The 104009-nt window shown below is 40.6% G+C and overlaps 3 protein-coding genes and 2 non-coding genes across 10 annotated transcripts; 3 read left to right on the top strand and 2 right to left on the bottom strand.

Annotated features, from left to right (window-relative positions):
• The first annotated feature begins 782 nt into the window (after positions 1-782).
• Positions 783-27564, top strand: relt (RELT TNF receptor). Of its 3 annotated transcripts, none has more exons than XM_030744524.1 (11): positions 783-944; positions 14966-15040; positions 15156-15248; positions 15735-15919; positions 16446-16498; positions 16618-16872; positions 21623-21703; positions 22172-22250; positions 23848-24231; positions 25251-25379; positions 25667-27564. In XM_030744524.1, the coding sequence occupies exons 2-11, from the start codon at positions 14999-15001 to the stop codon at positions 25668-25670; spliced, it is 1305 nt and encodes a 434-aa protein (XP_030600384.1). In that variant the 5' UTR covers positions 783-944; positions 14966-14998; the 3' UTR covers positions 25671-27564. The 3 variants fall into 3 exon arrangements, with proteins under 3 accessions (XP_030600384.1, XP_030600386.1, XP_030600385.1); XM_030744526.1 differs by lacking the exon at positions 783-944 and adding an exon at positions 1186-1200; XM_030744525.1 differs by lacking the exon at positions 783-944 and adding an exon at positions 13331-13506.
• A 1575-nt stretch (positions 27565-29139) lies between these two features.
• Positions 29140-33869, bottom strand: p2ry2.1 (purinergic receptor P2Y2, tandem duplicate 1). 4 transcript variants are annotated; one of them, XM_030745050.1, is made up of 5 exons: positions 33843-33869; positions 31032-31385; positions 30235-30403; positions 29646-29991; positions 29140-29562 (listed from the first exon to the last, which is right to left on the bottom strand). In XM_030745050.1, the coding sequence occupies exons 2-5, from the start codon at positions 31366-31368 to the stop codon at positions 29368-29370; spliced, it is 1047 nt and encodes a 348-aa protein (XP_030600910.1). In that variant the 5' UTR covers positions 31369-31385; positions 33843-33869; the 3' UTR covers positions 29140-29367. The 4 variants fall into 4 exon arrangements, with proteins under 4 accessions (XP_030600910.1, XP_030600909.1, XP_030600908.1 ...); XM_030745049.1 differs by lacking the exon at positions 33843-33869 and adding an exon at positions 32453-32560; XM_030745048.1 differs by lacking the exon at positions 33843-33869 and adding an exon at positions 32245-32382.
• Positions 33870-37018: 3149 nt separating this feature from the next.
• fchsd2 (FCH and double SH3 domains 2) lies at positions 37019-102194 on the top strand. Its single transcript, XM_030745135.1, has 22 exons — positions 37019-37396; positions 41921-42018; positions 42163-42164; positions 57471-57514; positions 68144-68223; positions 68678-68822; positions 68960-69093; positions 71283-71337; positions 71476-71604; positions 76139-76261; positions 77974-78069; positions 85010-85126; positions 85271-85375; positions 90712-90801; positions 91053-91115; positions 96856-96990; positions 97293-97376; positions 97492-97669; positions 99825-100045; positions 100722-100914; positions 101019-101113; positions 102061-102194. The coding sequence occupies exons 1-22, from the start codon at positions 37376-37378 to the stop codon at positions 102151-102153; spliced, it is 2301 nt and encodes a 766-aa protein (XP_030600995.1). The 5' UTR covers positions 37019-37375; the 3' UTR covers positions 102154-102194.
• Positions 53923-53995, bottom strand: trnam-cau (transfer RNA methionine (anticodon CAU)). The gene has a single exon. It is a non-coding gene; the product is annotated as a tRNA-Met (tRNA).
• trnat-agu (transfer RNA threonine (anticodon AGU)) lies at positions 56597-56670 on the top strand. Its single transcript has one exon. It is a non-coding gene; the product is annotated as a tRNA-Thr (tRNA).
• Positions 102195-104009: the final 1815 nt, after the last annotated feature.

The raw sequence follows: 104009 nt of genomic DNA, 5'->3' as shown, positions 1-104009 counted from the left end.
TAGTAACCGGGGCTTCTTTCTTGGACGGCACCCTCTCAATCCATGGCAATGGCAAACTCACTTGACTGTGGAAAACATGCAGGAAGTAAAAAAAGAAAAAAAGCTTGGTCACTGCTGGGCTTCAGTTTGATCTATTTCATGCACCATATAAAATTAAGGTTTCAAGCATATGTGCTCTCCATAATACAATATCAAGACAATATAAGACAATATTACACTTAGTGGCACTGTTAGTCACTATTTTGAATGTGAATCCTTCAAAACTACTCTGGCAGAATCCAAGAAAATCTAAAAATTTACCCTTTGAATATTACTTACTGAATTTATTTAGAGAGGATGAGCAATAATAATTTGGCATTAAAATATTTTCCTGGGCTTGTACTGTTGTTTAGGAAATGAACCCTTGCTGGCCTTAAAGTTTTGTGGTGTGATATGGACTAGATTTAAAGCATCTAAAAATAGACTTGGTCAAAAATGTCATAAGATAAACTTATGTAATGAGTTAAATTGAAAACTTCCGCTTCTTCTTTTGAATGTGTAATATTTGTTTTAATATGCATTGTTTTTATTTTAGGTTGTTAAGCTTTAAACACTTTGGGTCTCAATCCGCCAGGCTGTGAGCCACAGGTGGCTGTTGCCTATACGACCAACAGCAGAAGGGGTTTACACACACACACACACACACACACACACACACACACACTGACGGGGGTTTCAGCTTGCAGCGGTGACGCACTGTGAGCTCACACAGAGCCAGCTCAGTGTTTATGTGCCTATTCACACACACAGAGGAGCCTGAGAGTGAGAGGGGGGGAACATTACCACCGGCTTTGTGGTTTCCATCCATTCTCAAGCTTTTTAATTACACCTGCTAATTTACTCCTCTGAAGCCGATGATGCTCGATTCTGAACACTGATTTGAACGCCATTTATTCACCAAACCGGTAAGTCAAACAACTTTTAAAACAAACAAACAAACAAACAAGGGGGAAGAACCTGAATGGTTGCTGAAGCCGGTAGTTAAGTTGTGCCAGACTCGTGTGGAGCTTCTCTCGCCACTAAGCCGGTGTTGCCGTACTGACCACTTTTACGCACGGCGGTATTGTGTTCATGACTTTACCGGTACATGGCGCATACCGGTAGGTTAGACACGCGCGTTTGGGCGAAGAAGTTCCTGCTGTTGGTCTTGAACGGTTGAAGGTTTGAGAAGAACATGTTGTGAATGAAATAATGGAGTTAGATACGTGTGTCTGCACATACTGTGTTTGTGTTCATTTTATTTACCATAAACATTCAACTTTTATAGTGAAATAACCTTTGTAGCGGGCTGGTGTTACTTGGGTGTTCGTATACTGAAATTTACGATAATTTACGATAGCCTCCTTATTGAATATTCATCTTCAGGAAAATGAATACTCACTGAATATTTAATTGACGTGAATAGGCACGGTAGTTGTGAAGCCACATGTGTAGCACACAGCAGAATTCTAGGAGAATGAGCGCATGCTTGACGTACTGTCATGGGTGCGTGATGACCTCACTGCCTGTAGGATTCTCCTGCTCGCTTTTCAATGAGGTCCTGACTATACCTACATATCTTTTTCCTATTAGGTAATGAGAGGCAGGCAATTAAGACAATTAAATTGCGTACAGATTTCTAGCAAGTTGCACAAATAGCTTAACAGAAAAAGGAAACCGCAAACATACCAAATTATTTATTACCGCGTCTTTCAGACAGTTTCACTTTTGGAGTGTTTGCTCCAGTAACTGCTTATTTTAAGCCGTCTCTTATCACTATCACATACTACACCGCACTTCAGTGGTTTTGGCATGATGTTCTGCTGCGTAAGGAGCCTACCACAATGAGCAAGGAGGGCCATCTCCCTGCTTACACACGCACACCCCGAGATGAGCCTGTCATCTTTGGCAGAGCGGTTGCATTGTCCGAATCCAAATTCCTGCAGGCTTGTATCACTAAGAGGCTTTCGACTTTATTCACACACATGTGCACACATTGCCACCAGAAGAGGGCCATACACGGCTTCACCAGTCTCAATGTTATTACAGTTATTGCAGTCATTTTAAAGAGAGATTTTCACTGGCTGTGCAAAGTTTATTCATCGGTGCCTTCTTGTCACTGCTCAATGTGATGTTACGGGAAGACAGACTTCCTGTTTCCTGTCATCTGCTTTCACAGCTCATTATGAAAGACCATGCTGCAGAGTGGGGAGATGCTGAAATCCATCCAGTGGCTTATTGCTTTGGGGTTAAGGAGTCTTGTGGCTCAGCCAACTATATAATATATATGCCATTAAAATGGAGTTGATTGGAAGTAGAAAGGCGAGGGCTTAAAAAAACTGAAGTATATCAAGCTGCTTGAACCCCTCTGAACTGTGTAGCCATGTGTTGGACCAGGTTTCAGTCAGCAAATGTGTCTTTTAAAAAGACTGTAAAACAGCACCATGGTATCATTATTCTCCAAAGCAGATTTGTAGGGTGGGGGGAGAGTTTAGAAAGTTATAAAATTGCTAGATCTGTTAAAGATTTGAAGATTTACATTATAAAAATTTTTTTTAATTTGGTTTCTCAACAGGATTCACAGGCTTAAACTTGTGTGTTTTTGCCTGGTTTAAACAAACCTATATATCGCTCACATTTAATCCTTCTTTGACATGATGTTTGTAAGATTTGACGCAAGTTTTTTTTTTTTTTAACAGTCATGTTGTGCAGTCAGCTTGTGTTCCAGTTAGTTGCAGCAAAACACCTATAATTACACACATGCTCTCCTTAATTAGGAGTTGGTGGAGTTATTCTGAACCAAGTGTAACCCATTTTTCTCCCTACCCCACCCAACACTTACTGTGCACTGTACGGATGAGAATGAGAAAGAGAACCGAGAAGAGAAGAAGGGATTGGAAGGTGAGACTGATGGTACGCAGACAGCTAAGAGAGCAGATAAGAAACTGGAGATTTGCATGTAACACAGTGGTGCACTGCTTCACCTCTGAGCTCTGCGTGAGTGCATGTGGGAGTCAAAGACTCGCCTAAGCTTTAATTAACCCATCAATCTCATCATCTGTCTGTCCATCCGTCCAACCAAAGTGGTTGGGAGTGCTGCCCGATGCTCTTCTGCCCTCGTGCCTCATGCCTTCCCAATGTCAGCCAGGAAACTCACTGCCAGTGAAATTCCCACTGCACGGACCACAGATCCCAGTCCAGGCTGGCTCAACACACACACACACACACACACACACACACGCACACACACACACACACACACACACACACACACACACACACACACACACACACACACACACACACAGGCTGGTGGAGGATTGCATAATTACAGGGGGACACAGAAACCTGGAAAGAGGCATGATAACAACTGCTTGCCTCCTCACACATATACGCCCTTCATTTTTTTAGATTAAGTGAGCAAACTGCAAGTCACGGTGCACAGAGTTTCCGTCTGTCAGGCTCACTGATTTGAAAGTCTGGTTGTGAAAGAGTATCACTTCCCGGATGTGTTGGTTCTTTATTATCTGAAGTTTACAAAGCCCTGCAGTGGTGTCTCTTTCTTTTTCTGGCAGACAGCTGCAGTCTCGCCCTTCTTACCCTCATGACCTTCCCCCCCCTCTGTCTTCTACATTGCCTGTCGCGGCCTACTGTATGCTGTTTAATGACACAGTTTTAAAAATAAGCTCTAAGAAAACAGGAAGAAATGAATTGCAGACTTTTTGCTGCTCCACAAGCCAGCACTACAAGAGGAAAGATAAATCTAAAAGCAACCACAATCTGCTAGCTGAACTCGCCAGTAACCAGTCGCTGGCTTTGCGCTGCCAGAGCAAATCACACATCAGCATGTCCGGGTCAGTCTCTTTGTGACGAGGCACGAGTTGGTGGCTGTGTGAGTGTTGTTCGCGTGTGCGTCTTATGTGAGAAGTGCTACAGACATGCCCAATTTAAAAACAACCGCTGAGTAATGACAACGTAGTATTCAAAGCAGGAATTTTAATGTCTGCTGCAGCACTTTTACAGAGGTATTAATACAACTCAGAATGCAGCATATTGGGGTAAAAAAAAGGACTGTGAAATGATGCTGTCTTTCAGATCTGCTGGTATTATTGAAGTCTGATTTCTTTTTCATCTTCCATTCATAGACGTTTATAAGACACGGCTTCTAAATATGTGCTCAAAACTGCACAAGTTATTCATATCATTGCAAAAGAGCTGGTGAAAATTCGCAGTCTTCATTCTTTCTTGGCCGCTGCTCTGCCTTTGGACTTCCTGAACTGTAGCAGACATGCATCATTACAGACATCTACATTACATGTTAGAGCCAGAACAATACCGTCAATACTGCTTTTTGTGAAGTGAAAAATTCTGGTATTGCTACATTGCTCAGTATATTATTTATTAGTATACACTAATAATGCAAAGAAACATGATGAGGCCATTGTTCATTAGCTTGTTAGTCATTTACATGAATATATCACTTGACTCTGCATCGCCATCTGCTCAGTTGTAATGCTACTCTGCAGCACATTACATAGACAGGGCTGAAAGTACTATAATCAATAGTTGGAAACTACAGTACACTCACCACAGACTTCATTATTTACACCTTGTTAGTACCAGGGGTGGACCCCTTTTGCCTTCAGAACTGCATTAATTCTTTGTGCTGTAGATCCAACAAGTTGCTGGAAATATTCCTGTTTGATTCCAGTGAACTCACTGTCATGTTTAAGAAATCAGTCTGAAATGATTTGAGCTTTGTGATATGGTGTGCTATCCTGCTGGAAGCAGCTGTCAGAAGATGGATCACCCTACACCACCACCATTACACCAGCAACAACTTGAATTGCTGATACAAGGCAGGATGGATCCATGCTTTCATGTTGTTTGTGCCAAATTCTGACCCTACCATCTGAATGTTGCAGCAGAAATTGAGACTCATCACACCAGTCAATGGTTTTCCAGTTTTTGTCCAGTTTCGATGAGCCTGTGCAACTTGGAACTTCAGTTTCATGTTCTCAGCTGACAGGAGTGAGGCCCAGTATGGTCTTCTGCTGCTGTAGCCCATGTGCTCCAAGGTTCAACATGTTGTGCATTCAGAGATGCTCCTCTGCATACCATGGTTGTAACAAGTGGTTATTTGAGTTACCGTTACAGCTCAAAGCAGTCTGGCCATTCTCCTCTGACCTCTGATATAAACAAGTCATTTTCACCCAGAGAACTGCTGCTTACTGGATATTTTCTCTTTTTTTGGACAATTCTCTGTAAACCCTAGAGATAGTTGTGTGGGAAAATCCCAGTAGATCAGCAGTTTCTGAAATATTCAAGCACAAGTGGCACCAACAACCACATTCAGAATCACGTAAATCAACTTGCTTCCCCATTCTGATGCTCACATTGAAGTTCAGCGGGTCGTCTTGGATCATGTCTGCTTGCCTAAAGGCACTGAGTTGCTGCCACATGATTGGCTGATTAAATAGATTTGTATTGATGACTAATAAATTCACTGGTATGCTGTAGCACTATTTTGAAATTGCTCTCTTTGTTTCCTGCATTATCCATCCATCTATCCATCCATCCATCCATCCCAGATAGGCGGTTTATGTAATGTGAAAAAACAATTTCAGACAACCTGATTCTCCTGACATTGCCTGAAATTCATGTGTGAAAATGGCTTGTGTGTGTGTGTGTGTGTGTGTGTGTGTGTGTGTGTGTGTGTGTGTGTGTGTGTGTGTGTTTGTGTGTGTGTGTGTTTGTGTGTTTATATCTGTCTGTTTCCAGTCCTTAAACATGATGAGAAGAGATTTTATTTACATTGAACAGAGTCAGACTATCTGTTGTCCTCCTAGCCTTCTTACACACACACACACACACACACACACACACACACACACACACACACACACACACACACACACACACACACACACACACACACACACACACTAAACTGGCCAGTGACTGACTAACTGGCTAATGTTTACGGCTGTGCAGATATGACACTTGTTTGCTTCTCTCTCAATAGCTGAAAAAAGCAACACTTTATTATAACCTCCCTTATCTTTTCATGACCTTAGAGCAGTACATCTATGAATAATACAGGTAGCTGGATAAAAATCCTGTTTTCATCACCTGAGCTCAACATCTGAGGCAATTTTTTCCCAGTGACTAACTGTAATTAACTGAATCCTTTGTATTTGTTGGACAAATTGAGATAACATGTTAGAAGTGTTTTGACACTGCTTTCACATGTTTGTGTGCTTGAAACTGTGTTTTATGATAGTGTGCGTGTGTGCATAAGCAGTGAATCATTATTTAAAATACTGGAACACGAGGAGCTGATTTACATCCACTGTTAATGACGGTGGTGATGTAAGGGAAAATTGCAAGCGCTGAAAAACAAGTACTCAGTAGACATTTTCGCAACTCAAGCCGGTCCCGTGAAAAAGCCTGGAAACAGCAGAGCGTGGATCCTCTTAGGGCTGTTTTGCAGCCAGAATTGCTTTGTGGTTGGCTTGGTGGCTTAAACAACAGCAAAGTGTTGTCTCCTCTGTGAAAAACACTTTTTTTCCCTAAGCAATTTAGGCGTGCTTGTAACGAGACACGCTTTAAAATCTAAATTAATGGAAAACAAAACGGTCTTAAACACTTCCAAAACATCGCTATCTCTCAGACATTCAGACTCAGACTAACACATATTCAAATTTCCTTTCATGCGGCCATTTATGCAAAATCCAAAGCATTTCTCAATTTTACGACTTCCCATGCAATGCTGCATCTGTTTGCAATCACCAAGAGGTAAAATATTTGTGTGCATGGTTCAGCCATGGTAGCTTCACAGAAAATGACGTTGTAGTGTTGCCCTGCTCTCTGGTTCCCTCTCTGGTGCCCTCTTTTTTTTCTACTCTGGTCAGTTCACCTTCTCTCGTTCCAACTTGGTGATGTCTACGTGACACAAGAGAAGCCTGGTAAGTTTCAGCTGGTGTTCAGTTCCACTGGAAAACATGAGCAAAGGACACAGAGGAGGAATGACAGACGCAAAGGGAGAGTGGCAGAAAAGCATCCGTCTGCAGACGTATGCAAAGGGGCGACACCTGCGTATGCAAAGGGGTGACACTCCTCATAATGAGATATTGCCTGAGCACCAACGTAGAAAGTGTTGGCGTAAATCAGCCTTTCATTTGCCAATAATGGGCACCTCCATGAAGTCAAACAGAGGGTATGGTTGTTCCGATCACGTCGTTGACATGCACGTGCACATTATCTCTCAGTACACGAAATGTCTGATGAAGAATGGAGTATAATTACCTGAAACCTTTTTTGCCACCTCAGTTCTTTTTAATTGTATTTGACTCCTTGGACCGTAAGATAATAGCTACTTACATGCATCCCAGCGAGGTGTCCCCCATCCTGACTACAATAGGTAGCCATTATCAGCATAGGAATTGGTGGTTGACTTTCTGCATTGTGACAGAGAGGGAAATCCAAGTCTTCTTTTTTTTGGTATGCACTGACATGAGCATTAGTTTTCATCTGATGCAGGAGTTTTCAACTTACAGAGCAGCACATACCTACCTGTCCATCTCTGTAGGTGCATGACTTTACCTGCAAAGCAGATATCTTGAAATATTTTAAACCACTAGTTGATTAATAAAAAAAAAAATATGAATCTTTAACTGCCATCCTTTTTTCATCCAGGTTAAATGTTTGTTTTTTAAGACACAGGAAGTCAATGGTGATGTTTTCTTAAAAAACAAGGTGGGGAAAAACTAAACTTGACCCAATGGTAATGCCTGAACTGTTAAAAAACAAACAAAAAAACTGGAGGTTATTATTTAATTCCAACAGTATTAATAACTTGAAAATCCATTATCTAAAATTAATAGATTTGGTAATTGTTAACATATGGAAATTTACTGCTGTTGCAGTAAAGAGTAAAGAGTAAGTACCTGAGTCTATTGAGTCCCACAGTACAAAGTAGGGAATACTATATGAGTCTAACCCTTCAATAAACCTCAATGATCCATGCGTTCAGTTACTTTTTGCCCAATATTCTGGGCATTGGTGAGAAGGGCCTAGTCTAGACTACACCACCATTAATTATGCAAAAATTGCTTTTGTTTAACAGGATTGTGTAATCTGATAGTCTCAGAAGGAAAAGTCAACTATCACTAATGTGTGATGTGATTTATGTATTGTTGGTCTCAGGGTTCACGTTTCTGTGGGAAAGTGCAAAAATATACACTATAGCACACCACAAATTTTATTTGTGCGTACAGTACATGTCTAAAGTTTGGATGGAGTGTGTTGAAACTTTTGACTGGTACCGGATGTCATCTTATTAAGAAGCTGGGGACAGAGTGCAGGGTCAGTTTTGTTACAGTGCCTTTGGAACAGAGCGGGTTAATGGCACCTAACACATATTCAAATTTATTTGTTCATAAAGCAAAGTAAGATTGGAGTTTTAATGTGACCTGTAGCGGTCCACAGATCTGGAATGGGCATAAAAGCACTGAACAAAGAACAGCTGCTACTCAAATATTTTTAATCAAAAGCCCTGCATGGCTGGGATTCTCAAAATCTACAACAGCTTTATATTTGAAGGTTGCACTCCAATTATTTTACACTATTTTCATGTGCCACTGTCTAGACATATTGGATTAGTGTTAACATCATCTATATAATCCTTTGAGAAATTTTAGGATATTTTTAGAGGTTTAGGTTAGCATGACGATGTATGTTTGAAATTATATTTGTATTTGATGTATATTATTGAAGGTATAGGCCTTAATGCATAAGAGTAGCTTTTGGGGAATCCAATCACAAATGACTATTTTATATGCAATTATGTCTGAAATTGTATTTAATTGATTTGTGAATAAACATTTTAAAATAAAGTTTAATAAATAAAAATATATATAAAAATAAAAGTAAATAAATCAGTTTGGACTGCTGCAAGTGGAGGTCTTAATTACAAGATTTATAGCTAGAATCCCATTTCACGTCACAACCAATCAATAAAGCTCTCGATTGCACGATTGCTCATCATTGCTAGGGAACGCCTCGGTGAAATAACTTAAATGTGGCAGATCTGTCAGCATGACTAGGATGTTCTTGTGTGTCTAGACCTGACAGTGAAAAATGATATAGAGTCCCATGGCTGACCAAAATCCTTGCTCATTGTTTGGAACATGGTGGCTTCGCCCTGGTTTACCTGTGATCTCCAGCGCTGCTCAGTCACCTCGGGCTGAAAGGCGAGGAGTTCCACTCATTCTTGTGTTTCCTCTTTTGTGGTTTCTTCCTTCCTTCACAGCTTCATCCTGTAGGATTTCTCAGCTGAGCTGCAGCATGACATCAAGGAGCCAGAAAAAGCTCTCAAACACATTTAACTGGTCCTCGCCTCCAAAGCCACCACAGAAGAGAATAACATCCATGTTTTTGTCATGCCTTTGCCATTACTTCTTTATTATTGCTATTTTCAGCTCGGCAGAACAAAACAGAGCATGTGACTAGTCATCTGACATTGTCGTAACTTGTTATTTGTATGTGTGAAACAACAGCATGGAGGCCTTTGGATAATTACTGTTTTACAAAGTTTAGAAAAAGTCATTGCTTTCCTCTCCCTTTCCTTTGAGGTGTTTTTTTTTTAAATTGTTATCCTGTTTTGTTGTTTTCATCCATTCTCATAAAATGACGAAAGCACCCCGGGTGTTGGCGTCTCGTTGGCTTCTTTGTTGTGTTTGCTGGGATATTCTTAGAGGTGTTAATGTCCTGTTATATCCTCCCTCTCTTCCTACACTCTCTTCTCCCACTTTTTTTTTTTTTTTTTTGTCTGTACACATATCCATCTGACTATACCCTCTAAAAACTCCAGCTATGGCTTTCCTGGCTGGGCGTGGAAGCCCAGCTATGAAAAGGGAAATATACAAAAAAGGAAATTAATTTATACTGCAGGACTGATTGCAGAGACAGTTTTCCAAACTCAGCTCTTGACCTCTCTGGGTCATTCCATTAACACAGGTCTCCAGGTGACTTTTTGACACAGCCACATAATTAACGCAATAGCTTAATATGTCTTTGATGAGCCAGATGAGGATAAATGTTTGAGTCAGATACCTGGAGAATTGTTTTGTGGTTTTTCTGTGAAATAAATAACGAATGTTTGGAGAAAGTAAAGCAGATGTGACTAAGGAGTGTGGGTCTGATTGTGAAACTGCTTGCTCATTGGCTAATGACTTCTCAACTGTAAGTCATTAGCCAGTCAGCATACTCCAGACAGTCCTCTGTTTTTAAACATGGTATGATCAAGATTTACAAAACAGATTTAATTTTTCATTCAGAATGACCCGAAATGAGTGACTGAGCCCATAAACACAAGAAAGTGTTTACAGAGGTCAAGTCAGAAAGCCATTTTTCCATAGACGTCTATAGGACAGGAAGTCTTTTTTGCACCTACAGCTTCAGATAGAATGCAGGTTTCAGGCACTTTTGCATTGGCTTCATTTTTCCAACCCAGAAGCCAAAAAAAAAAAAAAAAGGTATTTCCTGGCACATTTGTGTTGATCAAAGGTAAGAATCTGTATGCACAAGAGAAATGCTCCATTGATCTTGCTCTGGGATTGTTGCAAGGGTTGCCTGTTGCTCCTCTTTGTGATATTGGTGGTTAGGATCTTAAAACATACTGTAGTCAGGGTGAGGAGGGTGTTTTGGAGACCTCAAAATAGCATCTCTGCTTTTTGCAGATGATGCGGTGCCGTTGGCTTCATTGGAGCATGACCTTCACTTCGGCGTGCACTGGAATGGTTTGCGGCCGAGTGTGAAATGTCTGAGACCACGGTTAGAAAATGGTGCTCCCTCTGGACTCGGGGAGGGAGGCTGCCCAAAGTGGGCTTGTTCAAGTATCTTAGGATCTTATTCACGAGTGATGGGAAGGTGCAGTGTGAGTTCTGACAGGTTGGACTATCAGAGAGAGGAGAGAACTGAGTTGGAAGGTGTTCTTGTTCCAACCCACCTATGGTCATGACGGCCAAAATGAGTTATCACCATAGGCTGGCTGGGCTCAGCCTTAGAGAAGGGTTGAGGAACTTGGACATATGGAGGGCTCTTAGAGTATAGCTGATGCCGGTGAAGTTTCCTTTGAAGGTTTTCTATTCATATTAAACTGGGAGGAGGCCCTGGGGGTGGACCCAGAGCTTTCAGGGAAGATTACAGTATTTATCTGAACTGGCATGGGAACGCCTATGGAAGGTCTTCTAGAAAATCCTGCTTAGCCACTGCAGCCTGGCAAAGTGGAAGCTAATGGATGGATGGATGGATGGATGGATGGCCTTGTTCTGCTGCTGTTGTATCATAGCGACAGTTCATGTGACATGAACTGTAAATCAATGAAACGTAAACTTCTTTTCTTGTTGAGCTCACAGATTTAATAAATGACACTTGGAGCACCCTGGCTCTAAACTAAAGTAGACATGCATAAATGTTGAACCTTTAAAATACAGTGAAAAATTCTAAATGCCATGAGTCTGAGAAGCACTAGAAGAGAAAAGAAAAAAAAAAGGTTATTTGAAGGCACTCGTGCCTGCAGGTCCAGTGGAAGTCCCACGTGTGGCGGTCCCTACTGTAGTGGGTTCGAGGAGAAAACCACAGTCAAAATGGATTTAAATGCAAATGCATCACATGCAGACATTGCAAGCTTGGATTGTTTGGCTGTGAATGGTTGACTTCTAAGGGTGGTGGTTAGACTCATTTTGAACATCCTTTTTGGACATCATTTTGTATTTTAATTACAGTTTCAATGCACATTGTGCTGCTGCACACACTTGCTGGTGGACAGTCAGCACGTGCAATGACAGACACACTGTAGCTTAAATATTTTTTTCTAGTGAGGAAAAAAAAAGTTACATAACAGAAAAGTAACTTTTAGGAAATACTTTGGGGGCAGTAAGCTTTTTCAGATATAACTGTGATCTCTTATCAAACCTCTTAAAAAAGTTGTATTCACATTTGGAACCCTGTGGAGCCTTAACGTAAAAGTATGTGCATCTCATCACTCTAATAGATCAGTTTCACCTTTCCCTGCTGGCTTGAAGCATATTTGCTTCATTTCTAGAGGTCAAGCGAGGTTCTTTGTGGAAATCCTCACATTCCTCTGCCCCTCTATCCCGGTCCAGTTTGTTACTTTCCAAAAAAAGGAGGTACTTAATTGCAGGTCCCATTTTTGTTTTGCTTTCTCTATCATTGTCGTTTTATTGATCATTTTTTCCCTTTTTCAGCCATGTGTGCGCGCAAGTGCATGTTTCCACGTGTGTCTGTGTGTACAGTATGTGCACATGTGTGACTTGTAATTAGCCTCTTGCTCTGGTCTGTATGGCATTTTAACAAACGCTTCTATATATATCATGCTATCAGACTGAGGTTTGTGCAGTGTCACTCCCTGCCACTTTCTCCTCTTTCCATCCCTCTCTCGTTCTCCCTTCTCTTCCTGTCCGACCGGATCGGCCCTTGCCCTTCAGCCCCGTCGTGTTTTTTTATAAGCTAGTGGTTTCTCTGTCCTCGCTTTATCTCTCTCTTCCCCCTTAAAATTATGCCTCAGAAGCCTTTCATTGGCATGAGGGCCTCGCCGGACCAAAATCATAAACTCATTACATGTTTTATTTTCTTGTTTGTATAAGGCACAGCCCGGTGTCGGCTGGATGCTATGGCTTTCAATATGTTTATGTGTGTGTTTGTGTGTCATCTGCATAAAGAAGTATGAAGACACGGACATACATGGTTTTAACATAGTCACATACATGGTCGTTTTGTGCACACATCATGTGTACAAAACCATGTAAATGGATACCTTGAGCATACACTTACTGGCACGTGTGTGCTGTGTGTACATTCACCGGTCAACACTCACAAATGTACACACAGCACATGGTGCTGTGAGTGTTGACCAGTGAATGGGTTTGAGTGGTTGATTTATTGGCTAACCAATGTTCAAAATGTTTTCATGTGTAGTGGAAGGTGAAGTGCTGCCTCAGAGCAGACTCACCCACGCGCATACACACAGAAACACAGACAGACACACACACACACACACACACACGCACACATGGAAGAGGGGCATGTCCTAAGGCTGTCAGGGGTGTGTCTGTGGTCAGAGTGGCACTATAAGACACTGGCAGGTAGAGTGGACTTTTCATTCAGCTTCACAGAGCTGTGTTTGTGTGTGCAGTTGGGTTTTCAGTTACTTGTCTAACTTATTTAACTATCTAAGTGTTAACTTTACAGATTTACAGCTTCTCTCAGCTTTCTAGTTTTGCATTTTTAAGTGATTTGTTCCACCGAGGTCAGGGTGTTTAATCGAACGTCTGCAGGGACTTTTGCACAGTTAAAAGTAAATTAGAAAGTTTGGCTTTGGTCCTGACTCAGCATTTGTAGCAGCACACACAGCATCCTTTCTGAGTTGCCACGGCAACTGTGTCAGTCAGCTGCAAGTCTGGGGTAAGTATGCAGCTCGGTCTTTCTCCTCTCTCTCCCATTTCTCTTTTTATCTGATGGCTTTCCCCATCTTTCCCCAATATCTCTTTCTTTGTTCCTGTTATCAGTTTCTTAGTTTCCTTTTGTTTTTCTGTTTGGTATTTTCTAAACGCTTCTTATGTTTTTGCCAGTCTATCTGCCAGTTACACCTTTTCATTCCTGAGAAAACAAAATCCTCGACTAAATAAAAAAAAAAAAAAAAATTCCTGACATTGTGCTATCATGTGCTTTGGCATGCAAGAAATAGTGTTATATACCAAGAATGACTTTTATGTTGTATAAATCTTTCTAAAATTATTGAATGATCTACTTCAGTTGTGGCAACAAATGAGAGCTCAGCATACCAGATTTTTTTTTTTTTAATATATACTCATGCTTTATTTTGTTACTTGCATAATAGCAACTCATCACATATTTCTTCAGCATGTTTTTTTTTTTTGCACAGTTGGTCTTAAAATTGTATTTATTTCTTTGATATGTATTTAGTGAAATGTATTCATCACACTCAAGCAAGTCTTGAGCGTGATGAATGCATACAAATTTACCACAGTAAGTCAAGCAAATCAGAAAGTCTAGAGAGAAAGAGCTCGAGCCTTAATGTTGGCTGCTCAGCAGTCTTTTCAAGGTAACAATACAGCAGACTTTGGCCAGCGTGTCAGAATACTATAAATGCAGCTGACAAACCAATAGCTTCAAAAGTTGATAAATGACAGATAATGTAGAGAGGACCGCACTGGTTTGCTGTAACGCAGTAGTCACCTGTAGCACAAAGACCCACTCATTTATTACTAATCTTTTAAAAAAGTATCTGCTAAAAAAGCAGCCTGCTCATCCTCACCTTCCCCCATGTGTTTGTCTCCACTGTCATGATGTGTCACTTAGTTTTTTTTGATTGCTTGGTTGCAACAAAAGACTTCTTCTAACTCATCTAAATGCCAGTAAAATACTCATCCCGGAGGCAGTTAATGTTAAGTTTTGAGAAAGTCAGCGCGCGCTGTCTAATGAATGTGCTGCGGTGTGAATCAGTGCATGTGGCTCAGAAATAGCAAGAGAAAATCCCTGTTGCTATTTCTGTGCATTAAAAAAAAAGGTCCTGATTCATGATAAATGATATTTACAGCATTCACACATGCTCCTTACCTCCGTATTGGAGGAGTCACACCGTGCTCCCGATAAGTCGCAAAAGTGACTCAAGTGTTTTGTTTTTTTTGTTTGTTTGATTTTTTTTTGCCATGTGAACTTGTGTGGTTTTGTGTGAGTGTGCATTGCCAGTGTGGAGTTTGTCTGACATAATGGAAAGTGCTGTAAAGCCGTCAGTTATGATATGTCATATTTTTCCATGTCAGGTTGGAAGGTCTGCTGGCATGTATCCTTGTATCCTCGTCATGGTTTGTGATTAACCCCTCATCCGTCTCTTCTTTAGATCATATGTACATAGAAGAATACATTGAAGAAGATGAGGAACCACCTTTGCTGCTCAGCTCTTGTCCTTTTCATGGTAACTCTTGTTGCTTTTTTTTTTTTTAATGCAAAAAGAAGAATGTATCCACAAGTATGTGTACCTCCACTAACTCATGAGTGTGTGCGTGTTTGTATGTGTGTGTATCCTCTAGCTGTTTGGCTGTGGAGGGACTGCAGCAGTGCAGTGCTGGTGGAGGGAAGGGTGTGTGTGTCTGCAATGCAACGCAGGCCAGGAGCCTTCCAAGGTGAGACAACAAATTCTAATAAAATTTTTACAACTTTTGTGTTGTTATTTATTTTACAAGCTGTCTCCTCCCTACCTGTTATAAATACACTTGTTTCAAGGGGTAGCATTCCTCCTTACTTTCTATAGTGTAGAGCTTGAAAACATATCAGACCCAATAAATTCTAATAATCCCTCTGACCAGAGACCCACAGTTTATTTTCAAATTACATATTCAGCTCCTCCCTTACCTTATCTGTATTGGTCACCACAGTCAACACAAATGAACTTATTCTTCTCATTAGTCCATAAATATTGCCAAAGGTTTGTAAGTGTTCCATTATCTTTGTTTTAGTTCCACTTAACACAGAAGCAAGATTTAAAATTAAAGCAGTCAGCTCTTTGCTGCCTCCCAACTCTAAATATACAACAGCACCAGAAGGATGCTACATTTTCTTTTTAAGCCTCTTCTGCCAGACGTTTGACTTTTTTTTTTCTTTCTTGTAAGGCTTGTGAGCAGATCCAGAGTCCAGCTGAGGAAGTGCATTGCCAGTTGTGCCCAGCTGGAACCTTTTCAGATGCACTGGATGCCGAGCTTTGCCGACCACACACCTCCTGCGAGCTCCTTGGCCGAAAGGCTGCAGCCTCTGGCAACGCGACCTCAGATGCCGTCTGTGGTGACTGTCTGACTGGGTGAGAACTGCCGGCCTGTGTCTGTGGTGGTCTACCTGTGTGCTTGCTAATCCAGAAAGAGGTCTATCCAACTGCAGGGTGGACATTAATGGGGCTTTCCTTCAATATTGTAACTTGTAAACTTTTATTTGTTCTAAATTAAATCCCGCTAATTTCTCTGTCTCAAAAAAAGAAAAAAAGAAAAAAAACAAGAAAGCAGCCACACACAGTGACTCACTCACTCTCTCTCTCTCTCTCTCTCTCTCTCTCACACACACACACACACACACACACACACACACACACACACACACACACACACACACACACACACACACACACACACACACACACAAGTGCAGGGACAAACACAGCGTGTCATTCACCACAATGGGCGGGCAACATCAAGAACAGGCACCACTGGACATAACATGCCACAGGCTAAGACCGCTGATTCATTCTTTCACTGTTAAACAGCCCCTCATGTTTTTCTCTTCATCCGTCTCTCTAATTATGCTCTTTTTGGTTCTTTCTCACCCATTTACAGGTTTCACTCCTCTGCCGCAGGGCAAGTTTCCACTCAAAGTCCCTGTGTGAAAAGTAAGCATGCTTCTGCAGCTTACCGCGTCTTAATTTGCTTTTAGCGAACTGACTTCTGCCATTACCTCCTATCGCTCTCTCTGAGCTTTTTCTTGTGCTCTTTCTCTCTTTTCTCTCAGGTGACTTGCATAACAGAGTGGCCCGTAATGTGGGTAAAGGTCAGTCCGGTGGAGCAGGAGGGCCAGCCAACAGCACAGTGGTGCGCAGCGCTGAGGAAAAGACAGCAGAGTATGCTGTGTTTGCCCTGGTGCCTGTCTTCTGCGTGATGGGCCTGTTGGGCATCCTCATCTGCAACATCCTAAAGAAAAAGGGATACCGCTGCACCGGTGAGAAGGAGGGAGGAGATGAAGAGGCTGCCACAGCACAGAAAGAAGGTGAGAAGATGGAAAAACTACAAGAAAATGAGAAAAATGGGAGCAAAATAGAAAAGTTAGAAAATAGAGTGGCCAGGCGAGGGATTACTGAAACTAGCATTTAAGTTCAGGTTGTTGTCACGTTTGCCCATAAAAATGCCAAATTAGCGCACGGGCGTGCACACGATGTGGTCAAGTGTTGTCAGGAGTCACGGCAGAGCCAAGCCAAGCCTAAAGGGCAGTGCCTCTGCATGTGGCCTCAGTCCCCATATTTTTGTGATGTGACTGCACGCAAGTCTGCATGGGAGGCTTTTTTTTTTTATTAAAAAGTCTCAGCAGCTTTAAACTTTGACATTGCAGGGGTCATTGCATGCTGTGGTTTGCTAAGCAGGTATCGTTTTATTGTAATGTTCCTATTTCGGGGGGGTTCACATCAACTCATTCGCCCGCTGACGTCAGAGAAGCTGCCGTGCGTCAACACAGAAAGAAGTATAAAAAGAGATGGGGAGGGCAGAAGAAGAAAGGGATACAGAGGGGGGGTGGCATTAATTGAAAGAGAGGTAGACATCAATCCAAGAGGGCTTAGAGAAAGAAAGACATTCTCTGTTGTTGGGATTGTCTTGTTTCTTACAGTGTTCAGTTGTATCTTGAAGTACTTACTCTTTTTTTCACCCTATGACCCAACCAAGTCCTTTAAGGGAGCACTCACTTAGGAGATGTCTTTCTTCCTCTTTTTCTGTGCATGCAATAGAGAAATTTCTTTCTTTCATGCTTGTATTGTACTGGATGTACTGTGCCTGTTAGGTTTCACATAGGAAGCACACACCTCAAAGCAGCTTTTATTTTATTCACTTGTGTCATATAATGGGGGTGGAGTGGGCGGGTGGGGGGTGGGGGGGGGGGGGGGGGGGGGGGGGGGGGGGGAGTGCAATGAGGAGCATGGAGTAATAATCAGTTGTACTTTTACAGATTGTAGATAGCCAAATTGCCAACCTGCATTTATGACACAAACCGCACACACTGATGGAGTGAACTTGCCGCACTCTACCGTAACCTACTTTGTGTTTTCACCAGGCATTAGACTGCACGTTTGCACAGGGGGTCTGCTTACCGTAGCAGTCAGACAGCATGCATGACTGGCAGTTTGTTAGTCATTCGGTGCACAAGCATTAACAGACTTAAAGGCTAAGCTGGCTTTTCCTTCGCTCACCTGATGGTGCAAGGCTCTTAGGAAAGCTGCACAGAATCAGGAGCGTCAGCGCACAGCTGCACCCTCGACAGATCAGACTGTGACAGCACGTGTCACGTCAAGAAAGTGTTTGCTGAATAATTCCTTCTACTAGATGCTCTTTCTTTTTTTGCATTTTTTAGGTCCCGCTGTGCATGGAAGAGCAATTTATTGCCTCTAAGCTGTAACAGTATATATAGCTATGACTGTGTAGTGGAGTTAGTGGAGGCTAGGGTGATCTGTGGAGGGGCAAAAACAACAGTCTGTGCTCTCTGCCTCTTTGTTTTAGTGTTGCCTTGGTTCCTTTCTCTCTGTGCGCCTTGTTGTGAAATTTAAAGCTTTCTGCACCTGAAGGGAAACTCCCTGAACACCATCCCTCTGCTGCTATTTTATCATTCCTTCTACTCTCCATCGATCCAGTTTCTTGGCTCTCTAACACGTCCCTCTCTTCTCATCCGAACATGATACATGAATCCATCTCTCCTTTCTCAGTCAGATCAATAATTCAATTGGGTCCTCGGCTCATTGTTTATGTCTTTTTCATTTTTTCTGTCTCCTCTTCTCCTCGGTCCTTTCTCCTTGATTCTTTCTGGATTGTTTTGTTTCCTCTTTTCTTCTCCTATCCCATTAACAAAAAAATGGTAGTTCATTTTTATTTAGATTGCAAAGTTGACCTGAAAAGTTGCATCTTGGCACGCAGGGCAAGTTTGATAGAAGCAAAGTGGATAGTGATTTGCTTTTAATTTAAACTGAGTTGATGTCCACATTTTGCATTGCAGAACAGAAAGAATATGCCAGTGAAAAATATTATCAGAACATAATCAACTTTAATAAGCCGAATTCCAACTTTTTCCAACTGTAACGTAAGAACGAGTGATCCAGTTTCAAGTCACATTCAAGTCTGACTTTCAGCATGCTTTGAGGGCAGATGATGCCATGGGGCAAAGTGAGTGCATGCTTGTTGGTGAGAAAGATGAAGGGCAAAAGAGGAAACATATAGACAGGGAGTTAGAAAGAAGCTCGGTAAAGTAAGAGGCTTCATCTGGGGACGTAGCAATAAAGCACTGAGGGCTCTCTTGTTGTTATGTAACAGTTGTTGTCGCAGTGAACTTGCCTGTCTGTCTGCTGTAGTCCCGACTGGCCTAAGGTTAGAGGAACCTTCTACTCCAGCACTTTTCTCATCATCCCAGGTGAGAGGAAACACCCATGGGGACGAATTTTAGCAAGACTAAGCTTAGCTCGGCAGGGCTAAAACCAGATTCTGCGACGGTAACTCTGACTGTGCAGGACTGAGAGCAGTTTGTTTCACTGGAGAGCACAGTGACCTTTAATTTTGACTTCAGTTTCAACTATGTAGTTGCTCAAGCATGAGAGCACAGGGAAAGGTAGAGGTGAGCTGCTGCAGTGTCAACCAAAAGACTGCTGCATGTACAGTAAACTTGGATGCAAACAAAAACTTTTTTTTAAAAAAATCAGAAGCTTATACTTAACAAATAGAAATATGTGTCACACCTTAATGTAGTGAAACCGTGAAGGATTGTCATTCATTTTTTAGTCTTTCCCATGTCTGCATTTGCTTCTGCTTGTTTTCAGTGCCACTTCCTCTTTTGCTTTGGTAGTTTGTTATACTTCCTGTCTTTGTCTCTTTCCCACCTGTGTAATTCAGTTTTTTGTGTCACCTGCCGAGAGGCAGTGAGACACCAAAGGATCAATTTTCCATTGTCCATCTGTCTGTCCATCACGCTTTCAGTATTTCAGTATCCGTTCAACCTATTGACTTCAAACTTGATGGATAGATACATATTGAAGAGTACAACTGCAAAGCACAAGAATCATAATCCTGCATCCTCTTATACTGGAGTTATTGCCCTTTGTTTTCTTTTTTAACAAAATTTTTTTTATGAATACATAATCTGAGAGTAAAACAGTTTAGATACCAGAGGCCCAAGGTTATTGGGCCTCATTAGGATCCAAATGTTTTGCCAAGGTCAACAGTGGTCAACAGAATTAGCCCGCTAATGTGCAAAGAAGGTCAAGTGTTTAGTAGTTGGGGACATATCTCATTTATAATGTCTTTTTTAATCACTGTCATCAATCTTTCCATCAGTCCTTCCTCTCTCAGCTGTCTGATTTTCCTGTATTCCCTATGTCAGATATCTTTGTCAATATTGAATTAAATAAACTTCATATATAAAATATAGACAGTTCTACGCAGTACCCATTGAAGAGCAATTATTTACTGTAAAAATTTATTTGTAAGTTCAACACATGAATATCCTTTCTGACAAGCCTTCGAGCAGGCGACACGTGTTCTATTCACCTGTTCCCACGCTGATGTGTTTATTTCAGAGTCGGCTCTCCCTCTGGCCAGTGGTTAGACTGTAATGCTATTTATTGTTCTACAAAGAGAACCTGAATGCAGATACAGGAAACAAATTGTTAAACTGATAACTAAAAAAAAAAATACAAGAAAAATACAATAAAAGCTGCAAAAACTAAGTTGGATACCAACCAGGACTGCATGAGGGACTGAGATGTGGAACACAGTGAAAGAAGCAGGGCACAGGTGGAAGACACTCAGGGAAAAGTAGAGATGTGAAGACAAAGACAAGGAGTAAAACAACCAGAAATGCATAACGAGAGGTAGGAGGTATTTTCACAGTTAAATGTGAAACTTGACGCCATGTCAAGATATGACTTTGTTGAAGGTTTGAATGAAAGAGAGCAAGTGTGACCCTGTCAAACTGATGCTGTTATCCTCACATAGCAACAGGCACTGTGGAGACACGGCTATTGTTACGGTCCAACAACAGCCTAATGCTTCTTATGCAAGAAAGACAGAAATACACACGCGCAGTCGCATTTGGTATCTGTATTGTCACATTTTGCACTGTAACACACACATAGTCACCTGGCACTGCAGGTCTGATACATCACACCACAATACACACACACACACACACACACACACACACACACACACACACACACACAGAGTTCAGTGTGCTTCAGCAATGATGAACGATGCATAACTGCTGAGTGAGCTATTCCTCCTCTCCCCCCTTTGCCATCATTACGCTCCTCTCAGCTGCCTCACTATGCTGTGCTATTTGGGGACTGGGGGGAGGTGGGGAGGTTGCCATGGAGGCATATCTATTCTCTGATATTCTGTCATCCACATCCATCCTTATCAGTCTCATAATGTCCCAAGAGCACTGTTAAAACTTATGCAATGTCTCCCTTTAAAATGAAAGTTATAAGCAGAAAAAGTGTTTTCTGACTTGGTCGCCAGTATAATACTCCATCCTGCAGGGGGCTGTACTGTGACCGGGCTGGATCTGGTATAACTGAGGCCATATAGTGTTACTTTGAAATCAAATTTAAAATTTAAGAATATATGTTTAACATATATTTGTGCTATGCATATGAAATTCCATAAAGAAAAAAATAAGTTATTATACTAAATCTAGAAACCAAGAAGGCAGTATCTATACATACAATACTGGAAAAATGTCTTTTAACACTAATTCTGTCTTACTTTAGGTAACAGTTGTCCCTACATATCCGATGACCTGAATGAAGACACCATCAGTGTTCTGGTTCGTCTCATTACTGAGAAGAAAGGTAAATACCAGCAGTGATGTCACAGTTAGTGGTTAGAGCCATTTCATCACTCATGGCTACACAAGACAGCGGTGCTGTTACAGTATTTACACACAAAACATGTGTCTGTTGTGGCCTGCTCAGCAACTGTTCTTCTGTCCATCCCAGACTGTTGGTTCATACCAAAACTTGGGGTGTGGGCAGGGGGGAGGGGGGGGGGGGGTCTTTATAGTATATTAGAAATGAGAAATGTCTTCATACTGAATCTATGAACACAGGAGACATGGGTGTAATTTTATTTCATGCTAACTCATTAAACCATAATAACCAATGACTTTTTAAATAGATTTTTAATCATTTGCCAATGGACAAACTCTAACAAACAGCAAACGTGATTGTCAGCTTTGCCCACAGCCCCCCCCCCCCCCCCCCCCCAACTAATTTGACTAGTTGGCATTATAGCTAAATGTTTATGTGTGTTTGCTTCAGAAAATGCTGCTGCGCTGGAGGAACTGCTGCTGGAGTACGAGACCAAAGAGATGGCCACGAGCAAGGGCTCGTCAATCAAGTGAGCACGCGCGCACTTACACAACCACAAATCATCAGATACAGTTGCTCAGTCATGCTGCCCAAGGTCACACTTAACGAGATGGCAAAGGGGAAGTTTGAGAGAGAAAGACAGGCTCTCACCAAGAGAAAAGAGTGTGTGTATGTGTGTCTGTGTGCTGCGGGTTCTATAGATGGAAACAGGACAGAGCAAATACAGTTTCATACGTTGCGCTGAGCATGGAGACCCAAACTTGACAATGAAATGCAACCATTGTTTATAGGGTTATAATTCCATATTCTACTCTCATGTTAATATTGTAATTGTTCAATCTGGTCATTTAAACTCTTAAACTAAAACAAAAGGAATGCTGAACTTAAAGAAAACGTTCACTTAGGAGCAGACAACATGACCGCGTAGGCTACATTTCCTCAGGAGGCCTGATAGCTGGCAGTGACTAACTCCTGGAGGTTTGAAATGAGCTGCTCACTCAATTTCCAGCCGTCTAGTCATGAGTCTGTCACACAGCTTAAAGTCACACATTTTACATGACCGAGTGTATTTTGTGGTAAGAACTTGGGGTTGTAAGACAAGCCATTAAAATTGCTTAAGTTGTCAGAATTTAATCTAAGATGCTCATTAAAATGCTGTTTTATGCCTCAGTCTGCACCGCAGGACTTTGACCTTTGCTTTGATATCAGTGCTACTTTCACCTGAATCATAATTTCTCACTTTCACAAACTGTCCTATCTTCTTGATTCTGCACCACCATGACTTCTCTTAAAGAATGACTAAAATATTATATCAGGACAATTAGATCTAATTTATATCAGTATGTGAGAAGCCTCTGGGGCCTGCGGCAGTGTGCTGCTGCTCAGTGGTTCTCTGTCACATGTGATCTTTTGATTCGAGAACATTCTCTCTCTCTCACTCGCTCTGTCTCTCTCACACACACACACACACACACACACACACACACACACACACACACACACTGAATGTGCAGATAGTTCTGGAAAGCTTTCAGATCAGCATCTGCATGTGTGTGGTGGGAGGTTTTGCAGAGGTTATTTGGGTTCGCTGTAAGTCAGCCATACAGCGCTCGTCTCTTTAGCTCTGCCTTACGCTGCAAAAACACAAAAAGTGAACAATAGAAAGACACAAACCAAAGAGCTCTATACTAACAGATGAAACTGTAGATTTTAGTTGTTAAATGGTTTTATATTGACACAGAGCAGCGAGAGAGAGGTTGTGATTGGACATATTTGGAGCTTTGGACTCTTTGATATGCAATATTTCTGTCTCTTCTGTGCCATATTCTAGCAGTGACCATGTCCAAGACCAAGATTAGGGATGGGAAGCGTGTTTTTGTGAAAATAAGGGTGTTCATAGTAAATCCTGGGTAGTATTATTTGACAAATGCAGTGGGGGAAAAAAATGAGTCATGTGTGTAAAGTTACCTCAGTTATTACTGGGTTTTACTTCATAGATTTTACATAGTTTTATAACCAGCACTTTTCCTACCATGACTAGTCTAAATGGCCTATCTACGATGCTTCTGTAGGGTTTTACTAAACTGGATATTTCAACATCTGAAAACCCTCTTTTCCCCTCCCAGGTTCCCAATGCTGTCTCCCTTATCCCCATTCCGCTCCCTTCCCAGACTCTGTCCCCATCAGTCCCACCTCCACACCATCTCCGGCCTCTCCGGCCTGGCCCCCAAACACGGTTACCGTTGCACCCGTTGCGCCCAGAAAAAATGGCCCCCTGTTCTCATTCCACCCCTGGATTCTCTCAAAGATCCACTGAAGCCCCCCCAGAGTCTCATCCTGCCCTCTCTGGACACATCTTCTGACCAGCAGAAGAGCCCCCTTCTGGGTGGAGAGTGTGGGAACACACACCATAAACAAGCTGCTGTGCCAAAAACTGTACAGGAAAAGATGGAAGGAAGTGAAGTGAAGGAGAAAAAGGAGGGAGAGCTCACAGTATTGTCTGTGGGAAGGTAAGTCTACTTTATATTGTTTATAGCAGTGATGACAATATCAAGCTAAGTACATGCACGTATGCACTGTTCACAGACATAATTTGACATAGTTATGCTTTCCTGAAGTCATGGATTTGAAAGATATTCCTCCACTAATGCACTCGCATCAGTAAAACGGAGATCTCACATCTTACATCACAGCCGTGATTTTCCAGGGTCCGTGTTATCAAGTGTTGTGAAGGCAGTGGAGAGGACCCAGGGGTAGGCAGAGTAATGAAAAGAGGAGCCTTTATTGACAGAAAGAAAGTCCAAAGAAGAGAACAAGTCAACACTGAGAGTAAAATCAGACATCTTGACAGAGGACACATGGAAAGGCAGGACTATAAGTACACGCAAGGGACTGATTACACAACAGGATACAAAGCACAGGGGAAGGAATCGGCAAACGGTGAAAACAAAGATAGTGGGCCGGAAAATCACAAAGAAGGGAAAAGAACAGGAAATAAAACTAGCACGATGCATGCGTGAAACCTACACTTCAGAATAAAACAGGAAATAATGCAGTCGAATAGTCCAAAAAATGACTTCCTCCCTTCTTTTTTCTTTATATTTTTCCTTGACCTCAGTGGAAAGAAAGTTAAAGAAGCAAAGATGAGATGGTTTGGACATTTGCAGAGGAGGGCTAGTGGATATGTGAATTAACATTTACTTAGTACCCAGGAGGACAAAGGTATTAACATACAGACAAGACAGGGGAAGGCAAAGACAGAGAAACACTGGAAACAAAAAGAGGAATCAGAAAAGAGACCACACATTACAGGATCATGACACTTCGTTTTACAAATAACGTGATTTTATGTAACCCTCAAAATGCTGCAGAAAAGTTAAATCATACCTTATTAAAGGAATAATTAAGCTTCGCACACACTGAGATAGAAATCTTTGTGGAAGCTGCATGCGTGTTACTTTAGCAATCATAACAGAGGTGTGTTTTTGCTCTAAATGTAATAACGGTTATGTCTTATGTCCATTCACAGATTTCAAGTTGCTCAGATCCCCGAGCAGAAGCCATGCACAGTGGAAACCAAGAGAGCATCTCAGGAGCAGAGGAACTCCTTCTTTGGGGGGAAGTCCTTCTCCCTGTCTTCCTCATCTGGCATCAGGAGGTAAAATCTCCAAATGCAACAGCAAGCTCTTGTCTCTCTGTTTTTTTGTATTTCCTCCTCTCTGCACACTGACAGCAGTTAAAGTGAGACACTTGAAGGCTCAACTGGCCGTTTATTAATCGATTAATCCCAGAATGATCACTTTAGCCGAGGAATGTTTCTACAATAATTTTTCTGTTTCCAGCTCACTGGTTGCAGACACTAAATATTTAGCCAGAGCCGATCTGGCAGTAGTAATCTGGGCCTGCTTGAAATGATTTGTTTCATGTTTTCATGTGTATTTCCAGGTGAAGGGACACTGTGCAGTATTGCTACCTCGCTGAAGAAAACCTCATTGCCCGGCGACAGCTTGACCGCTGACATGGAGGGTGTTTTTAGATGACTGACACCGAGAAACCACAACCACCTGCTGCTGGAAGTAGTTGTTTCTAATAATGCAATAAGAGGAATATAACTGTATTTATTATTACATAAACAGATTATTGTATTATAGACGTATCAGACGCAGCTTCAGAGGAATCACGGCTGCATCCAAAGAGAAACGGGTTTGAAAAGCCTTTTGAAGACATGCAAGGATGTATTAACAATAACTGACACTAGAAGGAGGGAAGTGTGCGTTATACACAAATTCACTCCCAAACTTTTTATTTTTTTTTTTTTTTTACTGGTGCTTCCATATAAAAAAAAAAGAACAAAAATACAAAAGGGTACAACTCATACTCACTTGTAAATTTATATATACACTCACCAGTGGTTACACCTTAAAATACCCTAGTCTTCCCTGTGTGCAGTGAAATGAAAAGAGCACAATGGACTATTTTGCTGGCTTAAAAATACAAATAAAATATTTCATAAGAACGCACCTTAAAAAGAAGAAAACATCAACCCGAGGTCTGCAACATAAATGAGCACATGAGTGAGACAATAAGCAAAATAAATATAAATGATTTGGCTCATTTGATACTTCATTATTGCAAAACAGCAAGTTTTCAGCTCATTATAATTCTGTGTTTTCAACTGTATTTTTTTTTTTTTTAAACTCTTTTTGCTTTTGCTCGCACAGAAACTGCAGGTGAGCTGAGGGGGTTGAATGTAGTCTGAACACACTTGCTGCACTCACTGAAGTAAAACCTGAGAGTTAAAGAAGATTTGCTGAGATGTACACTTACCCAGGCTCAGCATTAATACCTTCTTTAAAAAAAACAAACGAAAAAGTACATTTTTGAGGATCAATTTTTTTTTCCAAGAGTGTCTCCTCAGACCGTACGAGAGCCTTTTTAATAGCACTGCAGTCCTTTAGCTTGTTCCCAGCTGCTGTTGTCAGTAAAGAGGTAGATCTCGCTTTTGTAGAAGACAATATGTAAATGACTGTACATATGTAAATATGGGTGGGTTTAGAGAAACAGCGTTTTATAAATTTAAAGGATGTGTGAGGTGGTACATTAGATCCCTTGTAATGGGAAAGACAACTGCACTGCACCAGTGAGTGACATTTGTAGTTTACCATAAAACAAAACAACTATAATCACACTACCACGCACAGACCCGAAGGCTGAACTGCAGGATTCATTTAACATTATAATTTTTCTGCCATTTGGGTGCTTTTCTTCTGCTCTGACAGTTTTCTATTCTATTTATGAACAAACTCGCAGTACACACAGCCAGACTGTAGTTATGCAATCTTCATAACTCAGAGAAACCACTTACATATAAATACACACACGCGCGCACACACACACATTTATTTATTTTTGATCGTTTAATTAAATAAACCCACCAGTGGCTGCAGAGAATTAGTGGTTGAAATGCCTCAAAGTCATGCGAGCTCAGTTGGCTTTAGTTTACATCCTTGTGGGTTTTCGAGCATGTATTATAATCATAGATGGGGTTTTTTTTTTCTTTACTCATTTTCATATTTTTCTTATTATGTTGTGACAAGGAATATGACAGCATGTCTGGAGGGAAGAGTATTTATTGGCTGTGTTACATGTTTTCTTTTGATCTGTTTTTAGTAATATTTTCACTCAGGCTACGGTTATCATAAAATGTTTTCAAGCTGAAGTGTTGCTGGAAAGAAGGAAGGATTAAAACAGTCATCTCATCAACTTTGTAGCTTGTGTTTATATAATATTATATAAGTGCGAGCGTATGATGTTTTTAAAATAAAGGGGTATTTTAAATGCTATCTGGTTTGGTGTTGTGTTGCTGTGTGGTTTTGTAGTGTTTGGAGATGGTGAGTGTGTGAGACTTGAGGTTTGTGTAAGTTTGGCTATAAAATAGTAAAAAAAAAAAAAAGGGTAGTCAACATGTTGGCTAGTGTCACCCCCTAGTGGCGACTGTAGATCAAAGGAATGCTGATTACATAAATTAAATTGAGACAATTCTCATGGGATTAAACAGCATTGCAACTACATGCTCTTTCCACAGATTGTACTTGGTGCTGGTTGCAAATATTTTGATCAAGTGTATGAAGCTTCTTTTATAAAAGCACCTTGATTAAAAAAAATTCTGAACACAATATGGATGCAAATTGCAAGGAAAACATCCATCCATCGTTTTACCCCTTTCAGGGTCATAGGGGATGGAACTTAATCCAGCTGCCATAGGGCAAAATGTGGGGTACACCGTGGATAAGTCGCCAGTCTATCGTAGTCAACAAAACCACATTTTTAAAATTTGTTCTTTACTACAACATCATTTTTACATCCTTCACATTTGTAACTCAGAGTGACAGTACAAGCTTTGAGGGGAGCACAGACATGTCTGTCCTTTGTGTCAGAAAAAGGTTCACTGAGGAACTTCTACTTGTTCTTATACAAACACACAGCACTAGAAATGACTCATAAAAATCCATTAACTAGATGTAGTGGATAAAGAAAAAAAAAATCAAGTACATAAAGAAAGCAGAAAACAAACTGAGGCCCTAAATACACACGAGGCAATCAAGGGAAGTGGACACAAGAGGGTGATGAGACACAGCTGAAGCTAATTAAACAAGACAAGGACGTAAAACTGAATACCATGAACACATGACTGTCAAAATAACACAGGATGTAACTAAACAGGGAACACTCACAGGGTGAAAGAGACTTAACTAAACACGGGGAACACAGGAAAGACAGGATAAACAACAGAAACTAGATAGCAAATCTAATAGAACTCAAAGTGCAGGATTATATAAGTAAACTCAACCTTCAAAAGAGATTAAACAAAAGCTCTGGAATAATATTTTAAAAGCAAACAAGCTGAAGATATTTAATAATAAACATAACTTGAAAAAGAATTTTAAAAAAAACACAGAACACTGGGTAACAGACCCAGGACCATGACAGATATACCAGTTTTATTCATCTGAAAGCCTTTATTTAAGTCAGAAATCAACTAAACAATGCACAAAAATTAAGGAAATATGTGTTTAGGCCATTATTTCTTTGTTCAAGTGCCTGATTGGAGCCTGATTAGCAGCACCTGTGAGCATGGACCCTGCTATAGCGGTCAGTTGGTGTCTGCCCTCAGAGAGCGTTCACCGCCGATGCTGTTTGGCATCGGCGGTGAAGATTTGGCAAGTTTTTCATGGGCACGACCCACATGCTGAATTCTGCTGCTCAACCCACAAATGCATTTTCCTTGTAAATGTGGCTCCATTTAAGGGAAAATAAACAGGCTTTCTGATGGTATGGATTTATTGCCAAGAATCATTGCTATAACAAAGAACCCCCCCCCCCCCCCCCCCCCCCACACACACACACACACACACACACACAAATTTCCTTACTTTTTGTGCTAAGTTTGCAATCTTCAGTCATCAAGAACAACTCCACTAGGGGTTAAACAAATACCTGGGACTCCCCACATGAAGAAGCTTCTTGGATAAAAGGTAAAACGTCTTCATGAACCAAAAAAACATCCTTCCTCTCAAGTGTTTATGACTACATTTCATTGCTCAACTTCAAAGCATTTAGCATTTGCACCGGCAAAGTTTCAGGTATTAGAGTTTTGTTGTCAAGTTTTGGCTCCCAGTCTTTGCTTTTGGTGACTGCAATTTGCACCTCTTAGGGAAATTGCTGCGGGCATCCTGCCCAGCCAGGAAGTAAAGGATGGGGTCCACACAGCTGTTGGCACTGGCCAAAGGTCGTGTAATCTTGTAGGCCACATTGGAGGAATTCAACAAATTACAGCTAATCTGGTGAATGGATACAAAATGTCATTCAGTGATATTTTAAAATCATCACAACACATTCATGATCAGAAACTGCTTGTCCTCACCTGTGCTGGGTTGACCTGCCTCAGGTATCTAAAAATGTAGTGAAGACTCCTGGTGAGGTGGAAAGGGAGGAAACACAGCATGAACGCTGCCAGCACGATGATGATCATCTTTACTGACTTCTGTTTGAACCGCTGGGCTGTTAGGCCTCCTCTTTCCTCTTCAGTTCTCCCTTCAAACCCCCAGCCAGGCTCTAGAAGCTTTCTCACCATCAGGCTGTAGCACACCATCAAAACCACGAAGGGCAAGGCAAACATGAGCACTGATACGACTGAGCTGTATATCAAGAAGTCATCAAAAAGCTCGGGGATGGTGGTGTCGTGGCAGATTCGTACACTGTTCACATCCCTTGCGGAGCAGATAACAGATTGCATTTGTTTAGGATCTTTTAAGTGGTACTGCCCTATTTGGCACCCAACCTTAGTAAAAGGTCAGTTGTTCATTCAAGCGTGTCCCATTAGGACACTCTAAGATAAGCACAGTGCAAGATTGGTGTGCCACAAAAGTCAATATTCCGCAGTTAAACACAATTAGACACACTTTCACAAAATAAATGACAAAAGAAAAGCTAATTTATAAACATTTAATCACCTAGTTCTTGAAAAGTAGAGAACAGGAGCCTGGCAGAATAACACACAGGTCCACACGACCACAGACACCAGCCTGGCCTGACGGACGCTGACCCAGCTGAGGGAGCGGACCGGATAGCAGATCCCAACAAACCGGTGCAGGCTGATGCAGGACAGGAACAGAATAGAACCTATCAGAGAGGAAAAAAAATACTGTGTATGCTTTGCTCATATTATATTCATTGCATGCATAATTCATTGTACTAATACATCATGTCATACAAAATGTCTTTTTTACATCTTATTGTTACCACACCAGCCTTTGACTGCATATCACAATTTTGTTTTGCCTCCATTGTCTTTTAATACTATTACTACTACTACTACTACTACTAATAATAATAATAATAACTTAAAGCTGAAAGTCTGCACTTCACTCACATCTTTATTGTCTGATTTACAGTCTACTGTGGTTGTGTACAAAAAGGCAATACTGTAAAAATTCAGTGTGTCCAACAATTTATTGATTCAGTGGAGTCACATCCTTGATGTAATTTTGGTTCACATTACATTATATCTTACATGTTTTATGATATAGTCTGCAGCATAGTTTATTCATTTGTTTTGTACTAGAAGTCATGCTGCTTATGTTCACACACATTGCATTTCGCACCTTATTGTATCACACTGTATGCAATAAGTTACATGCAATAATATAATTATAATAATATAATATATATAGTCTAGCACTACTTTAACTTGGCTGTAAGTCAGCTTTTGTACTGCTCTGTGTGCGTTTGTATGTCTCCAGAACTGTACCGTATAAATTGGCATAAAACAGGAAGCGTATGAACTTGCAGAACGGTTCGCTGAACGGCCAGTCGTTCTTATCGGCGTAGTAGAAGATGAGGAATGGCAGTGTGAAGATGTACAGGGTGTCACACACTGTCAGGTTGAACATATAAATAGTTGAGGGCTTCCAGCGCTTGGTGCGGAACACAATCACATACAACGCAGTGGCATTCAGCGCCAGGCCGATCACAAAGACCAGGGTGTAGCTGACGGGGAGGAGGATGTATTTAAAACTGTCATCAAAACGACAGTAGTAGGCACTGGAATTGGTTTGATTGGTCTCGTTGTTGTAAACGGTGACCATCTTGTTTCTGAGAACACCTGAGGGGAAATTTGAAGAAAAGAATAGATTTTCAAAATATTACATTTGAACCTTTAAGTCTTTTACTTAGCAACAGTCATGGAAAACTATTACGCAAAAGACAAAGGGAGTGGGTGTGATTAGAAGGATATGACATCAATCAAGGAGGCTCTGAGTCATATGCTTTGGCATGCCTCAGCAGCACAGTCCAGCATATTTTGCCATACTCCAGTGCAGGCAAATAGCCCATTGTGATTTTGCAATAAAATTAACATAATCAAGCATTGACTCAGTCCATTTCTATAAAATGCCCTTAACAGAAATTAATTATTTATTTCTTTAATTATAGGTGAAATCATAACTTAAAATTAGACTCCCTCCTGAAGCTGTTTCTGGGTGAAAATAGTCTCTGTGTAAGTAGTGGCTCTTAAATAGAAAAAGAAATGCATCAACTGTATGCTTGCAGTACAGTTCCTCCACCTGGACTAAACAACACCGTGACGCCTCTGAATACCCAACTGACAATGCAGAGTTACAAAGTTTGTTTCCGACACTGAAAGTTGTGTGAAAACAACAAAATATCTGGTGCAGCTGTGGCCCACAGCTGAAAAACATGCCTTGTTCTGGGACTTTGCATGACAACGTGTTCTAAAAACCTCCCAGCTCAAAGAGGCACAGACAGAGGAATAACTTTTTAACTCAAACCAGACCCAGCTTTGAGAGTTTCACTGGTGTGCGCTGCACATTGCTGCCTCACACAGACTCGTATAAACTTCCAGGACAGGCCATTTTTTTCTGTTTATTCGACAAGCTCAAGTTCAGTCCACTCATGCTATAAAACAGGCAGAAAGAGCCTTAAGAAGCAACATGCAAACTTACTAGTGTCTCAGCTGACTGATGAGTTAACCCGTGGCAGTCTTTTCCCTCCTTCTCTTTCTGAAGTGATTTTGCTCCCTCTGAACCTTTCCCCCTCTCCTTTTCTCTTCAAAAACAGCTACGGGTTAAATTTAACAGATAACAGACTGAGTGTCCATATTTGTAGTTCCTAAGTTCTTGTGCACGCCAGACCAAACTGAGAAGAACTTACCTTTCCAGCAATAAAGTATTCTCTGCTATTTTTCTGTTAAAATTATTGAAGTTAAACACACTGTATGAGTACTATTATCCTAACTATCATGTGCAAGGTATCCTCAGAATGCATGCCTATTGTAATGAATGGGACTCTTTGACGAGCTGCAGCGTGCCCACAGTGAGCAAACCTGTCAGTAAAACCAACAGACACCTCTGTTGCCATCTCAGACTGGTTAAATATTTATTGTTCTCACTTTGGGAAACATGCAATATAAAAAGGAATGATTTTTAGATGAATATAATGAAACCTAAAATGTTGTTCCATTATTATGGTAAGGAATTTAGGACAAATGTAAGCAAGTAAATTGATGTTAGTGGCAAATTTAATTTAATACTTCTGGCCACTCACTTGTCACAAAGGGTCACCACCACAGTGTGTAGCGCTGCATGTTTGATTGGGCAGACTTTTACACCAGATGCTCTTCCCGACACAACTCCAAATGTTACTGAGTACATTCACTCAAGCACTTTACTCAGATTTAATGTAGCTGTACTTTATTATTTCCATGTTATGCTGCTTTCTGCTTTCCCTCCAGCTTGGATGCAATTGTTGCACTTTGCACTCATACTATTTATTTGGAAGCATTAGTTGGGCTACTTATTAGTGGCTCCATAGTGTCCCACTTTACACACTTGCCTAACAAGTGAAAGCTCCCTGGTTCAGTCCCAGGAGGAGACACAGGATCCCTTTGGGGTCGTGTCAGGAAGGTCACTGGGTGTAAAAATCTGTCAAATCAAATATGCAGAGCTACCTGCTGTGGTGACCCCTTGTGAATAAGGGAGCAGCTGAAAGTGGCATTAGTCAGGCTGTGCACTTAAGAAAGGTATGTATGCTTGCATTTCCCTTTTTGTTATAGATTTTTGGATTGTGTATTTTCAGTCATGTTCAATGTAGCTGCTAGAGTGCAAACAAATGTGCCCACTGGAAGCAGCCCCATGTCTCACATTGTCCGTTAATTCGTTAATATAAATATGTAACAGTAAACTGTATTGGTCATGTAGTGATGTGCATGAAATGTATTTTTCTCATGTACCACAATGATGTTTGTTAATCAGTGAAACTACAACATGGATTCTGCATTAATGGTAAGGTCTGTAGGCTGTGATTAATGCAATGCTGTTCTGTTGTTTTCTTAACTTTAGTTTTCCCCAGGTTGTATGCCACGGGGGGCCGGTACACTGTATACACACTTAATTATGAGGGGGAGTCAGTCAGTAGAACAAAATTACCCAGCTACAAAATACAGCAGACCTGGTCTATATGAGGTGCAATATGTGTAAGATTACTGTAAAATTCTTGTTTACAGACAGACACACTATGCTGCTGTGTTGTAACAAACTCTTACCTGGGTATGGCCAAAGGAATATATGTTCAGAAGCCAAATCATTAAAAAAAAAAAAAAAATCAGAGATAAAAAAAATCCCGGCAGGACCCTAATGACAAAAATATGATCCAGAAATGAATTGGAAGCTATTTTCTTCTGTGCCTCTGGTTAAAAGTTAGGTGTGAACATTAAGAAGTGTGATTCCTGTGAGTGTGTGGATGTGTTTGAATATGCATGTGTGATAGGTGAAGAATGTGCTTAATGTCTTACCCGGTGCAGAAACATTGTGAATTAATGATTAACTGCACGTTAACCTTGAGTACAGCACATAGGAGGCAAGAAGTGAAATACTGCCTAAATCTCCTGCACCAACTATTCACTCAAACGAAGCATGTAAAAACTTTCTTTCCTTTTTGTTAATAAGATGCATCATATCAGAAATGCACGCATCAGAAAACATTCCCCCTCCTCAGCGTCGGTCTTGGAGCGCTTTGCACCGATATCTGTGAATGCTCTCGTCAGCAAACCCTCTTTTCACCCACTTGACATTTTATCAACCTCACTGTTCAAAAAGGTCATTCACACCTCTGGGCTGTGTGTTCTCAAGACAATTAACAACTCTTTAACCTCTGGCTGTGTCCCTTCATTTTTTAAACAGGCTGTTATTCACCCAGTGTTGACCCTTCAAAATTGATTTTAGTGGTGGCCAGCCAGGGTCTAACTGCTTATAACATTTTGGATAGGTCTGGTTTCTGTCAGGTGCACTCTACTGAAATAGAGTCAGAGCTCTGTTGAGCTGAATATTCCTTTAAGTTTAACTAGTAATGAATTTCTTCACAAATTAAATTTCAGTCTTAGTCTTAGCTAATTATAGGCCAATCTCCAACCTTTATTTTATCTCAAAAATTCTTGAAAGAATACTTTTGAAACAGCTAACTGACCATCTGCAGAGGAACGGTTTATTTGAAGAGTTTCAGTCAGGTTTCAAAATTCATCACAGTGCAGAAACAGCATTAGTGAAGGTTACAACTGATTTTCTTATGGCGTCCTACGATGGACTCATATCTGTGCTTGTCCTCCTAGACCTGAGTGCAGTACATGCTTCTCTAAGGCAGCATTTTTGGAATCCAAAGCATACATTTTCACTGCTATGCAGATGATACCCAGCTTTATCGATCCATGAAGCCAGATGACACACATCAATTAGTTAAACTGCAGGAATGTCTTAAAGACATAAAGGCCACTCTGCATTTAATCATTCGTTATTATTACTCTGTCTATCTTCCACAGTGTGTATTTTTTCTTGTCTCCCTCCCCTCACCCCCAACTGGTCAGGGTAGATAATGATCCTCCCTGAGCCTGGTTGTGCCAGGGATTTCTTCCGGTTAAAAGGCAGTTTTTCCTTCCCACTCTTGCCAAGTGCTTGCTCATTGTTTTGATTGTTGGGTCTTCTCTTTAATTATTGTAGGGTCTTTATCTTACAATATAAAGCATCTTGAGGTGACTGTTATTGTGATTTGGTGTTATATAAATAAAATTGAAATAAACTTAAGATTTTGGTGATCCCTGGCCTATTTCATCTTTACATGAGTACTAGGTCTCTGAGTTTAACTGATCAATGCTTGCTGGGTGTGCATACAACAGGTCCAGGTTAAGTACAAAAGAAGACTATGCTTCTGAAACTGTGGCTCCCAAATTGTGGAATTTGCTTCCACGGAGAAAAGATCTGTGGATGCTGCTGACACCATTAAAAGAAGCTTAAGACCCACCTGTGCATGCTTACATTTAGTTAGTTTTATCTATTTATACCCTTTTGATTGTTGTATCTTATATATGGGCAAGTTTACTTACTCTTCTGAAACCAGTGTATACGGTGTAACAGGCTGCTTTACTTTTTAGGGGTGTGATTTTAGAGTTGCATTTTGCCCCGATCTGTAGCAATACAGCTGAGTAGTTAAGCTTTTTGTGCAGTTTCTTACGTTGCAGAGGCATCCCTAGAAAATGGAGCTAACATAGTGTGATTGGAAGGAGTGATTCAAAATTAAAATGCAGCCTGTGTCCAAGTACTTACAACCTTTTACAACCTGATCTCAGAAAAATAATGGTTTCTAAATGGTTCTTTTAAAGGCCTTCAGCTACCAAAGATGATCTCTATTAGTAGATGGTTCTTCATATACTTTATGTGGTGCTTTTTTTCTTTTTCTTTTTTTTTTTTTTAATTTGGTGGCAGTTAATGGCATGAAATTAAGGCTGCAGCTTATGATTATTTGTATTTAATATACTAATTATTTTCTGAATGAATCGATTTAAATAATGGCCATAAAAACGGCCATTGTAGTTCCTCCAAATCTAAAATGAGGTCTTGTTCTGTCTGACAAGCAGTCCATCACCTGAGTAATAAACTGTATAAGAAATGCAGCAGATTCCTACATTTGGTTGATTTTAAACCATGTGCAACAACGCCTAACACACACACACACACACACACACACACACACACACTGCATGCATGCCTGCATGCGAGCGGTGTAATGCCAGCTGCAGCTGATGCCAACTCTTGGCAAGGGTTTCAGACACCATTCACCAGGAACAGCCTCCTCGAATGAACCCAGCAACCCTATTTTACTCTGTCTGTCCCCTAATTTCCGACATATTTTTGACGTACGCCATGATCTCGATAGTGGGAACAGTGGGAAATGTTTACATGTTGGAGATAAATCGTTTGGACTAGATGCTTATCTGTTTTTCTTTTGCTTTTCTAGCCAAGAAATGATAGACCGTATGCAAGAAATAGGTTTTTAAACTACATGTATTTTTTATTTTGTCTAATCATTTATTTTCTTTTTGAATCCCGTTGTTCATTTCTACTCCACGATTGATTGAATGCGGTTTCTTGTTGCTATGCAGGTCTGCGGGACTCAGCCTCCTGCTCTTCTCTCTGTGAGCAAGCTGGAGCGGCTCTATACAAAAAAACAACAAAAAACAAACAAACAAAACCTTCTTATTCCCCTTATATGATTCAAAACGTCTTTATTTAAATTTTCAATCAGCACAGGGAGAGAAGGTTATGTCCCCAATCCTGGTGGGTGTTTTTCTTTAATCACGCACCGGGCGCTGTCCCGCTCTTCTCCGCACGGTGGAGCGCTTGAGCTTAGCTGCTGAAGGGGTTCCCCGTTAATATCTTCCGCGTCCCTTCCCTCTGCTTTTCCTTCTCCGCCTGTTTGCTCCCCCCGCTCACAACAGTACAGTAACACACCATTCCTCTCGTAGTGGTAGCAGCCGACACAAGCGTGTCCGGTCTCTCCTCGTAGCTTCAGTTTCTGCTCTGCATATAAACTAGCCATTTATCATCAGTCATGGCCGCCGGAGTACAAATTTAACTCCCTTTTTTCCTCCCTGTGGTTCGGAGGGGAGGCTTTTTTTTTTCTTTTTGTTGTTTGTTGGGTTGAGGAACAACAAAAATAAGAAAACATTAGTCCAACACTGATTTGGATTTCCTCTTGGAATTACAATACATCTCACAAGGGAAATACCATTCATGTCAATACTGCAACATGCAGCCGCCGCCGAGGAAGGTGAGTGAGTCCGTTATGTTTTTAGCAGGGCTGTGCAGACAATGACAGGCACATAACAGTGTTGTAACCTTACGTTCGTACAGCCGCGATAAAAAGCTTCCGGGAAAAAAATAATAAATTAAATAAATAAATGAATAAAAGGGGTGGGGGGTGGAAAGACCCTCGCTAGCCAACATTAGCAAGGACTGCTAGCTCGGTTAGTTGTAAACCTTATTAATGTGCATCTGTCCGGCCGCTGCAGCGCGACCATCACACGTCAAATAACGTTAGCTGGAAAGCGCTCGGTGGGCTACCGTAATACACAAAGCACAAGTAAACGAGATACCGTGGAAGACGCGCAGCAGGAATAGGAATAACTTTGAATAAGAGCAGCGTTTTCACGTTGTAGCGAGTAACGTTGTTGTTGTTTTTTTTTAACGTATACACTGTGGAAATGTGACAGCAGTAGCCCCCCCCCTCCACACCCACCCACCTCATCACCACCACCCCCTGCCCCAGACAGCACAACAAAAGATTTTGTCTTTTGTGATGATGTCTCAAAGAAAGACCTTCAGCCCGTGCAGGGGTCACATCGTTTCACCGAAGGCGGAGCTGACAAAAAGCTAAACATGCAGCCAGAGCCATGCTGGCTTACTGATTCTGTATGGGCTGAGAAAGGACGCCTAAAGCGTGCCGTGCAGTGTGTGTGTGTGTGTGTGTGTGTGTGTTTGTATGTGTATACACATGAGGGTGTGATGAAGTTTCTGGTCCACTGCTTTCAATGTGTGTGTGTTCTCCTGAAATAGATGCACAAGAGCCAATTTCCCCACTGTGAAGCTCCCCATCAGATTTCTCTTAATTACCACGTATTCCCTCTGTGCCACACACACACACACACACACACACACACACACACACACACACACACGCACACACACACACACACATATACACACACACGCACACAGTGGCCTTGGACATGTCATGTCATGTCTTTATACCACACACGTGTGCAGGTCTTTCACTTTCCACTTTGTGTGTGATCAAGTGGCTGCATTCTCTTCAAATTAATGTTAAAACATTTCCAAGAATAAAAGTATTATTTACAAAAAAGAAAAAAATACTCATGAGTTATCCTCTGCCAATATAGCTGATGCCCTCAGTTCACTCAACCCACAGCATCTCAGCTAGACTGTTGGATACTAGTAATTTCTCTCCCAGTGCCACACATACGGCCCCTTAAGTGTTGTGTCTGTGTCTCGGCACATCTGCTAACAAACCGAGTTAATTTCGCTCTCCCATATTCGCTTTATGTGGCTTAAATTAAAGACGGCTGGTACTGAAAACGACAAAGGCAGTGCACTGTAACACAAATATTGCTTCAGTACGTGATATCTGCTTATCTTTCTATAGATCCATAGGTTTAGGGGGGTAGGGTTGGACACCGAAGAAGCATTGGCCCCCATTTGTGTCTCTGTTTTGTGGATTTAATGAATTGATTGGAGTGGGAAAATTTAGCCAAGCGTATGAAATTTCAGGCCACATGAGTGTTTTACTGTAAACAGCGCTAAAATAACTGTGGCGACCTGTGAGATCAAACCTCAGGCTGGGAGTGAAGCACAGGAAATATTTAAGTATTGACATAAATTCCTCAGTACTGGGGTGAATCTGATATCCTCATATGGACATTAAGGTCATATTGTTAAACTCCTCATTTTTGATGATGTTTGATCATCAGTATGTTTGATTTGGCAAAGATTTTATGCCGGATGCCCTTTCTGATGCAACTTTCCCCATTTATCTGGGCTTGGGACCGGCACTAGGAGTGTGCTTGCTTGTGGACCCCCTGTGGGGGTGGGGGGTGTAATGAAGGAGGATGCTGGGAATATGATGATGACATCTAGAAGGAGCAGCCTAAAGATCTTCATGCCATATCTCTTCCTATCTCTTCCTCTTTTTTTATTTTTTAAAATCAACATTTCTGTAGTTCAGCATTTTCACTTTTGCTTGCCACCTCTTTTTCTTATTCCTGCCATCTTCTTCTCTCTCCCTCTCCTTCTCAATTTTGAACCCTCCGTCCCCGTCTGCACATCTCTCGGTCACCCTTGTCCCTCCCCTCCTCTGCGTCTGCCACTGAGTGACAGAAGGTGAAATCAAGTGAAGAAATTTTGCCCTGATAATGTGATGAACCCACTCGCTCCTTATCTTCAAAGTCACAGCACATGAAGTAAAGGAGCTCTGCTGTGTGTGTGTGTGTGTGTGTGTGTGTGTGTGTGTGTGTGTGTGTGTTTTGGTGTATGTGCGAGTGTGTTTGCCGGGGTAGTGTGTGTGTGTGTGGCATGTTGTTGATTGTTTTTGTCTAGAACAGTCATGAATTTACCCACTGTTACTCCGGTGAATAGCTGATGGAATTCACCCGACAATGCACAATGACCTTCACAGTGACTCTGTTGATAGGAGCTGTGTGCGTGTGTGTGCCTGCATGTGCGTGTCTGTTTTAGCGTAAGATGTGTGAAGGAGCCTGGTCACTAAAATGAATTTGATACACACAATATCTTTACTACACACTCAGGAAGTTTGTCTGTTCAAATTTGTTCTGCAGTTTTGAGGGATGTTTGAGTAGCTTCAGTCACCTCTAGCTGCAACCCCCCCCCCCCCCCCCCCCCCCCCCCCCCCCCCCCCATACCACCCTTACCAAAAGTCTCACAAAACCCTGACGCTGGCTTTTACATTGATGGATCACTACTGGGAGTGTATGTATTTATCCTTTCAGGTGACTTTAGAGGTGGACAGCTGATTCGCAGCTAGAGAATTTACTTATATATCATTTTAAAAATGTCACTGAGTTTTAAGATGGCCTTGACTCGTTCCTAATGCCTCACCAGCTTTTTATTAGGTGCACCTTGCTAAGACCATGTTGGACCCCCTTTTGCCTTCAGACCTGTCTTAATTCTTTGTGGCATAGATTCAACAAGGTGCTGGAAACATTCCTCAGAGATTTTGGTCCATATTGACATGATATCATCACGTAGCTGCTGCAGATTTGCCAGCTGCACATCCATCATGCCAATCTCCTGTTCTTCTGATGGATTGAGATCTGGTCACTGTGGAGGGCATTTGAGTACAATGAACTCACTGCCAGTTTGAGGTGATCTGAACTTTGTGACATGGTTTGTGATCCTGCTGGAAGCAACCATCAGAAGATGGGTACACTATGGTTATAAAGGGAAGGACATGGTCAGGTGGTATTAAGGGGTGCAAAGTGTGCCAAGAAAAATATCCTCCACACCATTACACCACCACCACCTTCCTGAATCGCTGATACAAGGCAGGGTGGATCGAGGCTTTCATGTTGTTTATGAGCTTACCAACTGAATGACAGAGAGGAAATTGAGACTGATCAGACCAGGCAACATTTTTCCAGTCTTGTGTTGTTTAATTTTGGTGAGCTTGTGCAAATTGTAGCCTCAGTTTCCCATTCTTAGCTAACAGGAATGGCACCCAGTGTGGTCTTCTTGCTGCTGCTAGAAGGTTCAATGTGTTGCATGTTTGGACATCCTCTTCTGCAGACTTTGGTTGTATTTGAGTTACTGCTGAGAGCAGTCTAACCATTGTCTTCTGACCTCTGACATCAGCAAGGCATTTTCACCCAGAGAAGTGCCACACATTGGATATTTTCTCTTTTCAGACCATTCTCTGTAAACCCTAGAGATGGTTGGATGGGAAAATCCCAGTAGATCAGTAGTTTCTGAAATCAGACAAGCCCGTCTGGCACCAACAACCATTTTATTTTGAGAGTCATTTAAATCACCTTTCTTTCCCATTCTGATGCTTGGTTTGAACTTCAGTAGGTCATCTTGACCATGTCTGCTTGCCTAAAGGCACTGACTTTTTGCCATGATTAGATATTTGCATTCACGAGCAGCTGGACAGGTGCGCCCAATGAGGTGGCTGGTGAGAGTATGTTTGTCTAGTTTGTTTGTTCAATTATTAGGTTTTAGGATAAAAAGAGTTTCATTAAAATACCGCAAATTTGTCTCTTGAGCAGTTGTGAGTCTGAGGTTGCTATTTTTAAAAATGATTTGATCAACATGAAATTAAATGAGCTTCTGTTAAAGGGTTTTACTGTATTTTTCACCCTGGTGAGTGACTTTTCTATTAATTTCATGCAACATTTAATCTAATGAAAGCTGGATGACATGGAAATATTATGAATTGTGGATAGATATGGATCATTTATTGTTTAAGTACATTTATGCCTTTAAGCCAGGTAGAGGCATTTGTCATTCAATGAACCCTTTTATAACCATGAAAAGACTGTACTTTATGTCTTCTACATTAGCCAAAATCATGTTTAACTTCATATATAGTTGTTGTATTTATATATTGCTATGGGAGGACTGCTGATTTGTTGAGAGTTGGGTTTCCTGTCGTAGAATGTGCATCAGGAGATTAATAACATGCCTGCAGAGCTGAAGGATGAACAAATACCACATTTAATAGCACTCTTTTTTTAAACCTGGTATTTCTTTTTGTTTCCTCCAGGTCAAAGTGACACAGGAGCTGAAAAACACTCACACAGAGCAGATGACAAGACTGCACTTTAAACACCAGACCGAATGTGACCTGCTAGAAGACATGAGGTATGAACACGTTTCCGAGTCACATGGTCGACTGTAGCATGGCAGAAGAACCAAGCAAGTGCACTTAAGAAATGCCAGATGATTTGAAATCTAGTCGTCGCTGCACAGCACGCTCACATGGACACAGCCAAAGAAGAGGAAAAGGAGTGAGGGAGGAGTTGCAGGCGAAAGAAAAAGAGGAGGACGTGGACTGTCATATTCCAATTTTTAGAGAAGTGCAGTCGGTCAGGAAGATGATAAAGGAATTTCCTGCATTCCTCTTCCTGCTTTCCGACTGTTTCTTTCTTTGTTTCTCACTTTCATCTTTTCAAAATGTATCTCTCTCTGCAATCTCTTCCCTCAGTTTCATTTTTCTCTGTCTCTTTTGCTCTGATTATCATTTTGTCTCTCCATATATCCTCTTCAATTTAGCTCAGCTCTGTTTACTCGTGACGTATGTGAGCTGGCAGTTTTCCCTTTTTGGATTAGGGAATAGGAGGAAGCCCTGGCTTCTTCACACGCTCTCATTTTCTGTGTTGACTAAGCATTGATTATTTATGACAGCAAACCCTCATACTCACTGGGTCTATACTCCCATCCCTGTCTTTTGCTCTGTTTCTCATTTTCACACTTTCTCTGCCTGTTTTCTCTCTGAGACCTCCCCCCTCTTTCCTTTCTTTTTCTCCCCCTTTCACTCTTGGGGGCAGCTCCAGCTGTTTGAGAACAGATTGGCTTGTTGCTGCTGGGTTTTGGAAAGCGAACAAGGCTCTGGTCTCACTTGTGGGAGAGCGGGAGAGCCAGTTAAGCATATGCAACCGCGATGTGTTAGTTCTTTTAGTCGGTGAGGGATGAAGGTATGTGCCACCGGGTAAAAGGTTTCCAAGTTGGCTTTGTCATCCTCATCATTGAAAGATGCTGCCTGCCGTGTCTTCTCCCCATGTTACTCTAGCCTTTAATGTTTTGTAATTATTTTTGATGAGCCATTCTCATGGTGGCAAAACTGGAAGCGGTGGGGTGGTGCAGTGATTAGGGAGATTGGCTTGCGATTGGAAGACCTGGGCTTAAGCCCCTGCAGCAACAAGCATCTGCTTCGTTGATGTGTCCTTGAGCAAACACCGTGGTCCTACTCTTTTGACTGTAGCCGATGTAGAACTCATCTGATTTTGAAAGATTATTATAAAAGAGCAGAAGGGTTATCTAAAATTCACACCAGCAGCACAGTGTGATGAATGCATCCATTTTTTCAACCCACACTGACTCCGACTACCGTTATCCTTGTCAGAACCAGCAGCACAGTACCACAGGTGCTGAAAGGACAGCAGTTGGCTAAATTGTTAGTTGTCTCAACCGCTGACAGGACTGAATTGCTCTATTGAGAAAATGTTTTCAAGTGGGTTATGAGAAATATTTTAGATGAAAGTGGAAATGGTTTATTTCTGTTATGCTTCTGCAGCTGCTGGGTTGAATCCAACCAGGAGACAGTTCTGTCTTATCTGATTTTGCATAGGACGCTGCAGCATCACAATATGGATGACGACGCTGCATGCGCATCATCTCTCGTTGAGTAAATTAATGTAAACTCTGCTGGCTCATATGAAAAACAAAGATTCAATCCAGCTACCGAAATGAAACAGTCAGACAAAGGATGCTATCGAACCTTTAAAAGAACAAATGACATATGCGGTGTGGCTAGCATTACCTAGCATGGGCTCTGGCTCCAAATGCTACACCCTAATTAAGGGGTTGGCAAACTTTACTATCAAAAGAGCCATTTTCAAGCAATTTTTATATCTGTGGTGGAGCTGTAAAACAAATTTGAGCCTTACACTGAAGGCAGCACAGCCTATTAAGTATGAATTAGCCTGTCAACATTACTAATAGAGTGTAAATAATTAATCTTCTAACACAGGTAACAGCTTTGCACCGGGCTGCAGTTACATTTTCTTTATAATAATACCATGTTTTTGTTGCATTAAGGAAATGATGGAACTAAAAATTTTTTAAAAAGTTGACTTTTGAAAAAAATATTTTTATTACAAATAAACCTGAACAGTTGTGAAGCAGAGCAAAAAATATTGGTGTGCATCTACTTTGCAAAGGATAGCAGTGAAGCTTTGCATTCCACTCTGTTCCTTCCATCCATCCATCCATTTTCTTCCGCTTATCCGGGGCCGGGTCGCGGGGGCAGAAGCCTAAGCAGAGAAGCCCAGGCTTCCCTCTCCCCAGCCACCTCCTCCAGCTCATCCGGAGGGACCCCAAGGCGTTCCCAGGCCAGCCGAGATACATAATCTCTCCAGCGTGTCCTGGGTCTACCACGGGGCCTCTTCCCGGTGGGACATGCCCGGAACACCTCACCCAGGAGGCGGCCAGGAGGCATCCTAATCAGATGCCCGAGCCACCTCAACTGGCTCCTTTCGATGTGGAGGAGCAGCGGCTCTACTCTGAGCCCCTCCCGGATGGCCGCACTCCTCACCTTATCTCTAAGGGAGAGGCCAGCCACCCTTCGAAGGAAACTCATTTCTGCCGCTTGTATTCGCGATCTTATTCTTTCGGTCACTACCCAAAGCTCGTGACCATAGGTGAGGGTAGGAACGTAGATCGACCGGTAAATCGAGAGCCTCGCTTTTACGCTAAGCTCCCTCTTCACCACGACGGACCGGTGCAGCGTCCGCATCACTGCAGAAGCAGCCCCGATCCGCCTGTCGATCTCCCGTTCCCTTCTCCCATCACTCGTGAACAAGACCCCGAGATACTTAAACTCCTCCACTTGAGGCAAGAACTCGCTCCTGAGCCGGAGATGGCACTCCACCCTTTTCCGGCTGAGGACCATGGCCTCAGACTTAGAGGTGCTGATTCTCATGCCAGCCGCTTCACACTCGGCTGCGAACCGTTCCACTGCGAGCTGGAGGCCCCCCCCCTGATGAAGCCAAAAGAACCGCATCATCTGCAAAAAGCAGAGATGAGACTCTGAGGCCACCAAGGAAGAAGCCTTCCGCCACCTGGCTACGCCTAGAAATTCTGTCCATAAAAATTATGAACAGAATCGGTGACAAAGGGCAGCCCTGACGGAGTCCAACACCCACAGGAAACGAATCCGACTTATTACCGGCTATACGGACCAAGCTCTCACTGTGGTTGTACAAGGACTGAATGGCCCGCAACAATGGGCCAGACACCCCATACTCCCGCAGAACCTCCCAAAGGACACCCCGAGGAACACGGTCGAATGCCTTCTCCAAGAGGCATTAATCTACTCTGTTCCTGTGTAGATTAATTTAAAAGTAGCCTATTTTGATAAGAACTTAAACATACTGTTGCCTAATTGCTTAAAAAATAGTTAAAGTAAAACCAATGGAGAATATAAAGAATCACTAAATAAAAATTGTTCGTTTCCATATTCATATTCATCTAAATTTTTTTTTGTTAAAGCCACAGGGAGGTACTGAGATGGGACAAAAGAGCTGCATGTTGCTCTGCAGCTGCAGGTTTGAGACCCCTGCACTAGTTGATACGCTTAGATAACAAAAAACAGCAAAACACTTGAAATAAAGCAAAACAGCTTCATTTTGTTGCATTTCAAAGGCATTCAATGAAAAATAAAGGGTCTCATCCTGTGTCGCTTTTAAAAAATTGTGTGTTAGACTCATCAACATGGTTTTGGTTTGCAATGATAATACATCATTTGTTTATGCAATGGCCCATCCTTTAAGCATCAGTGTAACTAAGATTAATGGTTCCATGATTATTGCGTACTCTTACGACCATTATTTCCAACTCACTTTTTACCTGAGATCTGTAAACATTACAGCTCTCACCAGGCTCCCAGGCAAAGCTCCATATGGCTCATCAGCATAAGCAATGAGCACATGGCTTATTAACATATCATTACATATGCACATTACCAAAGATATTTGTCAACCTATATTTGTGCACATGCATGCAACAATAAATGTGCTCTTAGCAAAAAACTGGCAAAACAGACTCTTAGTTAAATTGTATTTCAATGCAAAGCTTAACTAATGTGCTTATACACCTTTTCTTTGGCTGTGTCTCTATGGACCACTGCCTTACTTTACTTTTCACATGCTGTACCACATGCTGTCCTTCCTTTCACTGTTGCTGGGCCACCATTGCCAGTTTCTCCATTTATTTGATTCTTTGATTTATTGATGCTATTTCTCTCTAATTGTGTGTGTGTGTGTGTGTGTGTGTGTGTGTGTCTGTGTATGTGTGTGCGTGTGTGTGTGAGATACAGAGTTCACCCTGCTGTCAGCATGGAGAGTGGGTGGGTGGGAGGTCCATCACACTGGGCTTTTCACAGTAACTGTGGAGACTGCCAACAGTTGGTGATGCCCAGCTCTAACACACCCACCATCATAATGAAATACGCAGAGTCTCTTTCTGTTTGTTTGCCTGGGAACTCCTCCTAGACCATTAGGAGTTGGCATACATCTACATCTAAGGCCCCTGAAGGTTCTCAGTATATCAGATATTACGACATCATCGTCTTGCCTAGCAGTCAATGGTCGATGGGCTAAACTGACTAATTTCTACTGTTTGTATATCTATAACATCTTATTATTTTCTGCTTATGTCTGTTTTTTTTTATAGAAATATCAAAACAGTACATTCTGTTTTTTTCAATAACCTTATAGAATAAAGAATTTATAATTCAAGCTAAAAAATGATTGTTAGTTTACAACTCTTGGTTGTAAAAATTACTTTTTTGGGCAGTTGCAGCAAATACATTCCACACTCACAAGAGTGTTAAAGATAGTAAGTGATTCCCAAGGGAAGAAGCAGGTAGGAACATGCCCCATATCCATGCTGGGTCAGAATGCAGATTTGATATCTGTAGTTGATACCTGCAGACAGTTACTGGACTACAGTAGAAAGCTAATTATTTGACTAACACACATTTTACAGCAATACCAGGTGGTGCAGGCTGTGCACATGTGACAGACCTGTATCTCTTGAAACTGACTCTGATTCAGCTAGTCCTTTCCTAAGATGCTATCATCATGACTAGTTATAAATAAATAGTTTCCAAATGCAGTATTTAAAATAGCTGAATCCAACGGGAGAACAATCATAGAAATATTCATGGTTGACAGACACATTTCTAGTGTGAAACGTACAGTAGATTTTAACACTTAAATCCCAAAAGCAGCTCTGAGGTTATTTACCCTAATTAATCCACAGGCTGGCTTTAATCAAAGCGCTCAGTCACACACACACACACACGCACACACACACACACACGCACACACACACACACACACACACACACACACACACACACACACACACACACACACACACACATACACACACACACACACACGCATACACAAGTTTCTATCTACGGTGTTTTGTGCCTGTATGTCAGTTGTACAAGGTACGAGAGAAATGATAAGGGAGAAAAATGAAAGAAAAGGGAAGAAAGATGAAAGAGAAAGTTCATCCTCTGGGAGTGCATTTTTACTAGTCTAGTCTTAGGAAGGATAAGAGAAAGAGAGAGATGAAAATGATGACGAGTTGGTGGACTCACAGAGTCAACTTGGTGTCCTCAATCCAGCTAAATCCCCTATACCCTTATGTCTGCCTTAATAGCTACAAACACATCACCCTGCGCTGACCATAGAAACACACTCAGATAGTCGCTTATATACTTGTGCTGTGCTCATATACATTTTGTAACACATTTTCGTTACTGTGTTCCTGCTGTGTAGTTGAGATCAGTGAACTATGAGCTATATATATATATATATATATATATATATATATATATATATATATATATATATATATATATATTTTCACCTGCAGCATTATTTTGCTGTAAGCTAAGTCTTTGACAGGTTGTGATCTCAATTGCATTAAACGCACAATGGTATAGACAGAGTGCCTTTTAAAGACTCTATAAAGGGCAGATTAATGAGGAAATAAATGATAAAAATAGCAGCCAGAAAGCTGCAGTTTGGAGTAGATCGTTGGACTAGATGTGATTTACCCCCCATGTCTGTCCTTTGCATGATTCACTGGGATAAATTAAATTTGTGTTTCATGCAAATTAATTGACCAAATCCTAGGAATTATCTGCAAATATCATTAAAACCTAATGGCTCTCCTTGCTGAGTAGCTAGATGAAACTTTCTGATTTGAACCCAAAAGTGCCACCAAGAGTTCTCATTAATTCTTTTCACTGCAGCCTCCATAATGAAGGAAGGTGGGGAACAGAATATCAAGGCCTTGTTGGATGAAAAAAATAAAATAAATAAATAAACACAAATGAATGCAAAGCTGATTCACACCCTGGTAATGCAATTAGGTGTGGATGCCTCTGTACTTGGCAAAATAACACTGCAGACTGGATCCCAAGAGGACCTCGGGTAATAGGGGTGAGATGACAAAATACTGCTTGCAAGGTTATTTCTGTATTAAAATAAGGTGATTGTTCAACAATGGCTCACTCTAACCATTGTATGTTTATGTAATAATATAATATATTTCAGTGTCACATCCTAAGCAGGTAAAGTGACCAGTTGTTTTGCGTTGGACCTGCAGTGTAGTCAGAGGATTTTCTAATATTTGTAATATTTTGTCCATTGGGAAAATAACACAATGAACATTTAAATTCTCAGCAACCAAAAATACTCTGTTCCATCTGTTGCAGACCTGTGTAGTTCCGCTTGTGGCCTTCATAAGTACAAGTGTTACTGGCATTTTGACCTCTTTTTTCTCTAGCCCTGAAGTAGGTGAAGATATTTTAGGAACATCTACTCTGCTTACTTATTTCTTTTTTTATTATTTTCTTGCTTTTATTACTTGTTGAAGTTTTAGAAATATTACAATTAAATCAAAGTGAAACTGTAAATTACTCTGGACCCTCTCATTTCCAAAGGGTGTTAATGACAGGTGCATATCAAATCGCCTCTGGATGCAGTTGACTAGACTTGTAACCTATCAGTGCATCGAAGCGTACGAAATAGCACTGAGTAACAGAAAAAAATGTAAAAAACTTTTTGACATAGCAGATGAAAAATTAACTTTGAGATTCCTCTGGTTCACAGGTTTAATGAGATTTTGATGATGGGGATGGGCATCAGGCCCCAGTTCTACCTGAAAATGGTTCCAGATTGTTTAATCTGTCAGAATTTCAGAATATCAATTCATTTTCTTAGCGCTGGCATGTTTTCCGGCAGCGCTCAACGTGTGAGTCCCATGATCTGTTCAGACACAGAAAAATAAAACATTTGTGTTCACATTAAAATCTTTGATTTATTTTATTGCCTTTCCCCACACAGAAAAGTGATCAGGAATCAGAATCAAATGTGACCTCCGAGAAGAATCAACAATAATATTGGGTTTTTTCTGTAATTATTGTAGGGTATTTACCGCTTTTAGGTGACTGTTTGTTGTGATTTGGCGCTATATAAATAAAGTTGAATTGAATTGACTTGAATAACCACCCTTACTGACCAGTAGAAGCTTTAACAATTATGTTTAGTTCATTTAAAAAAAAAAAAAAGAAGAATAACATTCAGGGTTAAAAGAAAAACACAGGGTTCAACATAACCACGGCCAGCTGTTGGCCTATTGCAGCCATTGACAGTGTTTTCCCCTGTCAAGTTCAAAACACAGCAATATAATACTGCTGCATTTAGCACACACCACGTAAAGAATAAATTTACTGTAGAGGGAACTCAGATCTCATCAGAAAAAAATTCATTTTATTGCTAACTTATCGACTGTTGCTTGTTCTGAGATGAAATAAACATTGAGTGTTTTTGTCTGAATGAGAGCTGGATCTTGGAGAGGAAAGACTGCAACAAATCTGCTGTATTATGTCTCGTGATGATCACCAGTGTGAAGACATGGCCACTCATGTGACTCATGTTGCTTATCCTTTTGCCGCTCTGTGTCCTGTTAAGCATTGATCTCAGTTGTTTTCTTATGTTTGATCATTTCCTCTCTCAGCTTTTCAACCTACTCTTCCTCTTACCCTCAGCACTCACGCACAGACAAACAAAAACACACACACACACACACACACACACACACACACACACACACACACACACACACACACACACACACACACACACACACACACACACACACACACACACACACAGTGCATACAGTGTGTCCACTCTCAGGGTTTTAAGTATTTCCTGTCAGACACACTCATCTGCAAGTCTGCAGATTTTCTTGCTCCCTTTCTTCTTCACACACAGCTGATGCTGACATGCTGGCTTTTTGACTCCTACACAATCAGTTACACACATGCAGCAATAGTGGGCAGACAAAGGAGTCAGAAAAGCAGAGTGCATCAAGGCAGAGAGAAAGGGTCAGAGCAGGGAAGAGAGACAAACACAGAGGTGCAGTGAGGGTATGGAGAGGCTTTTAAGGAACAGATGTGAATTGCTAGCTGAACAAATGCAGGGAGTGAAGAATGCAAATGCAAATAGACACGGACATGAAGTACAGTATAATCTTAAAATAGACAAAATGGTAGTTTTGCCCTACTTAGATCTATATAACTTTTAAGACCTCACTCTGAAATGCCTGTTCCGCTTATTTTCGCTCCTTTAAGAACACAGTTTCCCATGAACATTCAGAATGGGTGTGAATGACATTTCCAGCTGATAATTGGGTGTCCATGTTTACATATGCGGGCTCCACCTCACTGTAACCATGGCAGCATGAGAAGCCCAGACATGCCCAGATGTAATTGGCTGTGTATGAATAGAGCCATATTTTTAAACCTGTCTTTAATTCTGGTTTCATTTAAATTCATTGCCCTCCCCACAAACTGCCTGATAAAGTCTGCCTGATTTAGTATGGAATAATTAAAGTTTCTCAACTCCAAACACTTTAAGGTTTATTGCCTCTCCACCACTGTCATGTCAAATGTGTTTGCTACGGTACGGTTGGTGTAAAGGCAGATTTGTGGTTGTGCATCGCTCTTACGCAGAGCCTCCGGACGGCTGTGCATACCCTGATCTACATGTTGGAGCTGTTTACTGTCACCAGGGGCAGCATCACAAACCACCCGTGGGCTGTTTGTGCTGCTGTTAGTTGTTATAACATGTAAAGAGCTGAAGAGTAACCAAGTGTTAAAAACAATGAAATGTGTCCATTGCAGCCACTGTATGTCTCTGTGTCATTTTAACTGATTTAAGTCTACTGTCCACTGTCTCAATTTCCTCTTCCGGCTCTCTTTGCAACCAGTCAGCATTTGACCTATGCACAGCATCATCCATTGTGAGCTGCTTTGTGTTTGCGTAGGTTGTGAATCCCTCTGAATTCTCTCAATTCAGTAAATTGGACTGGTTGTCACTCTTTCTCTGTGTTACATTGTTAATTAATGATAGGATTTCAGTGTAAGCTGGTGTGTGTCAAGGCCATTTCCCGTTTTCACTAGCGTAGGCGCTGTGGCTTAGTTGGTTAAAGTGCCTGTCTAGTAAACAGGGTTCAAATACCAGCAGTGCCTTTTGATGCAGGGCTATTACATTACCCGGCTCAATATTATTTGTCCTTATTATTTGTAGATGTGTTAGTTGTGTTATGTCATTCACTCTGTGTAATCATATACCTATGTAAACCGATACAAACACTGTGAATACCATGAATTCCACTTTAAGCTCACCCCTGTTTGCCCCGGCTATATATTGATATTATTTACTAATATATTTCATTACTACAGAAGCTCCATAGTCCAAAACATGCTTTCTGGGGTGGCCCAAGTGGGTTTTAAGACACGTATTTCTGTTTATGAACACTACAGTTTTTCCTTTTTATTGACCCTGCTAGACCTCTTTGATATGTAGCATTTAAATGGTTTTAGACAGCTGTTCTTGTGAATGTAGTCAAGCTTTGTGCAACTCTACTATTACTACTGTGCAAATGTAATATACTGTCATAGTTGAGCAAATATTTGCAGTTTAAGATCATTATTTATTGATAATTCTGCTCTTTGCCTTAAAGGCAGCAAGGTTTTTCAAGGTCAACTTGGCAAGTTTTTCAAGGTACTCATTTACATTGTTCCAAAGATCTTGCAGGAGCATGTCTCTGTGAGGGCAGTAACACCTAATGCAGGAATCTTTTTTTTTGGTGAAGATTGGTCCCGCGGTTGGCTCATGTTTATAGTAAACAGGTGCCACCATCTTATCACCGCTTGTTGGCATCACACCCCACCACATTGAAAACTCTACAGATTTTACTAACAAGGTCCAGAATCTTGTACTGGATCCAGATGAAACCATGGTGTCCTTTGATGTGGTTTCACTTTTCACTTGCATACCCACAACTGAGGCAGTGGAGACCGTCAGAAGACGACTACAGGAAGACGACTCCTTACAGAACAGAACCAGCTTCACCCCAGATCAGATTTGTGCACTTTTAGACCTCTGCCTTACCACAACATATTTTAAATACAATGATGGATTCTACAGACAGAAGCATGGATGTGCCATGGGCTCCCCAGTGTCTCCCATTGTAGCCAACCTTTACATGGAGGAAGTGGAAAGTAAGCTCTTGGTTCTTTCAAAGGGATGGCACCTAGCCACTGGTACAGATATGTAGATGACACCTGGGTCAAAATCAAAAACCAAGAAGTAGAAGCCTTCACTCGTCACATTAACTCAGTGGATAAATACATACGTTTTACCAGGGAGGACACCAGAGATAACAAGTTACCATTCCTGGACTGTGCGGTGCTTATCGAGGAAGATGGAAGCCTCAACATTGAAGTTTACCGGAAGCCCACACACACAGACCAGTATCTCCTCTTTGACTCCCACCACCCTCTGGAACACAAACTTGGGGTGATCAGGACCCTACAACACCGTGCGGAAAGTGTTCCCTCTAAGGCAGAAGGGAAGCATAAGGAACACACACACATTAAGAAAGCCCTCAAAACATGCGGTTACCCCAACTGGGCCTTCATCAAATCAGCTAAGATGCACAGGAATGAAGGCCAAACACAAACTACAGAGAATGGGAAGGACAAGAGGAACAACATTGTCATCCCATATGTGTCAGGCTTGTCAGAGAAAGTCAGAAGAATTTTCTCCAAGCATGACATCTCAGTATACTTCAAACCAAGTCACACCCTAAGACAAAAACTGGTGCATCCCAAGGGACAAACCCGCCAAACACAAGATCAGCGATGTAGTGTATGCTGTTCAGTGCAGTGAAGAGTGCTCGGACCTCTACATTGGTGAAACCAAACAGCCTCTTCACAAACGAATGGCACAACATAGAAGAGCCACCTCGACAGGACAAGATTCAGCAGTACATCTGCATCTGAAGGAAAAAGGGCACTCTTTTGAGGATGCCAATGTTCACATTTTGGACAGGGAAAACAGATGGTTTGAAAGAGGAGTGAAAGAAGCCATCTATGTCCACTGTGAACAACCATCATTGAACAGAGGAGGTGGATTACGTCACCAACTTTCCCCCGCTTACAGTGCTGTCCTGAGCTCCCTTCCCAGACGTCTCAACCCCCATTCACACCTTTGTTCCAGTGACCTCAATAGGCCACAGGAAACAATGGAGCGGAGTCCTAAATTGGTTTCAACTGAAACCACTGATTAAATATGACCCACGCCCCCTTCACACCTGGGCACATGTGTTCACACACATGATCAATAGAGGGTCATAACCACCTCCAGGGGACTACGCCCACAGGGGTTTAAATACCTGGGTCTCTCCACCATTTGGTTGAGAACTGAAGAAGCCTTTCGGATGAGAGGTGAAACGTCTTCAAGAAACAAAAAGAAGTCCAGTCGCCTTTTTCAAGCTCCAGAGACTACTATGACCTGGATGACTGAGAATCTACACAGACATATAAACAGGTGCTTAGTTTTTCTAGTGCTTTGTCCAAAGTTGCTTTTTTGTAGAGCATTTTAAAACTTCTGCCCTGTGTGAGGCTCGAACTCACGACCTTCAGATTATGAGACTGACGCGCTGCCTACTGCGCCAACAAGGCACGTGTCCACTTCTAACAACAGACACAAAGCCCAGGCGTGGACAGGTCTACTCAGTGGGGGGTGTGTGTCGTGTTTCAGCTGAAAAGTATGGGGCGGGGTTAAACACTAAACACATGCTCCAGGCTCTTGCAGCAGATCAGTGATAAATGGCAGTGGTTGCAGATTTCTACAGTCTCTGATTTAAAAGCAACTTGTTAAGCAGCCTCAGTTTGGAAACCAGAATGAATATAGCACCTTTAACACAGAAATGATGCCTGGGGAAAGGTTTTACAAGAAGCACTACCCTATTTGTTTGGGCTGTAATTATCATAGAGGGCATTGGTGGTAATTATGCTGTCTACGCTTACAGTTATCTTCCCCTCTGTGTCTTCTTCCACCGTTTCTCTTTCCTGGTGGAGCTTAAATGTAGCTGTTAACAGTCTGTTGTCTGGATCAAATTTAAGAGAACGCTGGTTTGGTGACTTGAAGTTAAAATATATTGTACAATAATAAAAAGCATGATTCTAATTATTCCAACAATATCAACATGGGATATGTATTGGGATGGAATATACCCTGTGTTGTTGTAAGTGAATATACAAAGCCAAAGGCCTTGAGGCATTGCATTTTAAGAACAGAGGATAATGGTGCTTGTTTCTGAATGCCATGTTAAATTAACAATACGCTATAGCAGTACTGTTCTGAAGTATTTTGAGTGGGGGTAAACACCAGCTTATAATGCCTGTGATGAAGCCATTAAATGTCCTCTTGCAGATACAGATCACTTCTTGTAACCAACAGTAGTTCATATTCAGTCATGTTTTTATGCCCCAATCTATAACTGCCTCTCATATTTCTGCCAATCTGCTATTATTGTTTCACACAAAGAATAATTTTGCAAAAGTCCTGGTCCAACAAAGCCTGAACAAGTTACCCAGTGATCAAGTGTGCTTCCGCATGGGCCAGAGAGCTCTAGATAGCTACATGTGGAATAAAACTGAAGGTTAATGCTAATGATTAGATTATTCTTGATACCTCAACACAATGCCCTCATTTACATATGAGAACAACTCCCATCCACACTAGTGGTTTTTTACAAAGAATCTCCATCCACACTGAAAAGCCAGAATGGGAGTCTCAGGTGGCGTGCATTAAAAATTGACTTCAGTATTTATTTGGGCTAACACAAGGCTTTAAAAGCAAATGAAACTCATGTGATGACCTTTGAAATATCTAAAAATGTATCTTGGGAGTACTAATACACGGCCTTGTTTCTGGGTGACTTGAACTTAAGTGTTTCTTTTTAAACCTTGAATGAAACCTTTACTGACTCTCTTGCTTCTGTGACTCTTTACATTCTATGTAAAGGTTTTCTGTCCTGCTTTGCCTCTGTGACTCTTTTCAGCTCTCTCAGGGTTGGCAATGGCAGCACCTGACCAATCACAAACATGGAGTGAAGTGGCACTGACAGCAGAGTGACTGATTTTACAAAGATCAAACCAATATGTTAGAAAATGATGAAGTGGTTAAGCACATAATACAGACTTGAAAAACTGCACAGCTGAGTGTTTTGTAAACAGGAAAAGCACTGTACAGTAGTTTAAGTATTAAGTGTTGTGGTCAAAAAAGCCTGCAAAAGGTCTACTAGTCTATAGTAATAAAATCTAACTATTTGAAGCCAGGAAAAAAAAATGACTATGTAAATGAACAGACTCAGAATCACAACTGTCATTAAGGCAGGAAAGTATCTTATTATAATTATTTCACTGGATTAATGTTTAAAAGACCAGCTTTAGTTTTTGTTCTTTCAACTACAGTCTTTGTGGTGTTTAAGGGTGTGAAAGCAGTATCAGAATGGCTTAAACTATGTGAAATTTGATATAAGGTCAGCAAGTACAAATAGATGCTCTGTTCTAGGATCGCGTATTAATGCTTGTAGAACAATAAAATTGTTATAAATTGCCAACAGGATTAAAAAAAAATCAAGGAAAAAAAGATCTACAATTTATTACTGATGTTCAGCAGAGAAAAGACAAAGACTTTAGATGCTATTAAGAAAAACTTTAGACCCTCTTGCTGTCCCCATACAGAGTCTGGAATCTTACAGGAATTATTGTGTCGTTTTCCGGAGAATTGATTGTCAGTAGTTGGCGGATTTCGTATCTGTTCTGTTGAGCTCTCATTTTGTTATGCACCCCTTTTGATATTTTGGTGAAAAAACATGAGTTGCCTTGTTGTTTGCCTAATGTAAAATTATATTCATGTAGCATACCTACAAGTTTATCAACAGCAGAAGATGTCGTGTTAGGAAGTTTCACCTTTGTTTGTCATTATACATGCAATTAAAAAGTATATACACTCGCCACTCTGGCATGGTAAAACATGCATAAACTGTATGTAAGTATACTGTATGTACAGTAGGATAACAGTACAAGACAGTCTAGTTATGTGTCTTACTTTTTTTTTTTTTTAGCAATGCTTACTTGCATCTACTGACCAAGTGTGAATGTTACACAGAGAGCCTTTGAAATAATGATGTTGACATGGCTCGGACTCAGTACCTGTTCTTTTGACTGTATCTATCACACTCTGTTCTGTTTTATGTGCCCCTGTGCCTATATGGCGCTGTGGCTTAGTTGGTTAAAGCGCCTGTCTAGTAAACAGGAGATCCTGGGTTCGAATCCCAGCAGTGCCTTTATTTACTTTTGTGCTCTCCAGTGTATAGCGGCTGTACTGTTGTAACTATTTCTTAACAGCTTCAGAAACAGTTGGCATGTCCACAACAACCCACTGCAAGTTTCTAGGAAAGAAATAAAAAATAATGAAAACAATTGTGATGTCTAAAAGTCCTTTAAACGTGGTAGTGATTAGTTAGCTGAGATCACATCTGTTGAACTGTACATTTAACTTGAGTATTCAGAGTAATATAGTTAGATTTATTAAAAAATATCCAGGTAAATATTTTGTGCCCTGGCCATCTCCACTATATATGCTGTTTTGATCATTCAGAATCATAGCCAAAATATTTACCTGTTTTTCTTTCTGCACATTCTTGGGCTGTGATAAGAGCTTTCACTGTCCTCTTCACTGCCAGGATGTTGTTGAGTCACATTGACAGGGAAAGGGGAAAGGTTGTAGGAGTTTGTGCTTCTTGTTGGTCATAAATTCAGGAAATATTTTTTAGAAAGAATTGTTGAGAAATAAAAAAGAGAGTGGTAATTCTATCCTTGCATAATGTTGTGGTCACCCCAGCTCACCCCTGGAATATTCAAAGCGATTGCAGCATTGTGTTTTTTCATTATAATGAACACACAGTACACAAACGTCACTGAAAATAAACATCAGATCTAGATTTCTTCTGCCTCCTATGTGTTATCTGAAGTATTGATGTGTTCTTAGGTGGTATTCGTTGTGGTGTATATATTATGATCCATCTGTAGTTTCTTTTACCCTCTGTATGCTTCAGCAAATCTCTGTCTTTCTTTTTTGCAGGAGGCTACAGTCTGAAGAAGGGACAGCTGGAGCGGGACTATGCACAGGTAAGTCTTGCTGGACTCTTGTTCAATATGAGGTGTGTGATGAAAATGTTATGGGAACTCACACATTAAAAAAAAAAACTAAAACATATGTGGCTTAAAGATGTCTACTTCTGCATCATCTTTGGATGCACCGCTGCAGCAATATCAATGTGCCTCATTTACACAGTCCAACTGCTCTGATATTCTAACAAGGATCTTCTTATTTCTCAGTCACATTGGCCTAGAGACTGGTTGGCAACCCCCTGGCAAATTCCAGTTGCTAGGGGAAAATATGCATTACCTGATCGGTTGGCAAGTGGTTGCTAGAGGTTGCTGGCTGTTGCCGGGTGAAATCGGTCACAAAGAGGGTGCTCCACCAAAGACCTCCTCGTTAATCCTTTGGTCACTAGAAAATTGCCCTGGTCTCCTGTAGTTTGCATGGAAGATGGACACTTCTCTACAAATACTTCCTAAGTATCTACCGAGCAGTAGTGAAACTTGAAAAAGTGTGACATAAACCAGTTTCACACCAGGAACCACTCACCAACCAGTTGCAAAATACGCACTTATCTCTAGCAAACAGTGGTTGCTCCACTGACTGGTATATAAGCTGCCAGCAACCACTCACTAACCAGTTGGTGAGCCAGTGGTTGACAGATGGTTGCCAATCAGTTTCTGTGCCTGTGAGATTGGAACCTTAACTAATCAGAATTAGTTAACATCTTTACTGGTAGCGTAAGGAGTCATTGGGCCCTTGAACACTAAACTTCTACGTATCTGCAGTCAGATTTAGTGGCTTCAAATAGACCCTGTTTCTATATTTTTCATTTTTCTATCTTGACAAGCCTCCTGTACCTGTTGATGGCTGTTTACAGTTACTAGTGCGACATCATACAGTGGCCATTGTACTTAGTGAACACTCAAGAATAGGGGGTGCTCTGACTTAGTTGTCCTATAGTTGCCTGTCCTATAAACGTGAAACTCTGGGTTTAAATCCCCGCAGTGCCAGTACCTTTCCTGTGGGAGAGCAATATGAAGGGCTTTCTTACTCCCTTATGATGATAATTATGTGTATAACCCTTTTAAAAACACACAGTTACAAAGTATTTCATAGTTTGGGTTTAAACATACATTAAAGAAGTGTATATATATATCCCTGCATACAGTGCATTACAAGCATACGATCTTACATTTGCTCATTATTTACATACTTTCATACTCACATTTGGTATCCATAAAAGCCAAAATTCATGGGTGAAAGATTAGGGAAAGTTAAACTTAAAAAAAGAGTTTTCTGCAGAAGTGAAAACAAAAACCAGATTCAGATAACCTGAGAAAGTTTAGGTGCCACAAATGCCTTTGGATTTAAAATAACAGCCAGGCTGACTGCTGGAATAAGGTCTCAGCATGTCTGCCGTATATGCAAGAGCCTGGCAATAATAGGGCTTTATATGTATTTAACTATTAACATTTTAAAATGAATTTTGAGTTTCACTGGATGGCAATAAAGGTAAAATTTTTCTTTGATGAAAAACACCAAGACTGGAATAAGCTCAAAGACATGACAAAAATAAAACCAAGATTCTTAGAATGTGATTAATATTGCTGGTGAGGGGGCCAAAGTAAAAGACACAACGCTGAATGCAAGAACCTCAGTTTCCTAGGATATAGATCAGGGGATCCTCAGAATCCAGGCTCGAGGGCCGGTGTCCTGCAGGTTTAGAGGTGTCTCTGCTTCAACACACCTTAGTCAGGATTTGAGGATCCCTGTATATAGATGGAGGAAATTTGAAGCCATCCAATCACTAAAAGCAGTAAAATATTCACCAAGGTAGGAGAGGCTGTTGAATTTGTTAAGCTTAATAGAAAGTACAGTTGCATATCACCAGCCCAGCAGTGGTAAGCAAGGCCTTTTAAGCTTTTAAAGATGATCGAGGGGTAATATAGTATGTAATGAAAACAGAATAGGTTCAAGCATTGAGCCTTGAGGGATCAGAGGAAGAGGAGCAAATGAAGGCTTTTATTTATTATTATGGATTCTGAAGTGTCTGTCAGATAAGTGTGATAAAACCATTTTCGATGCCAATCCGTTTCAATAATCTGTCAACTAGAAAGGCATAATGAGTAGTGTAAAAGGCTGCAGATAAGTCAAGCACAACTAAAATAGTCTTATTTATCTGAGCACATAAGAATGTCATTAGTAATTTTGAATAATGCATTTTCAGTACTGTGAGTCAAATATTGTCCTTCAACCAGGAGGAGCGGATGAGTGACAGCTTTCTCAAGAATTATTGAAAGCAAGAGAGGTAACTTAGATCTTTTATCTTGCTCAAACTGCAGTTGCACTTTGATTTTCCAGGTTTGACCTCTTTGCTAATAAAAGTTGCTGTGCTGTTTATACTGAAGCCTTATGTGGGTAATTTAATTTTCATCCAGCACTGTGTCTTTAATAAAGTGAGATAGTAATTTGTAACTTATTAAATTAGTTTAATAATTGTAATTTAGCCTTGAGTCCAATCAGTAATATTCTGTGCAACAATACTGTAACAGCAGTGAAAGTAAGTAAATGTTAATCATTTATGCCACTGTTTGCAGAAGGTCCCCATTCTGTGCTAAAAATACATTTATACTTAATAGGTTTCCTAGTAGAAATATGATTTAAAAAGATGTGAAAGGAAGTGCATACTGCATTGGCAGCCAGTGCTTTCCAAAGTGAGGCTTTCAGATTTCCTTTTGATTAATTCTTCAGATGATTAAAAACTCACACATATGCTGCAGGCCACATTTGGTTTCACTTCCCTTGTTCCCGTGTAGTTATTGGCAAATGTTTCCATGTTTATTTTTCCTTTTTTCTTTTGTATATTCTGTCTCTTCTGTTTCCAGTTTGATAAAATGCTGCAGTTGTAACTCTTATCAGACAGAAAAAGGGTTTTGCATGTAATTACGCACCATGCCCAGTCAGTAGTAGATGTTTTAGCCCTTTTTAAAAAAAAAAAACATGACATACACTCACTTGTAGTAAATTCACCAAACACTTCTCACATGGGTGCAATCACCCATAACAGAGGGCTTTGTACTAGAGAGCTGGCAGTTTAAAGGCCCCCTAACTTTCTCGCTTGCACCTCTGTTCATGAAAAAGGCTTCTTGCCTTCTTTAATAGAGCGGCTTTCAATATATATCAGAGCTCCTATTTCCAAACCAAGACATGCCTGGGCTTTTAGATTATACACAAATCTCTTTTCAAGGCTCATTTTCTTACTGAAATGAACAAAGTATTCATTCAGTAACACTTGATGAATAGTTTGATAATAATAGACAAATTGAAAGGAAACTTGGAACACTTTGAAGTGCTATTTAAAGGTACCACTAGGTAAGGCAATGAGATTAATTCTCATTGTGTAGGGATAGAAATTTCAAGCAATAGCACCATTTAGATTGACTGGGAACTATTTCATCATTCTTTGATGGTTTCACCCACAACCACTCTCAAATGACAGTGTATAGGTGTGGGAGAGTTTTCGTTGGACCTCATGTTCATCCTTTTTTTTAGGGGATTTCCACACAGAACTTTGGTACAACTGTAGTAGTTTTTGACTTAATGTGTTTCTCCTGCTCTCCTCCACAGGTAGCATCTTTATGCTACCACATGGCACATTTGACCGGCACCTGGTAGTTAGCGAGGCTTTCTTCTTCTATTTTTGTTGTTTAATTGTGTCTCACAAACAGCTTATAGGTGCATTACCTCAGCTTCTGGCAGTGCTAGTAATGCTAAAACACTTCAGAGCGGCATTTTTTTTCACACCACTGTCATTTTAAACGTGGTCGAGCTGCTTACATACCATGTAATTATTTTCATCCACAAGACCGCCACTTTGTAGTATGCTGCTGATTTGTTGGGACTCACGAAGAACCAAAATACATTTCCCAGTAGACGGCTGAGTCAGCATAATTGTGATACTGAGCGTTAGTTAAGTTGTGTCTAAGAAGAAGCCAAGCAGCGCTTGCAGCCAACACTGTGAGACTGTCTGATTTCCATTGTATTTGATGTTGCTCTGCATAAGCTCCCATGACATTTACACACACACACAATCACTGAGCAATGTTCTAAGCTATAAAAAAAAAGAGCTTAATGAAAACCATTCTTATACATAACCCATCCTGCTCTTAAGCATATATTACCATACAGCCTTCTCACAGCTGCCCATACAAGTAACCCTCATTTTGAAGCTCCAGTATCCTCACCATACATATGCACATGAGAGAATGAGTGTAGAGGATGGGAGGAGAGAGGAGGGAAAGAGGAACGTGCTTATTTGTGTGTGTTAGAGGCTGAGTGTCTTTATTTGCATGCGGTTTGAATGATTAAGTGAGCGTTTCCTGTGGTCAACCCCCCTGCTTTCAGACACTCATTATATCCCTTCCTCTATCTAGCTTTCCCCGTCTTTCACTGTTCTCCCTCACCGCTGTCTTTTTCACCTTAGAAATAGAGGTTGCCTAGCAACAAGCCCCTTACTTAGTAGGACAATAGATTCCCTCCTAATTGTAGGTGAGTGTTTGTGGAGGAATGTCTGAATGCAGTGGGGTTTTTTTTGTTTTGTTTTTTAATAAATGCATGATGAATGTCAGATTTTGTTTAAAGGTCCAATAAGCAAACAGAATCTTTTCCCCCCTTTCTCCTCTCACAATAGGATTTTACTATGCATGTATGGTTTGGCTCTGGAGTGTCTCTCTGCTAGACACTCAGGTAGCTGACCCCTGGTGGTGGATCAGGAAAATCAAGCCAATCAGCCTTCAGTGAGGCAGGAGAACAACGGATATGACTCTTTAACAGAATAGCTAAAGAAAAAAGGCCGGGGGGGCAACAGAGCGAGAAAGAAAGTGAAGATGCTGTCGTTTAACCTTTGTCCTTTCGCTGTGTCAAACCAGACATCCCAGGAGTCAGCCACAATTACCAGCCGTCAATCAAAGCTCCATGTTTTTTGTGCGTGTGGGTTAGCTGTTTGTCCCTTATCCCCCTCCCACGATCAGCATTACTGGAATAGTTTTAGGCTGGGGTCATACTTCACTGTACTGCCCAAAAAGGCATGCCTACTGCACTGCTCTGTGTCTGCTATGCTGCACTGTTACTTGTGCTAAATCAGCATTAATGTCATTGGTTATTATTGATTTATGTTGTGTTCTATAGCAAAAAAATATTTAAGAATTTTTAAAAAGGCATACATGAATTCTTAGGTTCAGTGTTCATATCAGATCTGAACACTCAAAACACACTCAAAACAGAGTTATTTGCAATTTATTTTTCACCTTTTTCCTTCTTCAGCCTTCGCTCTATAGTTCTCTCATGCTTTCTTCTTACTGTATGTAACAGGATCTCATGCACACATCCATTATACTGTAGCTGTCTTGTTAATCATGCATTTATCTCTAATGTATCTGATTTTAGATACTATTATAATATTTAATTTGCATTGATTTCAAGGTTAATAGAATTGTTAGAAAAAAAAGAGGCACTGTGATGAAGAAAGTAACAGCTTCTCTTTTATCTCCCTGTTCTCACATCGTCCTGTATCATGCTTCCCTCCACTCACTGATCCCTTTCTTTACTGTAGCTTATTCTGCAGATGTGGATGTCAGAGCCACCCTAACCCTGCACACACATAAACAAGAAGCAGAGAGCTTCGGGGGCAGATAAGTGAAGGCTGGATGAGACGAGAGAGGAAATCAAGTATATTGATCTTGGAGGTAGCTGAGAAAGTGAGGGCGGGCTGAAAAAGCAGGCATGCAAAGGCAGGCAAAAAATCAGACAGAGAGAGCTGGAAGATGAGCAAAAGTGAGTGAGACGCAGACAGGAGAAAAGTGAGTGGAACAGAGAGAGTAAACATGAGGCAGAAGTATCAAGGTGACTGTTTGAAGAGTTGTTTAGTAGGATCTGCAGCCAACAGAAGAGTAATTAAATAAACAAAGAAATTGTGAAGGGATGAGTGAGACATGGAAACTGGTAGTTGCTTATAAATTATAACTTTAACGACTGCTCTTTCTGCATGACCTCACTTCATCTTTACACAGTTGCTCAAATGTAATCATGAGTTATTTCTGACACTTAAAAGCTCCCTTGACAAATTTTGGGTGTGACCGTAAATATTTCAGATAAAGTACAGTCATCATTCAGGCCAGTGAGTAACAGTTATGTCATCACACTTTGTCCTGTAATCAGTGCCTCTGCGTGGACTTGGAAAAGAAAAGAATGTAACTGTAGCTGCTTTCACATAGGAACTCCAGACAGTGTTGGGAGGGAGGGTGTGGTGGTTGGGGGGTGGGATTCATGCTATTATTAATCAGCTAAATCTGCCAGAGTGTGGGCTGCATGCTACCTACTAGCATCATAATTAGATAAATCGTTTATACTGAAATGATAACAACAGACTTGGAGTCCATATTCTCTGATTTCCAGATACTCTTCACTAAATAAAACTTTAACAACCAGTGATTCAGCACGAGAGATACTGAGTAATAAAGCTTGTGAGCTTGAGGGGAAAAAAAACAAAACAAAAAAAACAAGTTATCATCCTCATAGAATTTTTCTTTCGAGAGGAGAGAGGAGGTCTGTCAGGGAAGATGTAGCTACATGCATGTTCTTTAATAAAATGATTGCTAGACCAAACATAATGAAATATGCTAATTCTTGTGTGTTCACATTCAAGGCCTTAAGTGTTAAGCGCAAAGGTTGGTGGAACATCCTAATGCAGACCGGTTAGACTGCCGTGCCTCGATGATATTTCCTGCTGGTAGTTGAGCTGTGATACAAATTGTTGCAAAGTTTATACTAAACTTTTTAGCCATCAGTTTGAATAACAGCCATGTTAGGTTGGCGCCAACTCAGGGTACTAATTAAGTAAACCTAAGTATTACCCAGCAGCCTCCATTATGCTGGGTGAGTTCACAGCTGTGAAAACACGGGGGTGTTCTTAAAACACCCCTCATCAAAAATAATTGATCAGTCCTGCAAGGCTATTGATGTAGTCCTGTCTTCTTGTCAAAGTAGCACCAGACCAGAGACAGTTGGCTCTGATGAGAGCATATTGAGCAAATAATCGACCAGCTGACCCTCACAATACAGCCTGTGTAGTAGTTCTCTGTAGCACATAGCAGGTGATGCATCAGCTGCATTCTCGCTACAGGAAAAGCTCTGTTTGGTGTAGGTAAGGGTGCTGGATGAGTAGAGCTTTCAGGGGGTGTGTTGCAGAGTGACCTCTCACTAGCTGTTGTTATTATCTGCTCTTTTCTCACACTGGCACAAATTGCCGCAGTTGGATATGACACGGACATTTTTCAAGCGAGTTGGCTGGTTAAATACAGCGTAATTTGTTGTGTAAGACATTTACTTTATCACATGTTGCGTCATAGGGTAAGGCTTAGAAAAGTTGTGTGAAAACACATATTTATAATAATATGTGTAAATACTGGATGTTTAGCAAAGCTTTCTAGTTCATATGCTTAAAATTTACTCAAACTGAACCCATCTCCCTCTCTTCTTATTTTTCTTTGTTTCTCAACCCTCTCTCTCTTACGCTTTCTCTCCCCCGTGCATGCACGCGCACGCGCACGCGCACACACACACACACACACACACACACACACACACACACACCACCACACACACACATATCCTCCTGTCTGGGTACTCTGTTTGCCACTCTGATCACAAAAACAGGATGCGCGTGCATGTGGGTGTGTGTGTGCGTGTGTGTTTGTGTGTGTGTATACACTAAAAGGAACAGTTCCACCTCACCAAGACCACAGAGGGAGGGCAGAGGAGTTGCTATGGCAACATGCTGTTCAGGTAGTTGTCAGGTGATGACAGCAGAGAAAGGAGGATGGAGGGATGGATCCTGTAGAAAATGACTAGAAGGAAGCTAGAGAGAGGGAGAATGTGGGTAAAAAAAAAGAAAAAGGAAAAAGAGCTGAGGAAAAAAAAAAAAAAGTTGGAAGGACTGAAGACATCCTCCTAATAGGCCAAGACACTTAGGGAAGCTTTCACACATCAGTCAGTGTCCTTCTCACCATTCAGTCATTGCTCTTACTCTGATAACAGGTCTGTCACTGTGGACCGATCCAGGAGGCTTTAAGTTGTGTGCTGGCATTAAAAAAAGGTTTGGAGCAAGGACATGAAGGTGGTTGATGTCTTGTCTAATAGTGAAGCAACCAGTCCTTCTGCTCTATGTTTTGGCTTGCTTTTGAAGACACTCACACCTATAAATAAAGGGTAAGCTCACATTTGTCTGCATTGGCTCACAGGTGTACTGAAATGCTGGCAGTTACCTCAGGTTCATAATGAATGTGTGAAGTTCTTTACCTAAGAGAGGTGGGGGCATTTAGAATCCCACCTGGTGGTAAAACATTTCTCTCTGTTGCTTTTCTGTGTAAGTGGCCTCAATGTGAAATGGGTTTAAAAGCCAGCCACAGAAAATGTAATACTGTAACAAAAGACGTGTAGTTGTAACAAGAATGAAAGAAGATCTCCGAAGAGAGGTTCAAACCCAGCCTGTCTTCACTGTGCGGGACAGCTGACTAATCATCGTGAAGTGGGTGTGAATGTTTGTTTGTCTTGGAAAGTTCTAGAGATGAGACCCAGAGCGTCTAATTAGGGAATCTGGGAAGTTTAGAGATTAGTGAGATTTCTTTAAGGCCTCAAGCACACAGGCCTACTGACCAGTCAACAACTACCTGGTAACCACTTATTGCTAGGGTGAAATTAATATTACCTGTAAAGTCTGATGGAAGTTTCTGTGAAATCAACTGCTAAAGGACACCTAGACATTGATCAGTGACCTCCTGGTAGTCCATCCATCCATTCTCCTCCGCTTATCCTGGTCAGGGTCGTAGGGGGGGCTGGAACCACCTAAGGAAAAGTCTGTATTCCACACCCAGTTGGTGAGCTGTTTCTGGAGATTGCTGCCAGTCACTAGTGTAAAATTTGTTGCAAAGAGGTATACACCACCGAAGAGCTCCTTGCAGTTGCTTTGGTTGTTAGCAGACTGCCATGGTTCCCCATAGTTTGCATGGAAGATATCCTGGCTTACCTGCAAACACTTGGAAACTACTTGCCAAGCAGTAGTGAAACTGAAAAGTGTAACGCTGACTGGAAATAGAAACCGTTCGCCTTAAAAGTAAAAGTTATGCCTTTTGAGATGTGTTTGTTGATAAACCAGATAAACCTCAGCCACTGCCATTGGTGAATATCATCCTATTTGCAGATAGGCTGTTGGCAGTCAACAAGGGTTATATCTAATATATAATAGCTGTGCAAACAGATGCTTAGAGAGTTTACAAAAAGCTAAAAGTAGACTTTCTGTATTAATATCACCACTCAGTGCACTTCATTTAAAATACTACAAAACATGTGCTTAGTTCACTCCAGTTGAGACATTTTAGAGATAATGCACTTTTTCCCCCTTTCATAAAAAAAAAAAAAAAAGAGTGCCTCTCCCCTTCTTTAGGAGGTTTTAGATGGTGGATGCCAGGGGTCACTAGGCCATAGTTTTCCCCCAGGACACAAGCGTGTGTCAGCTGGAGGGAAACAAATATCTGGTCCAGGGACCTAGAGAAAGAGCTGTTCTTTGATAGCTTCAGTTACCATCTGGGAAAGGTAAAAAAAAAAGAGCAAGATCAGAGAGAGTGATAGAAGGCAATTCAATAAAGTATATTATAATAGGAGAGGCAAAAGTGAAAGACAGCTCAATAGCTTGATATTAGAAAGTGGAGTGTGGAGAAAGGATGAGAATATGTGTTAATGTGATTGCATTTAGGGGTATGGGGGGAACAAATTTAGATTTAAAAATAGGCCTCTGAGAATCATAATGTAAGAGATGTAGGGCCAAGTATGAGAGAGGGGAGTGGTGATGATTTGGAGAACAAGGAGGAGATTTGTAAACAGGAATGATATCAGATTTACATGCAGATCTGGAAGTGTGATAAAAAAGATAAAGGAAAGAATGTAGCTTTGAGGAGCAGAGCATTTGTCTTGAAACTCCATCTGTCCTCGTTGGGTTTTAGTAGTTGTTCTGATGTGTTAACAGCTCTTTTATTAAGACTACCCATGCCTACATATGTGTACACAGGGACACAAGGGCAGAGTGTCTGTGAGTCATTGCTATGACACAGTGACCCAGTCTGGAGGATGTAGGTTACCCTTTCTTGCAGCCCTTGGGTTTCTGCTCATACGCTCTGGAACTGACTGGGGATTCACTGACATAATGCCATTCTATTGTTTTGTTACTGACACCCAAAATAAACTGTGAAATATCTACTGTATAAAACTTCTGTCTTCATCATATGTTCCTTTGTCTTGCATAATTATAGCAGTAAACACATTTTCTGTCAAGTTATATATTTGAATGTGTTTTATGCCCCATGAATTCCAAGCATAAGACACTATTTTTCTCATCTGAATTACTGTAATTTAGACAGGGTGCAAATGAGCTGACTCAAAGTAGTTCACATTTATTTTATTCAAACAGAAGTCTGCATATTTCCGATAACATCAAAAAGCATCTTCTCCTGGGCTTTGGAAGGGATTCATAAATCAGAAAATAGGCGCTAGCTGGCCCTTAATTATTCCCAGCACCTCATTTTGTACTCTTGTACTTTCAGGCTCTGCAGAAATTAGCGAGTCAGTACCTAAAGAGAGACTGGCCTGGAATCAACCCCGATGACCAGAGAACAGACTATAGGTAGGTTTGTGTGTGTGCATGTGACACAGAAAAATATTACATAAGGTTAGGAGGTAATATCTGTTTTTGGTTACTGCTTTTCTCTTCTTGCGTCATCTACAAATTGCTTTGATATTCAGTTGCAGTGCTTAGATGAAAGCTGAATTTATGCCCCGTTGGATTTGTTCAGTATTCTAGAAAAAAAATGACATGGTCTACAGAACAGTTATGAGTTTATTTTTTTACTTAACAGAGGCACTGAAATAGAAAACTTCAAGTTGGATCCAACTTAGTGTGGCAAACAGAAATAATACATCCCGACACAAATCTTCTACCCTTGTGGGTCCCTGCTCATACAATTTTTAAAGCCCACAGTGGCAACCCCACAGTGGCCAATATCCTGGCAAAATTATTTAATTAAATATTGCAGCTGCATAAACCTTGCAGAATTTGTGTGCCTTTTCTCTTGAACTAGGAATGTGTATGCAGTGTGGAGGTCCTACTTAGAAGGTACAGTCCAGGTGAGCCAGTCCAGGCTCAATGTATGCGACAATTACAAGAGTCAAATATCAGAGCCTGCTAAGACTGTTAGACTGTACAAGGAGCAGCAGCTTAAAAAGGTGAGTTGGTCATATTTTCCTGAAGCAGTATTTGTTCTCTGCTGCATCTTTCCATGTACTCACACAGCGTTAACTTGATTCATGTCAGTATGCTTGTTCTTCAAACACTTGCCTGTTTTCTTTTTCCCTTTTCACAGACCATAGATCAGTTGAGTGGTATTCAAGCAGAACTGCAGGAGTCAGTGAAGGAGTTGGCCAAAGCTAAGAAAAAATACTACGACTGTGAGCAGGTTGCCCATGCTATAAGAGAGAAGGCCGACATAGAAGCTAAGTAAGTCTGCCACAACACTGTGCATCTTTGTGTGTGTATAGTTGCCAAATTAAAAGAAAAACTGTGAAAACACTCTTTAGTAAGGGGATCTAGTGTGGAGGGCACATTTACCTGACATGAGTTGGGTCCACTTGCAAATCAATACAAAGTTATTCTAATTTATTGTTTTTATATATGATGAATATGAAAGTGATTGAATTCATATCATGATGTGACCTTAACAGTCACCAGATCTGTGTGAAATTGGTTGTGAAGAGGATGCTCCTCCTTGTGATTGCTAGAAGCAAACGGAGGCAATTCATCTTCACAGTAAAAGTTGTGCCTGACTGCTGCGACCAACACGCTCCAACCAACTATTACTTTGATGCCAAACATTCTCCGTTTGTAGTTTATGCAGCACTTTTCACAGTTTCACTAGCACTTTGCAGACAGGTTCACCACGTCTGTGCAAACTACAGGGGACCACAGCAATCTGCTTGCAACTAAAGCAGTTGCAAGGTTTTCGGTGTGGCACCTTATACCACTTTGCAACCAATTTCATGCTAGTTACTGGCACTAATCTCCAGCAACCAATTGCCCACCAGTCAGGGAATATGCATTCTTTTCTTAGCAACCGCTGGTTGCCAGTGACTGGTGTGTAGGCCTGTGTGACTGATGCCCAAGAGAGTGTTTTGCACAACAACATCATCAAAACACCAAATGGGCGAATATGTTTTAAGAGGAATCTTCCTCAAAAGCCTTGTATCGATATCAAGTCACATTCAACGTCTTCTGGTGGTACAGCCTGTCTCAAAACCTTACTTAGAAATTTTATCTTGGATATTTCTTTAATTTGCCACCCTTCCATGTAAATATAAAACAGCTATTTCTAAACAGATGGTCCCCATTGTAGGGAAGAATACAATCAGGAGACTGAAGCTGGTTAACCTCGTGAAGAGAATGTGTGTGGGTCTGTTTGTGTTTTTGTTTGACAGCGAGACATAAAGAAAGGGAAAAACATTGTCATTGAGGATGAAAGAACCAATCAATCACAAATATACACAGGTGTTTAAGAGACAGTCAGGCAAAGAAAAAAAAAAGATGAAAATACACCAAAACAACACAAGTGAAACAGTAAAGAATAGTTTGGTTAACATTGCTGTTTTTAGTTTTGATCAGTCAACTAACCACATCCGAATTATATATTTACATTTATTACTTTTTGAAAAATGTATTACTTTGTTAACACTGATTAAAAACTTTTCTTTTTTCCTGCGACATCAGTGTCTGTCCTTTTCTTTATTAACTTGCAAGCTTAAGATGCTTTCTCACTGAACAGCCAACTGAGTCGTAATGTTTCTGCTTTAAGAATTCAACACTTAAAGCTTTTCAGTCTCACAATTAGTTCCAGAGTTTGATCTGGTGCTGATGAGCGTTGTTTTTCTCCCATCGCTAGGTAGCAGTAGCTATGGTGACATTTTCACTTCATTGAATTCTCAGCCCTTGGTTTGCGCTCACATCGATTGGACAATCTACTCTTTTCTGTTCTCTATCGCTCAGTAGAAAGTCACAGCCACAGAAATAACTCTATCGCCTGTGTGCCATTATGGGAGAGTGTGTGTGCGTGTGTGTATTTCAGGGGATAAAAATGGTGAGGCAAAAGGCACACACAGGAAGAAATTGGTGTGAATATTATTTTTAACAGCACTCGGGGTGTAAAGCAGGGTAGCTTAAGTAGAAACGTTTTACAGGTTCTCTCGCATACAGGGAAAATTACGCACTAAAGCATTTGCATCTGCAGGCATTAGATTTAAGTGAAATAAACACTTTTTTTTTTTTTATGTTTTTATGCTCATACACACAGATACACATGCTGGGAGGAGACAGGCTCTCTCTGTCACTGATAGAAATGAGTGTCTGGATCAGGTTCACATTTATCACTGTCAAGTCTCACTCTGCTCAGACCAGGGTCCATTTATAAAGGCTGGCCTGAATTAGAGAGTGGGGATGCTGTAGAAATCCTTGGATTCTTCACTTCTGTATTCTTTTACTTGTTATTAATATGCGTTGAGATAAATGTGAATATATCAGCTGTCAAAAAAACCAAAAACATGTAAGCTCACATAGCTATATGAATTTGCGTAAATAGAATGAGATACTTATGCATTATTCATTGACATGACCTTTATTCTTTCTGTTTTGTTTTTCAGGTCTAAACTGGGTCTTTTTCAGTCAAGAATTAGTTTACAGAAAGCAAGTGTAAAGGTAAGAGCCATAAACACGACACCAGCTTCTTTAGGCAGGGCTTTTTTCAACAATAAACTATCACTGAAAAACAGAAAAAGCTGTTTCACTCTGTTTCCTTTAATACTATATGCATTTTTGTTGGTCTGTTTGTTGAAGTTGAAAGCAAAGAGAAGTGACTGTAACTCAAAGGCGACACAGGCCAGGAATGACTACTTGCTAACGCTAGCTGCTGCCAATGCTCACCATGATCGCTACTACCACACAGATCTGCTGCACTGCATACAGGTAAATACAGAAAGGTGAAAGAAAGGAAATGAATGAGGTAAGTGGTGTGAAAGGGAATCCACATTAAACTGATAAAAACATAAAGCAGAAGACTTTAGATTTTAATGCTGTAGCAATATTTTGTTTTACTAGAACAAGTACTGACTTAAGAGTCTCACTTAGACAATATCCGGAGGGATTTTTTTTTTTTTTTATAGGAATGAGAAAGCATTTTCTGGTTTCAGAATTCAAATTGCGGAGCTTTGAATTAAAGCTCCGTTTTGGGTAAAATGTGTTCCTTTCATGAGTGCACAAAGTCAGGCTCCCATTCACTATGAGTGAAATAGCTGGTAGGGAAATATCATACACGAAAAAGCGCTGATTTCACAGTTTTGAGTCTTCAAAGGAAGTCATAGAGTTGTGTGGATTTACGATTTGAAAGGGGCTTATGTGAAGAAAAGTGAGCCATGCTGATGTCAACTTTAACCAAATGATCGGTGAGCAGAAAATGATCATTTTCAGCATGTTGAATAATCTTTAAGAAAAGAGTTTGCCTTTTATTTTAAGCTGCAAAGGTGGCTGAATACAAAAGATGACCTATGCATCAGTCAAGCATAAAAAGGCACCTCACTCAAGGGATGAACCAGTGTTGTGTCTACACATAACAGAGAATCAATTTTAAAATGTATCTTTAGACACTTAGTTACTAGTTACTGTTCCCATTTCTTTTGTTTAATCTATGAAAAAAATAGTATATTTTTCCACCAAAAAACTGATTCCCAAAGAGCTATTAGCCAAAAACTTGGCATATCTCACCATGATGTGCAGTGTGTCCTTAAAGAATTTGAGGAAACTGGACAAGTGGTGAATAAAAGAAGAATTGGCAGGCCTAAATAACTATCTACAGCAGAACAGTATCTGAAAGTCATGCCTTTATGAAATAGGCCAGGGGTCAGCAACCCGCGGCTCCAGAGCCGCATGCGGCTCATCCAGGCTTAATCTGCGGCTCTGTGCGGCTTGCGGAAGTAAATTATAAGTATCCAATTTTGTTGTAGTTTTAAATTGGAACATTATTGTGATCTTGAAATATTAAAATAAAATTATTTTATGTATCTATTTATTTTCGTTTCTCAATATATGCGTCACTCGCGGTAGCCGCTACCGGCTTCTGCTGGTATTTGCAGCTCTCACTGTTTTGTTTTCCGTGGAAATCGGGTTCAAATGGCTCTTTCCAGATTACAGGTTGCCGACCCCCTGAAATAGGCAAACATACAGCAAAGCCCTGTCACTGGACCTGAGAGATGCATCTTCGTCCTTCAGTTGATCCATCTACTGTTCACTGAACTCTCATCAGAAATATTCTCCATAGCTATCAAGAAGCCATTCTTAAGGAAGGGAAATGGGGAGAAAAGGCTGAAGTATGCTGGACTGAAAATCAGTGGCAACAGGTCTGATGGAAATTTAAAAATTTTTGGTCCAATTGTACAGGTGAGGGTAGAGGTACAGCAGTGAATGTCTACAGCCATCTGTAAAGCATGGTGGAGGCTCTGTCATGGTCTGGGTTTGGCAGTGGTGGTGAGGATCGTATCAAAACTGACAGAATTATTAATGCAGAAAAGTACCATCAGATTTTGATCCACCATGCAGTGCCATCTGGAAAGCATCTAATTGGCAGTAGCTTCAGTTTTCAGCATGACTATGATCTGAAACACACTGCCAATGCAGTAAATCATACCTGCATATTTTCACGGTACTGTAAGTCCTAGCTTATGTTACTTTTTAATCGTCATCAGCCTTAAGTGTCACTGTTTATAACAGTTCTGTTATAGACGCATGCCAAAGTAGCTGACTTTACATATGCAGCTTTATTGTCTGACCATAAATTAAATGCTGCATATTTATAATTGCTATACTGTTGAATAAAAATTAAAGTGAAGTATATTTGTTCTTAGTTCTGTTTCTTGCTTTTTGAATTGTTGTTTTTTTTCCTCTTCCCATATCTCGGTCTCCTTTCTGTTTCTTCTCCCTCACTCTCACATACTCTGCCTTAGGCGTGCATGAGCATCTATACTATGAGGCCATTCTGAATAATAAATCTTTAGCTCCTTGTGACAGAAGGACAGGACTGCAGGGAAATGTGCACATACACAAACATGCAAATGAAAACACACACGGAGAATGAGGGACATTGCTAGAGGGAAGCAAGCTGTCTGTCCTCTCGCTCCTTCCTTTTGCAGATTTATTTGTTGTGTATACCTGAAAAAAAAAAGTGCGTAACAGCACTCATGATTGCATGTGTCAAGAAAGGTGTAAAAATTTTGTGGCTTTCTGCTGAGATCTTTTCAGTGAATGGTGTATGCTTTTGTGGCTTTTTGTCTCTATGTTCGACAGCAGTCGTGGTTATGCCATTAAATATTTGAGTTAAATGTTTGAGTGGAGTGAGTTACAGTGGTAAAAATCCTTCAGCTTCCTTTCTTTGTGGCTCGATCAAGCTAGGCTATCTGAGAAAAGAAGATGATGAAGTGTGGAATAGATGACTGAAGGATAATAGAATGGTTTTCTGGGGATGATAGATGAGGAGACTTGAAATTGATAGCCTTGTTTAGATCGAATCTTCCCTTCATAAATACAGACTGTAACTGAGAATTGTAGTAAGGCTGCAGTAATAACTTAAGTCTTATAGGTGAGCGCTGCTGTCCTTGTCAATGCGACAGCTGTAGTGAAAGGGCAGAGGAAGAAATGACTGCTCAACATCTCCCTCTGCTGTTGGCAGTAAGTGCTGTTATTAATGTCCATCTTTAAAGTTGCCAGCTAGATGCACACACAAACACACACCCTTACACTTGCACCTCTGCTGCCCCGTCCTCTGCGCTGCACTTATTGTTCCATCTGATGCAGTGAAACACACACACACACACACACAAACACAGACCGACTGGCCATGGTATAGGGACAGACGGGGCTTTTTCTGGAAGCTGACTCACTTCATTTCAACACTACCGTAAATGGATGAAAAAAGGAGGGGAGGAATGAAGAAAGGGGAGGAGGAAATGACCAGAATGATGAGGGAACATTTAGAGAGAAGTCAGCCAGCAACCCACCCTTAATGACATAATGTCCTTGTCAATATCCCATTGTTTTGAGTCTGTGTTTTGTGTGTGAATGCCGTGGGTTGAGGGTTTTATGTTTGTTTTAATGTGTTTGTCTATGTAAGAAGGAGACAGATGTAGGTGTTAGTTGGAGGCTGCAAACTTGGCCTAAAAGATCCGCTGGTTAGAGTAATGCGTGCAGGTTTCTGAGGGCATGAGCGTCGGCGAAGCACTTTGGCCGGAGGAATGTATGCGTGTCTGAGCATTTGATCACTGATGTGTGTGTGTGTGTGTCTGCCGTCTCTGTGTTTTGTTGAATTGGAATCTGAACCCCTTCACCTTCCTCTGCAGCTGTGAGAACACCATCCAAAGAACACACACACACACACATACACACACACACACACAGAGTTGTGCCCCATAAACACTTTCTTTTTCAGTTTGTCTCTTTTTGCTCTCACCCACTAATACCTTTTATACCTTTTCAAATCTCTCTTTCCTCTCCTCCTCCCCTCCATTGGCCTCGCTCTCTGTCTGGCAGTGTTGCTTACAGCTTGGCAGCACTATCCCGGCTGCCCATAGAAAGGCTGTTCATTTGGACTGCATACTTCATTAAAATGTCTTTATATTGGTGCATCAGAAACTCTAATGTTAACAGCTGTCAAATGAAAACATTTGCATGGTTTTAGTCCTTCCACTGACTTTTGTGCCCTTCCTCTCGCCTCTTATTAGTTTTCCTCACATCTTTCTCTTTACTTTTTATTTCTTCGTCTCTTCCTTTCTTAGTTTAGTGTAATTCATGAAATCCCTTTTAACAGCATGTGGAAACATGCCATACTCCATTTGAGCTAGAATTTAGAGTACGTCATGGGTTGCAGCAATGCCAGGCAAGTGGTGAGGTGTGTTTGTTTGTAATAAAAGTACTATGAATTTCCTAGAATTATGCAATTACAGAAAAATCATTAACAGAGGAAATTGTCTCACCCAACAAATGCAACAAAAGTAACATAAGAGCAACGGAGCTGTCAATCAGTTATAGTGAAGTCACTGGACTACAGTATGGTCCTCAAATATTATTTTTTAAACATATTCTGACCTGATGGCAGGTTTGTGTAGTTTCAGTAATAACCTGTATAAAAAGTTTTCTCAGTGACACAACAATAGTAGTAATGTTTGTAGTTTCACTGGACATCTTATCTGTGTATTAGGAGATTATATAACAAATCAAACTACAGTTATTACTAAGCACAAGATTTAATTAGTGCTTACAACAAACTAGTAATGCTTTATAACCTCTTGCACTTCTACTTTTATTCACATTCTCTTCTTTTTGTCTGTTTCTTGGCATAGCTTCCTGGTTCCCTTGTCTTCTCTACTTTATTATTAAGGATTGTGGAATCACATTGAATTAATCCGTGCTTCAGGATAACCCCTGGTCTTTCTCTCTCTCTCCGTCTGTCCTCTAGGCCTTGGATGGCAGAATCTATGAGCATGTTAAAGACTACCTGGTGGCACTCTGTCGCACTGAGCTAGAGGCCTCACAAGCTACACACAACACCTACCAGTTTCTTTTGGACAAATCCACCAGGGTGAGTCAGACAATACAAAAATATGCTGTGACCCTGTAACCCGGCTAACAGTGCTTAATTCTGAAATGTTCAGGGCAACTTTTCCATTCCATCTGTTATTATATTATAATAAAAGTGTATGGACACTTAATTGTTTTTGTGTGCATTTCTGTTGTTTTGTTTGTTTTATTTGGGTGGCTCTGTAGTGGCTCTATAGTGTAGTGGTTTACACAATTGCTTAAAAGCAAAAGATACCCAGTTCAATCACAGGAGGAGACAGAAATCCCTTTGGGGGGGTGTCAGGAAGGGCATCTGGTGTCAAAATCGGCAAAATCAAACATGTCGAGCTACCTGCTGTGGTGACCCCTTTTGAATAAGGGAGCAGCTGGAAGTACATTTTCTGTGGCTCCAGAAAGCTTCTGTTCTACTTTAACTAGAATAGAAATTCAAAAGTAAAATAACTGATAAACAAGAAAGACTGTGACTGGCTTTCATCAAAGCAGCATTTGTGACAGGCAGATTGAAGTGGCTTGAAGACTTATCAATCTACTGTCATTGCACCTGGTCAGATTTTCAGGGTGATTGTGCTTATCTCACCTGGGACCTTTCACTCGTTATTTCAGAGCCCATGTTAGCAGGTTAGAGCAGAAGCCCATGCACTCATGTGTGGCCTCAGTGGCACCAAATTTGGCGTGTTTTAGCAACTACAGACAGTGGAAAGATCCATTGGTAGTCGTACTGACAGCATAGCATCAGCATTACATACTTAACACTTTATAGTTTTAATGTCTACAGTGTATCAGAATATATCACTGACATAAAAAAAAATCTTTAGCCTTGTATTATTATTATTTTGCCATTTTAGGAGTTGCATTTCTCAAATTTGAAGGCTATATGTTTACTGTGTTCTCATAGCAGATACCCAACGCGGTTCTAAGTTGACAGAATGGTGGGTGAAATGCAACACTACCATCACCACACAGATGCTAGCCACAGTAGTTCAACGAGCTAGCCACAACCCACAGCTAAAGGTTGGTGGCGGATCCCGGGCCTTTATGGGCAACCACACAGGAAACAATTCACTCACTGCACCTTCACTTTGTTGCTAATGTTTGGTTGCTAGCAGGTTCTTGTGTCCTGGGTAACCCTCTAATATATTTACTATCCTGTCTTACGCCAATCAACAGCATCTTTCGCTCTCATTTGTAGGGGCCTCAATCACTTGCCTTTTTGATTGATAAATGTGTACTTCAAGACCTGCACACTTTGCATTGTCAGGGGTTATTTTGCACATTGTCGCTTGAATCACTGAATGTCATTGACTTTCAGTGGTCTCTGGTCACCACATTGCTGCTAGCCACTTCCTGTGTGGACAGAATCTCACTGGTTTCAGGAATCAACCTAAGCTACACTTAAACTAGCTTTGGTTTGAATGTTATATCTTCAGTAAACTGACTTGACTCCTGACCCATATTGCTCTTCAACCTGAACATGAAAGCCACTAAAGTCAAAATATGAACCCCCAAACTTATGCATGAATATGAAATACTCACCCACTGTGGGCTTCAGATGTGGCAGTGAAAAAAAAGTCATCATTTGCTTCCTCGAGGGGTGCAGAGGCTGCGTCACACATGAAATACAACAGACTCCAGTACTGTTGGGTTTACGCAGCAGCAAACTGCAAACTTGTATACAAAATGTACTGGATTAAATATCTCCTCTCTTTCCATCAGATAATGCAAGAGTACAACCAGCAGTTGTTCATGCAAGAGAATCCAGTGTTTCACAAAGCGCACGACTTCCAGTTCCAGCCAAGTGAATGTGACACGGTGAGACTCACATAGCTACACACAGATTTCCTGCATTAATACTCATGTATCACTGTGTTGTTATGCTTCTGAGCACTTGGATTGTTTGTATATGAACCTGTTCACAGCAGGACTGTCACTCCATCTCTCTCTTCCTGACTCAAACACACACGCAAATAAACACACACTCCCACACAGAGACAGCAGCCAGGCTCTTTTATTGCCCCGTGCGGGCTTTTCTCTCATCCTGCATTTTCTGTCCCTTTAAATATTTTATTTTTTATAACTGTTGCTTAAATTCTTAAGTTGAATGATAAAACAGAATCAAGCTACTGTAATTCTTATGATTTTAGAGAGTCACATTAAAACCTCTGGGGCTGAGAGATTTGCCAAGTTGAAAATCTGTGAGCCAAAGCTGTTATCTTTTTCTCTAGAGAGATCTTTGGGTCTTCTATTTCCAGACTTTGGGGATTTCTTTATGTTAACAATTTCAGATGGAGTTGCCCAGTTAACTAATATCTGCTGACAACATGAGAGAAGCATGAATCGGCTGTGTGTTCAAATGTTGCGTGTCCACTGGGAACTTATCTTTCTAGCCTGGAATTTTTTTTTTTATCATTTACATAAGCTAATTTAATTATTTAAATTCAATTGGTTGCTGAATACCACAAATATTTAAAATTGTTGTCAATGATCAGGCTCTGTATGATCAGAACGGAGCAGTGTGATTCATGCTGTCTCCTCCTCCCTCCGGGGACTTGTTAAGTCTTTCTGGCTAAAAAGGAAGCTGCTCTCACTGGACACTGTTTCTAATTCCTCTGTAGAGTAGCTATCCTTTTCTCCTGTGTCTGAGTCATATTGTGCTCTCTCCTTTCTCTACATTTTTCTGTCTCTTTCTCTCACTGTGTTCTGCCAGTTTCTCCTTGCCTCTGATCTTTTGCCGTGTTTCAAGTATTCTAACAGTTTGCTCTATAACAATGTTCTCTTCCTTCCTTGTGTCTTCCTGTTCAAACTTTGCTAACAAATTTTCCCGAAACTTTTTTCCATTAACCGCTCCTTGTATTTGTGTGTCTGTGTGCTTGCACTGCTGCTCTTTGGATGTGTGGGTCCGCGGATATGTATGTGTGTGTGTGTGTGTGCCAGACTCTGAGCTCGGTGCAGCAGTTGGTGGACATTGAGCCGTCGCCCGTCAGTGCCATGAGAATGACCCTGGCACAGGTAGTCTTAACTGCTGTCAGCATTTCCATCTTACTCAATCATCCTACTCAGACCATGGCTTATCTACCTCATTCATACATTCTGTTAATACTGACTGCATCATTTACCGTAAGAAGCTTGTAGTCAGCCATGGGCCAAACAAAGCTTAATATTGCACTTCAGCCCTAACATCTCAGGCTGTGATTGATGTTTCTACATGACACTTGAAAAATATGAATCATTATGCACTCACTTTATTAGGTATACTTTGTTAGTACAAGATTATGAATCTCCTCTTTCACCACATCCCAAAGGTGCTCTACTGGATTGAGATCTGGTGACTGTGGAGGACATTTGAGTACAGTGAACTCATTGTCATGTTCAAAAAAACAGCTTGAGATGATTTGAGCTTTGGGACATGGAACATTATCCTGCTTGACTCAGCCCTTAGACGGTGGTACACTGTGGTCATAAATACATGGTCACCAACGATATTCATGTAGACTGTGGTGTTTAAACAATGTTCAGCTGGTACTAAGGAGCCCAAAGTGTGCCAAGAAAATATTGCCCATACCACTTCAGCACCACTCCCAGCCTGAACAGTTGACACAAGGCAGGATGGATCCATTCTGTCATGTTGTTTGCACCAAATTCTAAATGCAGTGAGTTGTTGCCATGTGATTGGCTGATTATATATTGTTGTACAGTTGAAAAGGTGTAACTAATAAAGTGGCTGGTGAGCATGTGTTCAACAAAGAAACTTTTAACCCACAATAATCACTTTGCCCTCACTCTTCAGTTTGAGCTCGATTTGCTACATTTCTGGTGCATGATCAGAATCAGAATGAATGAATGAATGACTTGTTATATTGGAAAAAAGATAGAAAAAGATTAGATTTTTCATAGTTATGCATTCTCTTTCCAAATGTTGTCGCTACAGAACTCATTGCCTGTGATTATGCAACTTTGCCATTTTCTTTGAAAACAACTTTGGTGTCAGTGAGTTGACTCTTGTTCAACTCGATGACATTACAAATCAGTTTTAACACACATCAAATTAAACTTTGCTGAAATAGATGACCTAGTATGACATGCTCTGGTTGGCAGGGTCTTCTTCTATGATCTAATGCTGATTGACAGGCAGACAGTTAGTCAACTAGAATAACCTTTATGCTCCAAGTATCTTGGAGAACAGTGTGGACCCATCCCTCTTTTTAAACAGATGTTGAAATAACCATAGCAGCATGTTTAACCAGTTTGAGCACAAAGCTTTTTCACACAGCTTGACGTGAGGATAAGCAGAATATTAGTCTGTATTGGGAATAGCTGAGAAAAACGACTGAGGATGTGCTCATATTGGGCAACACAACATGTAGTGATCCAACCCAGGACTGTTTTGTTATTACTGTATAAGAATTGTGTCCAATTAATAGTCATTAACACATCATTGTGCTCTATAAATGATTTGTTTTTACATGGCTATCAGCTCTTGACTTAGGGAGGCTGTTGTTGATCTTGGCCTTCAGTGGTCAGCACTTTTTTGTCCTTTTGCTAAATTGTAATGGAGATTACCAAACTTTTGTTACCAGAATCTTTTATGTCCGTTTGTCACTGTAAAAAGCCTGTGAGACCCTGAAGCATAACCACACTTGTGGCTGCAGTTAGGATTATAACATCATCCACATTGCTGGTGTAATAAAATAAAAATAAAACATGACAAATATGTGGGAGTTTCTGAAGTACTTGTTAAGATTTTATCTGTTGAGTGAAACTTTGCTCTTGCGCAACAACAGAAAAATCAGAACAGAGCATAGAGCAGCAGGTGATTTATTTTTCTTATTTAATGTCTAAAAAGGGTGCAACACATCAGACTATTACAACTATTCTACCTACCCTAAACCTCATGAAGGCAGTTGGATACACTGTGGGGCAAATCGGTCATCTCAGTTAATGTTTATTTAAGGCAGTTCCTGTTGTTGCAGTGTTTTTACAGAATCTTTATGATCTGCATTTCCTGGTTGCTTCATTACAATTGAAACCGTAACGCCACATTTGCTGAATAGCCAACCTTATGGCTGTGATGTCATCTTTTGAAATATCACCACACTGTCATCACCTTCCTGTAAACTCATGTGTCAAATTTTAGTATAATTTTCCTTCACTCGTTTGTTATGGGCTCAAGTTGTGACCACTGGAGACTGAAGGAGCGCCTCTGCAATTATTTTTGTTTTTCTTTTTGTGTCTTGTGTGGTCATATTTCCTTTGTAGATTCTGCATTCACCCTCACCAAACCTCCACAACAAAATCACGCTACATCTTAAATGTGGATTAGTGTGTAAGTTCAATGCTTTGTGTCATGTAAGATAACCCTGTGAAACAGAGAATATGAAATAATACTAAAACCAACAAGAACCAAGAATCAAAGTTGCAGTATGTAGACATTATGTTGTGGTTACGAGCAGCTCTGTGGTCGCACCCACACATTTTCTCGAGACTATTTTAGGAGAACTCTTTCTTCTTTTTTTTCTTTTGCTTTTAACATACATTAAAAAAGCATAATCATAGCCAGGTATTTGCTGCAGTAAGAATGTACTGCTGTTGCTCTAATGCAGGTTGTTCAGACACACTGGAGTCTTAGGCAGCCACTGCTTTAAAACACCATTAAAACACTTCACATAGAAATACTGCTGCCTTGGCTAATTTGAGATACACGTACTATTCAGCATGATGAATTTTATTAGTGAAGACAGTGATATGTTTCTAAAAGCTGGAGAGAGATAGATAAGGAGAGAGAGAGAGAGAGAGAGAGAGCCTTATTCAGAGAACAACTTGTGCAGAAGGATTTAATCATAGCAGGGTTCAGGCCATTTCTGACATTTTTTCTTGTAATAATATGTGTGAAAGCCCCAAAACATGCTTCAAATGAGTGAGTGACATGCTAGAAGACTATGTCTAAATGATATATGATACATCTTCATCTGCTATTCTGACAAAGGCTTAGATCTTGATACTCAAACCAGCATTAGCATATGCCATACTAACCCTTTCACAGAGTCAGTTTTACATTCTTTGATCCCCGTGGCTTCACAATACCACGGTTGTTCTATAAAGCACAACCGTGGTATTGTGAAGCCACGTGTTTTTTGTTTTTAAATTATGAAGTAATTGAATAAAGTAATATTTCACCTTTGTTCATAAACACATTTAGAGTGCAGATTGATTAATATATTTGGCTGTAAGGGGATAAACAACGTGCATTCAGAATATGCTTAGTTGATATGCAGAATGAACAGAAAGTCATTTGAAGGTCACATGAAGCGAGATGTTTCCATCCTGTACCCTGGAAATCACATTTTATCTGCAGATTGTACAGCTGTGAAAAGGAAGTATGCAATCTTTCAGTTCTAAGGTTTATGTATCAGGATATAATTTAAAAGGTTTGAAAAAGGTTTTGAAAATTATGTAAACACAACCTCAGATGAACAACACACTTGGTGTTTTACACTGTTTCACCATGTCAAAACTAAGTACACCCTGAGGTTCAATATCTTTTAGAACCACCTTTAGCAGCAATAACTTGAAGTAATCATTTTCTGTATGATGTCATCAGTGTCTCACATTGTTGTGGAGGAATCTTTTGGGGTTTTTTTTATACAGCAACTGCCTTGAATGTTTTCCACTTGTGAATAATTTTTGTCACTGCAGAATGATGGACTTCAGTTTGTATGTAAATGGCCATATAACTGATGGGCAGCAAGGATCGCTTCTTTAAAATCACTCCTGGTGTCCTTCCTCCTTGTCATTGTTTTAACACACAGCTGAATGTTCCAGACCTGCAAACTGCCAAAACTTCTGCTTTTGTAGAGGTGCTGATCATCAGTTAATCAACTGCATTTGATTAACAGCTTTCAGGCTGCTATTTACCCTCTTAATTCCTATGGAAGCAGTAAAGGCGTACTTAGTTTTTCACCACACTGCTTCTGCATTTTTCTGCTTATCTTTTGTTAAAAAAAAAAAAATAGACACTGTGTAATATGTCACGGTTTGTAGGTAATCTGAGGTTGTATTTACCTAATTTTAAGATCTGCTAAGAACCAGATGATTCTTTATTATGTCCTGATACATCAAACCTTGGCATTGAAAGAAGGCGTACTTTCTTCTTTACATAACTGTATAAGGTGGCTGTTAGACCACCTGAAATTCTAATTTAAGCAAACTATTAAGGTGCAGTTCCATGGCATGTCATATTAGAGCCACTGTTCTAATCTAGTTCCCTGCCCTCTCCCATAACTCTGCGATTTTACTGTGCCTGAATGTAATTAAGCTGTAAATCTCCCATGTAATACACTTGGTTTCACACCTATACTTAGCCAGATTTATGCCCTATTGTTACAGAATCAGCACATAATTAATCGAGATGATGTGCATGAAAAGGTGTAATTAGAATATTGTGTACTTTAGCAAAGGCTAACAGACTTTTATTATCAGATTATGGGAACTCCAGGCTTGCAGGTCTATCCATACACAGCACTGAAAATGAATGTCTGTACATGCCAAGTTCAGTTTATCAGTGTTTGAAGCAGCTCGACAGAATAGGTGTCATTCTTTGAATTTCAGCAAATTTGGAAATGGAAGTCTTTGGAAGATTTTTGCATTGATTTCTGTTTAGTAATCAGAAAGGAAGTGGGGGAGGCGTCACTGGTTAAATTATTGGAAAATATCATTTTTATTTTTCAACCTCTCTATGAGACATTTTTTTCATAATAGAAAAGAAATGATCAAATCTGAGTCATATATGTAAACAAGCTACTGAAAAAAATATTTTATCTCTTTTATCAAGGTTTATTTGGAACACAATGGACAGATGTATAATTTGATTACTGAGCCATTTTTTGGATAATAACAAATATCTTTAAAAACTGAAAATAATTTCTATGAAATCAGTAATAATTTCTCAATTTAATCAAATTAAAGGATGCTTTTTAAAATTTTAAATCTAATATATATATATATATGTGTGTGTGTGTGTGTGTGTGTGTGTGTGTGTGTGTGATCTGACCTAGTTCATCTGGATAGTGTGGGTGTGTTGTTATCAGAATTTGACTGAGAATGGCCAAGCACCCTCCCAACTGTCACCAGATTTTCATTCAAATGCTGCTAAATGGTGCGTGATGGCCAGAACTATATAACATGACCTTTTCCCAACTAATCCCTGCCCACTTCAAACCAGTGAGAAAGAACAGAAGGAGAGAAAAAAATGAAATCTTTCATGTGAAATAAGAAAAGCGCTTTGTTAAGTGCTTGATCTCAGAATTCATTTTGGGTTACGTGGTTATAATTGATGTGGTATGTTTAATTGGAAGACCATGCAGATTCCTCAACTGGCCTGCTTGTTTTTTTGTTTTTTTTAACATATATAAAAAAAAGAAATAGAAAGAAAGTTGCATGTAAAAAGCGCTGTCGCTGTGAACTCCTGCTTCTCTCACTTTGTAGTACACACACAAAAAAAACGCACACATGTGGATTTAATAACAGCTGTTTTGTTCCATGAGGGTAACAATAGAGTTTTGCAACACACTGTATTAATTATGTGCTAAGGAAACAATCTTGCTTTCTTTAGCTTAATTAACAGCCTCTGCATATTGCACACCTTGAGCTGTTGTTTTTGACACTGTATTTTTGTGTGTCTGCTGCCGTGGTGTGTCTCTTTGTGGCTGTGTGTGTTTGCACATGCCTCTGCATGCGTTTGTGTATGGGACATTAGAGTCGTCAGCTGGAGTCAGAGTCGGGGACGACGGAGGAGCACAGTCTGAACAAGGAGGCCAGGAAATGGGCAACCAGGGTGGCCAGAGAGCACAAGAATATCATTCACTACAAGAGAGTAAGAGGGACACACACACACACACACACACACACACACACACACACACACACGCTGCTCTCATATACCCATTTTAGACATGCAACACACACATTCTTGTTCTAATCAAGCTCTGTGTTTGTGTGTGTGTGTGCTGTTTGTCAGTCTCTGGAGGAGTGTGAAAGCCACGGTTTGCCTCCCACAGAGCAGGGAAGATTAGATCTGGAGATGAAGATCGAAGACACCAAAGAAAGCATGCGCAAAGCTGAGGTGTGTGACTCAGATTGTCAACATTTACTGCTGTCTCAAGGTCTATGTTTAAATATAACGCTGTCTGTGTGGCGTTTGCACATTGTTTCCATGTTCATGTAGCTTTCCTCCCACTGCTTTGTTTTCCTGTCGTAGTCTAAAGGCATTTCAAGGTCAGGTGAAGTGAAAACATTAAGATGTGGATGACGTTAGTGTGTCAGTTCTTCCTGTCCAGAAGCTCACCTGCTGAGACTTGGCCACTGCTTGCAGCATAGAAGGATATAGAGACAGATGAATAGATAATCCCTTTCCATCAGACACTCAGAAGGCAAACTCTGGAAATACAGCGTAACTTTATTTGAACACTTATTATGGAGCAGCCTGTCACAGAACATTTCTCAGTCTGTGCACTAATGCTGACACATAAAGGCACGAACAGAGCAAAAAAAAAAGTTTCCAAGAGAGTATTCCTTAGATAGCAACAATAGTTTTATTTTTATAGACGTTAAAAAACGAAAGGAGAAAGAAAAACTCAGTGATGTGATGTTAATGTCAAATGTAAACATATGTTTCTTTTGTATTATTTCTAATGTGTTTGGGAAGCTTATTTTTCATTGTTTAAAAGGGTCTTTAATGAATGGCTAATGTTTGTTGCTCTTAAACACCGTGAAATCTACGATGCACATTTACACAAAAGTACTTAATGTTGCATATCGTTGTAAACAGCAGTGCAGCAGCAGCCTGCAAATAAGCCTTCGGTTGAAGTGGTACCCAGTCTTTGGGCTGATGTGTGTTGTATTTTTGAATGCAAACGGGTATATTTAACAGCCATGGACCAGGACTCATCATCACATCTTTAGATCCACAAAATCCAATAACTTCCAGATATATGTAGTACAGTTACACTTTTCTTAATACCCTGCTGTTACTGCATGTAGGAATGAAAAATCTGAACTGTAATGTTTTATGTTTAAGGAAATTTTGATCTAAGATCAGATCATCATATATTTTGATTGATTCTTAGACAACTGGCTCCTCAGTCTTTCCCTGCTCGTGTGCCTCTTTCTGTTGCATCCTCCCTCTCTTTTCCTTCTACACACCCTGGCCAGATATTTATTGATTATGCTTCGTTTCCTACAGATTAAACCTGTCAACACCGAATGAGATCGCTGCACCATGTGCCATCCTTCTCAACTCAATTCTCCCTGTTCGCTCCCACATGTCTTTATATTTCTATTCATTATGCTTTTCAGCTTCATTGTGCTTGGCTCGTTCTCTATCTAACTTCCTCTTTGCCTCCATGCTGCCTTTGTTATTAGGCTTGTGCATATTTGGCACCCTCTGCTGTCAAGTTAAAAAACATTTGCTTTGTCGTCATGTTGAGCAGGAATAATTTAGCAACTATCAGTAGCTTGTGATCTCACTTCCCTGAAAATAATTAGGGAGGGTTTTCATAGCAAAGTGCAAACATGTGACTACATAACACCCCCCCCAGCTCCACCCTCTCTCTTTCTCTCGCTAACACTTTATTTTTCTCTTTTGGGCCAGCATTATCTTGACTAAGATGATGAATATTTTATGAGCTCTTTTTTACTAATGGCTTTATCACAGACCTCTTATCACACATTTATAAAGAGAGTGAAAGCAGGACAAAAGACATTATGTAGGGAGCATTATCTGTATAGTGATATAGCTCCATCTTCTTCCCATCAAGTCTTTTCCAGTAGGAATATCAACAAGCACCTTGTTATAAACTGAAGCCAGGCCTATACAGGATTTAGAATGGAGAATTAATTGTAAAGAAGGTGTACTGCTGTGTGCAGTAAACATTAGTTTGTGGATTAAAATAAACACTGCTCAAAAATATTAAGGAAACACTTGATGATAGTGTAACAACAAGTCAGTTAATCTTCAGGGATATCAATCTGTCCAGTTAGGAAGCATAAGCTGTTGTGAATCCATTTCATCTGCTTTGGTGCAAATGAAAGTGACAACAGGGGCACTGAAGAGGCAACAACAAGACAACCTCCCAAAAAAGGATTGGTTTTGCAGGTGGTGGCCACAGACCGTTGCGCTCGCCTTATCCCTCCTGACTGATTTTTCTCTAATTTTGCTTGTTGTTTTTGACCTTGTAGCTGCTGTTAGCATGAGATGGTACATGCAGCCCATTCAGGTTGCGCAGCTCCTAAATGAGAGAGAGCAATGGTCTTTTTTTTGGAGGGAGGAGGGTGTCTTGTTGTTCCCTCACTTTCATTTGCACCACAGCAGCTGGAATGGATGTGGTTTATGCTTTCTAACTGGACAGATTGCTATCCCTGAAGTTTAACTGCTTTGTGCTATACTGTGATGATCAATCACATTATGTATCTAGCCAGTGCATTACTGAGGTATTTCTGTTTTGCTGGGTAAGTATTCTGTAGCAGTACTACAGTATTGTCTTTATCATCATAACAAGCAAGCTATCTGGTATGTCTGCATAAGCAAAGAAGATTACAGTCTGCCAGTAACAAAGACTATTAGTATTTACTGACTTTCCATAAAATTCCCAGTTTGCTTGTGGCAGCATGGAATGCACTGAGGTTTAAAATCAGTGGTTGAAGTTAACACAACTGTGCTAAAATATGTGTTGCATGTCAAACAGGATTACACACATTAGCAGTTTGGATTGGGTATTACTCTTAAACAGTGGGGAAAAGCAAGGCAGGGTTTTTTTTATGATGGCCACAAACAACTAGGCAAAATGAAAAGCTTCACATTTTTTATAGCTTTGTATTTATTCAGTGGTGTCTGGTTATAGCCTACATCCTTCAAGAATCTTTTTTTTTTTTTTTAGTGGAATCAATAAATACTGACAGAAAAGGAAGAGTTATGTATTTGTGTTTCTCTGAAATTACAGTTATTACAGTAACAAGACTAAGTGATATGAGTGATTCTTGCTATGATAACACAACAAGTGAATATTTTTCACAATATAAAATTAAATGTGCTATATGTTCTTTTATAAATTATACATTATGACACTCAGCCCCAGGCTAGCCCTAATGCTCTACTGAAGCCAATTAATAAAACAACAAGCCCACAAGATCAGATATCAAGTGAAAATGCAGCAACTTTTGATCTCATTGATTTGTTAGAGAGAGACGCTCTGGAGATGTGCATAAAAGGGATCATTTGGAATATTTTTTTTCCCAATTCTCTCTTCACAGAAAAACCTAAACATTTAAAGCTGTCCAACTCTTTTTCTGTCTTAAAGTATAATTTATATCTAAATCTAAAATTATTTAATTTGGTGTAAATGACTGTGGGCATCTTTGCTGCTTTCGTCTCTCTAAGAAGCTGTCAGTGGAGGTGGGAGTGAGAACAGCTGAGCCAAGGTGCTGTTCCCATACAGAGCTGTTGTTCTCAAACTGGCTCCACCAGGCAATCTGGCCTCATTGACACATGGCATCAGACCAGGGAGTAGGTTGCGCTCTCAGAAATATTTCACTACAAGCCAGCAAAACTAATAAGGATTGGAAAATGAACTGGAATGATCTACTCATATTTTTCTACACAGTTTATTTGTACTGACATGTGAGCGCATTTGGAAAATAGGACGTAGACACAGCCGTGAGACAGCGTTCACATGTTTCACAGTGTTTGTCTTGTGTCCAAAAAAACAAAACAAAAACAGACCCGCTGGTTTGCTGAGATGATTACGATGCTTCATTTTATTTAGCTTGATATTTAAGAGACAGTAGAATATTGAGGAGGGAACGTAGCTCTTAGAGGGCAAAGCCCATATAAAATAGAACACATAGCACACATTGTGAAAAGTTACTTTAGATATAGGGGAGTAATTACCTGCTGTGATCCCACTGTGCTTTATTTATAGTGACATTGTAATAACTCACATATGCTACCTAGCTTCTTATATTTGTTTGTAGTTTGCTCTGTCATATGGAGCTCACACACTGTAGGTTATTGCTTTTATCAACATATCTGCTCTTACCTGTTGAGATACTTGGTTGTAGTACCTTTTGTAAAACACAACTCTGCTTCCATAGAAGACCTGCTACAAGAGCTGAATCCATAATTCTGAATAATTCAGTAACTGATTTACAGCTGAATTGCTGATGTTTAGCTTATCTGGCCTGAGAATTTAGTCTTTGCCCAAACTGTGCTCAAGGTCAAGGTCATATTTCTCATTTAATGGGTATTTATGGGTGTTTTATTGTGATGGATTGTGATCTGGATGAGCTACTATGCCACTGATGTTCTCCATTCAATTTTTCTCTCAGTCTATCCTCCATCTATTTTTTTTTAATTTCATTTTTACTTGTATTGATTATAGATGCTCTGTCTGCCTGACTTTGTGCAGTCTATCCACAAGTGATTTGCACTCACACCATTGGCTGTGTTTCATATTGACTTAGATTAATGATTAACTGCTGCAGGTTTCCTTAAGGAACAATTGCTAGCAGTGTAATGGCCAATATTTGTAACTTTCCCCCCTTTTGTTCTGGTATGCTTATGGTTCCGTAGCAACAGCCAAGTCTGGTGTTTCCCTTTAGAGATAGTTAGGTGCTACTAACGGAAAGGAAAAACTGAGGCACATAAAGTGGCTGAGGTCTTTATTGATCAAAGTCTGGGAGTCTGTCTTGACGGCGTGTCTTTCTGTCTGACTCTGTGCCTCTGTGGGATGGAGCTATCAGCTATCAGTCTGCTCTGTCAGCACTGGTGAGAAAGGAAAGAAGCAGGTAATGAAAGGGGAAATTGATGAAAACAATGAGAGAGCGGGAAAAGGAGACAGGATTTGAGATGAAAGAGCTGAGGAGGCGAGACAGCTTGAATTTAAATCTCAGGGGTTCCCCTACTGGTGGATATAGCATCATCATCTTGTCTCATTAGAGCGCAGCAAATTTTGATGATTTGTTGCTTGGGAGACTGTGTAACCCAGTTTTAACACATTTTGGGGTGAAAACTCAGTTGGCGTTGAAGAGAACTCTTGCAGCTGTCAAGATGTCAAAAAGAGAGAAGTGTCATGAGTAGAGAGAGTTCCTTATGTTTCCTCTGGTGTACAGCCTCACTTAATTTCCGTCTTCCTGTTTCACTTCAGTAATCCTTCAAGAGTTACCCCATTGTTTATGAGAGATGGATCCCATGTAGGTAGTTGCAGCATATGGAACTGTTTGCTAATAACATTTGTTGTTATAACGTTTTTGTGGTAAAGGTATTTTTTTTCCATCTCTGGGAAAATACAGCAAACAGAAGACAAAAAAAGAAAAAAAATCCTATTTTCTTTTTAAGACTGACACGGGACTCTGCAGGCTCTGTGTATGTGTTTTTAACATCCCTAACCTCTTTGCTCTCTAAAGACAATAAAGTTGAAAGCTGAAGCTCGGCTGGACCTTCTGCGTCAAGTTGGGGTTGCTGTGGATACCTGGCTGAAGAGCGCCATGAACCAGGTGTGTACAGTATACTCAGTGAGTGTTGGAAAAACACACTGTTATTGTGTCTTTGTGCCCAAGTGCATTTAAGCCTCTCATTCTCTCTCCCCGACCTGCGTCAAAATTTATTTGATTTCTGTGTCGTCGTGCTTGCGTTGATAGCGTTTTGCACATTTTTTTTTTTTTTTCAGTTTGTGTATTTTGTTTGTGTGTGACTGCCTGTTTGCAATATGTGCATAAACCCTTGACTCTCTCTGTGCATGCTGTAGGTGATGGAGGAGCTGGAGAATGAACGTTGGGCCAGCTACACTTCCCACGACCCCTCACTGTCGGTGAGACACGCCCCCTCACTCTGCTGCCTGCATTGCTGCTTTCTTGCCAAGCCAGAATAACTAAACCTGTTCTAACCAAACAGAGTTTAGTAATTAAATGGGAAAAGATAGGACAAAATAATGAAAATGTAAATATTGTAACTGAAATGTGGACTCTAATGTTACTACCAGTACCTGCATTATCTGTTCTGGCTTGGCTGGAAAGTGCAATTCCCACACCTACAGGGTAAATAACAGACTGTATATAAAACGTGACAGAATAAATGGATGGACAATTCTAAAGAGGTTGAAAGTCAATATTTGGTGTGACCACCTTTATTCTTCAACACAGCCTGAACTTTCTCAGGCAGCTTTCTTGTAATCTCTTTAAGTAGTCTTCAGGAATAGTTCTCCAGGCTTCTTGAAGGATATTCAAAGCTCTTCTTTGGATGTTGACTTTTGTCTTGTTCTCTGACAAGATGATCCCACACTGCTTCACTAATGTTGAGGTCCGGGCTCTGGAGAGGCCTGTCCATGTCTGCTAGTGTTCATTTTGTGTTTTTCTATTCAGGTATGCTTTTACCAATCATTCACTTTCTAGATGGTGTTGCAGGGTGGAACAAAATTTGATGGTACTTTTTTTACATTCATAGTTCCTTCAATTTTTAACAAGGTCTCCACCACCAATGGCTGAAATGCAACCCCAAACCATGACAGAGCCTCCACTGTGTTTCACAGATGGCTGCAGACTTTCACTGCTGTACCTCTCTCCTGAACTCCTTCGCTTTGTACCAAAAATTTTAATTTGGATTCATCACTCCTTAAGACCTGTTGCCACTGATTTCAGTCCAGTTCTTGTGTAATCTGGCATACCTCAGCCTTTTCTCCCTGTTTCCTTTCCACAAAAATGGTTCCTTGACAGCCACCTTTCCACTAAGGTCTTTTCTGATGAGGCTTTGGTGAACAGTAGATGGATCAACTGAAGGGCCAGATGCATCTTTCAGGTCCTGTGCGAGGTCTTTGCTGGAGTTTTTCTTATTTCTATGTTTTTTTTTTAGGCCCACCACTTCTTCCTTTGTTCTTCACTTGTCCAGTTTCCTCACATTTTTTAAGGACACACACCATGCTGAGATATGCCAAGTTTTCATCTAATAGATCTTTGTGAATCACCTTGCTGCTGCAATAATACTATTTTATGTCTGTAAAACTGTGTTATCTTTGACACCTATCATAGATTCAACTAAAGAAATAGGAAGAAATGATGTGTTTTTGTGGCAGGCTGCTAGTAACAAAGTTCCTAAGTTCACCATCACATCAGTGAACTGTATATGATCTTTTGGTTTCCCAACTGTCTTCCCAATAAATTTTCTTCAGTCATGACATAAGTACAGTACTCAATTCAGCACATTCAAAAATGAAATGTTAAACTTTTAACACACTGGCTCATGATTTTTTACTTCTCATTCTTTATTACTTTTCATTACAAGTGAAAACCACCCAGCTAGAGTAGTTCTCCTGACACATTACTTCCTGAAAGATGTAAATTGATAAATAATTGACCTCGGCCCTGCTACCTAATCATCTGTCACACCAGTTAAAGCCTCTTAAAATGCCCCACTTCCTCAGTGGAATACTGATGTAGTTCTCACTCAACTTTATTTCACGGCTTTTAGCGTTAATGGCACAGTAGACAGATCTGACATCCTTTGTGTATCATCTCATCATGTTTATGAATGTGAGCACATACTGTTTGAATGTCCTAACAAGTCTTAAGTTTTCATGAACAGAATTCCACCATAAAAATGTTAGAAATACACCTTTTATCACGGAGATATTTTGTTAGGAAATATCAAAAGTGCCATACGTAATATGGATGAGGAAATATTTTACTTAAAATTAGCGTAGTCCAAAAAAATTATGCACAGCCTATAATGTACCAAAGTAACTAGTAGAGTGATCCCATATGCAGCTTTGTGAAGAGACGTGTGTCTGTCAACAGGACTAAACATAGCAAGTGTGCTTTATTGGAAGCATTTGACATTCTGCTCATGTGATATTGCAGCTTGCAGCTAATGCTAGAGAGAAAGAGAGAGGGATGCTAAATGTAAGAGAGAAAAATGGAAAGAGAGAGAGAAGCAATCTAGGAAGAGATTAATGGAAAAGGGATGAAAGAGGCAGTTGTGCAGTGAAAGAGTGAAAGAAGCAGCAGTAGAGAGACAATTACTGAAGAATGAGAGAAGATAATTGGCTTTAAAGAAAGGAGAGGAGGAGGGATGGGGAGAGAGTAGTATCAGAGTGGTAATGCTAAAGTAAAGTGGGATGCATTAGAGGTGAGAGAGGTGGGGGTGAAAAAAGCCAATAACTTGCTGTAAGGTGACTGTATACTGCAAAAGATATGATTTGTCATGTTTACACAAACAAAAAATATTGACCCAACTGAAGAGTCTCCTTAAGATTTGATTACGGTGCACAAACCTGCAACGCAAACTCATCTAAAACCAACTCATTTACACTTTGTGGCCACTTTGTTAGGTTCACCTGTTCAAATGCTGGTTAACGCAAATTTCTGATTAGCCAATCACATGGCAGCAGCTCAATACATTTAGGCGTGTAGAAACCATTCAAACAGAGCATCAGAATGGGAAAGAAAGATGATTTAAGTGACTTTGAACGTGGCATGCTTGTTGGTGCCAGACGTGCTGGTCTGTGGATTTCAGAAACTGCTGATCTACTGGGATTTTCCAGCTCTAGGGTTTACAGAATGGTTTGAAAAAGAGAAAATATCCAGTGAGCGGCAGTGAAATGCCTTGTTTATGTCAGAGGTCATAGGAGAATTAACAGAGTGCTTTGAGCAGATAGGAAGCCAACAATTCAATTCAATTCAATTTTATTTATATAGCGCCAAATCACAACAAACAGTCGCCTCAAGGCGCTTTGTATTGTGGGTAAAGACCCTACAATAATACAGAGAAAACCCAAGAGTCAAAACGACCCCCTATGAGCAAGCACTTGGCGACAGTGGGAAGGAAAATCTCCCTTTTAACAGGCAGAAACCTCCAGCAGAACCAGGCTCAGGGAGGGGCAGTCATCTGCTGCGACTGGTTGGGCTGAGGGGAGAGAAAAGACATGCTGTGGAAGAGAGCCAGAGATTAATAACAATTAATGATTAAATGCAGAGTGGAGTATAAACAAAGTAAATAAGGTGAATGAAAAGAAACAGTGCATTATGGGAACCCCCCCCATCAGCCTAGGCCTATAGCAGCATAACTAAGGGATGGTTCAGGGCCAGTTCATTACAACCAAGGTGTACAGAAGAGCATCTCTGAACACACAGCATGTCAAACCTTGAGGTAGATGGGCAACAGCAGCAGAAGACCACACTCGGTGTCACCCTGTCAGCTAGAAACAGGAAACTGAGGCTACAGTATGCACATGCTTGTGAAAATTGGGCAATAGAAGACTGGAATAAACATCTGGTCTGACGAGTCTTGATTTCTGCTGCGTTCTGCGTTCTGATGGTAGGGTCACAGTTTGGTGTAACTGGCATAAAAGCATGAAATCATCCTGCCTCCTATCAACGGTTAATGCTGGTGGTGGTGGCGCAAAATACTTAAAACTTACAAATAATCAGGAATGGTGGTAAATATGAATGACATTTATTTTCTTTTACTGCATTTTTCAAACTTCCCTTGCCCTGTTTGCTGGAGAGAGGTCAGAAGTGATGGCCAGTAATAGGAAGAACAAAGAATGGATGTATTGCAAATAATAATCTGCATGGGAGGTGACAGAAACACAATGAGAGTAGGGAGCAGGCACTCTCCTCGGCCCTTTCTTCATCCCACTCAGGTTTATTAATCCGAGTTAAAACCTCAATCCTCCCAGGCAGCGACTGCCTTCATTACAATATCACTTCTGTAGTTATTACTTCCAGGAACAGTAAAATCTGCCACTGGTCTGCATCTCAGCTGTATTGGTACATACACTGAGATGTATATTTGGTGATATTTTATTGGATTATTACTAGAGTTCATGCTGGCCGTTTTACTTCAGGGATTGAAAGGAATTGTTCACAGAACTATGCAGTGTACTCTTAAATCAGCGAAGGGGGTAAGCTTAATGTGAACCAACAAACAAGCCACCACCAAACAAATTGGCCCTGCCATCAAGCCTGAAAGCCTGAAATCACCTCCTGTTTCCAATGAAATTGCCTTTGTCCAGGTAGTTGTCAATGTAAATGATGTGTTACATCAAGGGTTTATTATTTAACATGGAGACCTATCAGTTACTAACAGCCATTTCTTGAAAGGAAAGGGGGGTGACAATTTTCCAGTCGAGATTAATATCAGAGCTGTTTAGAAAAATACAAAGTACCCTACATCTCAAGTCTCTTTGTACAACACAAATAAACTGCGTGTGTAAAATCTGTTTTGGCTCTTTATAAAAAAATAAATAAAATCACATGAATTATAGGCCTGAATGACCAAATTACACTGGGAAAAGATCATGAAAACACATTGAAAGCTTTTGGTGACGTGTTATCAAGTGTATAAATACAGAAAGCCTTCCTCCTAAAACGAATCCAATCAGTAACAGCCCCACATCTAGGTACAAAAAAACATGATCAGTACCAGTGGATAGTTTATGTTTTCATTGCATTAATATGACTTACAGTATGTGTTCAGCAATGTGATTATTTTTTTTTTTTATTTTGCTGTGTTTTTCCAAACAGAGCATTTTCTTAAGCACTCCCAGCAGATACCTTTAATAACAGTGTCTTTATTATTATTATTATTATTACAGCATACTTTTTGCATTTCCCTAGAGCTTAGACTCAAACTTTGGAGATTAACTCATATACAAAACACACATATCTGTTTTGTTGTGTATTGGTATAGAGTTTACTGTGTCAACAGAAATCTGATGAGTAAACACAATAAGCTGGGAACACACACGCGCACGCACACACACACACACACACACACACGTTTCTCTCTCTCTTTCCATTGTTACTGGCCAGGTCAGCCTTCTGTGTGTAATAGATCTTTCTTCCAGCTGTATCACATGACGTCCACTGAAATTCACATGGAATAAAAGAGGGAGGGGCTGGCTCATTTGAAACATTAGTCCCTCTACACCTGTGTGAGAAAGCTGTACACACACTGAGCAGGATAGAGAAACTAAGACAGGAAGGAAAGATAGAAAGGTAAGGAATTATTTGTATAGATGGAAAAATGCTACAGGTGAAAGGCAGTCTCTGGTAAATGAAGCTTTTGCAAATGCACAGCAGACAGTGGGAATTGAAGCTGGAACGTTAACGCAGCAGGAGTGTCCAATGTAGAATTTGGGAGCAGCAAGGTTAATGAGAAAGGAAGTGAGCTGTAGACACAGTAGAAATAAACAAATAACAATATACCCAGCAGGGCATCACTTAAGGACAGCAGGAGTTAGACCAAATAAAACAAAAACAACAACAAAAATATATACAGCAATTTGACCATTTTTAAACTGGTTTAAATTAACAGGTTAGCTACATATCAAAGATGACCTAAACTTACAAATATGAATGAACATGGTAATTTCTGTTATAATTTTAAACATGTTAAAAGTTTGTATGTTTTGTGTTTGAACAACTGTTGTTGTGTGTTTGACCCAGAAAATAGGAATGTGTTTTAATTATTAGCTTTAAAGGTGAGTGGAGCTTTTCATGTTTGTCCTTGTACATATCAGAGGTTTTCTTTGTGGCTCTGTTTGTGTGATAAAGGGCACAGTGGACCTGGAGCGTGAGGAAGGTGAAGAGTGTGAGGAGAATATGGAGGTTTTTGACGACAGCAGTTCCAGCCCTTCGGGGACCCTCCGCAACTACCCACTAACCTGCAAAGTCCTGTATTCATACAAGGTATGAAGCAACACGTACACAGGGTTAGTTTCTGCAGTTACAGGGTCACACGCCTGCATACATACAGCGTCAAATGTCTGTTGTCACGAAGGGAACACCTGCAGTACACAGTATCATTGTTTACACATCTACACCATTTAAACACCTCAATAATTAATCATTAATAGAGAAGTGTTTGGATTATAAAGTACTGTTACTCCCTTTTTTATCCTCTCCCATCTGCTAACCTCTGTTGCTTTCTTAGTCCTCTCCCCACTTTCTCTCTTTTTCTGTCTTTAACTCCTGGTGTGTCTCTCCCACAGGCCTCTCAGCCAGACGAGTTAACTATTGATGAGCAGGAGATGCTGGAGGTCATTGAGGACGGAGACATGGAGGACTGGGTCAAGGTACCCAATCACAGTCACATACTGTACATGTGTATTGGATTATATAATCAGCGCTGTTGTGCTACTGTTTGTAGTAGCGTGCTTTTTTGGTTTCTTAATGCTCTTTTTTTTTCAGGCACGCAATAAGGCAGGTCAAGTGGGCTACGTCCCAGAGAAATACCTGCAGTTCCCGACCTCCAACAGTCTGCTGAGCATGCTCCAATCTCTGGCTACGCTCGATGCTCGGTCGCACACCTCGTCTAATTCAACAGAGCCAGAGCTGCACTCGGGCTGCATCAATGGAGACACAAATAGTAAGTAACCCTGTAAGCACAGGCATTGTAAAGGATTAATTAAACTGCATGCATGTATTTAAAGGAAAAAGGTTAATTCCAATTGCACCCATATAAATAGGTTTTTAACAATGATGAGGTTATTATGGGCCACTGTCTGAGACATTTTTCTCTTTACTGCTGCTGTAGAACAAACTGAGTTTACTAAGCAGGCTGTTACTTGAGTGAATGTAGGGGCTGCCCACTGAACCTTGCTGGGATGCTCTAAATAAATAAGCTACTTAAGATGAGGTGTCATGACCCTTCACCCTAATAATTTCAGTTCGTTTATAATACTGTGCCAAAGTCTTGAGCCACATATCATTTTTTTTTTTTAATAATTTGCTTCCAAGGAGCCAGACTTTCTTGCAATTTTTAAAATAGTATTGATCAACAGTTCTCCAGGCTTTCTGAAGGTCTTTCAAAGACCTTAAAATAGTATTTTTGCAGCAACAAGGTGATTCCCACAGAGCTATTAATTATAAACTTGGAATAGCTCAGCATGGTGTTCACCGTGTCCTTTAAAAAAGGAAACTGAGGAAAGTGAACAAGTGGAGGACAAAAAGAAGAAGTGTCAGTTCTACAGAAGTTGAACAGTATTCTTAAGAAAAAATAAAACGCAAAGACCTGACACAGGACCTGAGAGGTGCCTCTGGTCCTTCAGTTGGTCCATCTACTGTTCACTGAAACCTCATCAGAAATGGTCTCAGTGGAAGGGTGGCTGTCAAGAATTCATTCTTAAGGAAGGGAAACAGGGAGAAAAAGATGATTATACAACAGAGCTGGTGACAGGTCTTATCTGATCTGAAATTTTTGGTTCATATCATCATCAGTATTTACAGAGGAGGTCTGAAGAGAGGGACATCAGTGAGTGTCTACAGCCATCTGTAAAAGCCATCTGTAAAATAGAGTGGAGCCTCTGTCATGGTTTGGGGTAGCATTTCAGCCAGTGGTGTTGGAGAGCTTGTCAAAATTGATGGAATCATGATAGAAAAGTACCATCAGATTTTGATCCACCATGAAATACTATCTGGAAAGTGAATGATTGGCAACGGCTTTATTTTTCAACATGACAATGATCCCAAACACACTGCAGTAAAAGCATAGATAGAAAAGCACAAAATGGAACACTATCAGTCATGGATTGGCCTCCCCAGAGCCCGGACTTAACATTATTGAAGCTGTGTAGGATCATCGTGATAGAGAACAGAACAAAAGGCAGCCGACATCCAAAGAAGAGCTTTGAATGTCCTTCAAGAAGCCTGGAGAACTATTCCTGAAAACTGCTTTAAAAAATTACAAGAAAGCTACCTGAGAGAGATCAGACTGTATTAAAGACTGACTTTCAAATTTGTTAAAACTGTACAAACTCAATTAGAAACAGTGCTGCTGCCATTCCAGTGATTCATGTGAAAGACAGCAAAGAGGCTATTTCTGAGCAAAGAGAACAAAATACTCCCAAGAGGGGAGCATTAACCCTACTGTTAACTCTGTTTTGGGCTCTGCAGCACTACCATTTGTAGCCAAACAGCCAAAGTGTTCACAAGTTAATTTAAAAGTCAATTAAACTGGTAGACACAAATTTAGAGCTTAAATTTGTGATAGCCTTAAAAAAAAGACTGGAGCTACATTTATTCCACAAGCTGTACCTAGTTGGTCATCAGTGCAAATGACGTGTAACTTAATTACTTCATACAACCAGAAACCTGCATTAATGGAGCTTGACTGGTCAAGCACCATTTCTCTGCAAACAAAAAGAAAGGAGGGGATCCTGGTGGTTGTTACCTTTGCTACAGAAAATCTTTATATTCAGTCTTTGCTTCCTTCCTTACCTGTCTTTTTTGCAACCTTATCTTTTCTACTCATCTTCTTGCACATCATCCATTTCTGTCTTTATTACTTTGTGTCTGATCTATCTGAATACTTAGCCCAGGCTCATGAGGAAAATGCATTCTTGTTATGTTTACATCTTCCTCTCCTTTCTGTATCTTGCTCTCTCCAGCAGTGTATACCATTTTCTTAATGACAATAAGGGCCCTGCAGACAAGAAACTGCATTTCCCTGAAAATAATTGTTCCTACTGTGTAACTATAATTGGTTTTTCTCGCTCTCTCCGTGTCGTCCTTTCTCTCTGCAGTGGTGTATGTGCGCGCTCTTTATGATTACAAGGGCCAGGCAGATGAGGAACTCTCCTTTTCCGAGGGAGCTGTGATCCGCCTGTTAAGCCGTGACACTCAGACAGACGACGGCTTCTGGGAGGGGGAGCTGAACGGGCGGGTGGGCGTTTTCCCCTCTGTGTTAGTAGAAGATCTTACTGAAAATGGAGAGACCAACGTGGGAGGGGTGGGTGACACACAGGTACAGTAACACCTGCAACACACATGAATTAATCTCACGGATAACACATGGAGGTGCCACAAGCAATCTTAGGTAACATGCAGGCATTCAGTGCCTTACTCTTGAGCTTTGGTCTTATCAGTCTTTCCTCAGGGGAGAAATACCAAAGACTGTGTGTAGTCTACTGTGCCAATTTATACCCCTATCCCCTCCTTTCCTGCTAGTCATCCAGTTGATCTATCAGCAGGGCAGAGTTCACAAACAGTGGATCAGAACTGCTGTGTTTGTGCAGCACTGTGATAAAAAACCTGCACTGCAATCACAGAAAAAAGGTCTTATCTGTGGCAGAGTGCTGCCCTATTAGAGGCTCAGCAACAGGAAGGATACGGCCTCTCCCTTCCTTTAAGCCTGCAGACATAACACGCAACCCGCCATCTTTTAAGTTTTATGCAGGGAAGATTGGTTTTAAAAAAAGAAGTATCCTGGTCAAGTTTTATGTCGCAAGCCACTTTTTTGACGTGATCCACTCTTTAAATGTTGCTTCCAACAGTAGAAGTTCTTTTTTTACCATTTGAATGTTAAAAAAGAAGCCCAAAACACAAGTTCCAGTTTACTTTTTGATGTTGTATGTGCGATATAGGAAGTCAAAAGTAAACAGTAAATGATGTCTTTTCTTTATTTCTGTCACTCTCTGTAGATCTCTCCCTCTTTGAAACTGCCATCTTCTCTGCCACCTCTTCCCCTGTACGACCAGCCTCCCATCAGTCCTTTCACCAGCCCCGAGACCTCCACTCCACCTCCTCTGCCACGTTCCCCTTCTGCTGCTCTCAATGGGGAGCATAAGCTTCCGCTGCCTGCCTCATCACACAAAGGACCGCTGTCCACTCACAGTAAGACACCCACACACAACAACAGCAATGTTTATTGAAAACTGAAATTTACTGAGGAATGTCATCGTGGCTTTTATTTTGAAATTTTGTCTCTCACTCTGTAGATCAAAGCTCTGGCAGGAGTCCAGTGTCTCCTGGATTTGCTAAAACCCAGCCACCAAGATTCACCCCTGAAGGAGGCCCGGGCAAACTACGACCGGTTAGTATCAGTGTTATTCAAGAAGTATGTTATGTGTTCGAGATGTTAATATGTCAGTGTTATTACATTTTAGAGCTGTATGTGCATTTCCAGCCTTGAGGAAATGTTTCCAAATTTGCCACAAACCTTTACTTGGTGGTCAAAGGTCGTATGTTTTTGGCCATAACTAAAATTTCATACATAAGTTATGACCTAATTTCACACAAATGCCCAGTAGCAACTGGAGGGGCTGAGGTGGTGAAGCCCAGATTAAATGATGATGTGATGACTTTAAAAGTCATTTTATATCAAAAGGGTCAGTTTCCCTGTGACATTAATTTGCCTGCATTTCACCACCAATACACTAGGTGGGGCTTCACTCTTCAACCTGATCCGTTCGCTTCCAATCAATTAAAAAAATGGCAGCAGAAAAAGAGAAAAAGAAGCAGCCCGAAATAAACAGTCACTGTGGACTGCATCAGTGTGACGTGTAGTTAGATTACAGCATAAGTTACAGCGTAGGGTTTCAGAAGGATTTGCAGTTATTATGCACCTGCAGCATAGACTGAAGGCAGATATATAAATCAGGCCTTAAAAGACTAGTCAAGAAAATAATGAGCAGTATAACATATAAATAACCATTAGTTACAACCACATTTTTTACAACTGTTGTGAAAATGTTCTGATGAAATCAGAATGACACTTAAGTGTTCATTAAACTGTGTGACCTGCAGATCCCAACAATAGTTTGAGAATACTGTGGTTATTAGAAAACAGAGTCTGAAAGCAGAGAATAATGTTCCCTATTTTTTCTGTTTGTTGATAGTCTCACAGCAGGAAATGAGCATTTAGCTGTGTGTCAAATTAAGAAAAGTAGGCCATCTCTGTTTTTGCCCTGACATCAGTTTTTCTCACTTTGCCTTTTTTTTATACTATTACATTTATTATGTTTTCTTTCTCCGCTGCAGGTGCGAGCCGCTCCTCCTCCACCCAAGCAGCACCCCCGCCGACAGCAGGAGAAGAGCGACAAGACGGAGGAGGTGGAGATCACGCTGGTGTGACAGACAAACAAACTGACAGCCGGTTATAGGCGCACAAAAAAATGCAAACAGATGAAAGGCAGATGTATCCTACAGGCTTGGGAACTGAAGTGAAGTTAAATAAAGTGATGTGAAGTAAACTGAACTGAACCATGCTGACCACCACCACCCCCCACCCGGCTGCTCCACATCTTCTCCCATTTAGCTGAGGAGGGGAGCAGAGAGAGGAGACCAAGGCAGAGTATCCAGTTGACTAATCTCCGTATTAGCTTCCTAATGAAGTGCAGCAGTAGTAGCCCCACCCCCCGATTCCTTCACCCACCCCTGCTCTTTCATTCTTGCCTTAAAAACCTCACCTCATTGGGCAGCAAACCAGACCACGATGAGGAGGAGGGTGGGAAAAAGCTATTGATGTTGGGCTTGGCAGGTTTTCTTTTGTCTTGTCAAGCTTTCTAAAAGACTATTTCTCTTTCTGCGGAGGAAGATCAGAGTCAGTATTTCACTTTTTTCTCTTGCCAACTAATAATCAGAAGCATGAGAAGTTTTGAATCCCCTCAAAACTGACAATGTAGTAAAGGGTTATCAGACAAGTCAAAAATATAACTGAATACATTTAATTTAATTTTCTATTCCCTTTTTTCCACATGCTTATGAAGAGAGATTCTACTATAGTAGCAGCAGAGATGAACAAGCATATGTACTTATCTGGCTGCCCTCTTTAGTTTTGCAAAGAAAAGTGCAAATTTGCAAATTTTGTCAGTGTTGTGGGCCCATCAAAAGAAAGCTTGTTGAAATGTAAGTCAAAACTTGCCAAGTCTGCCATGTTTTGGAGAGCGGTAGGGATTGAAATGAATGGACAGAAAAACTGAGTGGTGTGTGTGTGTGTGTGTGTGTGTGTGTGTGTATGGACGCAGCGTCCCTCTCCCTAGGCTTTTCCTCGCCATATATAGTCATTATCATCATACGTATTTAATGTTTAATAGTACAGTACATTACTGTCGTCATAGGAATGTTATGCTCAGCATTTCATATAGACTAACTCAGCTGAATGGAATACCATGTCTGATATGTAGTGGAAGTTTTATCTTCATCTTATACTGAAAGGGCATTGTACATACAGTAGGAAGGAGAGCTCAAAGGAGGGAGAGGATGAAAGAAAATGAGCGATAAAGGAGGCTGGATCCTTCCCTCAGCTCTTAGCTTCACCTCTCTTCCCATCCCTCCTTTACGTCTCTCCCTCTTTTCTCTAAAGACGATTCTGTCCATTGGCAGTCAGTGTGAATCAGTGACTATCATATACATACATACATACAGATACATTATATGACATACACTTTGCTATATCTTCTGCTATATCTTCTCTCATTCTGTGCACTGTATGACTGGTTATGGCTGCTGGTGCCTTTAAAGGCACTGAAGTTGTTGGTATTCACTATGTGGCGACAAAGAAAAGGTTTATTTCAAATGATGGAGACACAGGAAAGTATTTGTGGCCGGGACTTTTTATTAGCACAGAATGAACTGTATAGCTTTTATTCTCCCCCCCCCCATGTCGATTTTGTTCCTCGTTCAGTTCAACTAAAACACACGTTTACCTGACGCGGATTACATTTGCAGGTATTATTTTTCCCTTGTCTTGACGAGCATCCCCGCCACATCACCGTGTTAGTGTAACTTCTAGATGCAGCAGAGAAAACACTCATAAAAACAAAGAGCTCATTCTTATCTTTTCACTGTGTCTTACATTTCAACTTTGATTACCAATGGTTGAAACAGAAAACAAAAGAGGTGTATAAAGAAAAGAAATCATGCTAAATGGGCAGAACTAGCAAATGACATTCAAATGGAGCTAAGTACAACTCTCGTGTTTTTTTTAC

Source organism: Archocentrus centrarchus, chromosome 13 (genome assembly GCF_007364275.1).
Source record: "Archocentrus centrarchus isolate MPI-CPG fArcCen1 chromosome 13, fArcCen1, whole genome shotgun sequence".
In the NCBI taxonomy this organism is placed as follows: domain Eukaryota; kingdom Metazoa; phylum Chordata; class Actinopteri; order Cichliformes; family Cichlidae; genus Archocentrus; species Archocentrus centrarchus.
This window is presented reverse-complemented; position numbering and strand designations above follow the sequence as displayed.

Bases quoted from the DNA above. Each gene is read 5' to 3' on its own strand.
- relt (XM_030744524.1), top strand. From the start codon at position 14,999: ATGAGGAACCACCTTTGCTGCTCAGCTCTTGTCCTTTTCATG. The intron at 15,041-15,155 runs GTAACTCTTGTT...TGTATCCTCTAG, and splicing joins CAGCTCTTGTCCTTTTCATG to CTGTTTGGCTGTGGAGGGAC. The intron at 24,232-25,250 runs GTAAGTCTACTT...GTCCATTCACAG, and splicing joins ACAGTATTGTCTGTGGGAAG to ATTTCAAGTTGCTCAGATCC.
- p2ry2.1 (XM_030745050.1), bottom strand. From the start codon at position 31,368: ATGGTCACCGTTTACAACAACGAGACCAATCAAACCAATTCCAGTGCC. The intron at 29,992-30,234 runs GTGATTAAATGT...CTGCTCCGCAAG, and splicing joins CTCTACTTTTCAAGAACTAG to GGATGTGAACAGTGTACGAA. The intron at 29,563-29,645 runs GTGAGGACAAGC...TCCATTCACCAG, and splicing joins GGCAGGTCAACCCAGCACAG to ATTAGCTGTAATTTGTTGAA.
- fchsd2 (XM_030745135.1), top strand. From the start codon at position 37,376: ATGCAGCCGCCGCCGAGGAAG. The intron at 71,605-76,138 runs GTAAATACAGAA...TCTGTCCTCTAG, and splicing joins ATCTGCTGCACTGCATACAG to GCCTTGGATGGCAGAATCTA. The intron at 85,376-90,711 runs GTGTGTGACTCA...TGCTCTCTAAAG, and splicing joins AAAGCATGCGCAAAGCTGAG to ACAATAAAGTTGAAAGCTGA.